General features: G+C 44.5%; 10 protein-coding genes and 1 long non-coding RNA gene across 22 annotated transcripts; 6 read left to right on the forward strand and 5 right to left on the reverse strand.

The window, feature by feature from the left end:
• Positions 1-28,171: 28,171 nt before the first annotated feature.
• On the forward strand, positions 28,172-35,582 carry LOC117428177 (potassium voltage-gated channel subfamily A member 3-like). 3 transcript variants are annotated; one of them, XM_034046933.3, is made up of 3 exons: positions 28,172-31,429; positions 32,805-32,896; positions 34,957-35,582. In XM_034046933.3, exon 1 carries the CDS (start codon positions 28,423-28,425, stop codon positions 29,986-29,988), a length of 1,566 nt encoding a protein of 521 aa, XP_033902824.2. In that variant the 5' UTR covers positions 28,172-28,422; the 3' UTR covers positions 29,989-31,429; positions 32,805-32,896; positions 34,957-35,582. The 3 variants fall into 3 exon arrangements, 2 of the variants coding, with proteins under 2 accessions (XP_033902824.2, XP_058860497.1); XR_009309487.1 differs by lacking the exon at positions 28,172-31,429 and adding an exon at positions 31,436-32,025; XM_059004514.1 differs by lacking the exon at positions 32,805-32,896.
• A 7,091-nt stretch (positions 35,583-42,673) lies between these two features.
• On the forward strand, positions 42,674-56,292 carry LOC117428184 (potassium voltage-gated channel subfamily A member 2). Of its 2 annotated transcripts, none has more exons than XM_034046956.3 (3): positions 42,674-42,772; positions 43,630-44,045; positions 45,679-56,292. In XM_034046956.3, exon 3 carries the CDS (start codon positions 45,818-45,820, stop codon positions 47,306-47,308), a length of 1,491 nt encoding a protein of 496 aa, XP_033902847.1. In that variant the 5' UTR covers positions 42,674-42,772; positions 43,630-44,045; positions 45,679-45,817; the 3' UTR covers positions 47,309-56,292. The 2 variants fall into 2 exon arrangements, with proteins under 2 accessions (XP_033902847.1, XP_033902857.1); XM_034046966.3 differs by lacking the exon at positions 42,674-42,772 and adding an exon at positions 42,779-43,003.
• A 4,274-nt stretch (positions 56,293-60,566) lies between these two features.
• On the forward strand, positions 60,567-72,202 carry LOC117964387 (potassium voltage-gated channel subfamily A member 10-like). Of its 2 annotated transcripts, none has more exons than XM_059005007.1 (2): positions 60,567-60,757; positions 68,580-72,202. In XM_059005007.1, exon 2 carries the CDS (start codon positions 68,745-68,747, stop codon positions 70,389-70,391), a length of 1,647 nt encoding a protein of 548 aa, XP_058860990.1. In that variant the 5' UTR covers positions 60,567-60,757; positions 68,580-68,744; the 3' UTR covers positions 70,392-72,202. The 2 variants fall into 2 exon arrangements, with proteins under 2 accessions (XP_058860990.1, XP_058860989.1); XM_059005006.1 differs by having other exon boundaries at positions 60,567-60,720.
• Positions 72,203-74,728: 2,526 nt separating this feature from the next.
• On the reverse strand, positions 74,729-77,450 carry LOC117430290 (uncharacterized). Its single transcript, XM_034911286.2, has 2 exons — positions 77,318-77,450; positions 74,729-76,470 (listed from the first exon to the last, which is right to left on the reverse strand). Exon 2 carries the CDS (start codon positions 76,449-76,451, stop codon positions 75,378-75,380), a length of 1,074 nt encoding a protein of 357 aa, XP_034767177.1. The 5' UTR covers positions 76,452-76,470; positions 77,318-77,450; the 3' UTR covers positions 74,729-75,377.
• A 6,871-nt stretch (positions 77,451-84,321) lies between these two features.
• LOC117962625 (apoptosis facilitator Bcl-2-like protein 14) lies at positions 84,322-90,389 on the forward strand. Of its 2 annotated transcripts, none has more exons than XM_034907796.2 (6): positions 84,322-84,519; positions 86,243-86,925; positions 87,244-87,399; positions 87,832-87,896; positions 88,235-88,501; positions 88,788-90,389. In XM_034907796.2, exons 2-6 carry the CDS (start codon positions 86,253-86,255, stop codon positions 88,821-88,823), a joined length of 1,197 nt encoding a protein of 398 aa, XP_034763687.2. In that variant the 5' UTR covers positions 84,322-84,519; positions 86,243-86,252; the 3' UTR covers positions 88,824-90,389. The 2 variants fall into 2 exon arrangements, with proteins under 2 accessions (XP_034763687.2, XP_058860714.1); XM_059004731.1 differs by lacking the exon at positions 84,322-84,519 and adding an exon at positions 84,794-85,551.
• A 1,897-nt stretch (positions 90,390-92,286) lies between these two features.
• On the reverse strand, positions 92,287-103,688 carry LOC117962414 (patatin-like phospholipase domain-containing protein 2). Of its 3 annotated transcripts, XM_059004728.1 has the most exons (9): positions 103,034-103,688; positions 101,929-102,161; positions 101,635-101,700; positions 100,640-100,849; positions 100,287-100,347; positions 95,711-95,947; positions 95,240-95,372; positions 94,326-94,448; positions 92,287-93,683 (listed from the first exon to the last, which is right to left on the reverse strand). In XM_059004728.1, exons 1-9 carry the CDS (start codon positions 103,239-103,241, stop codon positions 92,786-92,788), a joined length of 2,169 nt encoding a protein of 722 aa, XP_058860711.1. In that variant the 5' UTR covers positions 103,242-103,688; the 3' UTR covers positions 92,287-92,785. The 3 variants fall into 3 exon arrangements, with proteins under 3 accessions (XP_058860711.1, XP_058860712.1, XP_058860713.1); XM_059004729.1 differs by lacking the exon at positions 100,640-100,849; XM_059004730.1 differs by lacking the exon at positions 103,034-103,688 and having other exon boundaries at positions 101,635-101,764; positions 101,929-101,997.
• Positions 103,689-104,693: 1,005 nt separating this feature from the next.
• LOC117966045 (large ribosomal subunit protein P2-like) lies at positions 104,694-106,967 on the reverse strand. The gene is made up of 5 exons (XM_059004824.1): positions 106,859-106,967; positions 105,884-106,007; positions 105,539-105,587; positions 105,100-105,198; positions 104,694-104,826 (listed from the first exon to the last, which is right to left on the reverse strand). The coding sequence occupies exons 2-5, from the start codon at positions 106,004-106,006 to the stop codon at positions 104,750-104,752; spliced, it is 348 nt and encodes a 115-aa protein (XP_058860807.1). The 5' UTR covers position 106,007; positions 106,859-106,967; the 3' UTR covers positions 104,694-104,749.
• A 3,920-nt stretch (positions 106,968-110,887) lies between these two features.
• Positions 110,888-122,684, reverse strand: LOC117428202 (transcription factor ETV7). Of its 4 annotated transcripts, none has more exons than XM_059004820.1 (10): positions 122,624-122,684; positions 122,111-122,161; positions 116,856-116,973; positions 116,449-116,613; positions 115,431-115,562; positions 113,493-113,669; positions 113,150-113,359; positions 112,521-112,663; positions 112,022-112,122; positions 110,888-111,595 (listed from the first exon to the last, which is right to left on the reverse strand). In XM_059004820.1, the coding sequence occupies exons 2-10, from the start codon at positions 122,144-122,146 to the stop codon at positions 111,478-111,480; spliced, it is 1,200 nt and encodes a 399-aa protein (XP_058860803.1). In that variant the 5' UTR covers positions 122,147-122,161; positions 122,624-122,684; the 3' UTR covers positions 110,888-111,477. The 4 variants fall into 4 exon arrangements, with proteins under 4 accessions (XP_058860803.1, XP_058860802.1, XP_058860804.1 ...); XM_059004819.1 differs by lacking the exon at positions 122,624-122,684 and adding an exon at positions 122,331-122,435; XM_059004821.1 differs by lacking the exons at positions 116,449-116,613; positions 122,624-122,684 and having other exon boundaries at positions 122,111-122,434.
• A 1,960-nt stretch (positions 122,685-124,644) lies between these two features.
• On the forward strand, positions 124,645-126,298 carry LOC117427296 (uncharacterized methyltransferase YdaC-like). Its single transcript, XM_059004823.1, has 3 exons — positions 124,645-124,830; positions 125,419-125,701; positions 125,924-126,298. The coding sequence occupies exons 1-3, from the start codon at positions 124,678-124,680 to the stop codon at positions 126,118-126,120; spliced, it is 633 nt and encodes a 210-aa protein (XP_058860806.1). The 5' UTR covers positions 124,645-124,677; the 3' UTR covers positions 126,121-126,298.
• A 697-nt stretch (positions 126,299-126,995) lies between these two features.
• Positions 126,996-131,805, reverse strand: LOC117964464 (uncharacterized). The gene is made up of 3 exons (XR_004661093.2): positions 131,723-131,805; positions 130,540-130,644; positions 126,996-129,715 (listed from the first exon to the last, which is right to left on the reverse strand). It is a non-coding gene; the product is annotated as an uncharacterized LOC117964464 (long non-coding RNA).
• On the forward strand, positions 131,780-135,243 carry LOC117964465 (uncharacterized methyltransferase YdaC-like). 2 transcript variants are annotated; one of them, XM_034907945.2, is made up of 3 exons: positions 131,780-131,889; positions 133,910-134,347; positions 134,936-135,243. In XM_034907945.2, exons 2-3 carry the CDS (start codon positions 133,912-133,914, stop codon positions 135,130-135,132), a joined length of 633 nt encoding a protein of 210 aa, XP_034763836.1. In that variant the 5' UTR covers positions 131,780-131,889; positions 133,910-133,911; the 3' UTR covers positions 135,133-135,243. The 2 variants fall into 2 exon arrangements, with proteins under 2 accessions (XP_034763836.1, XP_034763835.1); XM_034907944.2 differs by lacking the exon at positions 131,780-131,889 and adding an exon at positions 131,903-132,041.
• The last annotated feature ends 5,290 nt before the right edge of the window (positions 135,244-140,533 follow it).

The raw sequence follows: 140,533 nt of genomic DNA on the forward strand, positions 1-140,533 counted from the left end.
ACAAGTGTTGCTTGGCCAAAAAGGAAACTCTGCATAGCCTTAAGCTGTCATAAGCAGTTTTCTTTACCCTTATCTGTTTATATAACTCTGCGATGGACATGCCAGATGCAAAGTGATCTGCAGTTCATCTGGGGTGCGTGGTGGGGGGGGAGCAGTATATTGATTAAAGAGGAACTATGGGTGTGAGCTATTAGGGTTATCTTAAGGCACATTGACCTAAACAAAAGAAGAATTGTAACCCGACTAGCGAGATTGCTCTTTAGTGGAATGGTTAGATGTTTGTCTTTGAAACGGTAAGGTTAGTGGTTTCAATTTAATGGGCTGCACCTTGAACATACTCAGCTCTCCAGCACTGTCATTACCCTGCACCTTGAAAATACTCAACTCTCCAGCACTGTCATTACCCTGCACCATGAAAATACTCAGCGTTTTTTAATTAAGAGGGCTGGATGTTCCCAGGATTGCTCAACAATTCCCCGTCTTTTCTCCCTGCCGTCTAGGTGCATTCTGCTTGGAGCGACTTTCTGTTGTTCTTGGTTGGGATCCGGATTCCCCTGACACCCAGTACTGTCATGTCATTTCCAGGAATGCCTGGGAAAATTGGAAGCTTGCATCGCTCTGTGCTGCTTCATGTAGGAAAGTTAAGTCAGCAGAGCCAGGAGGCTGCATTTCCCACTCGAAGGCTCTTCAGTCTTCCACTCCCACCCTCTGCAGGTTCAGAGGTGATTCGTTCGGGGTGGGGGGGTCGTCTTGTGGGGGGGTTGTGATCACACGGAGATCCTGGGGATGCCACTGGCTTTAGATCAGTCAGTATTCCACATCAATTACATGTGACCTGTGCAGAGAGAAAATGGAGCCTTCAGTGAAAAAGTTAGAGGCAGCTAGCCCCAAACCGAGAGGATCAGGGTCCATCATCAGCATGTCATAGGTCACTGATTGTGATGTCACAGGGTAACGTATATAAGGTCACATTTGATAAGCTCTGGCATGCAGCTTGCCAGACTTTGTATCGTGTTGTTTAGCTTTTTTAAGTCTTGTATTTAATTCATAAAAACCTACTTTAAATTCACACAAAATAAATCTCTATTTTAAGCATGGTTTTGAAAGCCCACGTTGATTAATTAAAACGAGCTCTTTAAAACTTATTTTAACATTCTCAAGGCTTTTCGAATTTGTGTTTGTTTCTATCAGAAAAAAAAAAAATATTGCGCTAAATACAACTGGAGTACATAGCTTCAAGAATTTTGACCAAGGTTTCTAAACATCCTTAAAGCTTTGTGAATAGGGCCTGGTATTTGAAAAGTAGAAATGAACACATTTATTTTAATATAGATAACAGAGATAATATTCTGGTTCATGAATGCAACTATGACCGCATTCCTCCTCTCCCATCGTCACATAATAGTTTTTACTAATTCACTTTCAAGTACAAAAACATCTTTGGCATTTCTTCAACTTATGTAAGTTACCAGTCACACTGCTTGTATCGGGCCACGCCCCCACACTACTTTGATGCCAGAAGATTTGTACATTCCAGCATTTAAAGGTGCAGTGTCCCCGCACACACACCTCAAGCTCAAGTACCCCTTCCATCATGCTACACTTTGATTATTCACTGTCATCCACTGTTTAGCCATCTGTGTGCATAAAAGAGCAAAGGATTTCTTACAGCAGATCAAGTAGTGTTGCAAGATACCTGTGGATCACCAGCAGCCTGAGGACCTCATGAAGTCGGCACAGCCAGTTTGTTTTCAAAATGCAAATGCATGTTTGCTACATGTGATCCTTTCCAAAGTATGCAGGGAATAATGATGCACAACAGGATTGCATTTGCCAGAAACCACTTGAATTCAATCAAGGGAATGTGAGACCAGCGAGGCTTGGCACTCTTCAGCTTTGCCAGGGACCAGTGAGGATTGAGCAACCAAGTGGTTGGTTTTCAGCAGCTCATTGAAGATACTGTTCAGTGGCGGTTTGTGTGCTGGGTAAACAGACTGAAATAGCAGCCAGGCTAGGACAGGGTGAAATCATTACACACACAAGGAAGCACTTAGTGTCTCTGCAGTGCCAAGACTGAACTGGCGCGGCTGAAAACACATGGTGGCGGGGTTCTTGTGTCTCTTAATCAAGTCTTATTTTCTTTAATCAAAGATTAACATCCTTCAGACCAGCCGGGCCGGAGAATGACTGCCGAGAGGGATAGTTTTCATAGCGCACCTTGCTAAAAACAACGTTTTTATTACTTGTTATTGTAGAAAATGTAGGACACATTTTGGCAGAGGTTAGTGCTGAGAGTGAGTGGCAATGACAGGATCTGTTCTCTACCACGGAGAACTTGTTTATTAGGTTGTACTTTTCACAGGCAAAATGTGACTCTGTATCAGCATGAGTGTGGTACAGGGTCGTCGGTTCGAGCCCAGCCTCTGCTCTTTTACCCTTTTATGTCAATCAAAACCTTACAGTGGGTCTTCAGCTGCTTGATGCTCAAATCACGGCTCTACGGTTTAAATAGCACTCTGGATCCCACCTGTAACGTGGGATCCCACATGAAAAATGCTGGAATCTGAAATAAAATGCAAAGGCGCTTGGTACATGTTTATAGTTCTACTGATAATTCATCAGATTTCAGATGGGGATTATAATGGTGTCCCTCCTGGATTTGTTGCTCTTTATTTGTGGAGAGATCATTTCTCAATGCAGTTGCTATACACTTGAGATCATCCCTTTCTCTTGTGCGTCGCACTCTACAGTTCACTCTTGTGACGTTCAGGTGCAATGCTGGTTTCATGTGCCATGAACTTGAGCAGCTTCTGTGAGTGACTTCCCCATTCTGACACGCCATCAATCCCCTCGCTGTCTCCACAAACCACAGAGTGAACCAATGAGCCCCTCAACCCGCCCGGCTGCATGGATGAGGTTGTAATTAAACTAAACCAGCTGTGAGAGTGAAGCATCAGAGCAGTGATGACTCCCTGGGATCTTGCAGAGACACAGAGATGCTAGGAGAGGTCAGGGTCTGGCTCTCCTGTGTGTAGAGTGCTTCCACTTTCATGCTCTGCATGAATATTGTATTACCGCTCCAAAGACACATCGGAATATGGAACTGTTACTATAGCAGCCGTGTCGCATGCCAGCTCTACCTGGAGCAAGTGAAGGACAGTTACAACTGAATGGTCCTGATGTCTGATTCCTATGAGCGATTATTATTGATATGATTGGTATTTTAAAATATGAACATGTTACCACTATGGTGCAGGTTAACAACTGTCTGTGTGTGTGTGTGTCTCAGTGTGTGTGTTTGTGTGTGTGTCTCAGTGTGTGTGTGTGTCTCAGTGTGTGTGTTTGTGTGTGTGTCTCAGTGTGTGTGTGTGTGTCTCAGTGTGTGTCTCAGTATATATGTGTGTGTGTGTGTGTGTGTGTGTCTCAGTGTGTGTGTGTGTGTCTCAGTGTGTGTCTCAGTATATATGTGTGTGTCTCAGTGTGTGTCTCAGTATATATGTGTGTGTGTGTGTGTGTGTGTGTGTCTCAGTATATATGTGTGTGTGTGTGTGTGTGTGTGTGTGTGTGTGTGTGTGTGTGTGTGTGTGTGTGTGTCGGGTTCCTCTTATAGCAGAAATCCTTCAGCACAGTTTGAGTGCAGCTCAGCTTTTTCTCACATTCCTCTCACCCAGCTCCACGAGTTAACGTCTTTTATAACAGTATATGTTTCATAACAAAATAAATAAATAAGAATTTTAAAAACTTGAACTTAAAACTTAAAAAAAAATGAAGCTAATGTTCAAAGTCTTACAGAAAGTGCGGAACTGCAGACCCAATAAAATATAATTTTTATTAGAGAAAGTTTGACCTCGTGGTGCTTCAGCTTCTAATACCCAGCTCTGCTGTGACTGCGGTTTGAAAACATTGCTCCCCTACGGCTCATAAGAAACTTCATCTCTGTGGAAATCTTCAATAAAGCCAGCAGAGCGCTGTCCTGCTGATCTCACTAGTGCTGTACCAGGAATCTGGAATCTGTACCAGAATACCAAGCTTACTCATCAATGACATCACTCAGTCAACACCAAGCTTATCAATCACGTCACTCAGTCAACACCAAGCTCATCAATGACATCACTCAGTCAACACCAAGCTCATCAATGACATCACTCAGTCAACACCAAGCTCATCAATGACATCACTCAGTCAACACCAAGCTTATCAATGACATCACTCAGTCAACACCAAGCTCATCAATGACATCACACAGTCAACACCAAGCTCATCAATGACATCACTCAGTCAACACCATGCTCATCAATGACCATCAATTTCTCTCCATGGTTGCCTGGATCCAAGACCGTTTCTGTGACACCATTGCCTTTTAAACAATGTGTTGAATGACCCAATTCATATTTCAGATAACGTACAGTAAAGCAAACAAACAAGAAAGGATAGACTGCAATGAATAAAATGAAAAAGCAGCAGCGCGACTATTTAGAGCATTTCACAGCACTGGAGACCACCTGTCATTGGTTATCCTGGAATTATCACTAAAAATAAGCGGTTGATGCAAGCCAAGTCTCTACATGTATTTCTATCCAAACTGCACATTGCAGTCCTCTATAGCAGCGGGAGTGCATCACACCTCTGATTTGTGGAATCGTTTTGTGTTGTCAGATACAAGCACTTTAAAGGGTGGGGAAGATACCCCTTGCTTGAGCTCAGAGAAAGTTGACGAGCTGCATTCTACCGTGTGAGACTCCAGGATGAACAACAGTGGGTGGATTGCCAAGGGGAATCTATTACTCTTAATCCTCAGACATGTTAGCACACCCTGCATCCTGTCACTCTGCTGGGGCGGGACAGAGAAAGCGAGAGAGAGCGCCCCCCTCCCTTCCTCCTTTCAAGAATGATGTTCTGTGAACCCCAGGGCTAGCATGCTGTAAAGCACAAAGCCTAGTGTGAGCTGATGTCTCCAGAATAGAAGAGCAGGCAGAGGAAAACAATGCAGAGGGGTAAGATGCAGTGTAGCATGCGTGTTGATAATGCAGAGAATGGGGCACAGGGTATGAAGTGACGTTTCTAGTACAGGCAGGCTTAAGCCTCAGTCTTTATGGAATTTCTCCAGGGAGCGGAGGAGAAGAACCTGTTTTTTTCTTTTTAAATATAGAAAAGCTGTCTAACCTTGCAAGACTTCAAAGGCTGGTGAGATGTGCTGGGCAGATGTCTTTGGTTTGTTCAGTTCTGGTTTGCCTTCAAATGTAGCTTGAGGCTGTATCTCATGCAAAGAGAACACAGGTAGCGGATGTTTCGCAGAACTGCATGAGGGTTACAAAGTTTTTAGCGATTTAATTAAAAAACTGTTTTTTTAACTTGAAAAGACAAGGGTCTGTAAGACAAGAATTATAATAATTAAAAAAAAAATGTTATCAATTATTTTATTTTACCACAGTTTTTCTTTCTAATTTAAACAACGCCAACGTCTTTTCATTCTGAGATGCGATCCCCATTAAAAGGGGGGTAATATTTAAAGGTGAGGCTGACAGTGAAAAAAACATAATGACGCAAAATAGGGAAAAAAACTAACCTTAAAAAAAGGGGGTTTACGTGGAAAGTTTCTTAAAGTTTATTAACCAACACAATCTACAGCCACAGAGAGCACAACGTGTGCGTGTGTGTGATGATTGAAATGCATACACTGAAAACAGCATGCAGCCTGCTGTGTTTACAGAGATACAAAAGAGCATGCTGCTGGCATGAACGATACAAAAGCCATAAAGCAAACATCTGGAGTCTGGAGGGGTGGAGGTGTCTTCAAGCTATGAGCTGTCTGACGTCACAGCTGGGTGAATCCACAGTGTTGGAACTTTCGATCTGCCTTGATGAATCAGGTACAGCAGGGGTGTCCAGCCAATCACAGCCTTGGAGGAGCATTCCACTCCAGGATTCAGCGGGGGCCAAAGCTGGCATCTTCCATTCCTGGTCTTTGTTCCAGCGCTGTTCTAAATAGTTTCATTTAACCAATGAAACTTCCATCCAGACTCTGAAGTAGTCAATGATATCATTTTACCTGATAAACCTGGAGTGGAATGGCCCTCCAAGATTGGGACTGGATGATAAAGTCACTTGAACAATTTGTTCTGCTGAACTGTCAACAAAAGTCACTGAACCTCCTTGTGCTCCGTCTTTCGGGCGAGACGTAGTTGTGACTCTGCAGCTGACGCATAGTTCACACACCCTAGTCTTTGTAAGTTGCCTTGGATAAAGGCGCCTGCTAAATAAACAAATAATAATCATATAGATATAGAATAATGGAGCATACAGGTGAACAGGTGTGTGTAAGCATGCCTGGGGTGACCAGGTGAGGCTGACACATGATCTCATCCATGCAGTGCTGTGGATATTAAAGACTCCTTCTATCTGTGTGGCTTTAGAAAAGTCAGACGAGGTCAGTGGCTATTGAAACGACAGGAATCCTTGTGTCACTGCTTAGTGATCATGACACACTTGTATAAACTTTTCCAATAGCAAATGACTAATATCTTCTTAAATTGTTGTGGTAATGTACAGTAGACACCTCATCAGTAATATATCACAATTTCTTTCTGGCACAGAATGATGCATTGCTACAATAAAGTAATACCACTGTGGTATTATTGTTGGAAACCTGCTGCGATGATTAGATTTAGGAATTTATTTCCGACATGAGAAAATCCACACTCTGAGCTTATATGCTGAGATCCAGCCAGAGCACAGTCAGTCGTAGTTTCGCAATACGTCTGGGAGCTTTTAATATCATCCAGTGTGTTGAAAATGAGTGCATTTCAACTAGTCTCCTTCAATTTGTTTGAACAAGTTCCAGCAATGTCTGCAGCATACAGTATGGAAGTGATGGTACCCATTATTGAAACAGCGATATGTTACTCATAGCCATGGAAACGTATAGTTCCTGTAATAATGAAAGTGTTATGGCTTGTTTGGCAGTAGCAGAACTTTCCATTTTATTTATTTTCCTTTATTAGTGTGGGAATAAAAACTACTTTTCACAGGAGGAAATGGCAAAGGGGGAAACTATGTTTCATCAAGAATATGCTCCTCGGTAATTATATCCTTTTGGACAGGCAATCAAATCAAACCAAGGGCATTTTTGTGGTCTGCCGCAATCCAAAAGGGTCCCTGCTGTTCTCTTCATCTCACTGAAGGTTTTTGTGTTTTGCTGTTACACATGGAACATAGCTGTGCGATCAAGTGAACCATTTTTTTCCTCCTTATTATGAAATTACTGTAGTCAGTCCCTGCTAGAATACGCTAACGTGCCCTCTGCATTGAGAGCAGTGCTGTCCCTCCTGTCATCATCTCAAAGTGTTTAGTGCTCTGATCCGTCCTGCACTGCGGGGCGTTGTGTGTTCTGCTGTTTACAATGCCTGGTCTTCATAAAGCAGCTGGAACTGTTTTTCCTGCTCTGTTGCCAAGCATACCGTAGCAAGCGTTTCCTGCGTTCGGGCTGAGAATTCACAAGATTTGGTTTGGATTTCCTGCTGCAAGCTTGAAAGGGATATTGGGGCAGTTGTACACGTGGGATGCGACCCTGGGAACTAAATTACAGCCTGATATCAGAGGTCTTCCGTGACAGTCTTAAACATTATATTCTGTTGTGACCAACAGACTTGCATTCAGTTAGGGGCTCAGTCTGTTTTGTTTAATAAGCACCTTTTCCCTTCAGTATACACGTGTCACCCATAATCAAGCAAACCAAAGCTTCGTTTCAAGCAGGTTGCTGTCCCGTAACAATGCTGGCAAAATTAACCTGGCTATCAAGTTTAAACTTGAGTGTAGAATTGAGTTCTGTGTTAAACCTGTGGTCTCCTCAATTTGAAATTTTTGAAAGTCGCCTAACCCTAACCCTCCCTCACAAGCGGGTGTCTGAGATCGTATCCTGTACACATAATCCATGATAGATCCATGGAGAACTCCCTTTTGACTAAACAAAACCACATATTTTCTAAATCGCACAGGAGAAATGAACCAGTGTCCTGTCGGCATTCCAGTACATCTCATCCTGTGTATGATGTCATAGAACATTCAGCAGTGTTCTAAACCCTTCTTAGGAGTGGAAGTAGCTCCTGAGTGCTGTCTTTGATTTGGCTCAAACTGTGCAAAATGATGTATAGAGAATACAAAAAGGTAAAATAAAATAAAATGACCTACTTCGCTCAACGGTACTGCAGTAACCTCTTTAAAAATGCATCAAAGTGAATTATTATTATTTGTTTATTTAGCAGACGCCTTTATCCAAGGCAGCTTACAGAGACTAGGGTGTATGAACTATGCGTCAGCTGCAGAGTCACTTACAATTACATCTCACCCGAAAGACGGAGCACAAGGAGGTTAAGTGACTTGCTCAGGGTCACACAATGAGTCAGTGGCTGAGGTGGGATTTGAACTAGGGACCTTCTGGTTACAAGCCCTTTTCTTTAACCACTGGACCACACAGCCTCCAGAGCTTTCTAAGGCGTCTAAGGCAAACATCTGTGTTACATGTTTGCATTCAGGTGATGGGAAGAGTCTGCAGGGCTATGAACATGTGTATTGTTATTGGCATCCAGTAGTGGGTCACTGCACACCGACACACCGTGGAATCCTTCTCACGGAAGTGTCAGCTGTGTATATACACAATACATACAGAGAATGATTCAAAGAGCACTTCATTGCACACGGACAATCAGCTCCTCCAAACATAAGGAAATGAAAAAGCAACGCAGGAGTAAACGTGCACGCTTCAATTTACAAAAAGAGATGTGCAAAGTTTTTACTCTCCTTTTTAAACAGAGCAGTGCACTCCCAAAGACTTCTGAAAGACATATCTCCTTATTCCCCTTACTGGATCCCACAAGCACAGCAGTAAAAGCATGTTAAACACAGATAAGGATAACAACTCACAGATGTATTAAAAAAAAACACATGGCAAAATGACCATGTGACTTCATCCTTTTACTGAAGAATGCCTCCACTAGCAGTAAGGTTGATCATAGGCAATATGGGTTACCTATGCTACCTGTAATATGGGTATCAGGGGTGATGCTGTTCAAGAACATGCAGTCAGGGGTGATGCTCTTCAAGGCAGGGTGATTTTGACCAGGATATTCATATTTTCTGCACATCCCAGCCAGCTAGGATCTCCACAGCTGTATGCATTTAGTATCTGGAGTCAAAGCAGAACTGCATTTTTTTTTTTTAAATAAGCAGACCTACATGTTATTGTGCAGGAAAAGGAAGTGCATGTTTCATGTGCTGGTAAGTTTAGATTGGGTTATAATGTATGCTTTTAATTTATGATGATGGAGTATTTGAAGTTATGGATGAGTTGACTATGACATTGGACGATCAGCTCACAGAATCTGAAGAAACAGATGCTTGCTGTATTATTTGTCGACTAGGGGTTCATTTGATTCATCTCTACCCAGCCAGTATACGCCACGGCTAGAAGTATTTTACAGCACTAAAAATTAGCCCTAAAAATAAGTGCTTGATGCAATCCAAGGGGGGTTCCCCGGTGCAGTAAAATGCTCTAATACAGTCTTCATTGTGCTGATGATCGCCCGGGTCTCCAGCACCAAGCTGAAGTCTTCACTGTGCTGGTGATCGCTCGGGTCTCCAGCACCAAGCTGAAGTCTTCACTGTGCTGATGATCGCTCGGGTCTCCAGCACCAAGCTGAAGTCTTCACTGTGCTGGTGATCGCTCGGGTCTCCAGCACCAAGCTGAAGTCTTCACTGTGCTGATGATCGCTTAGGTCTCCAGCACCAAGCTGAAGTCTTCACTGTGCTGGTGATCGCTTGGGTCTCCAGCACCAAGCTGAAGTCTTCACTGTGCTGATGATCGCCCAGGTCTCCAGCACCAAGCTGAAGTCTTCACTGTCCTGATGATCGCTCAGGTCTCCAACACCAAGCTGAAGTCTTCACTGTGCTGATGATCGCTTGGGTCTCCAGCACCAAGATGAAGTCTTCACTGTGCTGATGATCGCTCGGGTCTCCAGCACCAAGCTGAAGTCTTCACTCTGCCTCAGTGATGGAAGGACGTATCTAACGGACGAGTCATATCCTGCACACAGCTGCCTGTCAGTGATTCAGTGCTGGAGACAGCAGCTTCCGAGGGAAAGCAGCCAGAACATTACAGCACAACCGGAGCAAGAGAATAGAGACCTCATCTCCGAGCCCCATTAACTGGCTCTGGTGTAGTCCCTCCCAAGGTGATGAAACTTTACAGGGAGCGGTCTTAAACAATCTACTAGGCATGACGTAGAGCCATTTCCAAACTTACTACATAATGATGGGTTACCCAGCAACAAGCTCTTAATACTACACTGCAGTGTGTACAGTTGGGCTTGGCTGCAGTGCACAATGTAAGCTTTTACACGTTATCATTTTATTGAAGGAAACATTTTCTTTGGTGTGAGTTTCTTTGATATTTTCCCATCATTTTAAAATGGAAAAAGCGTTGCTAATCAGATTCGTGAAGTACGGCTAAACGACGTTGGAAATATCCTGGTATCCCAGCCTATGGTCCTAGGAATGCTGGTGTTAGAAATCCTCAAGTCTGGCTGCTGCCGCTGCCCTCTACACGGCATTGTAGGTCATACAGAATCTCAAGTGTGCTCTTCCACCAAGAACACAAGCCCCCGGGCTGAGCAGCGAGGCTTTATAGACCCAGAGGAATGTACCCCTCACCCGGCTCAAAAACAATAAGTGTGTTGTCAGATAAAAAGAAAGAGATTTCATGCTGGATTATGCGTCATGTAAAATAAAACCTTGACGAATTCTGAGATCTTGCCCTGTGATGTCATTTTGTTGTGAAGGATTGCTTTATGTTTTTCCTCTTTTCAACCCCACACAAATGAAAGGCGCAGGCAGCCTGCGATGTTAACCCTCGCTCGTCTCCCTACATTAGCTTCTCTGTTTAATGCACTGCGTTTAGCCTTTGAAAACCACAGGCAAGCTGTTGACGGGGATAAAGAGGTTTTTTTTTTTAATTTGAAATGCATAAGGAAGTTTCAGGCAGTAATGATGAGAATGCATTGAGATATCTGTGTGTGTTCCTGTAGGATCTCCCTCTGAGCTCTGTGCAGTCATTACACACAGCCCAATCTCATGGTGGTGAGGGGATATCGCGCTATCAATGCAATCCATTCGGAGTGCCTCCCTGTTATACTGCCAGCGATTCCACTTCCACGTGATCCTGTCATTCCCTGAGCTGCTCTGCAAGAAACAGCATGTTGTGTTTCTCCTGTAAAACGTAATGCATTGCTAAAAGCCAACAATAGAGAAACTATAGGGGACTCGAAGAAAGACCATTGCTGCTTGGGTTTGCAAATAAGAATCATCGATAATCGTTTGATCAAGAAAAAGAAAAAAACTTGTTATTTTTGTCAGATTTAAATGTGATTTTTTAGATAATGCAAGATTTTGTATTTGCATTTAATTCAAACTTTTCTTATCGACTGTTAACTGAACAAACAGGTAATCTCTGTTAGAAACAAACGTAACAGAATGATCTACATTGAATAGTCATTCCAAATAAAAAGTTTGCAACATGAGTTAACAAGACTGGTAAAAAGCTTTGAAATGTTTCAAATGGGAAGGACTATAAAGGAAGGGGGCTCCGCTCTCTCGGCCTGTCAGTCCAGTCTCCCTCCTCAGACTGGCAGTGCATTCCACACCTGGGTCTAACTGCCCTCTTCCCACAGCCTTCTTCACAACAGAGAGAGACACGCTTCTTGAATGCCAAACCTAATAGCAAAGGCACCCTAACAAAGGCAAAGCGAGCCCATTAGTGCAAGCGTAACCGCCTCCCACTGTCAGGCAGCCTTTTCCCTCCCAATGCGGTCACGGTTTATTAGCGGTTCTTATTGCCACTGAATTATTCTGAATGTCTCACAAAGCCCACGGACTGCTGAATTCTCAGAAGGTCACTGTGTGTTTGTGCCGAGCTCATTAGATTTGGGAGCGCAGTACAGGGGGGGGGGTTCATGCGTGTGCGTGTGTGTGTGCACGCGCACGCACGGATACTGTATTTCTGACTGAGTGATCATCAATGCACCAGAAGCACTTCTCTTTACTTTGATTAACGTGTAAAATTCTCTTTTTAGTTCACTGCTAATAAACGGTTAGAAAACCCATCAGCCATAAACTTAGCATCTGACAGCTCTGTGTCTTATCAGAGGCGCAACCATTAACTGATGAATCAGTTGACAGATTTCATTGATCGATGAATCGCCCCGATGACCTGCTTGGAGGCTGACATGTTTATTACACCTTTATATGAATTTACCATGGTATTTTTACACAGTATTTCTGTACTTTTCCCATGCTTGTTCCATGGTAATACCATGTATTAACTACAATGTACCCTGGTTTACCATGTTTATTAATGTGCTTTACCATACCTCCCTGTTCTTTACATTGCTTTCCCACGCTTTCACTGTGCTTTATTACGCTTTGCTGTGCTTTTACTATGGGACGCTTTGATAAGGGTATGACTTGCACATGCAGTTCTGTTTGAAGATGACAGCAGTAATAATGGAGCTCTGTGACAGCCGGATGCATGTTGTTCACAGTGCTTGCAGCTCCTATGTTGACGCAGCCTATCTCTCAGCGCCCGAATCTCATCACAGTCCACACACTGACTGGGGCAGGATATTCCCGATCACATTTCCCAGGAACAGGACGCTTCTCCGTATCAATGCAGTGCAGCCCCTTTGAAACCCTGTCATCGCTCGGATTAACAGAAACTTCTGTGGCGTGTCGCTAGAACCACTCCGTATGCCCACAGCTAACAATATCTACTGCAGCTTGTGCCAATAAGGATTAGGGCTCATTCATCAGTAATGGGGTGGTGATTGACATCCTGCTCATGCAGAACAATTATGTCATATTTATTCGTGCTAATTTGCATTCCGAAGGTCATTCTGAAGAATCCCTATTGGCAGCGGTTTCCAGTTTGATGTTTTTCTGAATGTAATGGATTTTGATTTTTTTGGGGAAAGGGTTACTGTGATTCTTCTCCACTCCCACTCCAGCTCAACCCTCAGTGTTTGTCTCCAGTCTCTGCCAGTGCTTTCGGTGTCTGCTGATTTCAAGCATGGAGATCCACTGCTGAGCTTGAGAGGAGGGTCTTGTTAGAACACATTTCACCTGTCATTTCAGCGTGATTCATTACAGAAACGGTCTCCCGTTTCTGTAACATGGTGTTGATTTGTGTTTACATGACACTGGCCTTCATTTTAGAGAAAGGGAAATGGGTTTATACTAACTTCATAAGATTATATTCAGGAATGCTGTGCACTATTCTCAGCAAGCGATGAAAAAACGGTTTCAGAGCAGAAGAAATTAGCAATGCTCCTTTTTATACTGGTCTGTAGAGGCTGATGTTATTAAACATGGAACACATCATGTAATAAATAATAATCATTTAAGAACCAATAAACAATGAACTGTCATGCTAATTCAGCGTGCGTTCCTTTAAGAAGGAATACACGTGTTATTATTATTATTATTATTATTTATTTCTTAGCAGACGCCCTTATCCAGGGCGACTTACAATTGTTACAAGATAACACATTCTTTTTACATACAATTACATTATTTTGTACACATTATTTTTACATACAATTACCCATTTATACAGTTGGGTTTTTTTTTTTTTTACTGGAGCAATCTAGGTAAAGTACCTTGCTCAAGGGTACAGCGGCAGTGTCCCCACCGGGGATTGAACCCACGACCCTCCGGTCAAGAGTCCAGAGCCCTAACCACTACTCCACACTGCTGCCCACACGTGTGTGTCAGTGGAAGCTTCACTAGCTAGTATGCCAGAGGGTGCTTTACCACAAGCAAGCTCGCACAATGCCCTTCCTAACAGGTGCCTGGAGTAAAGGTTTCTGAGGGTTTCTGACTCACCACAGGTAAACCTCATACATAAATAATCCTGTGGGTCGCTGTGGCAAGTCCTTTGACTTTAAGGATTTAAAGGTGCAGCCAAATATATATATATATTTTCTTAACCTCTGTGAGCTGCAGTGCCCCCAGTCACAAAACAGTGCCCTCATGCGCGGGTCACGCCACGGCGAACACGCTAACTGTCTTGATCTGGCTCCAGCCTTCACCAGGCAGGGATCATCAACACACACAGCCTTGGATTGCATGTGGCTGGAATCCGATAAACTCTGGCATTAGGGTTCACAGACACGAGTAACCCTAGTCTTGCACTGATTAGAATTAAGAAAATAAAACTGCTGTTTTGAACCAAAAAAATCCAATGAAACAACCCAAGTTAATCAATGGCTGGCAGTTGTGCTCCTTCTTCCTGCTCTCTTCTGTTCTTAGCGCTGTGGCCAGATGGACTTTGAATATCAGATAAGATAAAGTTGCCGTCTCTTTAAGACATCTGGCCTCCCTCTGTCCTGCCTACCTGTAACCAGAGGAAGAGCTGGACGTGTTCCAGCCCGGCCCTGTCACCGGTCAGCGGCTCCTCAGAGGAACAGCTGGAATCGATTCTGCGTGCATTCCTCCCCTCGCTCTCCCTCTCCCCGTCACAGCTCATGTACCTCCTCCTCCGGCCCTCGAGCCCCGCTCCCTGGGGCCGCTCTTCAAACTCAGCAGGGTCTTTAACAGGGCCGGCACTTGTCTTTACTGTCTTCCAAAATCAAGGCGTTCGTTTGGAAGGGTACGAAACCGGAAACGAGGCGAGAGATGGGACGCGCAGGAAGGCAGATGGGAGGATGAAAATACCGAGGGCTCAGACTGGTTTTTCGTATTTTACGAACCCTTGTAAAAGTTTAAAAGCAATACCTCTACTGAAACCCCAGTAGTTATTTTCATGCTTTTCTGTAAGGGGCGGGTTAGGTGTAAGATAACACCTGGAGGCCCCTCCGCTGTCAAATAAAGAACAAAAGATGTGATTTTATAAAAGAGGAAGAATAACGAGAGGAAAGCCGAATCCCTGCTCCTCCAGCTGAACTTGAATTTCTCTTGCGCTGCTTTGAAAGAGCTGATCTGAATCACAGGCGCTCTGTCACACTGTCTTGTGACGGGCTTGCCGGCTAGCTCCCGGTGTTTCCACAGCAGCTGCCCCTCCCTTAACACTTTCATAGGGCACAGCAAATACAATGCCAGTTCCACAGGAACGATGGCAGCGTCACATTGTACTACAGTGCCTCCAGTGGTCACCGCGTGAAAGTGCTTGCAGTGCAAGGAGAGTCATGCAGGCGGGGTTTAAATCCTGGTGCTCCTGCAGCACCCCCTACTGGTCTAAAGAGGATTTGTCGCCAGGGTTCAATTGATTGCTGCTGTGTTTAGGCTCAAAGGTGAAAAGAGGCGATCAGTCACGCAGCTGGTATGAAGGATGGCCGGCCGTTGGTCCTTTGTCAAAATACGAAAGCCTTCCCACTGTCGTACTATTTTACCAACAGCAGTCTTGTACTGTATCCCCTTGGCACACTGACATCGTAGAGTCACTGAAAATGATTCAATAAGGGCAAAAGCTTCATTTTAGCAACATGGTTCATGCATTCTGTCAGGCTTTAGTGTAAGCGTGCCAAGTTTGGTTAGTAGGAGGTATAGCAAGTCGTTCATTCAGTGCAAAGGTATGCTGAACTACTTTGATTTAAAACTTTGTCTGGTCCATTGCGTGTGGCAGATTCGTACATGTCCCACCTGACAGGTCTGACAGCGCTATTATCAAGCCACTATTCAGAGATTGTAAGCAAATACTCGGGGAGAGGCAAAAGTCAAAACATCAAGACAAATATGTCTGGAGGAGAGGCTGGCACGGATTCCAGATTCACAAACCCGTTAGACGCTATAAAAGCAAGACGCCACGGAATGGGGCACCGTTCTCAACACCCCAGTGCATTCTGGTAAGTGTAGTCCGGCTGTGAAAGGTAAAACATACCAGAATGCATTGCGATGTGAACGGTCCCAAACTGTCCCTGTGTACATGGAGTCATACGGTAGGTGAAAACAGCAGGAACTAGCGCCCCCTGTGGGTAAGAATCAGGAACTGCTCCTGAATAGAGGAGTGTTAAAGGATTCAACCTTAAAGGAGTGTTATTCATTTAAAGCCATTTGTATCTTCATTTAACTTAATAGAAGCACCAATTACCAGTTTCCAAATAATAATAATAAAAAAAAGCTACTGGTGGACCCTCGGATGTGTGTGTTTGCATCTTATGTGTGTGTGTGTGTGTGTGTGTGTCTCAGTGTGTGGGTGTGTGTGATTCAGTGTGTGTGTGTGTGTCTCAGTGTGTGTGTGTGTGTGTGTGTGTGTGTGTGTGTGTCTCAGTGTGTGTGTGTGTGTGTGTGTGTGTGTGTGTGTCTCAGTGTGTGTGTGTGTGTGTGTGTGTGTCTCAGTGTGTGTGTGTGTGTGTGTGTGTGTGTGTGTGTCTCAGTGTGTGTGTGTGTGTGTGTGTGTGTGTCTCAGTGTGTGTGTGTGTCTCAGTGTGTGTGTGTGTGTGTGTGTGTGTGTCTCAGTGTGTGTGTGTGTGTGTGTGTGTGTGTGTGTGTGTGTCTCAGTGTGTGTGTGTGTGTGTCTCAGTGTGTGTGTGTGTGTGTGTGTGTGTCTCAGTGTGTGTGTGTCTCAGTGTGTGTGTCTCAGTGTGTGTGTGTGTGTGTGTGTGTGTGTCTCAGTGTGTGTGTGTGTGTGTGTGTGTGTGTGTAACACAGCTGATTTATTTCGGACTAGGATGTCATAAATGGGAAATGAAAAAAAACAAAAAACTCCTGTAGTGTCTGTGGTGAGGAGAGGAGGGAGGCCCGAAGGCTGGGGTGAGAGGTGACATAACCGGGGGGGGGGGGGGGGGTCGTTAATCAAAGCAGTGATGGGCTTCACGTACTGGAGCTTGCTGGGTGGAGGGAGGGGGGGTGCTGCACAGTGAATGGGAGAGGTCATCAGCACGGTCTGCAGTAAATTATCCAAACCCACTGGGTGGTGCAGTGCTAGTTCTGTGTGTTGCAATTACCATCCTCTTTGCTGCATAAGAACGCTTTGTGGATTTCTAATACAGTAAAAAAAACCTTTCTTTACAATGGATAATATGTGTATCAAAAAAAAAAAAATCACAAATGTCTTTAGTCTCTCTTCTGAGTGCGCAGAATAATCCACCAGTGAACACTTCAATCCCAATCTAAGATCTTGATTGGTTGTGTAAAACAGAAAATAAGGCATTTGTATTCGCTACTCTAGGTTTACAATGTGTGTCTATGCCTTTAAATGACTTGAGGTTTTAATGAATGCACGTTTGCATTTGAACTACAGCATTAGAGTGTCTGTACGTGGACCTGTATGTAGGGGATACAGGAAGGGAGAGGGATCGAGAAACGTGAGTGAGGCTTGTTAGCAAGACGAAACACGACCCTGTCCCTTTGGGCTCTGCACACGTCTGAATACCGTGTGCTCTCCCAATAAAGTCTTTTAAACCCACTTACTGAATATCCACACTTATTACACAGGCTCTGCTATTGTTAGGGTTAGCCCCTTTCTCTTAAACTGTCTTAAATGGGCCTCTAATGAAAGCCACTCTAGACACTAAGACCCGAGGTGAACAAGTCACCCCCAGAACTTCAGAAAAGCGGGGCTTTCAAAGGGCTGTTGTTTTGAGCTCAGTCAGCCTCATCCCTCTTCAGTGCTTCTTCCTCCTCAGGGTGGGTTTTCATTGCTTTCTCTTCTAACCACTGAGACACTGAGCCTCACCTGGCTGTTAAATCTCCATCTTATTATATTGAGCAGTCGAGTGAAGCGCTTCCCAATATTCCTGAGCAAAATCCTGACTAATCCTTAACGGGTCGAATAGATGGAATGTACTGCGAACTCATGGGGGGCCTGAGTTACACTGGCTTCATACAACACAAAGTCAAGGCACTATTTGAAAGTCGTTTTTTGAACTTGCCAATAGCTTTTATCAGCGGCTGCAGTTGAACCAGGAAAGAGTCAGTTTTGAAATATACATTTATTGATTTATGAGAAGAATACGCAGGCAACGTGAAGCGCCATTCCACGAGACTGTGCTTTTGCTGTGGATGTATTATACAGAAGAGCTCAGCAGAGCTATTGGTGCCGATACTTAGCAGCTCTGCTAATGACAGTATCTCATTCAACGCACAGCCCACCCCTTTAAGCAATAGTAATACTACAAATCCAGCGATCATGGCTTTTCTGTTACCTGGAGCTGCTCTCAAGTGCATTCATTTCTAGCTTCACTGCAGAGCTGTGCTATGGGGGCTGTGATGGGGGTGGGTGGGTGCAATGCTGAAAGAAGGGAAGACACAGGAAGTGACCACGTCCCACAGACACCCAGGATTTCTTTCGGCAGCACACAGGAAGAGCCACGGGCTGCTACCAACAATGGTACTAGCCAGGCCGACAATACACAGCAGAAAGTGCACAAAAACAGAAAAATGCCAAACTGAAGAAACTAAAAACCAAAGGTGCCGTGAGGACGACTATGAAGGAGGTCCCGCTGGCACAACTCTTATACGTTTGTTGCGATCCAAAAAACCCCAAAGCTAGTCCCTGTGCATGCAGGAAAGCGATGAAACACTGCCCCCCCTCCCCCCCCCCCCCCCCCCCCCCCCGCTCCACACGTGGGGTTCGGGTTCAATGCTTTCAGTTCTGTTTACTGCAAAAGGAAGGCCTGTCCTGTTCCTAATCTCTTCTTCTGACTTCCGCGAGCCCAGGACTCCAAAGATTCAACCGAGCGGAACCCCAGACAGGACGGTTTCACTGCAATTACTGCAATCAGATGATCTCCATGCCAAAGACAAGCCCCTTGTCTGGACGAGCCTCGCAGGAGTTCAGAGAAAAGGTCTCCAGTCTGCCCCCCCCCCCCCCTTCTTCATTGTTCATTGTTCTGGATTCATTGTCCTTCTCGTCTGGCTTCATGTTTGGGGAGGCGGGAGGGAGGAATTCCTCGTTAATTGCCCTCCTCCCACACGCTGCGTTACCCAAGGCTTGGGCTGGTCAGGAATTTCAGAGATAATTTGGGGGAGAGGGAGGAAGCAGGTTTCTTCCCTATTGATTTGTGACGGTATTGTTGACTCATCAGCCGCTAGGAGGAGATCCAGCACTCTCTCGTTTCTGTGTTTGACGTCAGTTCAGCTCTTCCACTGCTAAGCGGCTCTTTACAGAGTTTGTTTTATTTTTCCAAACTGTAGCGTCTTGTTCTGTCACAGGATAACAGGAGTGGGAGTCCCAGTGAAAGGTGTTTTTGATGTGCTTGTGGTACGAGGTGTGTGTTCTGTTATGTAGGAGGTGTGCAGTACACCTATCACTAGAATAACCAACCCTTACACTTCAGGTGCACTGATTGGGGTAGGGAGGGGGGTAAAGAAGAGCTCACAGAAGGGTAGACCTTGTGTATTAATCCAGGGTAAGCATTTGAATTTACCATGACTGTGGAGAAGTGCAGATGTAATAACCTTTTCCTTAATGGCATCTTGTGTAACTGCAATGTGTGCCTATGTGTGTGCGTGTGTGTGTGTGTGTGTGTGTGTGTCTGAGTGTGTGTGTGTGAGAGAGAGAGAGAGAGAGAGAGAGAGAGAGAGAGAGAGAGAGAGAGAGAGAGAGAGAGTGTGTTTAATATAGCTGGAAGGGATGGAAATGTGGAGATCTTCCGATAAGCGCATAGTTTGTAATATCAGGAGGTTAAACCATACTGCCCTCTGCAGGCCTTTTTCTAGTATTACAAATACATCGACAAAAACAGGAAAAAGCATTGGTACACAACTTAAGTTTCTAAAAATAAAACGATATTTGATCTGTTTTGTAGAAGATGAATATAAATTTATAGAGTGGCTGGAGATCCTTGCCACTAGGACCAGCGATTTAAAATAAACGATATATCTGTAAGAATAAGGAATCGATTTTTTTTCATCGTTTCACAAACTGTTTTGTCCAGAGACCTGCACCTGTCAGCTGTATTGCTGTTTGTGCGGAACTGTAAATATCTGATGACAACAGTAACACCGAGATCAGCCCTGGGGTTCTGATACTCTTAGAAAAGTTTACACGGTATTTTCACAAATCCCAGCAGCTGCTTCTTCATTTGTTGCACTTGGACTGGTGAATTAGACCGGTCAACAACAACAACGATCCCTCACCCGTGGAGATCTGAATTATAATTAGTTTATTTACAAGACGCCTTTATCCATGGCGACTTACAGACTGGGGTGTGTGAACTATGCATCAGCTGCAGAGTCACTTATAACAACGTCTCACCCGAAAGACAGAGGTTCAGTGACTTGCTCAGGGTCACACACAGAGAGTCAGTGGCTGCTGCAGAGTCAAATAAGATCGTCTGCAGTTGTGGTAACCGAGCTCCTAAACAAGATTTAGGCAACTTTGTTCGTGAATTGTATTGTAGACTGCCGCAAATTCCCATATAGACGTTTACCACAGTCGCTGTGTCAGTAACACTGCAGTTATACTTGTATTGAAGCATCTCCCATCCTTATCCATATTCCTGTTCCTTGTTGTATTTGTGAGGGATTTACAGTACCATATGTCCCCGCGTTGCATCACAACGCACTATTACATTATCACGGTGTGCCGCAGTAAGCTGCAGAGTCTGTGTGAATGTTCTTTCTTCTCTTAGTAACCAGAAGCAGCGTGTTTGGTGCTGACTTGGTTTCCCTGTTTTCAGGATGCACGGAGGTTTAAATAAAAGCAGACCTGTCCTTTGTTCAGAAATCCAGGAATCCCTGCAGTTGCTTATGTCTACCACCAGAGGTCAGTAAAGCCCCTGTCGAGAGCGATTCAGAACATCTCCTCAGGCCGTGCCCTCAATCTGCCTCGAGATTCTCAATACTCGTGCAACCCAGGCTGGCCCTCCCTTCACAGCGCTAGTTACAGCTTCCTTCACAAAAACAACTGGGTTTATTTTCCTTGGGTTTTTGGAGGAATTTCTGAATACCTCTGCCCAGGGCTGTTAGTGTTTATGTTTCCTTTTCCACGATGATGTCACCACATCAATGACAGGCATCTTTATTTTAATGATTTGCTTGTTTGGCATTTGCCAGCTATTACCTATGCATGCAGCAGTGATGATGGGCTCCTCATGTTGCTTCAGCTGGGGCTGGGATCCCTTCTGGGATTCATGGGGAAGGTGGCGCTGGGAATCCTGGAGAGAGCAGCTCTGATGGCTGTGCACAGGCTGCAGGCAAGCAAAATTAATTGAGCTTAATTAGGCTCAAATTTACAAGCAGCACAGGTTTCCTCAATCTGTTTCATTAATGAAAAATATAGCAAGAGGGCGAGGCTTTACTCTTGGAAAACCGGGACATGCTGTTTGTTTGCAAAACGATCATATCTCATTGCAATGCAGAGCCACCATCATCGTTCAGCCGCAGACAGGAGAGTTCCTGTGAGGTCTCCCATCCAAGCACCGCTCAGACAGAACCTCACCGCTTGAAATGTGATGAGATTGAAATCACTGGGGGGAGGCTGCAGGCAAATTCTGTCTTGAATTGTTAAAGAGAAAAGGCTTTTTATTTTTAAAGACTTAAATTAAAAGTCATTAACTGTCAGCAATCCTGGCTTGCGTCCAGAAAAAAACAAAATAAATGATTAAAGTTGTGCCTTTAAAATCCTTTGAATATTTCACGACAATTATTCTGGGACAGTTACATCGTGCAATTAAAAAAGGATAAGTAAGGTGAAGTGTTACCTATAATAGGAAAATACAATCAGGCCTGATGAAGCTAATTCATTACTGTAGTCATAATGAGGAAAGCAATATGTTCTAATTATTTAACGAGAAATGCTTGTCAAATATATAAAGATTCTCTGTCGTGTTTTACTCTCTCTAACTCTAACGCTTCTTTTGGTACGCAGCATCTAACATTTGACGAGACAGAATTATTATTATTATTATTATTATTATTATTATTATTATTATTATTATTATTATTATTATTATTATTACTCCACAAGGTGCTGGAAGGTGTCTCAAGGGACAATCATTGAGTCATTAATATTCCACACAATACGTGCAGAGAGGCAGGCAGAGGATCGGGATGACGAATGTGTCGTCCAAGTTCATCCCAGACTTGCTCAATTCATTCTGGGAAGACGGAAGAGTGCATTACAGTCTTGAAAGCAGACATCATCATCATCATCATAATAATAATAATAATAATAATAATAATAATAATAATAATAATAATAATAATTTATTTATTTCTTAGCAGACGCCCTTTTACGTGCTGATAAATGGTTTGTTAAAGCTGAAAGCTACAGACACTGGATTTGTTCACGGCAAACACTTCTCTAGTTTATTGAGTTTACATAGAAAAATGGTGATGGTGATTTGGTAGCACATTACACAGTGTCTCTGTGTGTTTACATGCGGGTTACTTAGCAAATGCATGCGCATTTACACATGATTGCAATTGCAATGTTATAATGCATCAAAGTACTTAATGTGCAAGAAAATAACCAAAATACTTTCAAAGCTAGAAAAGGATTCATGCTATTGCTTGGTAGAAGGAAGGAAGTGCAGTTTCAGGTGTTTTCTCGATCTGTCTCTCTTTGTAACAGAATGGATAATTCATTCTCTATCAGTCCCGGGGGAATAAAGGCTCTTGTCTTGAATACAAACGCGTCAGACCCTATTTAAATTATTCAGCCGTGCTTTTAGAGTGAAGGTGTTTCATTGCCGCGTTTACTCTCTCTCTCTCTCTGCTACATTATTTAAGTCCCTTTATAAAGTCTTTGTCTCGGAAGGAGCCATGAGCGATCACAGCTCAGTGCAGGTCCTTTCAACGTCACAGACACAGTTTTAAAGGAGGGATCGCTACTTCAAATGCAGATCAATACGCCTATCAGCTTAGAATATTATTAAACTTCATTTCAGCCACGCCCCCCTGCCACAATGCTACTTCAAATGACATCCTTTTAATTTCACCCGAGTTCCGGAGCGCCGCTTCAATTCTACCTGCCTGCCATAGACGTGTCTTTAAAATAGGAAGTGCCTATTTTATTTGATGCACAGTGTATTGTAAATCAAAGCCAATGGAAAATAAGATCACACTTCAGCTGATCTAGCCTGTGTTACATATATCCCAGCCAGACAACTAGAATTGAAGAGATCCCCTTAACTGTGCTCCAGGATTGTTTGGTTTCTGTTCAGAAAAGAAACACAACTATTTGACATTGGCTCTTATTTCTGAGCCGGTTTTACAGTATTTACCAGAGCAGGGATTTAAATAAATCTACAGAAAGTCTTAATACCGGCACTGAATTATTCATCTCTGTAGCGCCTGAGCTGTGAAATTGCTCACTAGCCAGAGTCGGCTGAATAAATGATGTTTGAAAGGCAATTAGGAGACTGGTTAGAAAAAGAAAAACACACACACACACACACAATGTGGTTTTAAAAGTACCCACTCAACATGGCAAGAAAAAATAAACGCTTTCGACTGTTTTGCAGTTGTTTTACACCACTATGGTTTGAATTCTGGTCCTTTCTGGGCACCTGTTGAGTTTCCATTTATAATGCAATGGAAACTGTCCATGAAGTGAAATGCACTGCACAGCCCTGTGAGACAAATTGCTCCAGTGATGAGTCAGGAAGCATCCATTCCATATTAAAACAGCCTCATTATCAAAAGCAATCAGGAAGGGGCACAGCAGGCGGGTCGCCAGGTCTCACAGATTTCTGTGTCACGCATGTTTAAACAAGGTTTCTTTGGGAACTTTCTGGGCATTATTTTAAAGCGTTACCGTAACAGTTTGATTTTATCTGTCAGAAAAGCTCAGAGCAGAGAACAGCTGTATAATCTGGGCAGTGTCTTCCTCCTAATCCTTCCAGTCCAGGTATTAATCTATTCGGATTGTGGATTTGTGCTGAGGATGTTCCTGCAGATTGCAGAGACTCTTAAGACAATAGAAACAAGTTCATCTTGTACTGCTCTAGTTCCAGCACGCTGTCAGGTGGACTTGCTATTGGTTTGATTCATTTATTTGACAGGAGCTGCATTTCCCCTGCTGAGCTCAGTCGAGACAGGGGCTTCCCAGCCTTGGCCTGCTCTCCAGGGTTCGGGAGCTCAGATTCGACGGGTGAAAAGGATTGTTTTGATGGCGTGAACAGCCTCCTGCACAGTGCGTGTTAGGGAATTATTAATTACACAATTTACACCAAATATTACATTTTATTTACTTTGAGTTATTTATCCAGTTCCACTGTCAGCCTGTTACCGATCCAGAGGGTTGAAGATGAACAGACGAACTCTGTTATCAAACGCTTTTTTTTTTCAACAAATGAGACCCAGCCTCGCCTTTTCTGCATGTCAGGCACCTTCCAGCAGGGGTCGCTGTAGTGTATCCTGACCAGCAGGGGTCACTAAAGCAAGATTCACAGTCGATTTTCTCTTTAACACCAGATCAACAGGGAGTATGTTGTGGCCCCTAGCTAAGATAGATCAGGACTGGAAGTAGCAAGCTCCTGACTCCTGGACTCAATCAGTCATTATTAAGGTGTAGCGATAGCGCTGCAGAGCTGAGGGCGCAGCGTTCAGAATAGCGCTCCTTATTAAGCGGCAGGGTAATGACAGTGCTGGAGAGCTGAGAATTGAGTACTCTTTATTTGCTTAAAGCCCATCTCCTCAGCTGCTAGTGTCTTAATTTCGAAAACAGGGTGCCTGCCACTTTAAGAAAAGAAAAAGCTTTGACACACTCCGTTGCTTTGCTTTGAAAGGTCACGTCGTTCTATATTTGAAACAGAGATAAACGCGCATTGAAGCAGTATCTCGTGAAAACAAATTAAACCCGACCAGCCATATCAAAATGTCGGGAAACAGAGCGCTCGGCGGTCGGCTAATTTAATGTGATTTCCATAATACTATGCAGGGCCGTAGCCAGCCATGAAAAATCACCCAGGCACCAAGTGGCCAGCTGCGATCGGGATAAAAACACAGCTTGGAATACCCGAAAACAGGGCATTTCAATAAGAGATGTAATAGAAAGCATGCGTCACTTTCTCGGAGACTTGTAGCGAAAGAGAACGTCTTACTTGAGTAATATTTCTAAGGTGATCAAATAGACACTTCAGTTGCATTCTGAATATGAGGTTCGAATGAAAGATCTGGGTCAGAGATTACAACCAGATTTCTCATTTCAGCCTTCAGTGCAAAAGCTGTCTTCTGTAAGAAGCACATAGATTTGTTTAGTTTCGTTTATGTTCTTATCCCAACTACAACATTAACAACATTACAAAGTTATATCAGCTGGAGTTTTAATGTATGCATATAACGAGGTATGAAATGCATTTTATTTTGAGGCAAAGCAACGTGTAAAAGAGGCTAATAAATAATTATTAGTATGATTTTAACCGAGGCCCGCGCCTCGGGGGTCTCATAGCTGACTTCGACCTTGACTGATCTCGCACCGCCTGGGGGAACTACGACACAAAGACGCGAGCCTTTCTGCTCAGAGTTGTGATGGCAGCTATGCCTGTAACGTGTGCCTTTTTCACCCGACTAAACACGATTGAATTTGTCGGTCATAAATTATTTCTGGAAGTACGGGTTTTATTTGGGTGTCCGTCGTGTAATTACGAAGTAACCATTTCCATTTATTTGCACTTTATTAGAAACACAGACGCATGGAAACCAAAGAGAACGCATTACAGCGAGACGCGTAAATGGCATTTGTGAAGCGCTCAATCAGGCCTTATTGTTGCGTAATCATAGGACGGTGACACGAGGAATAGATATTCATTAATTCAACAGTGAAATCCCAAGAGGGCATCGCCGCCTCCTATCTCTGCTTCGGGACGGTAAGAAATAGCAGCTGAACCCGTGCGTTTCATTATTATAGTTGAGTCATAGAGCAGTGACCCATGTTGAGCCTCACCACAAAACAAACCCCGTGGATCTGCCGAGTACAGCAGGGTGTTTAAATAGACACACAAGTGCACGTCCCAAATGTTTACACGGTTAAAATATGCGCTGAATTATATATTTACCCGTGAGGCTGTGAAACCGCCGGCTTACCCAAGTCCATACACCGCCACAAATTGGGCGGGAATGGGAGATGTAATAATAATAATAATAATAATAATAATAATAATAATAATAATAATAATAATATCTTTATTTTTATATAGCACCTTTCATAGTGGACCACCATCACAAAGCACTTTACAGAGGTAGGCTGTGAACTGTGCATTATATGCAGAGTCACTTACAATAGGACATTGATTTAACATCTCATCCGCGGGACAGAGCGCAAGGAGGTGAAGTCACTTGTTCAGGGTCACACACAGTGAGTCAGTCGGTGGCAGTTATGGGATTTGAACCGGTGACCTTCTGGTGACAAGCCCTGGACTTTAACCACTGGACCACACTGCCAAAAAGTCCTGTAAGGCGACTTTTAATTGAATAATATATTACACGTAGGGCTACTATTTTCTTTAAATGCACTGGTTTAATTTTCAGCGATCTGATTGGCCAAATTAGTACGCGTAATAATTTGGATTTCAACCCGTACTAAAGTCAAATCAGATCGTGTGCTAAATAATGCGTTTTTGAACCCGAATGGCCTTCCATACACTAATGCCAGGTAATAACCGCAGGGTTTGCCTTTCACATCTTAATGTCTACGGACAGGAGATCGACAAAGTGACAACAGCAACCAAACGTGCGAGCACCAGCGCATTTTCCAGCGTCTCAATCTGCACATGTATACATGCAATAAATAAATCAAGTCAAAGGCAGCAGCACACGAACGCACTCCCTTCTAGCGACAGGGGCTTTAGATTCAGAACCAAGGACAGCTGCCTCGAGTCCCGAACCCCAAACCGTGATAGCTTCCTGTTGTAACTCTCTCTGCAAGCTCGATACATACATACATACATACATACATACATACATACATACATACATACATACTACTACTACTACGACTCATAATAATAATAATAATAATAATAATAATAATAATAATAATAATAATAATAATAATAATAATAATAATAATAATAGTGGTATATTGTTGTTGTTGTTCACATCTCGTTGTTTTTTGTAGCCTGTATTTTACTTTGTCTCTCGGGAATATATTCTGCCCTGGCGTTTGGAACCAGGTAATTACAGGAATGCTGCGCGTCTACACAAGCTCCCATTTTAAATCACTGCTTTTATTAAATGGAATAGCATTTGAATTTTAACAGCCCACCCCCCTTTGCATTGATTCCTGATCTTTGGCGACATTCTAACCTTGCATTCATATCCCGAACCAACGACATCTATTACAAAAAATACAATTCTCTAAACAAGAACAGGACAGATTGTATAGCATCGCATTCAAATCAGAAACGGTTTCATTTGATATTCACCTACTAATCACTCGTTTTTAAAAAAAAAAAACATGTTTGTACAGCACGCATCTGTAATGCGTTTGCGATTTTCAGACTTAAGGTAGTTTGTGCACCATTTTTGAAGATGCCAGTGAAAGCTAAAAGGAAAGTCATTCACGTTATGTATTTTCATTTAAACAGCGGTTCTAAAAGTCGATATGCAATTTCGCGTTTGAACACAATAATCCACAGAGAGGTGTGGTATTGTCCAGTTGCGACAAATACCTTAAATCTCGTTCCTATTATAAATGCAGTTTATATGGTTCTATATATATATATATATATATATATATATATATATATATATATATATATATATATATATATATATATATATATATATATATAAACAACAAGTGTCTGAAGAATGAAAGACGAGCTAGCACGCACGCACAGACAGCCCTACACAAAGACGCACACAGAGAAGCCGCACATATTTGGAAATGCGTTACCGGCAGCTAGCAAGCAACAATCAAACACCAAAACATACATTAAAAATGTAAAAATGTAACATTGCTTTCTGAAAAGGATACGAAATGATCACTCTTGATTGTGACGGGCACGGCGTTTTTCTGTTCACTGGGTATGCGCGCTAGAAAATGGTAAGGTTTTTTTTTGTAATTATTATTTATCTAAGTATTTATTTGGTCCAATTTGGACATTATCTTGCAAGCGGCGGGTCTGCGAGGAGGTGGGAGGTTGGGGGGGGGGGGGGGGGGGGGGGGGGGGGGGTCTGTGAAGCCCAGCGCTGGGGGCGCAAGTCTAGCCTCTGTGTTTGTGTCTGGTTGATTTCGGATTGGGCGATGGAAAAATAGTGTGCCAAGCGTTCGCGCACGGTGGGCGGGAATTGGGTTGTTTATAAACCCGGTGAGCGCGCCGTGGGCGGGAATATAAGACGGTGAAACTGAAGTCAGACAGAGAGAGAGAGATAGAGAGAGAGAACGAACAGGAGAGAGAGAGGAGGACAGAAGCAGCGGTGGCTGGAGCTCACTGGAGCTTGTAGGAGGAAGCGCGGCGTCCCCTGCCCCTCCATTCCAGCACCTGTATGGAGGACCACCTCAGCCTCCTTCACTCGCCTCCGCCTTCTTCTACCAAGCATGGCAAAAACAACAACATCATAAACCCCGGTTACACCGAGGCCGAGCAGGACACCATGACAGTGGTCACATGTGACAACATGCTGGAGGAAACGGCAGGGCTCCCGGGACACCACTCCTTGGACCGCTACGAGTCAGGAAACGAGTGCTGCGAGAGGGTGGTCATCAACATCTCGGGTCTGCGCTTCGAGACTCAGATCAAAACTTTATCCCAGTTCCCCGAGACCCTGCTTGGGGACCCCAAGAAGAGGATGCGCTACTTTGACCCCCTACGAAACGAATACTTCTTCGATAGGAACAGGCCCAGTTTCGATGCCATTCTGTATTACTATCAATCCGGCGGGCGTATCAGGAGACCCGTTAATGTCCCCATTGACATTTTCTCTGAAGAAATCAGGTTTTATGAACTTGGAGAGGAAGCTATGGAGAAATTCCGTGACGACGAAGGGTTTATCAAAGAGGAAGAGCGCCCTTTGCCTACAAATGAGTTCCAACGGCAGGTGTGGCTATTGTTTGAATACCCGGAGAGCTCAGGGCCAGCCAGGGGCATCGCTATAGTTTCTGTGCTGGTCATTTTAATCTCCATCGTTATATTTTGCCTGGAAACCTTGCCCGAGTTCCGGGATGACAAGGACTACCGCGGTCCTCTAGAGCCGGTGATAAATGGAACCTCCCCTTACCTGAGCAGCACTTTCACAGACCCCTTCTTTGTGGTGGAGACGCTCTGCATAATCTGGTTCTCCTTTGAACTGCTGGTGAGGTTTTTTGCTTGCCCCAGTAAAGCCACCTTTTCCAAAAACATCATGAACATCATAGACATCGTGGCTATCATCCCCTATTTTATCACCCTGGGTACGGAACTGGCCGAGCGCCAGGGGAACGGGCAGCAGGCCATGTCCCTGGCCATCCTCCGGGTCATCCGGCTGGTGCGCGTCTTTCGGATCTTCAAGCTGTCCCGGCACTCCAAGGGGCTGCAGATTCTGGGGCAGACCCTCAAGGCCAGTATGCGGGAGCTGGGGCTGCTGATCTTCTTCCTTTTCATCGGGGTCATCCTCTTCTCCAGCGCGGTCTACTTCGCGGAAGCTGACGACCCTTCGTCTGGCTTTAGCAGCATCCCTGATGCTTTCTGGTGGGCCGTGGTAACCATGACAACCGTCGGCTACGGAGACATGCACCCGGTCACCGTCGGAGGGAAAATAGTCGGGTCACTGTGTGCAATTGCGGGCGTGTTAACCATTGCCTTGCCTGTGCCAGTCATTGTCTCCAACTTTAACTATTTCTACCACCGGGAGACTGAGGGCGAGGAGCAAGCGCAGTACTTGCGCGCTGGCAGCTGTGAGCATCTATCCTCTGAAGGGGAGCTCAAAAAGGCTCCCAGCACTTCCTCTTTGAGTAAATCGGAATACATGGTGGCGGAGGAAGGGCTGAACAGTGCATTCAAACAGCCTTTCGCAAGCAGCAACTGCACCCCAAACAACTGCGTGACCGGCAAAAAGATCTTCACCGACGTTTAAAAACGAGCGTAACAGGAATAAGCTTTCTTAAAAACAATACTACTGCTACTATGAGTAATCGTGACGTGTCAGTGCAGTTATGTTGTGTGGAGGCGACGTCATAGGTGTAGTAAACGTGTCTGCTTCGTGGTCAAGTTCATTCGCGCTAGAATAACTACATAGACTCGAGGTTTTTGCTAGTTCATAATTAGGATCTGCTATCACTGTGAGCAATCCAGTAACGTCGGCTTTCTGTTGGTTTCTTTTTAATGGCCGAGGCGCTGTGTGTTAATTCAAACCGTAGCCTAATGTTGAAATTGCGTATTTAGTCTGTAGAAAGCGTATCTGTGAGAAAAAAAGTATTTCAATGAAAAACAACGCAAAAGATAATTGTGCGTAAGTAAAACAAGTAAGCGATAATAGATATGTGTTTATTACAATAGTGTGAGCTCTGTGATTTATTAATGTTATAAAATGCTGGATTGTTAATTGGGAAAGACAAGTCGTGTATTTCAACAAAACTGAAATATAAGGACAGAAGAGCCCCAAAACCTCCGAACCTGAAATGGAGATGTTCGTTAAATACTGTATCTTCAGTTGCCTCGTTAAATGAATTATAATGATCGTATCACTATTTACATGAAGCACATCTATTTTTGTACGCCGTCGTCATGTGGATACATGTTTCTGAATGAACAGACTGATTTTCAAACAGGGAATACTATACAAAAAACAACAGGCTGTGTCATTCACTCGGGACACGTATTTGGATCTGAGGTGAACGTCTCAAGAATAAAGATTAGTCAAATCAAAGGACTTCATGCGGATGCTACTAATTCTGCCTGGAGCCCTGCAGTCACCATAGCAACCACCGTTTCCCAGGCAACCCCATCTAATGTTGCCATGGGATCCCTCTGCGTTTCCACGGCAACCTCCCAGATGGTTCTAAAGCCTTCCAAATAAAGAGCAAGCCGCTGTGCAAAAAAACACACAGGCTTGTCAGCGAGATAAGGGATCAATCTGACAAAAAATAAATAGCAATGTCATTAAAAAAATAAATACAATTCCTTTTAGATGTACACAGACAGACGGCTGTGCATTGAATACAACGTGGCCCCTCTAATTAGATACGATTGGCCTATATATTGAACTATGTTAGATACACGCCCTCATTGTATAGCCCTTTACAAAAGTAACTGTTCCACGTGAAACCCAACACCAGTACACGTCACGTAGGCATGGCCATATCTAAACACATCAGATTGAGACGAGAAACGACGGGAGATTAAATCCGCGAGTCCTCCTAAAAACAAGAACGCGTACAAACAACCATTCTATCAACCCAGAATACAGCCCCCCCCTCAACAAGAACACCACTGGGAGGATGGGACCGTGAAAAGAAAGACACCTGCGTTACTTCAATCTACCACCAGGGAGTGCTATTCACCGCCACATGGGGAAGGTGAGTCTAAATAAACGGCAGAGCTGTGGAATTTTCATTCTTAGCCATTCAGGGGACGAAACAGACAGTGTGACGTATTGCATAGCTCAAGGTCATCTACAAAGTGAAAATGTGGCTTTTATTTTATGAAGGCGAGGGCGATGGGCTGAGGGTAATGCAGCACGGTGTCACAGGGTCAAGGAGACGGTCACTAGAAATCACATTTTCCTTTCGCTTTGAGCGGCGGCTATAATTAGCTGTAAGCGTGCAGCTGCGTGCGCACCGGCAATGCCATTGCTCTGGAGCGGAGAGTGCCGAATGCATTCCATTTTTAGCAACACCATTTACCGATCAGGCGTAATTAATGTGTTTCAGTGGCAGGCGCAATGGTGAGCGCGGGTCTATTCTTGAGCAGGTCCCTAACCGCACCGCTTAAAAAACGTGACGACTCTGTTCTGGAGAACAAAACAACAACACGCCTTTAGGGCACTAAACGCGACATGATCGGGAAGGAATGGGAGACAGAGACTGCATTCCTCCACTGCAGTTTATTCAGTATTGTAAGAAAACACGATGAACCGCTTTGCAGTGTGACCTACTAGTTATAATGCGCATTTGTAAGTTCATGCATCACTATTCTAACAAAAGGCTCACTGATGAGAACATCTTTGGAGAAGTTTTTTTTTTTTTTTAATTATAAAACCTTGAATGACTTTTTCTTAACTGATCTGACTGTTTCTAACCTGTTTCTAATGTACCTTAGCTCGGAAAGTTTAAACACGCCAGCCTACTGACTGCGAACCTGGGTAATCTGATTACAAAAACAGGCGTGTTTTAGGTGGGAACATTTAAATGGAACTCTCCGCCAGCATATACTGTATTACGTACATCCATTACGCATACATTACGTATACGTGGCTGAAAATGGATTTTTCATTTATTCTGAAGGGAGTTTTAAAGCTCTGCACGATTTCAGCCAGTTTTACATTACAATATTTCAGTCCTTACTGGCATGTGTTCAAGGTTAAGCCGTCTCTGCATTTCATCCGAAGCAGAGCACACGTTTGGTCACATCTTGTTTCCATGTGGTTTGTTTGCATTACCTAAAGATAGCTGGAGGGACAATGCGGTAAACATTCCTAACACACATTTTTTTAAAAAAAGAAAAAGGGCAGTCTCCTTACTGTGTACTCATGCATTCTTTCTGATAGCTAACATTAGATTCTCTTTACTTCTTACTCCAAATCCATACTGAAATGCTTTTTTTAAGTTACCATATTTCTGTGACGTTTCTTTAGCTTCACAGAGCTGCTTGTTGATGTTGCTGTTGAAAGTTTATTTTCACTATTTATACCCTTTTTGTTTTTCTTTGTGTTTTTTCTTTTCCTTTTTCGAGTGCCTGGAAAGACCAAGAGAACACGGGTTCAAGCCCAACGCAGTCCACATCAGTACAGGTTTTGGTACAGTAGGAGACTCCTAGTAAACAAGGTATTTTGAGCACCACCCTGAAGCATTTTGCTAGCACATATCAAAGCCCTGGTACTCGCACCTATAGTGAGTAATATTTGAATGAAGTGGGTGTGCAGGTGAGTCACACGCAGCCCTGCCCTCCACAGCCAGGGGAGGGCAGGGCTGCGTTCTGGCTGTGTGAAATCGTTGATCCACAGGGAGCCACCAGACACCTGGGGAAGTCCAGCAGACACCTGCAGGGCTGGCCTTGTCCTCCAGGGGGTGCTATCCCCTGTGGCGCTCCTGGGTGTAAAGTGGCAGTTGGCTTGTTGGTGGATCGCTGCGGTGAGGGAACACAGCTACACATTCTCAGTGGGGGTTGATAAAAACGCGGGTGAAATAATAGGCTAGCCTTTGCTTCTAATCAAGTCCCGTTGCGTTGTGTCAGGATAAAACAGGCTTCTTCTGAATGAGTGCCACATGAAGCCACTCTGAAGCTCAACAGGGAACAGCTGAGAATGGGATTGAGACTTGGCTGTTCCACCGTGCTCTCGGCACATGGAGTTGATTATAATAATCCTGGGTTACAATGTATTCCAGGAGGCTTGCTTCCCTCCCAGAATGAAAATCGATGTGAAGAGAATATTAATAAGAGCTGGGCCGGGTATTTCGAGGCACCAGATGTTCTTGAGTAATGAAAGCATCCCGGGCCCCTGCAGGACCGGTTTAATGTGACCGCTCCCACAATGAAGCTGGTTCTAGCTCAAGGCAGTGGACTGATTTTAAAAGAAGATTTACAAAAAGAGTAAATATCCTCAAATATAATGTACATTTGTTTGTGTGTGTATATATATATATATATCTATATATCTATATATATATATATATATACACACACATTCCCCTTTGTATGGTGGTGGCTGCAATCATTCTCGGTGTTTGTGGGTTTTCGTTGCTCTAGGTTTGTGTATCATCTTCTTCTCTTTATCTGCCTGGCTTTGCACTTGCCTGAGAATCTGAGTTTTTCTTCAGTCTAATCCGACGATGTGAGGGTATCCCTATAGTAAGGGTTTGTGTGTGTGTGTCTCATGAAGAATAGGGCTTGCCGTGCCTTTGATTTCATTGATAGTAAGGGTTTGTGTGTGTGTGTGTGTGTGTGTGTGTGTGTGTGTGTGTGTGTGTGTGTGTGTGTGTGTGTGTGTGTCTCATGAAGAATAGGGATTGCCGTGCCTTTGATTTCATTGATACCGGCCCTTTTCTCCTCACTCCTCCACATTGCTGTTTTTGCCTCCAGTATTGTTCCAGATGCTGGTGACCTGAAGGTACGTTTCAGCTTCGTCTCCTCCTCGCTGGAATGGGGCCAGTCTGACGAGGCACTGATCTTTTGTCTTAGAGATTCACAGGCAGCAGATCAAACCTGGATTTGAGTCAAAACTGCCACTGCAGCTGTGCCATTAAGACTGCAGGAGGTTGCTTTGACATTGTCTCAGTGGCGCTGAGTGCAACTAGTGATGCGATCCACGTGCTTGCTGTAATTAAATAATGCGTCACCTTCTCCAGCATTGCTGTATGTTTCTCATGATATTTCTAAGTTTAGGGTGAAGATTTGGATCTCGGTATTATAAGGCAGCAGAATTTCCAGAATTTTAAACAGATCTGTGAATGGCGAGCTTGTATGTGATAATGGAATTCTAATTACTAATGTCCCCAAATATACAATTTACAAACATTTCACATGTGCAAAAAGAGCCAGCTTCTTTTAATGTGCTTTATACAAATATTCAACAATTATTACATCTTTAAAAAGAAAGATGTACCACATCATAGTGTATCGTTCAGTATAGGGTAACTCTAAATGTCTCTAAAGTCTGTAAGCAATCTATACTCTACCATGGATCAGGTGAAAGAACACACCGATTCTCCAAGTGAGATCAAAGCCAGGGAGAAATATGAGGAACTCTCAATATCGCACATCAATACCCATTAAAACGGCAAGCTGTACACCAATTAAAGGAAGTCTTTTCTAGATGTTTCGGCTGGTTATAAAAGCAGTATACTGGCGTTGAGAATATAAACCATCTTGTTTAATTCTTTTGCAGGATCGAGAGATGCCAGCTCACAAGCAACAGCTGCATTACCTGACCTCTCTGCCTTCAACGCCAAGCCTGTGGCAGTTACTCAGCTCCTGAATACAGCACGAGACATGACTGAGTCTCTTGAGAGAGAGAGAGAGGAGGGACGTCTCCAGCGACAGGCACAGACTGCCTTTTCACACAGCGCCTATCCCACACCCTGACAGCAAGCCGTGTAGAAGAGAAGTGAGCCTCTTCATGTGAATCTGCCAATGTTCTGTCACTACCTTGTTATTTGAATGAGTGGTCTTTGACCGTACGGGCCCATGATAATGCTGCTGTTGCCGGGCAGCGCTCTGTACTGTAGAGCACTCCGAGCACTCTGTATAGTGCACTGGGATTCTTTGAGAGAATCTCACATTTGTAGCAACGGACGATAAAAACAGGAAACCAAAATCGTGACTGCATGAACAGAGCTGGCTAGGATTGCATTTCTTTCCACCTTTATTTTTGTAATTAGTTTTATTTTTTATGACATGTAATGGGCTGGCTTGTCAGTTCAGTAAGCTGGGCCTATGAATACAGATTGCTGCTCAATTGCTTCTGTAAATGGTTACGACTGTTTTGTACGGAATAAAAGTGCTGTTAGTGTGTTCTGGTTCTGAGTGGCGTGACAGGCGGGGAGTCGATGGTTTATTAGTGTTGCTGTAGTGTGTAAAGGTCTGGGAACAGCCAGTGAATTTCAGTCATCATTCTGAAGATCATTTCTTTAAAACAAAGCTAACAGCAGCTAGCGACACCGACACTAGAAGAAGAAAAGGCTGTCAAATTAGACAGACTGCAAGCGTCTTCAAAGGAAATGCAGCAAACTAAAATAGCATGGCGGGGGGGTGACCACCGCTGTATTGACAGTGTTATGGCAGGTTGTTCTCGTGGTCTGCCTCCTCCCCAGGTTCCTACACGGAGGGCAGCACTGATAGGAATGAACGAACGCTGTGTGTGTGTGTGTGACCCTGGGGAGCGTTCTCAAGAGCAGATCCAGGGATGGGAGCCATTAGGTGACACAAGCATACAAGCTGATCAAAATGGGTTCAGTATCAAAGTCATGGTAGGCAGCAGAGCTCTCTTGTTCAAAATCTGTAAAAGATTGCTTCAATGATTTCAGCCATTTAGAGTGCTTAATCCATATGTAGGGTGTGGGTTTACTGTATATTAACTGATTATTAGCTAAATAAAACTGATCATTTGTTAAAAAAGAAATCTAGTCGGTTTTCTGAAGAAATATTCAGTTATAAAGCATCATTCTGAGAAGGTGCTATGAATCCTACACTGCGTGCAGTTCAGATAAAGAGCGATCGAATTATGTGGCCAGGATGGTACAAATTCTTAAACTGAAAAGTTCACAGAAAGCCATTTAAAAAAAAGCCATTAAAATGGCAAGCTTCTCGCACCTCAGAATAGCGGCTGGTGATTTTTCGCTGGAGCTTGAACAATGCTTTCTTTGTCTCCTATCACAGCAATCTGTTATACAGAAAATTGCAGCAACGACAATGGAATCGATAAATGGTCATTCAGCTTGGCTGCGTGCTATTTGAGAACCACTGAAATTGGACTGTGTGCTTTTCTGGTGCTATAATCATCTACAGTTAAAGACCCCTTAATCTGCAGCATGCCTTCCCCCCGCGGGCCCTCGATATAAAGAGCTGGCCCTGTGCTTATCTAGAGTGGTGAATACCTGCACTGGCACAGAGGAAGTCATGGAAAACATTAATGGATCACATAACACTGTCCCCTTACACACCACTCAGAAAGCTAGATGTCCACTGTCCTGTCCCTTGTGTCCTGAGACAGCTCCAACCCAGACCTCCAGAGAAGAAAGCCATGAAGACGTTGTTCCAGCTGTCTGTCTCAAATAATAAAGAAAATATGGGCATGGAATTTATTATTTAAATCCACATTCAATTTGTAAATGTAATTGGAATACATCAAGGATATATTATGCCACTGCAGCACTGAGTGTTTAAGAGGTATGTCTGAAGACCATTTCAAGTGGGCTGTGAGATCAAACACTTTTCTGGGCACACCGCTCAAATCAAATACCGCTCGCAGAAAAATGAGTGTGGGAGGCTGATCTCATTTCATTTCTGCGTTTTATTTCAGAAAAGACATGAAAGGGAGAAATGGGGGGGACGACGAGATCAGTCAGGGAATGTGAGCTCAGGGTTCCCGCTGCCCTTGGCTTTATTAGAGCACGAGAAATGAATTATTAAAAGGCATTAAACTCTGAGAAGGTCACGCAGTAGAAGCGACGGCTGGTATGCTGTCTGAGCCTCTGAAGGCTACTTGTACCAAACGGACTTCAACAGAAACTCCAGTACCTCTGATTGATATCCTCACTCTGGAGTATGGATAACCAGTCCACACTACTAATCCAGTGTGGTGCCATGGCATCCCAGGGTTACAGACACGATGCTATTCTATCCAGCTGATATATTCATATTCACCTGCCAGGCAATACGCTGGCATTACTGTGTGATGGTGTTCCACACTCCTGTATTAAGCAACCTGACCACATCTGCTTTCTTTCTAGATTATTGATTGCAATGCATTAATTAATCCATTCATTGTCCAGGTTAATTGCCTAGCAGTCCAGTAACTAAACTTTCTTCTATCTTGTTTTGTGATGAGAATTGTTTTTTTATAATAATGAATAATAAGGGTTGTCTCAATGTGTAATATGCACACGCATTATATTTGAAACGCTTGTCAATGCATTCACATACGTCTCTTTTAGTATTTTGAAATGTACCGCTGACGACTGGTTTACAGGCATGGGTGAAAGTGTTTCCAGCAGTGAATGTCACAGTGCTGTGACCTCCCCTCCTTCTCTCCACTGGGGGCATGCTTTATTGACAGCCCCTAAGCAGCGGGATTGCTTCCTTTGAAAAGCTGCCCTGCCGTGACCTGAGTCAGTCACATCGTCGACAGCAGCTGTCTGTGTTTTATAACAGGAGAATATGTTCCAATTTAATATAATCACGCAGTAGAACATACACAGGGACCGTGGTATTATTCCCAGGTGGCTGTGGTGAGGTCATTTACTGCTTGTCCACCAGAGGGCTTTGAATTCCTCCTCATCGCACATTGTCCATTCGCGCGCTGGAAATGGAGAGCCTGAGATTGCAAGAACTATCCCGATTCTTTAGCCCCCCCCCCCCCCCCCCCCCCGCTGGTGATGTCAGTAACCTCTGAGGGTTTTCTTTACGATTCACACCTGTGCAATCTCCAAAAATGAAATTCAAATACACGAAGAGTAGGTGAACTGACCAAACTGAAATGCTGAGATACTGAGATCATTATAATCTTGAAATAATTTTTTTTTTAAAAAAACTTATTTTTTTTCCATAGCCTGGATAAGCGACTGTTTAAATACATAAAAAAATAAAAACATACACTTTCTCAACATTTGTATTGTTAAAGCTGCTGGTCTTTAAAACCTCTTGTGTGACAGTTGAAATTCAAATTTGCCAGTATTCCGGAACCTTCCAGCACCAGCATCAGGGTCTATGCTGTTTCCATGCCAATTTGATATATTCGTTCACTCTGATTGTAACCGGAAGCTCAAATGTTAATGGAATATTTTGAAATGATCTCTGTTTGACAGGGTGCTTTCCTGCTCTTTGATTTACATTTTTATAATCATTGCTGTAGAAAAAAAGATTTGTCTCCCTGCAGCCTGCCTGCCTCCCTCCCTCCCTCCCTCCCTTCCTCCCTGCAGCCTCCCTGCATCCCTGCCACCCTCCCTGCCTCCCTCCCTCCCTGCCTGCCTGCCTGCCTCCCTCCCTCCCTCCCTGCAGCCTCCCTGCATCCCTGCCACCCTCCCTGCCTCCCTCCCTCCCTGCCTGCCTGCCTCCCTGCCTGCCTGTGGGGACGTGACTGGAGGACAGGTTCCAGCACGCTCACAATAACACAGCCAGCAGCTCAGTCTGCAGCCTGGCAGTCAAGGTCAAGCGATTCTGCATTTTAATCAGAGGTAGAAACTGTCACTGTCCCAGTTTTTAGCCTCCAGTTCTAGTCCTGGTCGGAAACAGTAAATGGTTAATGGTTTTGCCATCGTATTCGCAAGTTAACAGTAATGCATGTGACAGCGCTGTTTCAAAAATAAAACTCTTACAGATCATGTGTTTAACTGTAGTTAAAATAATTCCACATGATTCCTCATGCACTGCCCACCCGCTGCTGACGTCTGCTGAACCTTGAGGACGTGGGCGAGGTCACAGTGCTGGTGAGTCCAGGTGTGTTCCTGGGCGTTCTGACAAACGAGACACTTCAAGTTTCTGCTGAGGAGGCTTTCTGTTTCTCCTGCTTGCTGCACCTGCTGTGCAGAGACAGAGGAGGCAGAAAATAGCAAGTAGGGCACCTGCTGTCAGAGTAAGGATAGGCAGGGGACCATCGCTCATGCAGTACCGCAGAGCTTCAGAAACAGCTCGCTGATTCATTACCCAGCACTGCCTCGCACTAACTGCAATTACATAAAACCCAGCAGCACTTTCCACACCATTTCTCAGCTTCTTAAACAAAGTTCACCTCTCTGCGCTTGTCTAATTCTGCTCCGCTGTCCCGAGGAGTCAGTAAAATGGAAAAGCGGTTGAATATTTTGTTGCTGCAATACCCTGCTTCTGAAAAGACTCCTAAAAGCTGGATTTCGGATACAAGGTGGTTTTTAATACGACGAGCTGTAATTAAGGTCCCCTCTGTAACTGTGTGTTTCTGAATTTTCCATTTCCTGGCACTAACTCACAGTGGCACAAAGCAAATCAATCGCTAGATGATAAATAATGTATTGTCACTGAAAACAATTACTGGCTGTGGACTATAATATTTATAATGGACTATAAGGCAGGTGTGGCCAACAGTTTGAATCACTTGGTATCTTGGGATCAGGACATCAAAGATCATTCTAATGCAACCTCAGCAGCCGAGACGTCGGCATTCATAGATACTAATACTGGAACACTAGAACGCAGAGCCACTCCCAGTTATTGATTAGCTCAAGGAGGAAATGTGGGAAATGGCACTTAAAATGGGGTTCTATTTAACTGGACAAAATAATAGAAACACCTGCCATAACATTGTCAATAGGGTGTCGGACCACCATTTGCAGCCAGGCCTGCACCGATTGGACAGTGAAGTTACAATTCCTCATTTTTTACTGCCTCTGATTCCTTCAGAGAAGATCGGATGCTTTGCTGTCTTACCTATTGTGACTGAAACGTGCAATGGGGAGATGCAGCTTGTGTATAGTATAGAGATTCCTATTGCATAGCAAAATAAATCAATGATAGAAGGGGCTGCTTTTTTATAGAAAAGTGTGTGCTAGATATTACAGGTTTTTTTGTGTGCTCAAAATATTGCATTTTCTGTATATACTGGCCAGCTTTAAAACATGATTATATGCCATTACTGTATTACTATTGAGGGTAAATACAGCCGTATTATATAGTTACTGCTGCTGAACATATAAAAATAAATGTATCAAATATCCTTCTATAGAACTGCAAACCAAAATCTCACAGATCAGGGAAGTGAAATCCTCCTAAATCAATAATCAAGGGACGCATTCCAACACATTTAGAGCAGGAAACCAAATCGAAATCTCCCTGAAAGCCAGACCAGAACATGGTGATGTTCAGAACTGAGAAATGATTCTGAGAGCTCTATTGAAACCGCAGATGTGCTTTAAACGTCTGTGTCAGTTTAGGCAGAGTAGTTTTGTTTAGGGATGAAAGATGCTTTTACAATAAAAAATAATCAGGTTCCTAACCAACAAATGCAAAAAAAAAATCTCTGAATCAAAATCTGTTTTGATGAACAATTTTAATTGTAGAAATAACAACGAGAGAAGTCAGGCAGGCTGAAGTGACGCAGGCTGAAGCCACGCAGGCTGAAGTCACGCACGCTGAAGCCCTGCAGGCTGCTTTAAAAGATTGATATTATGAATCTTTAAACAGGGTTTTCATTTTTCACAGGCTCAATTTAAGCATGTGTTCAAACTGATAAGGGAGACCAAACGCTGCAACTGTAATTAAACAAGACCGGCTAATGCGATCGGGAAGCGGCAGCCTTGCGAGAGAAGATGCCTCTTGCTAATGCTGGCTTCAGAACGGAGCTCTGCACTGCTGAATAATGCATGCATCGTGGATGACAGCCATGGAGATGCAAATCACTCAGAACACAGCGCTCACCGGGCAATGCCCTGTGCCTTCCAGACACGCCCAATAAAACAGAACCCCTGGATACCATTAAGAGAGGGGCCCCTCAAATCTGCAGCTTTGAGAAAGGTGCACCCGCGATCAAATGATAAGCTTTTTCACGGCTAGACATCATTGATAATTAAAAAAGGATCCCATTTGACAGCGATTAACCTGCCATATAAATAGGGCGTCTGATTTTCGGGTTTTAACCGATTTAACCAGATTCCCCCAGCCCCCCCCCCCCCCCCCCAACCCCAACCCCTTTTTCTGCACACTTTTTTTTACCCAGTTATTTGTTTTATGAGTGTGTGTTTAAGCCAAGAACATATAGATGTAACAGTCGATCGTTTCTCTTCGTAAAACAGCATGGAGTAAAGTTGTTTGGTTTTCTGGTATGTTCTGTGTGCAATTATACCTGCAACTCCACTGCACTCCACTGCACTGTGTGTGAGAGAGAGAGAGAGAGAGAGAGAGAGAGAGAGAGAGAGGTCAAAAGTTTGCATACCCCAATGTGTTGAAATATAGGTTGGGATTTAAACGGTGACGTCATCTTTGTTGTCAACACTGTGCTTAAGCATTTGTTTATTTATTTCTAAATAAAAACCGATTTCTACCCGAATATGTGTTATTTCTTGATTATATATATAAATAATCCACCCGATTGCACACGATTTTTTCATTAAATAATTCTACCCGATTTTTAAAAAAGCATTCACCTGAATCTGGAAAACAAAATCACCCGAAAATCAGACGCCCTGCACATGAACCGTATTGCCGTCCTAGCACAAAAAAAAAAAAAAAAAAAAAAAGCACCATTTTTTTGGATGTATGATTTTCCAGGTCAGTAAACCAGATTATATTAAATCAGGTCTGATACTGAATTATGATCAGACAGCCCCCGATATTGTACCAGAAAGCCGAATGGCCTCCTCTCGTTTGTAAACTTTCTTATGCTCTTATGTTCTTATGCCTGGCCCGCAACATTGTATCTTGGGAAATGACGATCAGAGATCAGTATAGATGATGAGTTTTAGCTTGTGTTCGGACTCAATGACTTTGTGATGCTATTAGGTTATTGATCATTGAGGAGAATGATTGCCAAAAACAATCAATGATACCTTTTTTTTTTGGTACCGATTGCTTTGGATGAGCGCCATTGCTGCACCCAGATTCTTCGGTGCAAGGTTCATGTTCTCAGTGCCGTGTTAAACAGTTTTGCTGTGGTCTCTCTACATCTATTAGGATGCGTTGGCCCCTCCCTACGAGAACTGCCTGTATTATGATGGCTGTATTTCTTTACAGAGCGAATGTATCTCTTATGAGTCCGCTCACTTCATTGAACGCACCCTTTGCATCTCGCATTAGCACGCACCCCCCCCCCCCCCCCCCCCCCCAAACACCTCGTCCATCTTCTATCCCGTCCTTCCAGTAATATTCCTGCTCCAGTTATCTATTACTGAGCCGATGTCTCTTTAAATTGCCCACACTTGGGTAAGGAGTGGTACGACAGTGCAGAGTGGAGCGCGCTCTTCTCGCTCGCTCCTGTGTCTTCTTTGTATGCACCGCATAGCCCGACTGCAGACCTAACTGTAAGCTTTTACTACGAGACTTATTGCAATATTGGGAGAAAAAAATAGCGGAGATACTAGAGAGGGAGACCAAGCTTGAGCACAAACTGCAAAGAAATGCACGTTGCACGGTTGCCTTAACTACCAGATAACCGGCACGGAGACGCCTATGGCACAATAATCTTTTTTTTTTGTAATTCTTGGTGCTAGGAGATTGAAGATCTGCTTCTTGTGTATTGCGTGCTGGCGAGGGTGAATTTCTATGCATGTTACCTTTTTAATGCCTAAAATGACATTTTATTAATACAGCTGAAAGGGACGCATGCATTTACTGTACATTCTAAAAAAATATTTAGTTGTGCAAATGCGGTGGGGTACAGAGAGCATGTAGGAAGTGCTGAAGATACTCTGTCTAGCTAAGATTAGCAATGGAATGGTAATGAAAGCGCTTGCAATTAGGGAATAATATGTGCACGGAAAATACAAACCATGTATTTTAGTGCCTGCCCTGCATGCACGTGGATGCAAAAAAAAAATGTCGCAAAATAAGCCTTTGTGATAATGCTGCTTGATATTGGAGGGATGCGTTGGTATCTGGAGGTAGTCGTGTTTCTTTTAACAGTATGCCAATTAGATTCAAGATGCACAGCACTAGCGGTGGATCGTTCCAAATTCAAGTTCCAATTCTACTGAGCGGAACGCAACACGAGTGCAACAAAAATGTAGGCTGCTGCATGTAATGACATTATATAAAGGTGCAAGTACCGATCCGATCAGCAACGCCTCCCCGTAGCCTTGCTTCCTTGCAGCTAGCGCTCCCTTTGCAGAAGTTGCTGTATGTACTGTGTCGGGACTACCTTTGCTGCTGTTTATTGCAGGCAACGTCACTCCTACCGAAGACACGGGAGACGTCAGATTTTGCTGATCTTAGCATCTCTGAACCATTTAGAGGAAGCTTTTGCAAAAACGGAAAGCGCTCCCTTCGGCAGCACTGTACCCCCCGCCCCCTTAATCCTCCCTCCCGAATGCGGCGCTGATTTACAGACAGGCAGCCCTGCAGGAGGTGCAGACACTCCCGCCAGCCTCCCAAATCCGTCGGGCTCTTCAGATGCGGGGAGCTTGTTCCCGGACTCCACACTGCTATCCTGAGGGAGGAAAGATCCGCGGACTCGGGTGGTGAAAATGAACTTCCAGGGGAGAGGATTCGTTTAGGCGGCACGTCTTGAGTTTGATCTCAGTTAAATGTCTCAGGAGATCTTGGATTTTCGGTTTCGGAAGAGACGCACAGTTCCAGGTAAGTTCAGCTGTAGCTGAATGCATCTGGATCATTATTCTGTCTAGAATTGCAAGTTTACTTGTGGAATATTAAAATGCATGAAAGGTGAATTGAAACATGTGACAGGATATGCTGTGCTTGGTTTAGGTGTTCGCTAGTTGCAAGCAGCTCTGTCTCGCGGTGGTCTCGGTTTTCTGAGCCGGGGGTCACTTATTCTTAGCAGAGGGAACATTGCAAAAAGCTTGTTTTTGATTTTGTTCTGCAAAATGTAAAAGCAGCCTGTTGAAATGTTTATGGGCGAGACCTGCTTCACTGTTAGCACTTTGATTACTCAAAAGGAAAATCGGATTGTTAAATAAGTGGTCTGCAGTTAAAACAAGTATTTTAGAAAGCGCAGGCCAGTGATAGAATGTATATCTAATTAATTCAAGGTGCTGCAGTGGTTTAAGCAAGCATTATTATTATTATTATTATTATTATTATTATTATTATTATTATTATTATTATCAGTAATAACAACAGCAATAATTATAATAATAATACAAACTATCTTGCATTGTGTTACCCAAATTCGTCTTGGCACATATTATATATTCAGCTATTCAGTATTTAAATAACAGATCACGTTCTCAGATGCAGTCTTTGCTCGCTCAAACCTTTTAAGAAAAAAAAAAACCCTTAGAAACATTCTTTAAATTATTTACGATTTTGGCATTATAGTAACTTCTATTCAACCCAGCACGCATTCCCACCCTTTGAAATCAGTTTGACAGAAATTGTCAGAAAACAAATGCTTGAGTTTATCAAACTGGAACCCCCTCTTTCTATCGGGATGTCCTAGCTATCCCTTCAGACGCGGGGTGTGCAGCTGTACCATGGTACGATTCCTATCTACCTGTCTGTTTTCTAATGCATGGATGTGTTTTCAAAGTTATGGCAGGGCACATTTTTGAACACCATAGAATTCACACAAACTGGTTTAAAATTTTAAAAAAATGACCATGTAAATTGGTGGATGAAGGGGCTGTATGCGGCTCACCTGCAATAACTCCACTTTGAAATGTCCACACCCTGTCTGGAGAAACAAACTGCTAATGCTACAGTGGATAATATGATCCGAGATCAAAACCAGCCAATGTGTCTTCCTGTCAGTAATTCAGCCTGATTGGTGGTGTACATTTCATCCTGTCCTTCCTATTTATAATGAGTGCACCAAGGTCCTGAGATGCATATATATATATATATATATATATATATATATATATATATATATATATATATATATATATAAAATATAAACTTAAAGGTCAATTCGTTCAAGTCAGTTTTACTTTTATATATAAGAGATTATATATCACATTTCAGGATGTTTCAGGAGAATACGTTCCTCTTCAACCAAAAGCAGCTGATTTTCAAATTAGGATTCAAACGTATTTATATAATATGTATGGAAAAGGGTGGTGCATGTTTGTGTATAATATAACAAAATGGCTGATGATGAAAATGCTTCATAAACAAAATACCTGCAGGTTTATCAAAAGATGTTCAGTTCTGGATTTGGCTGCCTGCCTATGACATGCATGCTCATGCTTCTGCTGAAGGTGATTTTAAGAGTCTGAACCTCCCCCTCCCTGTTTCCTCTGTGCTGTAGATCAGACAGGCCATCGCAGTCCCAGCATTGGAGGTGGAACTAACTGCTGATCCGGGCTCTGCAGCACTTACCTCGTGCTGGAGTAACACTTCCATTTATTAACCAGAGCAGAAAACTGCCGGCTTGATCTCCAGCCGAGATGACCGTGGCCACTGGGGACCCCACAGACGAGGTGTCAGCCCTCCAGGGTCACCCCCAGGACATTTGCAACCCTGAAACTGATTACGAGTGCTGCGAGAGGGTGGTCATCAACATCTCGGGTCTGCGCTTTGAGACCCAGCTCAAAACTTTATCCCAGTTCCCCGAGACTTTGCTAGGGAACCCCAAGAAGAGGATGCGCTACTTTGACCCCCTGAGGAACGAATACTTCTTCGATAGGAACAGGCCCAGTTTTGATGCCATTCTGTATTACTATCAATCCGGGGGCAGGCTGAGACGGCCGGTCAATGTGACGTTGGACATTTTCTCAGAGGAGATCCGCTTCTACGAGCTGGGGGAAGAGGCCATGGAGATATTCCGAGAGGACGAAGGCTACGTCAAGGAGGAAGAGAGGCCGCTGCCGGAGAAGGAGTTCCAGAGGCAGGTGTGGCTTCTGTTTGAGTACCCTGAGAGTTCCGGTGCAGCCAGGATAATTGCTATCATCTCCGTCATGGTCATCCTAATCTCCATCGTCAGCTTCTGCTTGGAGACCCTGCCCATCTTCCGAAATGATGAGGAGGAAAGGCAGAGGGCAGCTTTCTACCGGATGTACCCCAACAGCACCACAACCTTCCCCTCCACCACCTTCACAGACCCCTTCTTCATCCTGGAGACCCTCTGCATCATCTGGTTCTCCTTTGAGTTCCTGGTGCGGTTCTTCGCTTGCCCCAGCAAGGCAGGCTTCTTCAGCAACATCATGAACAGCATAGACGTTGTGGCCATCATCCCTTACTTCATCACTCTGGGGACGGAATTGGCCGAGAAGCCTTCGGATGGCCAGCAGGGTCAACAAGCCATGTCCTTGGCCATCCTGCGGGTCATCAGGCTGGTCCGCGTCTTTCGAATCTTCAAGCTGTCCCGGCACTCCAAGGGGCTGCAGATTCTGGGGCAGACCCTCAAGGCCAGTATGCGGGAGCTGGGGCTGCTGATCTTCTTCCTTTTCATCGGGGTCATCCTCTTCTCCAGCGCGGTCTACTTTGCAGAAGCTGACGAAGAGGAGTCTCAATTCATTAGCATCCCGGATGCCTTCTGGTGGGCTGTGGTTTCCATGACCACAGTGGGGTACGGAGACATGGTGCCCACCACCATTGGGGGAAAGATTGTGGGTTCGCTCTGCGCCATCGCTGGCGTCCTGACCATCGCCTTGCCCGTGCCCGTCATCGTCTCCAACTTCAACTACTTCTACCACCGGGAGACTGAAGGAGAGGAGCAGGCTCAGTACCTGAAGCCGACCAGCGTCCCCAAAATCCCATCCTCTGAAGAGCTCAAGCAGAGCAGAAGTGCTTCTACCATCAGCAAGTCCGACTACATGGAGATCCAGGAGGGAGTGAACAGCAGCGAGGACTTCCTCGGGGAGAACCTGAAGGCGGCCAACTGTGCCCTGGCCAACACAAACTACGTCAACATCACCAAAATGCTCACGGATGTATAACTGCAGGAGAAGCCTTGGGGGCTGGGGGAAGGAACATGGAACCAGTCTCCTGTGTAGAGGGTTAGCAACCGAGACGCTGACCCACTGCAGAGGAGAGCAGAGAGGAAACGGAGCCTGTGCAGTAAACCCACGAGCACCACCACCGCCCCTCAACATGACCATCTCTCCTCCCAGCACTTCCATAATCCAATCCAGCAGCCTGCATGGGGTTAGTCTCGTCTGTGTGACTGTTTTAATAGACTAACAGTAGCTAAAAAGTAGCAAAGATTAATCCTGACTCATACAAGCCCTTCCAACTCCCTCCAAAGAGCACGCAATACTTAGATTTTCTTTTTTTTTATCTCTTTTTTGGGATGTGTAGAACTAACCAAATGGACAAGGTCATCTTAATAAAGCAACACGACGCGAATCAAAGCAAACAGGCAGATAATTGATCCCGACTTTGCTGTAAGCTGGAGTGGATGTCTCAGAGGAATGTTCCAAACGACGTTGTGTATGAGACACTTAGTGGTACTGTGAGTAATGCACCCACAGTGATGACATCTGTGACTGTCCATGACATCAGCATCAAGCACTGGGATCATCAGAACCTTCTTCTTCTCCTGATGTCCTTTCCTTCACAGCTACGATGCGTTTGTAGCGCTGGATCTGTTGCAGTAGGGAAGGCTCACCGCTTCTGTTTCTGGGGTGTCTGTGGGTCTGCTTGTGTGTCTCTTCCCCCAGCCTCGTTTCTGAAGATTACTGCATTGGTTATTGCAGTGTGCCAGGATCAAGACCCAAAGGGAAAGATGCTGGAAACGAGAGACCAGTGATAAATCTTCTTTAAAACCCTCCACCCCCACCCTTCTCCTATCCATCCCCCCAGCCCCCCTGTTATTTAAATCCATGGAAGCTAGGCATGCCTTGTTTATTAGATTTGTAACACAGCACACAGATCTAACCGCGCTATCATCTTGGCATTTTACTAACGAAGCAAATGACATTCCTAGCTCACTTTCAGGGTCACCAAAGATTCATGTACCGCCGCTACCCAAACTATTTATTTATTTATTTATTTATTTATTTATTTCATTTAATAATCTATTTCCATTCATTCTTCTAATGCTGGGAATTTAAAAAAAAAATACTTTGGTGGGACCTGTCAAAAAGTTTGCTTCCTCTACTGCGTTTTAACGTATAGGACCTATTATATTACTGTTCGCATGACATGTTTGGTGGCATGCGTTTGAATATGTACTATATTACAAAAACACAACATATATGTCTATACATCTATATTTTTCTCCGTGGTATATTAACGCTGTATGCAATATATAACAATAAGTCTTTTTTTTTTTAATAGTTGTGTGACTTTTTGCTATCAGATTAGTTTTTTTTCTCAAACACTTAATACTGTAGGTCGCTTTCAGGGGTTCAGGCACAAGAAGGTTGTACATTTTTGGGGTGCGGAAAAGGGGACTAACGAAAGAATATAAAAGCAAGAGATCAGTCAGTTGACTGAATAAGGTGGATATGGAGCCCGGTGAAGATAAGATTGAACTGAATCATCATCATCATCATCATCATCATCATCATCATCATCATAGTCTTTTCACTGTTTCAGCAGATTCATAATCCACGCTTCTGTCCAGGTTGGAATTAAAATGTCCTGCAGAACATGCTGTTTGACTTGGTGGAAAACTGCATCAGCGTTTCTGTATAGGACTTGCTTTTCAGAATATGCTGGTGATCTGTATTGGGTTGACTAGCACATTGCACTGTCCAGCTATGCTGTATTGAGTATAGTGTGTTGGATTTGCTGTTATAGTTTTACCATTCCAGCAGCAGCAGTCAGCATGGGGTGGGTGGGGTTTTGGGAGCTCTGACAACCTTCTTGTGTTATTCTATTTCATTCCAAACGCGTACATTATATATGTATATAGAATCAGTACACGTAGATGTGTTGTATCTGCTAGCTCTGAGAGAACCATTCCGCTCTAGTACGTAGCCATGCTGATGTACTGTGTGCTTTAGCTGTCTGGATGTTGACGGACCTTTAAGGGTCCTGTCCTGTACTCAGAATGGATGACCTCGAAGTTTCCTTGAGTCTGTGAGGGTGATGGGAGCAGGGAGAGAGGGAGAGAGAGAGGGAGAGAGAGAGAGAGAGGGAGGGAGGGTTTGATTAAAAGCACAAAACGACTTACACTCCCATCCCCACTTAACCTTTACCTTGCCCCCCCCCCCCTCGGGTGTGCGCGTGCGTGCGTGCGTGTGCGCGCGCTTTCTGAAGGCTGCTGGGATTGAACCGCCCTGTTTCCACGGAGACGACCAATAAGGATTCCTCATCAATAAATCCTGGAAGGGGCCAAAGGCTCATGAATAAAAACCAGCTCACAGACTGGACACTGGGATTTGGGTGTCGTGTGTGATCAAGCACTTTCTTTGAGGAATACAATATAATACAGGACATCCATTCTGAGAGCAACAGCTATGTTGCAGCATCATTGTCTTAAAAGCAAACGACTTGCACCGCGCTCACAGAAGAAACCTTTAGTCGCTTTTATATCCTAATAACACGTATAATAATAATAATAATAATAATAATAATAATAATAATAATAATAATGATGACAGTAATATAAGAGTATTGTTACAGCACTACCACCGTCTGCATAATCATAAAAAGCTGTTACAATCTGGTTTATTGTGAGAGCTTTGTTAATTCATGTCTTCTATGAAAACAACACAGTCTGGGTCTTTTTGTTTGGGGGGTGGGGGCTGAAATCCACACAGATACACGCTGTCTCTCTAGCTGAACTGTCTACAGTAGTTGCTTCCAGTTTCAGCTCCTAACCCCCCTTCCGCAGCTCTCCTGGGGAGATTATAAGTCAGGATGGGAGGTGAGACGACAGCGTGATGGAAGGAGAGAGGGATACGCCAACGAATGCGTCGTCATTGTTTCAAGGAGACTGTATTGATCGGGATACTGGGAGAGTGCAGCTTTCCTCTGCAATGCACGCCTTCTGAGATTCTTAAAATACAGACACAGGCTGCCAAATGGTGGCTATCTTGAGCTGGTCAATATCGAGCTGAAACCTGTACCAACAAAGAAGCTGGTTTCAAATTGCAGAGGCCCAATGGAAAGCTATGCAAGCAGCTGACCTCTCTCCCCAGGCTGCTGAGTTATCGGACAATATGGATGTTCTTAATTTATTCTTTTGTATAAAAAAACAAAAAACAGCTAAACAAAAATAAAATGAATAAACATGAACTCTGAAAAGGAGTCCACTTAACAGGTGCACTTTACAGGGACTTCTAGAGCAACGATAAAGACAATCTTAGGCTCTACAGGAACTAAGATGCATATAATCCTTCCACATCATAAACTCAATGATACTAATATTAATATCAGTAATAATAGGAAGATACTATTTATAACGATGATAAGGAACTGGCCAGGGTTTATTATCACACGGACTGGCAGTTGCCCTCTGGTTTTTGGAATGGGGAAGTGGTTTGACCCTCACAGTACCCTCTCGAGGGCGATTTGTAGAGAAATGCGACTGGTCAGAATTTACCAAGGAGGAACTTGGTGTAGAAATGTGGATTTGACTTATATTGAGGGGAAAATAAGTCTATATGGCAGTTACATCATATGACTACTAGTTGGTCATATGCGTTCCCTAAAAGTTTAATTCAAAGGTAACTGAAAAAGGGCGGGGGGGTCTCTGAAAGCCTCTGATCCTTTCAAGGACTCCAGAGTTAAAAGAATTAAAGGAACATAAGATTCCTTGCAGGTGCGTGGTTTGCAAAGGCATTTACCACGTGACCTCTGACCTCTCCAATTTCTCTTTGAATCTGCCTCAACCTCACGTTGTGACTCACCATGGTAACCCAAAATGTCAACCAATCAGAGTTGCTGTGACACTCAAGTCATAACCTCTACAGTGACTCATCAAACAAATTGAAACGTTTGAGCTCCTGAGAGATATATATATATATATTTTTAATCTTCTGATCACTAGACAGCCACCTCGAAATGTCCAGATCCTCTTGTGATTTCAACTTCAGGCACTCTAGAGTTCAAAGTGTTAAAGAAAGTGTTTAAATTGATAGGGGTACAGTAAATAAACAGGCGGTGTCTGCAGCCACAGTGATGTCATGCACAGTGACCCTGCAGTGACAATGCATCAGTGATCCAGGCAGAGTCTCGCCATGGCCAGCAGGGAACTGGAGGGTTGTTTTTCTGCAGTCAGGTATGCTGGGTAGTTGCTAAGGTAGGGAACACACACCGTTTATCCCTTAGAAATAACCACATAGCTCCTAAAGGGAAAATACAATCATCGCTTTTTAGTTGGCAGTGCTAACATAAGGAAAGGCAAACACTTGTTTTAATAGCTTTCTTTTGTAAACTTGCATTCACTGAAGCCTTGTTAGCCCATTGCTGGTCATACTGCCTTTTCCAGTAAAAATTGACATAAATCACAAAAAAAAACAATACTGCATTCAGTTAGTGCAGTGAAACAGAAAATCATTTTTTATTTAAATGCAGAACAATGCCGTTCTGTGTGTACAGATAAAATCTGTGCACAGGGGAAGATGTCTTTTTTGACAAACCCTTAACAGTGATATTGGATTTCTCATACATGATTTGTAATGTACGACTGCAGCTAGAAGTCTAAGTGAGTTTTGATAGAGGACAGTACAGGCTGGGTTGGTTGATCCAGAAGGTGAATTGGCTAAGCTGCCTTGCTTGCGTTTTGCTTTTCGTCAGTGATGGACGGTGTGGTTCTGTGCAGAGCCTGGATCTCTGGAGCCACAGTGTCATTAAGTCACAGCACAGGGGCTCATTAGTATTCTGCATGCTGAGTCCTAATTGGCTGGGGCAGGTGGAGGTGCACAGGGTGTGAGCTGTGGGACAGTCTCATCGAAGCTGCACTATTTTGGGGAATTCATTTAACATCCAATTAGGCAATGCCTTCGCCCCAGACAAGCAGCCCTAGACTGTGAACAAAATCACATGTAACACTAACCTCTGTACAGTGGCTGCCCAAAAGTCCTACTGATGAAAGCCAGTGCCTGTTATCTGTAGGGAGCGTGTCTTGTTTGTGTGTTTTGCATTGAGAGCCGTGACGCATCCCCTCTATGTATTCTGCAGTACTTGCAGTCTGTCAATGTCAGCAGGTTTTGGTGTCAAGGCCGGTCCTTCCTGTGTATTTGACTTGAGTGTTAACTGATCCCATTTAGATGTTCACAGGAATACTACAGTCGATTGACCTGTGCCAGGGATCTCTCTCTCTCTCTCTCTCTCTCTCTCTCTCTCTCTCTCTCTCTCTCTCTCTCTCTCTCTCTGTGTTTCTCTCTCTCTCTCTCTCTGTGTTTCTCTCTCTCTCTCTCTCTGTGTTTCTCTCTCTCTCTCTCTCTGTGTTTCTCTCTCTCTGTCTCTCTCTCTCTGTGTTTCTCTCTGTCTCTGTGTTTCTCTCGCTCTCTGTCTTTCTCTTGTCTGCATTTCTCTTTCTCTTTCTCTGTTTCTCTCTCAGTGTCTCTCTCTAGCTCTGTCTCTCTCTCATCTCTGTGTTTCTCTCTCGCTCTCTTTCTCTCTCTCTTGTCTCTCTGCATTTCTCTCTCTCGCTCTCCCTCGCTCTCTGTCTCTCTGTTTCTTGTTGGGAAGCAGTGGTCATTATTTTAAGGAGCTTATTTGTTTGTTTTGTCAGAAAGATGATGATGCAGGGCAGATGCTGAAACAGATTGCAGTGATAATCTGGGCTCCTGATTCCTTCGCTTTGCTTTTGTTTGTTTGTAGATTTTAAATCTTAGTCACACAGGGCTTGAGTCACTGTAGAGCTTGTTAAGGGTTTTCATTGGACATGTGGAGCTCCTTTGGTCTGTCTCACCCTGCCTTTATTTTTCACCTATCTGTTATAGACACTTTTTTCGGATTGAACTAAAATAATGATTCTTAGCCTGTCCACAATCTGCTACCTTATAGAAGTCATGACAGGGTGAGAAAGGCTTAAACTCTTACAATGTCATTGTTTCTGATCTGTCACGGAAGCTGGCTAGGGACCAGGTGAGTCAGCCTTGGCACTGCCCTGTCTATAATCCCCCTGGTAGAATCTCATGCAGCAAAAATGGGCGAGATTCAGAAATATAAACTACAAATACCCTTATTAAACCAACGCCAAGAGCAGCCAGAGACTCTGCAGTGGCAATGGTTAATATCTCTACAGTAATGGGTGGTTCAGTTACAAGGCTGGCAAATGATCTTCAAACAGTCATCTATTGACTAAGCATTGTCTGTGTATCCTGAGAATTCCAATATCACTTCCTGGAACCAAACCACTTCCTGTGCTGAAGGCCATGTGATATACCACACAGGAAGTGACTTCATACCCGATTCCTTGTTTTTTGGGGTTTTTTTTACAGCTGAGCTTTGTTCTTGAAACATATGTATGTATTAAGAATGATAAAATAAAGGACCAAAATGAATAAAGTGTGATCATGCTGCTAATGCGAATAAGAGGCAGGGACTTGATTAAAACCCTTGGTTTCCTTTCAAAGAGGATTGCTACAGCTGTGGAAACATTGTAATAAATAAAACAAAGAAATGGACTTTGGTGAAAGCCGATAGAGAAGTTGTCTGTGAGGCTGGATTCAAACAGCCAGTATGCGCTTCTCTGCAGCTGTTGTGAGTTACCAGTCCAGCAGATGTAATGTCTGCTGAGGAACACTGGTTACTGTGTTTGGAGCCCTTTCCAAAGAAGACCCGCAGCATGCCAGCTGGCTCATTTATAAAGCATCTGCTGAAAGGAAAAAGTTGGTAATCCTACAAAACACCCAAGACTCGCATGAGGATGGTCTTGTTTATTTACAGGCTTGCTGGAGTAAAAGCAGTGTTTTATAACCCACACGTACGTTCTCCTTTTACTTTATCTCTTACCTGTTCGATATGTGGGTTGCATGTCATTGCATTCTGAGTCGTTGCAACGTCAGAGTTGGCATCTGAACTGCCTGGCAAGGGGATGTCTGCAAACTGCCAACAGGGTTACCAGGAGTTAGGGGTTATCTATAAATTACAATATAAGAAAAGGTGAGGTGGTGACAGTAACAGTGAGGCGGTTTAAAAACAGTGGGTGTTTGCTAATGTTTTAAACACATTCTCAAACCTAGAACTTTAGCATTCGTGCTTCAGTGAGAATCAATACACAGTAGGACTAGCGTGATAACAGATGTTTCAATATTTTTTAAAAGTCGCTGCAGTAAGCTGACAGTAATGTGCATCACGTATCCATTTCAGTAATGGTTTTGAAATGGGCCCCCACGTTTTATGGAAGTAATTTAATGTTCCTTTATCTGTCTGGTAGAGCCTCTCTAGCTGCAACACGTAAAGTGCTAAATGATTCCATTCTGTGAAAGTTTAATATTTCTCTGCTTTTTTTTCAGTATCAAAGAACAATAGCATCTGACTATATTAACATAATTTCTAGTAAATGGCATCCCACGAGACCCATAATGCAGAAGCTCGGTATCACTGTGTGTGTCCTGCTTTGTAAACATCAGAAATGGATTCACAAATTTGTTTGCTATACTGCATTCATTTTAACCCCAGAATGCATGCATAAGTTCTCAGTTTGTAACTTGTGTTTTCCACACAGCCCTTTTTCAGCAGATGAATTGATAACCTGCAAAATAACTGGTTCCAGACAGAGACTGCAGGGGTAAAAACGATACTTGCAATTTTTGGCTAAAATAACTAAATGCGTGGCTTTATTTTTATTTTTTCTTCCACATTTCAAGAGGCCAAGTTTTCATCGTTCCTCTTGCATTGAATTAAACATTCCTTCTTCCAAAACAGGCAAAAGAAAACCGGCAAGCCTTTTCCAGCTGGTCTCTTTGGAAAGTTGTTCAAATAAATAAAAGAAGAAAGAAAGATTAATGGGCCGGCCAGCGCGGCGTTTGAAACGAATTGCAGGCAGTTGGTTCTAAATGTGTACGCTCTGTACGTCACAATCATTCTCTGCTCGCTTGTTATTTATGTGAGTCAGTTCTGACAAGGCAGCCCAGTGATTTAATGAGACGTGTTTCCTTTGTGACTGCGCTGCATGTTAAAGTGTGACTGGGGGAGGGAAAGGGGGATCTATGCTTCAGCTACCCAACCTGAACAACTGCAGCTCCGCTGGGCAAGTTCAATCAGACCCCCGGATTACTAGGTAGAAGCACTGCATGCAACGGCTGTTCTGCAGTGCGGCGATTGAATTGTACCTGCAATTTAAAATCACCAGGTACACAGTGCATCTGCAGATCAGCCACCGTGAATTACCACCCCAGAGCTGGATTGCTGCAGTGAAGAACCAGATATGCACGCTCTCCAGTCATTCTGTGAATCTGGATCCCTTTAGCAGAATTACAGGTAATTGACCTTTAGAAAGACTGAATCTTGCAGATTATCGTGCACTAAAGATTACCGGGCATGGTCAGCAGCTATCTACCGCTGTTTATTTCAGTTGAATAAGGTCTGATTAGAAACAGAAACTGACAAATCTCATCCTGTTTTTTAAAATGCGTTTCCACAGATCTTCGACTGCTGTTCCTAAGGTAAAGCAGTGTTTTTATTCCTGGCTGTCACAGTCTGAAGGGTACTGTTAGGGTCCACTTCTCTGATTGGTTGCTGGGTTTGTGGACCTATGACTTCTTATTGGTTCAAATCGGGGGGAGGGAGGGGCTGGGATTCAGTGGCTACTCTGTTTACAGGTATATTTTTAATCCAGTGCATGCCAGTGTTAGAAATTAGCCAACGCAAAAGGTGTAACTTTTACTTCAAGTATTTCCAGAAATAAATGGTGCATTTGTTGTCGTCTGCCACTATTTTAACAAACCTGCTGCATCGTTCTTGCACTGAACCCTGGCACTTGAATGATAACAACATGTCCGGACATCACTTGTGTTTTTTGTTTTCTAATGAAGTCATTAATAAAATTGAAAACGCTTCAACCTTATATACCTTATATATCTGTTGGTCTTGGTCATTGTTTCTTTTTTTTGTTGAAATGTATATTTAATCCAAATCTATAATGCATCGTGTTATATAAGACAGGGTAGCAATCTGGTGTATGTTGATAGAGACGCTACAATCTTACTATAGGTGCTATACTATTGATATATTCACAGAAATGTATAGGAGATAGAATCAGAACACACGTGGAGCAATGTGTGTTTGAACCATATCTTTACCCTTACCAATGTGCAATGGCAATGCTTAACAGGGGCAGCGCAACGTTATCACTTAGGAAGCTGCTGTATAATGAGCCTTTGAGGCAATGGCGTGACTGAGTGACATCACAATGGTTTTCAAAATAGCACTGCATTATTAAGATATCCTTAGTGGGATTCATTTAAGGAAAGGTGCTCTTCAGTATCCTTTATAGATCTCAGATGTGCAGTTTGGAAAGAAGCACACATTTAGGTAGAGTTGCACTTCCCTGGTTGCCTAGAGAGAATTTTTCCCCACCCCTTCAACCTCTCCTCCAACCAGCTCCTGGCACCCGTAATGAGTGACATGATCTCAGCCAGTAACATGCTCCGACCCCGAAGACTTTGGAAGCGAAGCAGTAACAGACCTCCTGAGAGTAAGGCAAGCAAACTTACTTTAACCCGGTACAGTACCCGAAGGTAAGATGTATGGATGGTTTAGTTAGCTGCAGAGTTGTATTTGTCATTAACGTATTCAGCCTAAACTTAAAGTAATATTTGCATTAATATGAAACAATGGAGCGAGTCTGGGGAAAGCTGTCATTTCTGTGACCAAAACCATGTACATGTTTGTTTTCCCATCTGAGAGCTGGGAATCTGTCACTGAGCTCAGCTGCCAGTGTGTTTTCAATCCTGTGCATTGAACAACATGCTGTCAAACCCTTTAATATCACTGTGAAGAAAAATTGTAACTATAGCGGAGTTACCTTCATCAGGAGCTCAATATGCTGGCAATGTAAGCATCAAGACACAGGTGAAGCCATGCATCACATATTCCTGTTTGCTATAGAACAGTGCCAGGTGTTTCCAATCAGTGCAATCTGTTACTTATACAAGACATTGTAATCGGGTGGAGATAGAAACAGTGTTCTGCACGCTGTATTGGGCTGTATTATATGAAAGAGCATTTCAATACTTTACAGAAACTAACTTACATTACGCGAGCCCCCAGCCAAGCAACTGGGCATGACCAGGATTCGACCCAGCAAGCTCCTGACTGCATGACAGTATTAATAGACATAACGTCAGAGGGCGAGGCTGAGCATGTACCGGAGACATTGCACGCTGCAAGTGAGTGTCTAAATCACTGTGCAAAAGAGTCATGCATGTCAGGTCACTATTATTGTGCTTGACAGTGAGAGGTTACCTGCTAATATCACCAGCGGATTAGGAAGCACTTTGTTTTTCTGTCTCCCTTCTGTTATGAAGCCTCGTGGAGAGGACGGCATCCCTGCATCTCCTTCATCCAGCTCAGTCTGAGAAGCGCTCGTCTGCAGACAGAGGTAATGATGGCCTAACGTCCTTTCCAAATCAAATCAGGATCAGCATTTCCAATGGGCCGTGCATTCAAACCACTTAAAAGCTTTTCAACACATTAGTACAGTTCAGAGGCGGATAGAGTTACCGAAAATATGAGAACCACAGATGGATTCAAGGAGGCTAAATGGATTAGCAGTCAGTTCTATTTTCTGGGATAATATGTACAGTACAGTCGATCCTGTAACAACCATTGGGCACACAAATTCAAATAGTGATACCGATAAACAGGCTGAAACCTGTATTAAATCATTAATACACCATTGATATAATATACATATAGCTACAGCAAAGCCATTAACTTTGATAAGTGGCTCTTCAGATGAACAGGAAGGCTATCGTCTGTGAACCGGATGGTTTGCAGTTCGCCTCTCCATTCAGTTCAATGGGCTGAGATGCCAATTCATTACAGAGCTGGTTTGATCAGTTCATACAGAGCTGGGATAAGCCACTTCTGGCTTGTATTAGGGCATTAAACAGAGCCCTGTAGTTAATGTAATCCAAAGGGACTGCTCTGGTTATGCCCGTCAGTCCCTTATCCCAGAAGGGTACAGGGTGAGCAAACTGACCCCTTACCTAAAGAAATTAATAACATTTTTTTAAACTTTTTTTTTCAGTAATTCATGACAAAGCACCACAACACAACCAGAATCTGACAGGGGTACCTTTGAGGATTTGGGGGTGTATCTCAAGATGAAACATTTGACCTCAAAAGCACACTTGGACAGACTCTGTGAGGTTGACCCTGGGGTAACTGAAGAGAGGAGGAGGGGTGAGAATAGATTGAATGAAAGTGGGACTAGCATTGGAAAAAGACAGGAAGACATAAGGAAGACAGGTGTATGATGTTCGTTTTTTATATACTGCAGACTACATACCTGCAAGATATAGACTCACTGTATCTTCACCAGCACTGAGGGGGTTAAATCTCCTCGGTGTGCTTTTCCTTGCCTGTCTATGTATGCTAAATTATTACTGATCTGTATCCCAGGCCCTGTTCTCTATGCATGGCCTATTTCAGCAACTCTTTGGGGAGAGAAGCTATTAATGGGACCACAACCAAGCAGCAACACTCCTGAAAAATTCAAAAGGCTCTTTCCACCCGCAAATGAATGGATCTCATCTAAGGGGCGAGTTTACAGAACTGATTTACAGGGAGACGATGGAAGAGAAGTGCATTAAGAGATGTGTCTTTTATACCAGGATGTGTGCTCAAACATCACCTACAAATTAAGGGCTGGGGTGGCATTTCAAATGCAGGTTGTTTCCTGTTTGATTTGTTGTTTCCCTTTTCTGGCTACAGTGTTGCTGGGATAACGAGCTGAATTGATGAGCTGCCGCAGAGCTGGGATTGTAAGACCCTCCCATTGCAGGTGATGGCAGGAGTGTGCCCGTTCAGTTCAGCGTGTGCTTACATGACAAATCAGCAGCCGTGTTCTATAAATATCTGCTGGGACAGACATGGGTGTAAATCAAACCATCTTACAGTAAAAAAAAAATCGAAATAACCCATTTAATAAGCGAGAGAAATGCCCTTGTGTGCAGTAAAATAGGTGCTATTTATTTCCAACGCCATTTGACTCCAGTCATTCACATGTTCTGTTATATTAGAGAATGCAAGCATGGCAATTTTTAACACCTGCTGTAATATATTTTGGGCAGTGGGTGTCTCAGGAAAGAAAGAAAGAAAGAAAGAAGGAAAGAAGGAAAGAAGGAAAGAAAGAAAGAAAGAAAGAAAGAAAGAAAGAAAAAGACCCCTCTGGACAGTCTGATCCTCTTTCCCTCTCTCTCTCTCTCTCCCTCCCCCTCTCTCCCTCTCCCTCCCCCTCTCTCCCTCTCCCTCTCTCTCTCCCCCTCTCCCTCCCCCCACACTCTCTCCCTCCCTCCCTCTCTCTCTCCCCCCCTCTCTCTCTCCCTCCCTCCCCCCTCTCTCTCTCTCTCCCTCTCTCTCTGGGGAAGCCTTGGCGCTCAGCAGAGTTGATTGATTCACCAGGCCATCCTATATCTGTCAGTGGAGGTGTCTGATTTAATAGATGCTAAGAAATAAATAATAATAATAATGTGACAGTGCCTGTGAAAGATGACGGGCACACAGGAATGCAGATGGAACCCCTCTATACACCCACAAGAGGGAGCAGATAGATGACATCATCTCCGGGGTGTCTGAAGCAGTCTGTCCAGCTCTATAGAGCACAACCCCAGTGACAATCCAATATCTTACAGTGTGGGCACAATGAAAGAATGAAAGGTTGTATTTGTAAGGAGCGTGATAGTGCCGTGTGTCTCCAGTGACTGCACCGGGGATGACTAGATATCCTTTCTCACTTAGATTTTCCAGGAGGTGCATCACAAACAGTAAAAACGCAAAGATGACATCACACATAAACACCACTGACTACAGAGCGACACCCACGCCTAAATATGATCATCACCCGTCTGACAACCTCTTCTGTAACTGTTGAGCAACCGACCTGAAAACGAGGGTTTCTTTTGAATCGGCCTCCTCCTGCAATAGTGCAAAAGATTCGGCCGGTTCCTTTTTCAATCTAAGAACACAGTATAGCCAAAATGTTAAGAAATACAGGAATTCACCCAGGAATAACAGCTGTGTGAAATCATTAATCACACACCAGTACAGCCCACTCCTTTTGCAATGCACACGTGTCATTTAAACACGTGATTCTGCAGGGCGCATAATTCCCAAACACCTGTCGTCCGGACGTCTGTGGTGGACTGAGCGGTCGGCGTTGTGCCTGCTGTCCGGTTCACACTATGGGGTCAGGCCCCGGGAGCTGTTTGCAGTCTCCGCCGTCACCATGCAACACTATAGACGGGAGCAGGAACGATCAGCGACGAACGCGCGGCTGGTGAGTGCTGGTGCCAGCGCGCCCCTCGAGAATACAGGTACATTAGTGGAACAGTTTACTCTACTAACCCCTGAACCGTGTCACTACCCTCCCTCTGTGTACTTCTGTGTGTGAATGAAACGTACAAGATGTATGTATTTCCCTGACCCGTTCACTTCCCCCCTCCCCCTCAGTCTCACCGCCCCGATTTTGTCTTTGCAGCGTTGTGGAGTTGTAAGGGTATATTTCTAACCAGCTGTACAGTGCATTTTTTAAAGGACAATAATAAAAATGTATTTAATGCTGTTAATGCATTCGTTCATTTTAATACGTTACACTAGCCCCAAAACTAAGTTTTTGATAAAATAAAATTCATTAGATAATTTAAAAAAAATACATGCATTAGGCTGGTTAATCACAAGTTTGTCAATGACTTATTTTGACGAATTATATTCAGGTTGGGTATTAAATTTTGTTAAGTATCTTAAGTAAACAAAAAATATCATTCTGTAAAATTAAATTAGATTTAGCAGAACTGGGGAAAAAATGGACTCGCTTGTATTTCCATTTAAAACGGATCAGTTCTCAGCCGAATGCGCGTTTTTAACTGTATCAAACTCCGTCTCAGTATCCGTGAGAGGGGAGCTCGGGTTTCAGTGCCGAGGTGAGCATCATGATCCCGACTTCAATAAGTTCTGTCGCCTTGAAAATACGAGTCGAGGGCGCGTTCGGGACCCTGTGAGCGGCGATTAATACCCTGGCGCATCTCTTATAACATTTAAAATGAAGTCTTTGTAGCGCAGGGGTGTTATGAGCACGCTCAGCCAACGCGCCGTGCAAACCGCTTATAGCAGGTGATCTATACAGTGAAAGTTGGTCACTCGATTGTATTTATTTATTATTGTATTTCATTTTTATTTTAGATGTATTATTCATATTATTAGATAGAGAGCAAGTCAAATCTCGATAGCAGATGGCTTTTGTTCTTATTAATGTAACATATACATGATGACGGTTCAATCTGGTGTGAAGAAGGGTTTCTCCCCGACGCGTGCTGTGCTCAGTGTCGTGATTAGACTTGGCAGCAGACTGTGCAGAGAGCTCTGTGTACAATGACACAGACACAGACACAGACACAGACACACACACACACACACACACACACACACACACACACACACACACACACACACACACACACACTGCAACGGTCCTGACACTGGAATTGCTGTCCCGCGTCATCACTACCGCCTGCCCGTCTCCCCTCGCCTCCTCCACCAGTCAGCATACGGGAAAGTAACAGGGACACCTATTTATAGGCTGCGAGGCGCATGCGGCTCCAATTAATAAAAGAAGCGATCGTCTCGTCGCAGGCACTTCACAAGAAATTAAAAGCCACCTGCTTTAGTTAGAACAATAATACATTCCGGCCTGGGATACCCACGTGAGATAGCGGAGTTATTTTCGTGTCGGTATGTGAGATTTCACAGTCGCGGTTCATCTCCCTGGTGTATTATACACGTTCGAGTCAGAATGATTGTGTAAACAGAGAATAAGAATTCAACGAGGATTTAGAACCCGTGGGAAATCGTTTAGGTTGTAAATGGAACATTTGCACAGTGCTTGTCCCATGAATTAATCCTGAAATATTGAAAAAAACGAACGATTCCGCGCATGCTTCTGGCATTTTCAATCATTTATTCGCTACACTTCAATATCCTAAGAGCACTATTGTTTTTGGAGACCGCAGGACACTGTGAACACTGAATCGCACCGTCAGTTAGCACAGTTTGCACAAATAAATATATTAAATAAATTTTAAAAAAGCAGCAGGTGAATGCAATTAGGAAGGAATAATGGAGAGCACCAATAGCCATCTCCTCATCCTCTGGGAGTTGAGGCTTTAGTAAAAGACCATTAGTCTCCTTTCTTCCCTATACATAATTAATGCAAGAAAAGACAAGCAACAGCAGAGGTAGATTCATGACAAGCAGGTTATGGATTATTAAGACCTGCAAATCCTGAAGTATATCATCAGCGAGACGTCTCGTACAGAACTCCAAAAATAAATCAGTGACTCCGAACTCCGAAGTCAATATCAGAATGCAAAACTCCAACGAAATCTGCTTCTCTGTGCAACAGCTGCTGTTCGAGGCGTGGAGAGTTCTGGAGAACTTTCCTGAAATCTGCTTCCACGGCTCACCTGAAGAAGAGACCTCTGTGCTCTCAGAAGTGAGTGTGTCTTACATGCGAATGCAGGTGTCTCCCTGCCTTGATCAGGAGCAGCTCTTCTAATCTCCAGAGTCAGGATCATTCAATGCAGGGTTAGCCGTGTTCCCTTACAGGTAAGCGGTTCAGTTTACCCAAAACACCGAGCTTGCCTGGCAGCATGTGAAATTCCACCCCTAGGGAGCACGCTCGCCACCCCCTGGATCTGCAAAGAAAAATCCCATTGAGATCCCACTGTAATCCCATGACGAAACCCACACAGAACCATGGTGTTGCAATGACATCACAATGCACATGGAACCCTCACAGAACCAAGGTGTTGCAATGACATCACAATGCACATGGAACCCTCGCAGAACCAAGGTGTTGCAATGACATCACAATGCACATGGAACCCTCGCAGAACCAAGGTGTTGCAATGACATCACAATGGACATGGAACCCTGGCAGAACCAAGGTGTTGCAATGACATCACAATGCACATGGAACCCTCGCAGAACCAAGGTGTTGCAATGACATCACAATGCACATGGAACTCATATTGCACAGAGCCTAGATCACACTGTCTGGTTGCTTGACTGAATCCACAGAGAAGCTGCCAGGTTACTGTTGGCTTATATTGACTTGGCTATTTTAATTGAGCCAGTGATCTATAGCAGGCTGAATTGAGGTGTTGGGGTGATCCATTGAGCTTACATCTGTGATCAGCTACCAGGAGATGAATCTTCGAATAGGGGAATTCCACGCCAGCACAGCCCACGATATACAGCCATCACAGATACCCTGGCATTGCTTCAGACAGCTCTATAAAACAGGACAGGACACTGCTGTGCGTGTGCTGCATGCTCGCAGTGTCTGTGCACAGCGAAGGGGTGCCCTGGTTATATTTCATTACAGCTCAGAGATAACGTCTCTCCATTTCTCTGCCTTGGCTTCTCTGTAAGGGAATACCCCTAAAGCAAACGGAGAGTGGTTTTCCAGAGATATTACTTACTGCTCTGAGGCAGCCCAGAGTCATCTTCATCAGCCCACATACATTTTAATGAGGGGACTGCCCTGCGAGCCTGTGGACTGGCTGCTCATCCCAGGGTTCCAGAGACAGTGGCACTGCAGCGCTGGCATTGCAATGGTTCTGCATATCTCTATACACAATGCAGCACTTGGGTAGCAGAGGCTGGAGCAATGTTGGTTGCAAATCCACTGGGTTTGATCGTGCTTGCATCGCTGAGGTCTATCAATGTAATATATGTCTGAATAGTCTTTCTTTAAACATAGATAGTGTTTTGACTCCTGTGAATTATTAATGTGCAGTGCAGTGACAGTGCTGGGGAGATGAGAATGGAGTGTTTTGTACTCATTGTCATTAATGTGCAGAGGAGTGCTGGAGAGCTGACAATGGAGAGTGTAGACTGTGTCTCAATAGTAAGGTGCTGGTAATCATTAGTATGCAGCCTGTATGTTTGAAAGCACTGCAGCAGATTTGAGGACTGTCAAATGGGTTGTGATCTGAGGTTTTAAACAGATCTATTAGCTCAGTCCTGTGGAAATTCCTGGAATTACTATCTCTTAAAGAGACAGTACGGAGAACCCGAGAGAAACAGAGCTGGCCCACTCGCACAGGCATCATGCAAAACAAGTTCACAGTAAAAGCAGATTCGTTTTTGTTGTTGAAAAGTAAATAAATCCTTTTCTAATAAAAAAATACATTCATCAAACATTTGTAGAAGAATCTGGACTTGAGACTATCCAGCCATCCATCAACTGTACAGAATTCATAATGCATACATTCAAAACTTTATGCATGTATGTGTGTATGCATGCATGTATGTATGTATGTATGTAGGTAGGTATGTAATGACATGAATACATGCAGACATGCACTCCACATACAGTAGTAATCTTGTAGCTTAAAGCCATCCCTCACATTTACTACAGACAGGTCAAATGCAAATGAGCAGAGCACCTGGTTTCCTGTGTGGCCTGGTGTGATGCAATCCTGTGCTGTCAGGGAGCTGAGCGGAGATGGAAACCGAAGCAGGGCTCCTGCAGTGTGAGTCAGGGTCTGCTACAGGGAGACCTGCCTCTGCCCTGAGTGAGTTTAAACTGAGTGACAGGTAAGAGGTGTGCTGGTCTGTGTGCGTGTGTGTGTGTGTGTGTGTGAGGGTAGGTTCTGGTTACACTCCACGGTCAGGTTTCCAAATCGAAGCCTAATAGAGCTTTACCTCTTCTGATTCACTGATGATTGTTAGCCAGGACAGCAGTTTGTTCTGTGATGGAAGCTGTCTGGCTCTGCTGCTGGGGATTCAATTGAAGAACTCTTCAGACATACAGGTGAGGCTGCCTGGAATAGATTCTGCTGCCTCTGTGTGATTGGGGAAATAATTAGGATATTTTCAGCTGATCTTTCTTTACCCGATTATATCATTTATTTATTTATTTTTAATCATTTTAATGGGTTTATAAAGTAACTAGCTTTCTTGCACGTTAGCTCAAATGTTTGTTGCTGGTTTCGTTATAATGAAAATCTGTGTGCAATTTAAACAGAAGATCTGCATGTCCCATTCTGATCACAGGCATAGCAAGGCGTCCGCAGCGTCAGGTTACTGAGCTAATCGGAAACGCTGGCCACTTGCATCCACAGTGTGCTGTTCATGTGCCTGTATTATTGTAAAGTGGTTTTTCAGAATGGTTGACAAAAGTGTTAGCTGGAAACTAGTGCTTGAATTACAAGGGCTAGCGTGACTGGTGACTCCTAAAATCAGCTACATAGTTCTGTAGGGGCATCCCTCCTGCATGGCTACAGTATTGTTTAATTCAATAAGACATGTCCAATACTGTTCATACAAGCCTCATTTCTATATCTGTTATTGCCTTTTTATAATGGCTATAAGGCGCAGAATAACTGTTGATAGGATTATAGAAGAGAATATTGCATAGTGCAATAACACTGACAGCACGGTCAAAGGAGAATGTGTGTGAGATTCTTTTATTTTCAGCCCTTGTAGTAATATACAATCACAACCTTTCCTCAGGCTGAGTATAAAAAGCTGCACAGCCCTTCAAAGACAGTTTTCTGGAAGCTCTGTTGTGAAATTCAATCACTGTGTCCGAAACAGCAATGCCGAGTCCGGTCGTCTTGACCCTCAGACTGTGTTTCCTTACTCACTGGTTTGCATTACAGCACTGTGTGTGATTACAGAACATTGTCAATGCTGGGGCTGCCCCCAGGGTCCCTGGTATAGCTGTCCATTTCAATCAATAAATATGTATCTGTAAACATGCCTGTAACCCTATAATGACAGTTCAGCATGGCATGGAAGCATTGCACAGTGCCAGTAGTGTGGGAGTGATAATGTGCCGTGATGCTGCTATGGATTAATAGTGCATGTTTTGTGTTCAGGATATCACAGGTTTGTTAAACGCTTTGTGTCCTGTCATCTCATTGTACTGATGGCTGCTTCTTACCATTATAACTGCCCTGGTGCAATCACTCCCCCTTCGTGTTTTGAATACCAGTTCTTAAAGAAATTTAAAAAATGTGACATGTTTGTGCTAACACTTTACCCACTGCCTGCCAGCCCAGCACTGAACCCCTGCCTGTGTGATGCATGACGCTTCGGCTCCAGCGCCTCCACCCCCCTGCAAAGGACATGCTAAGATCCAGTTACCTTTCCTAGCCGCCCTGGAAATGTGTCATCTTTCCTCACTGCCACTCACACTTTCACTGGCTTCTCCAGTTTCACAGCCACACTAATCTCCCTGTGTGACACCCAGCAGAAAGACACTTTGATAGTGGCACAGCATGGGAGCTACAGCTTGGGAATACCGGCTCACTCACTACTCGCTTCTTATTGACCCTTCTAAAAGATGACCGCGATCATGCTGAAGTGTATTGATTATGCGTATATGCATGTACTTGACATGGCAAGCTTTCTGCACAATATATGCAAGTACACAACTGTATCAGGTTAGGGTTAGAGTTAGGGTTAGGGTAACATCATGTAAAATAATTACACATTAAGTACACTGAACTGTGCAGAATAAAATTGTAATTATGTTGTAAGCACACATGTATTTACTATGTAGCTGCTATGCAAATGCACAGTAATTCAAGTGGCTATATTTTCACTAACCCCTATGAAACAGTATGTGTTAGAATGTAAGTAATCTTACTGTTAATGGTTCCTCTGAATTAATCTATAGCATGTGTGATAAGAATTTATGTTTTATATTGTTCTTAAGGATCAACTCTCTTGAAACTTCAAGGATACAGACTTATTATCAAAACATTTGTCTTAGAGCATTACAAAGTTCTTAATTAGGACTACTGTAAACTTTATTCCCAGATTAGAGTTTAGCGCAGTGAATAGGTAAGCGAAAGACAAAAATGTGCATTCTTTGAAACGAGGCCTCCTTCTCCTTCACTGAACAGAATCCATTACCTCTGCAGAGCCAGGCGGTCTCTCTGAATGACAGACACAAGCATGGCAGCGGACACTTCCAGCGCTGGCATTGAACGCTGTCAAGAAGACATTGCTGTTTGTTTTACACGCTCAGTGAGCTGTACTGTGTCTGTCCCAGTTCTGGAGAGAGGACTGTGGTGTCTAGTGTTGACAATAGCCCACCTTTTTACAAGGCTACACTTACCCCTGCTTCGGGCCTGGCTACAGACAGACAGAGGTCTTCGGTTTCCAGTCCTGTCAATCCTGAGCTAAGAGAAGATACCTGATTCACTCATGAGTGCATACAGAGAGTCACTGCCACAAGGGCTGGAACCTGAACCAGGTCTTAGACAGGTCAGGAAGCACAGCCTATTAAACACAAGACAAGTTTAATTCAGTCCCATCTTTTGAAAGGAAAAACAAAAGCTGTTAATTCTCAAAACTACAGCCAAACAGCAAACAGTGATATAAATGGAGTTCTCTTAACCAAACAGTGATATAAATTGAGTTCCCTTAAGCATGATACAGTTGTGGCTTTCTCATCAGGTGGTACTTTGCTCCAGTACAGTAACGGCTCCAGTGTTACACCCCATGACTCCAGGGTGCCCTGGGATCACTCTGTCTCCTTGTTTCGGGTGATGTTTGAGACACTGTGCAGGATATAGTACGCGGGTGGAAGGCAGGGGGTCATGTGGTCAGTGACAAATGATCGGTCTGAGTCACTCAGATAATGTGGCACTTTCCATCTCACTGGATTAGAGGGGGAGTATCCTGTACAGTTTTGAAAATCGTTTTTACATATTTAATATGGTAGCCTGACGTGAAGAAAATTATTATGAATTTGAGTAAACAAAACCACACAGTAAGAATATGAAACCTTCTAGACTAGAGAGACTGGATAAGATGCAGCACACACACATGCACACACACACACATGCATGCACACACACACATGCATGCACACACACACTCACACACACACACACATACTCTCTTCCACCTGCTGCACACTTATTTCCAAAGGGACCCTCGTAACCAAGAGACAGTTATCTGGGAGCGCAAGCAGGTGCTTTGCACGTCACATCTTCAAGATGAGACTTGTGTGTGGCAGAGCGGTCGCTGTCTTTTCTGAACAATAAAAAGAAAAAAAACCTTTCTGTCCGCCTACAAAGTCATCGTTCTGATCATTTTCCATCTTCCTGTTCACAGATTTGCAGAGGGAGAGAAGACCACAGCTCAGGATTGTCTAGTGCTGGAAAGACTGCTTTGCTGGCCTCTGTTCTTACAAGGATTGTGTTCCTCTTTCTTGAGATTTTGTTTATTTGTATTTGGTGTCCTTGCTGGCGTCACTCTGGGCTGGGAGGGGGAGCTGATATGACCAACTGCCGGGAGATGGAGGTGGCGCTTGTGAGTGTTGAGAATTTGAACGGCTTGGGAATGGGAGACCAAGGGGATCACAGCTATCCTCACCACCCCACCGAAATGAGCACCCCTACCAGGACCCTGGATCACCCTCCCAGCTACAGCAACAACCTCCACTACCAGCATAGCCAGCAGCCACAGCCCAGCCTGCCCAGGAGGGGACGATCTAGCTGTGCCAGCCTGATCTCCAGCTGGAAGCTCTTTCTGAACAGCGAGGGGACCCAGAGTGAGACCGTCTTCACCAAACTGGCCATGGAGTGTGGAGAGGACTTGCTGGGGGACCAAGGGGGGAGGAACGAGGGCGACCAGAAGGTGATCATTAATATTGCCGGCTTGTGCTTTGAGACCCAACTCAAGACCCTGGACCAGTTCCCTGAAACCCTTTTGGGTGACCCCCAGAAAAGGATGCAGTATTTCGACCCCATGAGGAATGAGTACTTCTTTGACCGCAATCGGCCCAGCTTTGATGGGATCCTCTACTATTACCAGTCTGGGGGGAAGATCAGACGTCCAGCCAACGTTCCCTTAGACATCTTTGAGGCTGAGATCGTCTTTTACGAGTTGGGGAACGAAGCCATGGAGCAGTTCCGAGAAGATGAGGGCTTCATCAAAGACGTGGAGGTCCTGTTACCCACGAATGACATCCACCGGCAATTCTGGCTCCTCTTTGAGTACCCGGAGAGCTCCAATGCAGCCAGGGTCGTCGCTTTGGTCTCTGTTTTTGTCATCGTGGTTTCCATTGTCATCTTCTGCCTGGAGACCCTTCCCGAGTTTCGAGAGGAACGGGATTTTTTCCCCGCGACAGACGATTTCTTCAACCTGAGCCAGGAGGCTTCTCCCTCCTCTTCTAACCCAGTCAGCCCTTTCTCAGACCCCTTCTTTATCATCGAGACAGCCTGCATTGTCTGGTTCTTCTTTGAGGCCTTCGTGCGGTTTGTGGTCTGCCCGAGCAAACAGGAGTTCTTTCGTAACATCATGAACATCATCGACATCATTTCCATCATCCCTTACTTTGTCACCTTGATCACCGAGCTGGTAGCCACTGCAGAGCCCACCGCGGGACAGACCATGTCCCTGGCTATACTCCGCATCATCAGGCTGGTCCGCGTCTTTCGGATCTTCAAGCTCTCCCGGCACTCCAAGGGGCTGCAGATTCTGGGGCAGACCCTCAAGGCCAGTATGCGGGAGCTGGGGCTGCTGATGTTCTTCCTTTTCATCGGAGTCATCCTTTTCTCCAGTGCAATCTACTTCGCAGAAGTGGACGAACCCCAGACTCAGTTCACCAGCATACCCGAGGGTTTCTGGTGGGCCGTTGTGACCATGACCACAGTAGGGTACGGAGACATGTGCCCGATCACTCTTGGGGGCAAGATGGTGGGCACCTTGTGCGCCATAGCTGGAGTCCTGACCATCGCCTTGCCCGTGCCCGTCATCGTCTCCAACTTCAACTACTTCTACCACCGGGAGAACAAGGAGAAGTCCACGATACCCACAGAGGGAGAGACATCCAAGACGGCCGCCAAAGACGGCAGCACAACCTCTCTCAACCAAACTAACGGGTCTCGGCTGACCGACAAGTCAAAGAACAGCAAGCACTGAGCTCCGGGCAGGGGCTGGCACACTTTTCCATTTCCAAATGCTTTCTTTCACCAGGACCCTGGAGGTTGGGTTCTCATTTCCCAGGGAGTCCTGGAATGATGGGGGCGGAAGTTACTTGTTAAAAACCCCAAACAATCATCTTCAGCTATCAGCAATACAGACAGTGGAGTAACAAAACAACAGTGTACACTCCCTGCCACCAGCAGGGGGAAATCTTCTTGACTGCAAATGTGTGAACATTATGAAACCTTTACTGGTTGTAATATTTACCTTTCTTACTAAATATAGTTACAACTGTATGTCCCAAAGGATATTCTTTTAAACATGTTGTTTTTGTGTAAAGTTTCTGAGGAGAGGTTATTTTAGTGATGAGTTTCTTGAGCAGGATATTCCTCTGGTTATTCCATGTGAATTTGGACAGGTTTCACAGGTCCTGTAAGCATTGATCTTGGGTGTATCCTGTGCGTTTGAACTCTGACCTGTGTCTATATGAGGGTTAGCACTTCATTCTACCAATACCTTTCTCTAGTAACCCATTCATTAGAAACAATAACAGGTGGTTTGCATTGTTTTCACACACAGTATAATCGTATTGCACAGATTGAGCGCTCTATTAAAAAAAAGGTCAATAATAACACTCCAAAGGGGAGGACGATATTCGGCTTTCTTGCATATCCATAAATATGACAATCGCTTGTGTAAATATATATATATATATATATATATATAAGGCAGGCAGTGTGGTCCAGTGGTTAAAGAAAAGGGCTTGTAACCAGGAGTTCACCAGTTCAAATCCCTCCTAAGCCACTGACTCATTGTGTGATCCTGAGCAAGTCACTTAACCTCCTTGTGCTCCGTCTTTCAGGTGAGACGTAATTGTAAGGGACTCTGCAGCTGATGTATAGTTCACACACCCTAGTCTCTGTAAGTTGTCTTGGATAAAGGCGTCTGCTAAATAACCAAATGAGAATATATATATAATATATATACGTTTTGTGATTTCAGTGTAGTTCTTATGTGAATTGAAAACCTGAAATCCCTGTTTTGGTTTTTGTGCCTTTGTATCTCTCTCACTGCACACACACACAGAGCTTTGATGACACATTCTGACACACCTGCATGGGTTCTCCATTGATTATCAGGTTTCTCCACTCACTGAGAGAATGAGAAGGTGTAAACAACAGGAAAGTGATGAGCTAGACAGAACGTCAGCTCGTCAGAAACAAGAAATCCATTGAATACACCCACTTGGAACATCAGCTGCCAACTTCACGGAATAATTAGATTTCAGTGTGAAAATAAACTTGGTTTTGGGCTGCTGTGAAAATAAACACAACCATCATTTTCCCAAACTGCGGCAAACTCCCTCTCTCCTAAAAGACACCGAACCAAACTGCCAAAAGCCCAATGGGGTAGCCCTGTAAGCATCAACAGCACAGACCTGGAGGTTTCTGCAACGGCTAATACTGCCCCCTCCTGGAGACTCAAGCATTGAGATTGAAGTTCTCAAACTACCCCTTCATAAAGACCTGATGCTTTCCCATTGTTATTTGCAGGGGGCAGCTGGAAACAACTCAAGACTCAGGAACGGTCTCATCAGGGTCTGTATCAGTGTCAGTCTGGGATGTTGCACTGACTTTATCAGCGTGCAGACTATATATATTTCTGAATCATTCCACAAGGCTATACTTTGTAACGACTGTAGCCGATCTTCAAGTCCTTCTTTATTTAAACTATTATGTACTCCAGTTTCAACCCATAACGATTCTACACAGGGTTGTGTACAGTAATATAATAAATAATAGAATATACTGTGAGAGTGTGTGTGTGTGTGTGTTTTATATATATATATATATATACAGTGCCTTGCGAAAGTATTCGGCCCCCTTGAACTTTGCGACCTTTTGCCACATTTCAGGCTTCAAACATAAAGATATGAAACTGTAATTTTTTGTGAAGAATCAACAACAAGTGGGACACAATCATGAAGTGGAACGAAATTTATTGGATATTTCAAACTTTTTTAACAAATAAAAAACTGAAAAATTGGGCGTGCAAAATTATTCAGCCCCCTTAAGTTAATACTTTGTAGCGCCACCTTTTGCTGCGATTACAGCTGTAAGTCGCTTGGGGTATGTCTCTATCAGTGTTGCACATCGAGAGACTGACATTTTTGCCCATTCCTCCTTGCAAAACAGCTCGAGCTCAGTGAGGTTGGATGGAGAGCATTTGTGAACAGCAGTTTTCAGTTCTTTCCACAGATTCTCGATTGGATTCAGGTCTGGACTTTGACTTGGCCATTCTAACACCTGGATATGTTTATTTGTGAACCATTCCATTGTAGATTTTGCTTTATGTTTTGGATCATTGTCTTGTTGGAAGACAAATCTCCGTCCCAGTCTCAGGTCTTTTGCAGACTCCATCAGGTTTTCTTCCAGAATGGTCCTGTATTTGGCTCCATCCATCTTCCCATCAATTTTAACCATCTTCCCTGTCCCTGCTGAAGAAAAGCAGGCCCAAACCATGATGCTGCCACCACCATGTTTGACAGTGGGGATGGTGTGTTCAGGGTGATGAGCTGTGTTGCTTTTACGCCAAACGTAACGTTTTGCATTGTTGCCAAAAAGTTCGATTTTGGTTTCATCTGACCAGAGCACCTTCTTCCACATGTTTGGTGTGTCTCCCAGGTGGCTTGTGGCAAACTGTAAACGACACTTTTTATGGATATCTTTAAGAAATGGCTTTCTTCTTGCCACTCTTCCATAAAGGCCAGATTTGTGCAGTATACGACTGATTGTTGTCCTATGGACAGAGTCTCCCACCTCAGCTGTAGATCTCTGCAGTTCATCCAGAGTGATCATGGGCCTCTTGGCTGCATCTCTGATCAGTCTTCTCCTTGTATGAGCTGAAAGTTTAGAGGGACGGCCAGGTCTTGGTAGATTTGCAGTGGTCTGATACTCCTTCCATTTCAATATTATCGCTTGCACAGTGCTCCTTGGGATGTTTAAAGCTTGGGAAATCTTTTTGTATCCAAATCCGGCTTTAAACTTCTCCACAACAGTATCTCGGACCTGCCTGGTGTGTTCCTTGTTCTTCATGATGCTCTCTGCGCTTTAAACGGACCTCTGAGACTATCACAGTGCAGGTGCATTTATACGGAGACTTGATTACACACAGGTGGATTCTATTTATCATCATTAGTCATTTAGGTCAACATTGGATCATTCAGAGATCCTCACTGAACTTCTGGAGAGAGTTTGCTGCACTGAAAGTAAAGGGGCTGAATAATTTTGCACGCCCAATTTTTCAGTTTTTTATTTGTTAAAAAAGTTTGAAATATCCAATAAATTTCGTTCCACTTCATGATTGTGTCCCACTTGTTGTTGATTCTTCACAAAAAATTACAGTTTCATATCTTTATGTTTGAAGCCTGAAATGTGGCAAAAGGTCGCAAAGTTCAAGGGGGCCGAATACTTTCGCAAGGCACTGTATATATATATATATATATATATATATATATATATATATATATATATATATATATATATATATACTTGTTTAATTTCTGATGATGAATGTGATACAGATTCACATGTATTAATGTTTAAAATAAAGAGTCTTTGGTATGTAATTGGTTATTTTTCTTGGGTAAATACAGCTGAAGTAAGTAATAAAGAAATCTTCAAAATGCACAACTTCTGTAAAGTTCCTAATGAAAGCCTGGGCTATTAAAAGACATATTTAGTGGTTCCTAAATTTATGGGAGGAAATCATAGAGGTGAGACCGGGGGGCATTCATCTGAAAACCGTTCTTAGAAACCTGTTGAATTCGAAGAATTTACTGTGACTAACCCAATATGACAAATATATCACATGTATTAGAGGTAGTAATTTCCAGTACAGCACTCGATAAAACAGAAGAACATAAGAGAAGTTCGGGAGCGAGAAGAGGCCGTGTGGCCCATCAAGGCTCGTCGCCCTGAGATCAGTTTTAATAGGATGTTGTAATAAAATACTATTATAATACAAAGACATTGAGAAAGACTGATTCCAAATGTGTCTCAGTGAATTTATTACGTTTCTTTAAGTATTTCACAATGATATAGGTGTATAGGAAACCTGTGTGGAACCGTTGGAGATGAATTTGGTTCAGATATTGCATATTGCACTGAAATGAGAGCTCGGTGCCACTGATAACATGGTACCCCATTGGGCGTTGGTTTATGTGATTCCATTGGTACAGCAAAATGTGAAGATATGTGATATATTGTACTAGACCCAGCTGCACATTCAACCACATCATTAAACCATTGAAATAAACAAACAAAACGAATAACTGAGCATGCATTGCAGAGATACGTCTTTATTAATGGGTTCAAGCCAATGCAGCTGAAACAGAGTCTGCATTGTAGAATACAAGCACAGGTTCTGCACAGTACAGTCCCAGTTACTTTAGTGCACAAAGCTGGGAGTCCCACTTCAGAACTGGTACATGCACTTGAAATATAAGCAGGTATTACAGATGCATTGTCCCAGCCTGATCCTAATCTAGTACCAATAGCAGGTCTCTTCTTTAAAGAAAGCATTATTACAACACAAAATACCACGAGTAAAAAAAGGCAGTATTTTTCTTTGGTTCATTTTTTTGTGCATGGTCAGGATGGTAGCATTGACTGTGTGCAAGTTAACTGCATGACCTTTATGGAAGCAATATTAGTGGATACAATACTAGGGACAACGATGCTGTGTTCCGGCGATAATGCTTATTATATCTGTATTATGTTTATAAAGAAATAAGGTTTGTCCCAGATTGACATTATTATGGAAAATATTAGGACTGTACTGTCTGTAAGCCTGCCAATATGATTTAGAAAAACAGTTATCGATCCATAATGCAAAATGAATTGTGTAGATGCAGTTTATATGCAGCTTGTATGATTGTTGTCTGTTTTTACTTAGCTTGCTCTGGCATCCCCCTGGGTCCAATTATCCTTGTATTAATTCTTCGATGAATTTCCTGCCCAAATTTGTTCCCCCTGTTCTTGCCATGATATACAAAGATTTATCCTTATTGCCAAACACGTTTTTAAAAGTTAACAGTTCACCGTTACTTTTCTTTTCATTTCGTATCAATTCTAAGAAGTATCTTGCTAACATATCCATTCCTGGGACACGACCACTTTTTGGTGTAAATTTTTCAAGGTCTTTATTATTTAGAATGGCGTTTATCATGAGGTCATCAGGCACCATGGCTTCTGCTACCTGTGTAATCATTAAAAACTCCACTGCTGAGCGCCTCTGTTGGGCTGAGAACCCATTCCAGGAATCAGTATTTAGGTCTGACTCTAGCATCTTCAAGAGAATGCCAGCCACTTTAGAATCTGACATTTTGCCTTTAAGAGGCGCCACAAGGTCACAGTACTTTGTGTATGATTCTGTGTTTTGATTGGTATCGAAAGTTTGCACGTAAACTTGATTTTTTGTTGTAGGAAATCCTCGACTAAGCTTTACTTTGCATGTGTTTCCAGGCAAGGGCAGAGTTAACATAATATCAGCTGTTTTCACGTGTCTGATATAAGTTAAGGCTTTTAGGATAGATTCAAGCTTTTGTGCTTTGTCGGTTACAGTATATGTTTCAATGTTATTATCTTTACCAAATGTCCCCCAGTTCTTAAGATTTCCTATTTGCGTCTTGATGTTTGTTTTAGCTTCCTTAAATCTTTTTACTATTATATTCTTTATCTTTGTAGTTAAAATATATTTGGGTTTTTTGTGCTTGGTTATGACCTTTTTTATTTGTTTTCGTGCTGGATTTTTATCTGATTTTTTCTTTATGTCTTTGACCCTTTTCTCATTGTCAGCGCTGTCTGGGAGGAGGGCCTCCTCAGTCAATAGGCCCCTGAGTTCGTCTTGGTTATTTCCAGCCTCTTCCTGGATGGCCTCCCTCACTGCAGGGTCCTGTTTGAGACTCCAGGGGGCGCCAGAGAGCTCCTCTTCAGTGCTGAGGCAGCCCAGGAGCAGCGCTCCCAAGAGCGGCAGGAGAAACACAGACCACTTCATTGTGACAGTCACGAGGGAGCTGAAACAACAGGATCAGTGTCATTCTGTAGAAAATCAACTCCAAATGGATACAAATTTAGCACATGGGACAGAACGGAGGCAGAATTGCACTAGAACAGTACACACGTGTTTTTACTGGTATACTGTAGAAGGAATGCACAATCTTTCTAGGACTCTCCTTCCCTCTAAGCTCCATGCATTGTATCATGATCCTGTGACACTGAAGACTCCCCTTCCCTCTAAGCACCATGCATTGTATCATGATCCTGTGACACTGAAGACTCCCCTTCCCTCTAAGCTCCATGCATTGTATCATGGTCCTGTGACACTGAAGACTCCCCTTCCCTCTAAGCACCATGCATTGTATCATGATCCTGTGACACTGAAGACTCCCCTTCTCTCTAAGCTCCATGCATTGTATCATGATCCTGTGACACTGAAGACTCCCCTTCCCTCTAAGCACCATGCATTGTATCATGATCCTGTGACACTGAAGACTCCCCTTCCCTCTAAGCTCCATGCATTGTATCATGATCCTGTGACACTGAAGACTCCCCTTCCCTCTAAGCACCATGCATTGTATCATGATCCTGTGACACTGAAGACTCCCCTTCCCTCTAAGCTCCATGCATTGTATCATGATCCTGTGACACTGAAGACTCCCCTTCCCTCTAAGCACCATGCATTGTATCATGATCCTGTGACACTGAAGACTCCCCTTCCCTCTAAGCTCCATGCATTGTATCATGGTCATGTTTGATTAGTTGACTGCCAGGTGCTGAGGGTGACTGTCACTTTACTGTTCAGCACCTCACCTGTCTTTGCTCCCCCTATTATATACACAGAGATATAGACTGATACATTACCTGTGGATTTCTTTCTTGGTTTTGGATGGCTTGGAGTCTTCTCTTGTTGAGTCTGGGTGATGCTGGCTCTTACTCTGTATCCTTTATACCCTGAACCAGGCAAACCCCCTGGACACTTTCATTCACAGCATGAGGCCACGTAGTGACAGATAATCAAATAGTGTGAGATAAGCATCACACTGGTTCAATAGAATTCTTCAAACTATTACAGTAAACTCTTCATTTGTCAGGATTACATTCAAAGCTGTTCCTAGTTATTTAAATCGTGCATCACGGAATGTATGGATGGGATGAAGGCAGGCATTGTGTTGTATGTCTTGCAGTATTATAGCACAGGGAGTCTCCGCTGATAGAGTGCTGCAGTTGTGTCAGTTGTACACAGTCCACAGTAACTGGACTCTCTGGTATTGAGCCGTGTATCGACATGATATGAAATACTTCAAAGAAGTAATATTACCGATGGATGTAAATGAATGATATGTGTTCTTAATCGTCATGTATTACTGTTTCTGCACGCATGGACTTTTGCCATAAAGTCACAGCAGCATATTAACTGAATATCAGAAGCCTGTGCAACTCAAAAATGAACCCCATACCCTCCTATGTACCACAAAATAACCCCCAGACACTCCTATATACCAAAAAACAGCCCAGCTACCCCAAGCCCCCCCCCCCCAGCCCCCCCCCCCCCCATCCCAGCACATTTTAGATAGAGATTGCCGGTAAAATGTGATGAACGTATCGTTCCTTGAATGCAAATCTGTCAATCAGATAGTTGTCCTTTTCTTCCTTGTATTCATTGTGGAGATACAAATTGGATTATCCCAAGCATGTATGATGATGCCACATGATTTGAGTCTCAAATGTTGTGTGAAAAGAAAAGATAAGCTTGCATTAAACCATTAGTGAACATCTGTTTACTGGGAAAAGAGACACTGCACAGGATTGCTACTGTGCTATATATATATATATATATATATATATATATATATATATATATATATATATATGTGTGTGTGTGTGTGTGTTTGTGTGTATATATATATATGTGTGTATACAGTAAGGTCTCTCCTTCAGTCTGTGTGCTTCTCTGCTGTCATCCATCTCACTCCCGTGTGTGTGAGCAGATATTAATGGCAAAGTGACCTTGAGTGTGGAGAATGAGACGCTGGCCCTGTCATGGCACTGCAGCGATCCGGGAGAATGCAATCTCACAGATAAAGCAGAAACACAATGTTACTGTGTTTATTTGTATTTGTGCATCTCTCACTGCAGCACATAGCTGAAGAAATCAATCTCTGAAAAAATAAATAAATAAACGTGTTTGTGAAAAATGTTCTTCTCCGTGCTCCAGCTTGCTTCGCTTGGTTTTTGGGGTCCCCTTGCCGAAGTCCCAATCCGTTCTCAATGGGGTTTAAACGAGGTTAGAGGAGCTGGGACAGCGTGTTGATCTGCTGTTAGAAACCGTAAACTCAAAGGCCTTGGCCCTGCTGCAATACAGCATGGTACTGTACCTGACTCTGAATCTAATGGCAGAGGATCTGCAGACTGTATTTGAAATGCCAGTATTTACCACAGTACAGTTTGCATTGTAACTCTGCAGTTTTCTCATGCTTTTCCCAAGGTTAGACGTCTGCAGCATTCATAGTTTGCCATGTTTTTTTTGTAATGTGTTTTGCCATACCATAGGGGCTTATCTATGCCTTGGCTTTCACAATGCTTCAGTACAATTAGCTATAAGGATCTGTGAACCAAGGTAGCAAACCACGTGGGAGCCATCTCTGTTTGCCAGATCTTTGGGAAGGTGCTATGAAATTAAATGGAAGCAGTATCTCCAACCATAACCCTAACCCTCACCCTCACCCTAGCTTCAACCTTAACCATACCTCCAATCCTAACCCTCACTCTCACCCTCACCCTAGCTCCAACCCTCAGCTCAGCTTCACCTTTTCATTCCCCGAGCCTGCCTGCCTGCATGTCTGCATGGAACTTTCCGTTCAGGAGTGCTCGTTAAAGATGAATAATCCTCATGCATGTTTTAACAGAGGCTGCTTCTGACTACAACCTTCCAGCTGATGAGCTCTCCTGCAGTTTCACTTACCCACAAAATACCGGTCTCTGCACAGCGCCCTGCAGCTGGTAGAACTGAAGCATCCTGTCTGTCACACTCCTACAGGAACACATTCCTCAAACACTTTGTTCTTTTGCATGACATGAATAGTTGATATGCAATGACCCATTTATTGATGCAAAGACATGCAATAGGAAAGTGGATTTTGTTAAATGCATTTTATGTCAATTTCTTAAAGCAGGAACCTGTATTAATCTTTATAACTATATATATATACAAGAGCAGCAATTGTGACTTATTGTGGATACACACGTGTTATTTACTATAGGAGTCCTGGAGCAACATACTTTTCAATAATATATTATTATATATGCTCCTAAAGGTAGGAATCTGAGAGATGGCAACTCATTGCATCTCAAAGTCACGTCTCTCCTCTGCAGACAAGCACAGCGCTGCAGTAAGAAAGAGTCCTGTTTGCAGGTGTTCTCTCCGCCCCCTCTCCCACTCAGCAGAACTGCACGTGCTTCTGCCCCTGTGCGGACTCGGCTGCACTGGCACTGAAGGACAAGCGTCTGCAGTGGAAAGGTCAAGGATGGAAACGCAGGTGGCAGGGAGGAGAATCTATATATGTTGTGTTTGAGTAAAACATGAATCCACCTCCCCAGTATCAGAGGGCATGGTTTCATTAGTGGAGGATATGTATGGGATGTGTTTTTCTATCTACAAATGTGGAATGGATCCCTATCAGCAGTAGATTGAGATGAAAGCGATTTCAATGGCGGCCACAGATGAATAGAGTGTTGGATTTCAACTGCATGCATCTGAGCAATGGAAATATAGCACAGGATTTCACTTTGTAGCCAAGGTCAGAATCATCCTCTTCAATTGAGCATGTGAGCTCTGTCTGCCCCCTTGTGGTGATGGAGCAGTACTGCATAACACAAAGGCAGCTGTCCAAACAACATGCTGGGGAGAGGTGGGAGGGGTTGCTGAGTGGAGAATATGCTGTACATCACGCATGCTCTTTCTGCATGTATTCTATAGAGATTCCCCACACGATGGCTCTACATCACGCATGCTCTTTCTGCATGTATTCTATAGAGATTCCCCACACGATGGCTCTACATCACGCATGCTCTTTCTGCATGTATTCTAGAGGGGTTCCCCACACGATGGCTGCACATCACGCATGCTGTTATTATTCACAGAGTGGCAGCGACGCTATCAGGGCTCCTGGATATGAAACAGACATTTCATTTCGGGGGAATAATCTGTGAAGGGATTTGGTAGCTAATCCTGGAGCAGTCTGTCTGAATGAGCTGTGAGTTAAGCCTCTCTCCATTGAGAGAGTGCAACGCTCCTCCATTCATAATTCACAGCCCAGAGAAACAGAACCGCAAGCTTCAGCATCACTGGACAGCCACGGCTGGTTAACCTCGGTACAAAATGAACACAGCTGCAGCATGCAGCACTGTGTATTGAGATGGATTTCAGATGTCCTAACTCCCTTAATAATATATATATATATATATATATATATATATATATATATATATATATATATATATATATATATACATATCTCCCTGTATATTATTGATATATAGCATAATGCTGCTATATATCAATAATATATATATATATATATCCCCCTCCCCCGAATCTCTGAGCTGTGAACTCCATGCTGCGTTGTCAGTTGCTGTTTGTCCGAGTGTCCACTGGGTGGCACTGTTATGAAAGGCTGATCTGGCTCAGCATTCTGTTGCTTGGTAAATATAAAAGCCCTGTCATAAAGCCATGAACGATGGTAACTCCGATGAAGGAAATGATAATGAAACACAGATTCACAGTTTCAGTTCTGTGACTGTTTTTCCAGGTGAAGGTAGTTTCTGAACACTGAAATCCAGGACTATTGCACTGTATAACTGTAACATGAAGTTTTATACTAGTCTCCAAAGCATCAAAACGTTTCACGACACATGTATAGATTCAAATAGGGATCCTTAAACTACATTCTAACCATCAGACCTGATCCAAGCAGCCACTTATCCCAATAAACCCCAGAACAGTAACAGTAAATGACACAGGCACCTTGAATAGGGTGCCAGCTGTCTTAAGCAGCCACGCATGCTCAGTGCCTATGGTGAAGGATTTCCGTGGGGTTTTATAGCAGGGTTATTAAACCCTGCAACCCCACACTGTATCCATGCAGCTGACAGACAGGCCCCTGCACTGCAGTGTGCGCTCAGCTCACAGCCTAAAAGAGATCTGATTTAATAATTAACCAGAGCGGTGTGCTGAATATTCTGCATCCCAGTGAGCTCACTGCAGAGCGCTGGGGCCTCATGCAGTCCAGAGAGTCCTGGAGGTCACAACTAGTCAGAGCTGCAGAGCGCTGGGGCCTCGTGCAGTCCAGAGAGTCCTGGCTGTCACAGCTAGTCAGAGCTGCAGAGCGCTGGGGCCTCGTGCAGTCCAGAGAGTCCTGGCTGTCACAGCTAGTCAGAGCTGCAGAGCGCTGGGGCCTCGCACAGTGTGTGTGTTTGTGTGTATCACTGAGGGTGTGTGTGTCTATGTGTGTTTGTCAGTGTGTGTGTGTGTGTGTCTGTTTTTTGTGTGTCTCTGTGTATTTGTGTCAGTGTGTGTGTCTGTGTATCACTGTGTGTGTGTGTCTGTGTGTGTGTTTGTGTGTGTCTCTGTATTTGTGTGTCTGTGTCTGTGTATCACTGTGTGTGTGTGTGTGTGTTTGTGTGTGTGTATTTGTGTGTGTGTTTGTGTGTCTGTGTGTGTGTCTCTGTGTATTTGTGTTTGTGTTACACCAGTTGGCCCCCACGCTCCTGTTTTTCAGCAGCTGTTAACACGCATTCCCCCCAAGGCACATGATTAAACTGAATTAATTCCCCGAGACATTAACAGAAACATTTGCCGACCAGCTTGATACGGTTTTATTTGACTCTGTCAACTGCTTCTCCCTTCTAAACAGCTTTTACCAGCAGTGACTCTGCTGTAAGGTACAGAGTTCCACTTGTAAAGTACGCCTGTATCTCAGTCAATGAGCTGCAAGCCAGGCAAGCAGATAACAGCTGCCCTTGTATGGTCTCCTGCAGAAAGAGAACGAGGAAGTAGTAACTCCCTGATACTTCACAGTGTGAACAATGGAAAGAGCCTGAAGCTTTTCTATTGCTGTAAAGGGTGGAGTCCAGTAAACCCAGAATTGGGCAAGATGTTTCAGCTGTAAAACGGGTGGCAGGTTTGGGAGGTTGGGAGGTACAGAGACGCCACAGATGGAAAAGTCGATGCCTCATATAGGTGGTGCACTGCCAGATGTTTCCGTTCTGAAAGGTCATTTTAGTTGTAGGGAGAGTCTTCCCACACTGTCTTCCTGTCTGCCTTCCTGTCTGCCTGTCACGTTCTGCATGTACTGCATCGTTTCTGTTATAATTACCTAACAACGGCCCTAGGTCTTATAACTGCTTCTGTAAGCGGGTTCCCCCACTGAGGCCAGTAGGGACACAATATCGGTTTGTTAGTTTTACCTCTTGAATGACAATCCGCCCACATCACAGTGAAACTGACCCCTGTTACTATCACCAGGATCACGCTATAGTCCCAATTAAGATATTACTTTATAGATTAACACGAGAAAGCCATAAAACACATTTAATCACGCGAAACTGGAGAAATCGAAAACAGCTGAGGCATCACTGTGATGCGTCTATGAACGGCTAATGAGTTTTTTTTCTAAAACATTGTATGAAAAGTGCTGTCATAAACCCAAACAGATATGTTGTTAAATTGTCCCTTGACCTTTTTAGGATGTTTGCAGTAATTCCTAGCGGCTATTGCTATTGCTTTTATAGATCTCCTTCTTGGTGCAATGACTCGCAGTTCAGGAGCTGCTCTTCTGTTCTGTTTGCCTGTCATTGTCTAGCCTAGGTTACATACATCTATAGAAGGCAACCAGAACTAGGAGCTTCTTAACACAGGGTGTATAAATCCACTCAGAATGACTGCACACATCAGTAATAACGAAATCTATTTCAGTAATCACATCCGCTGCAGAATTACCAGGATCTCTGAACCGGTTTCAAATAATTGGTGACTAACTGGCACGCAAACGCCAGGGGACTGGAAAATAAACATCCACTGATTCCGAGGAACTTCTGGGTGTCACGCGGTGTTGAGCAAGCAGCTCAAAAGCAGAGGCATGCAGACAAACTGCCTCCAGCCAACTGGAGTGTTTACACCTTCAAACACTGGCAGAGACACGTGAAGAAACAGTGTGGTCAGGGGTCACTCGGAGGACTGCCAGTCATCCAGGGCCAGTTCAACCACCACTGGGTGAAGCAACCTGTGTTCTTAAAACACAGCGATTCATGACTTTAGAATCTCAAACTGATCGAGCCTCCATTTGAATACTCAGCGTTTAAATGAAGGGGGGGGGGGGGGGGGGGGGGGTCTGTACAGTATCATAAAGTAAATGAGGTTGATACAGTACTGCCCTGAGCTACATTGCAATGCTGCAGTCGTGCAGTGTATGTTTTGATATTAGTATTTAATATAGTTAGGAAGAATGCCATGCTTCGTTGACAGTCCAGTTTGCCTTGTTTAACAGTAGGTATACAGACACAGGCTCTATACAGAAACAGCCCTGGAAGTAAACCCGAGGTTAAAAAGGTTTGTTACGTTGATAACATGTATGTATGACCCGGGACACGCTACTGTTTTGTGGGACGCACGAATATGATACGGGGGAAGAGCAAAACATGAGCATTTGTGACGTATTCACGTATTAACGTGCACGAAAAAGACCAAACCATCTAGGTAACCTCCCTCCAAAAAAAAATCATTTCCTTAACAGGAAAAAGAATCGCTCAACTGGTAAACAACCTAGTAAAATCCCCGACGTGTATCGATGTTTACCTGTCCTTACCTGTGCGCACGCTATGACCTCATCCGACCGCCCATCCTGCGCTGATTGGCTGGTTAAAATATCTTCTTGGCGTGTGAGAAGCCTTTATCAAGTGCTTGTATTGACTAACCCTTCAGCAAACCGAGAACACCCTACCTGAGTGCTGGACATTCGGGTTGGAGAAATACATTAAAGCAGAGAGATTTCTAAGAAAAAGACAAGGTAATTCATGATTTCTCTATGAATCAAGATATTTAGACACGTACCTGCTGTACTGTAACCGTCAGGTATTTCATTATTAACCGTACTGTACAGCACGCAACGGCGGACCGGCTGTATTTAAAGAGAGTGACGAAGCTGCACGATTGAGCATTTCTGCTGCTTCGTGTATATCCGTGAAAGCCGAGTCGCGGCGCGTTGCTTACTTTATCCCTTGCACTGCGCGGTTTATTGAAATGGTTATTTTTAAAACTGTTGTGTTAATACGCGAGTTTAAGGTCAAAGAGGTTCCGTCTTTGCTATCGGAAAAAAAAAAATCAGATGGAAAACTAATGCAAGTTCTTTTTCACTTGCATGCGTTTTGCCCCGGTGTAAAATCAGTACCATTTTCTTTTTCTGAAAATACAGAAATACAAAACTTGCAAAAACAACTAATTTTTCCTCTGGGGGTGAAACGAATCCTCTGTTGTAGCACAGTGTGTGCCGCTAAGATGATGAGATGGAGGGATACCTATAATAATGTGCCTATACTGGCTGTTGCTTTGTACTAGCTGTGTTCAGCGCTGGGGTTTGAATGCAGTTTATGTTAATTTTGCGTAAAGTATTGTTTGTGAATTCTATTTAATTATTTTTTTTCAAAAAGTAAAAAGAAAAAACAGTAGAATGCGTCGCGCAAATCGGACTGCTGCTTCTGCTTCACTTCCTTGTGTGGTGTATTTTATAATTACTGGAACTATGGTTAGTTTCGGAAACCAAGAGGCGACACGCATCCTGTTGCTTGTCTGTAGTTTTCAGCTTTGTTATTCGGGTCGGGGATGCGGCAGTGAGTCCGATCGGTTCAGCGCCACTGCTGTCTGTCTGCGCGCTGCGGGGAGCGTCGGGAGAAAGCGTTTCCAACGCGGAGGATTGAAAGAACAGGCACCCCTGCACACGGGTGCAATTTCAACTCCTGCGTTTGCTTTCACGAAGCTGTCCTCGGGATACGGCCGGGTCGCTGCTGTGGCTGCAGGTGTCGTTTTGGAGGATTTGTTATTGGTTAGTCTCGGGTTTGGATTGTTGTACGAGTTGTAAACTCAACCGCAAAGGTTTCGAGTGGTCCAAGGATGAGGTCATCATCTCCCCGTTATCGTTAACTCTCTGTGTGGTGTGACCGGAGTCAGAATGCCGCGCAGTCAACAGCGCTCTCTGTTATCTGGAATATTTATCCAGTTGAATGGCTATTGCTTTGTGCTAGCATGATTTCTATCAGGAATCAACAGACTGTCTTTGTCCCAACAGATAGGAACGTATTGCTTTTTCTAAGATAAGGTCTGAGTGACGTCATCGCTTACAATGGGGGTAGTGACAAGATGGCAGATGTCAGCTGGTGGTTCCAGTTTCACAAGTTCATAAATGCACAATCCATGCAGTTGGCATTTATACTGTGCATGAAAGGCAATGAGATACTGTGCAGTGTGAGGAGTCACTAAAGCAGTATGAAATACAACATGGATTAAGAGTTTCTTACAAGTTCCTGCATTACGTATCAGTACTAAAAACCTTTTTTTAATTGTGTTTTGCTTTCATTCATGTGTCACCCAAGTCATTTCAATTAGGCATTTATGAACTTGTTGTAAAAAGTAGTGAGAGATGCAAACTAGTTTTGAAGGTGGAGTCAGCATCTGTAAATCAAAGGTACCCCCAGTACTGTGTTTGCCTTGACCATGTGTGTCTGTGTGTCTTGCAGGAGCCCCAGCATGGAGCCGACAGTGGAGAGCCTGCAGGGAGCCGCTCCCTTGGAGCCCCGGTTGCTGTCTCTGGGGCGCAAGGACGCGGAGAGGGTGCTGGAGGTGTATGTGAGGCGCAGCCTGAGTCTGACCGATGGACCGGGACGAGACAGGAAGCCCAGGGGGAGAGGAGGAGACCGCAAGGGTGCAACGACCTTGAAGGGCGAAGTGCGAAGGTCAATCAGCGAACTGGACAGTTTGGGGCCTAGCAGAGAGGTTAGCAAGGAGGTAAAGGTCCCGGGTGACCCAAAGCCTTCAGAGAGCCCAGCCCGCTCTGTCACTCCCCTGGAGAGGTCAACAGAGAAGCCCAAGAAGGTTTCCAAGAAGGGGAAGAAGTCTGTCCTGAAGAGCCTGTTCAGCTACTTCTGGAAGAAGGGCAGCGAGGAGAAAGAGGACCAGGAGCCAGCCTCGGAGGAGAAGCCAGCCCCGGTATCCACACAGAGCCAGGGTGTCTCTGCCAGTTGCCTGCCTGTGACCCGGCAGCTCTCGGAGGACCAATACACGCCCACCACCCCCCGGCCGGCCAAGCCGCTCAAGCGGAAGAGCACCCTACGGAAGACCTTCTCCTTCAAGAGCCGAGGCACGGATGCCCCAAAGAAACCCACGTTCCTGGCTCTTCGTGGCACCGTGCATAAGCAAGATGGTGAGCATTTGAACAGAATGCCAGTCTGCCACTAGAACGCACTGTAGATGTAGATTGAGCCAAACATTAATCTCGTGAGGGTTTGCAAAAGGTAACATTAATGTAGGTAGACCAGGATTAGGGCTACACTCTGAAGCGTAAAAGATTTTCAAACGTCCCAAGAACCAACCACTGTCCCATTAATAGTGTTACAACGTAGAGTGCAGGACCAACACAATTGAAAAAACATATACATAAATGAGTTGTTACATGAGGGAGCCTTTCGGCTGGTTCAGGATTAAAGATGGGTTCTGATCCCTGATTCCCCCTGCTCCCCAGCTCCCGAGACGCAGCCTCGGTACTCGTACTACGAGCAGCTGTCTGTGGCGATGGAGGACATCGTGAAGGCACAGGAGCCGGTCCTGGAAGAGATGTTTCAATCTGCTGCTCCTCCTGCAGCCGACATTGAGACCGACGGGGGGATATCTGCTTGTGGTGAGTGGAAGTGTTCTGAAGTGCATGACTGTAAAGACAGGTGTAAATAACACACCCCTCTCAGCAGAGGAAGGTACCACACGTGTTGGGTTGGGGTGCAATCTCATACAAGCACACCAATGGGCTTCAGTTAAATGCAGTCATGTCTTTGTAGCCCCCTAAGTGTACTTCGTTAGCGGCTTGACCCCTCACAGCCGTGTCTGCTGCATCGTGAATGTATTCCAAACAGCAGACGCTGCTTGTCTGGGCTTGTTGAATACACTGTGTTATTATATTTGAATTGTAACTATGGGAGCTGGAAACACAAACAGTATTGACAATTATAAAAAACCTGACACCCGCTAGGAGGTCTTCACTCTTCATGAAGGAGGTGCAGGCTTTGTGATGTGCTTTGAATAATTATCCTCATAGAATATTTCCCTTTCTTTTCAGATCAGGTTCTGATTGAGAAGATTGTCTCTTTGCTGCAGAGGGAAGGAGACGGTATAGATGAGAAGGTATGCACAGTACTTCAACAGAGCTTTTGCCATGTGACTTGTTATGATAACTGAGCAAATTTTACAATCTTCCCTTGCTAAACAAATACAGGTTCTGTTAACATTGTTTTTACAAAGTGAGCCAATCAGAAGTGCCCTGAGCACGGGGGGCGGGTTTGAGAGAGGGCGGGATGTGGAAAATAAAGAAGTGAAAGAGACAGCTGATGAAGATATATTCGAGCTGACTGTATAACAGATATCCGTGGCTACCATGTATTACAGAGTAATTGATTGTTTGGGTGTGAGAGCCCTGCTTATTGATTTGCTGTTGTATTAACCCCTTGTTTGCCGCTCCGCAGCTGAAGGAGAGCACAGCTCTGAACTCCTTCTTCCAGGGCATGACCTACAGCTCCTTCCAGCAGCTGGCTGACCTCTACGTGGAGACCTCAGAGGTCATGGGTCAGCAGCCGCAGGTGAGCCCCCCCGAGCTGGTCAAGTTTGCCTTCACGCTGGACATCACTGCCAAGGTGGCGGGCCTTTGTAACCACACGGTGAATCGCATCATGGGCTTCGGGAACCAGTACCTGCAGGACCGCTTCACCCAGTTCAGCAACGACCAGCCACGGGTAAGAGGGCTTCGTCATTCCTCCACTGCTCTTAAACCTGTACTGTGTGTGTGTGTGACATGGGCCGGGCGGGCGCATGGCTTCAAGTCAAAGCAAATGCCTTTGCTACTATTTCAGTCACTATTTAAGTCTGATTTTGTGTGTGCCGGACGAGCATAGATGGGCTGAATGGCCTCCCCTTGTTTGTAAATTTTCTTAAGTTCTTAGGATCTAAAAAAGCAGCCTTGTTAAATATTTAATAAAACACACAATCTAACACATTTCTTTTCTTGTTTCATCCCACCAGTACGTCGGTGACTACCCCGTAGAAAGTCCGGACTGAACCACCCACAGCGCTACCCAGCCACGCACAACCCCTATCACCAAGCTCTGTGGAAAGGTTTCTACAACAATGGGCTGTGCGATCACCAGGGCAGTGGGAGCAGCCCAAGAAACCCCTTCTCCTTAAAAGGAAGGAACTTAACTGCTGAATGCCAGCCAAGCTTTTAACCCCTGACAAGATGGCCGATTCATGACTTTTAAACCCCTGGCAAGATGGCTGATTCATGACTTTTAAACCCCTGGCAAGATGGCCGATTCATGACTTTTAAACCCCTGGCAAGATGGCCGATTCATGACTTTTAAACCCCTGGCAAGATGGCTGATTCATGACTTTTAAAAGGTGGCTTAATGGATCTTTCTGGTTGGCCTCCACTCAAACTACAGAGAGAAAAATACCTTCTAATGTTAAGGACGCTTGTGGATCATATGTCTGCGTGCCAAGCACGTGCTCTGGGATGGTGTTACCTGCTGCAGCCCCAGCCCAGGTTCTGTTCATTGTAATGTTACCTTGCTGTGTAAAGGCTTCGGGGCGACCCCCTTTGGTATCACAGTTTTGGAGTGCAAAGGGATTCTTTTCTGATCCACGGGGGTCTGGTTTCACTCACCTAGTCTTGGGCTACCCAACGTCATTGTAGGTAAGCTAGTCTAAGACTGGTGCTATTCAGGGTCTGTGAAACCAGTCGCTCTTCAAGTACAGCACTAGGAGGTCATCCTTGAGCCTTTTCACATTGCATAACACGCTGCCTGCGTTCACAGAGGTCTCGTGCATCCACGAACCTGGAATAATGCACATGCACTTTCTTTACACTCTATTCTATTGAGGTTAGTAGAGAGAGGAGAGATGCAGAATTTAGGCATCTCTGCCCTGAATTAGGGCTTGGTAATCTATGCTTAGAAAATTATTTAAACATTTTTTTATGTAAAAAGTAGATTTTTAGCTTATTTATATAATAATAATAATAATAATAATAATAATAATAATAATAATAATAATAATGGTGTACATTTAAACTAAGAGTTGAAATTAAGCTACTGTAAAATGTGTTGTAGTTCCACCTCATTCCACTAGATGTCACAGTTTGACTGAAAAGAAACTTCTGTAGTGCTGGCTACAGGCTATGGAAATGGAATATGATAAATTGCGTCCCTTTAATGTTTTAGGTTTAGGGGTAAATTAAAGGATAAACCATTTCCATTCCTCCTTGCAGTATATACAGCTCTACTGTTGTTGTGTTTTCGTGATCCCTAGTGCCAGGAAAAGCTATCTGCACATTTTGTTCAATGGTCATAAGAATGTCTAAATATTTAATGAGGGCGTAAGCCTTTATCAGTGAATTCTGATGTTTTTCAATGCATGAATTCCTGATATTGTTTTTTGCACATTTCTTAAATGTATGTAAATCATGACTTTAGAAAAGTCAGCTGAACCATAGAATTTTTTTTTCCAAAACCAAGAATACTCACTGCTGCTGTGGCATGCATGACATCACGTCCACAGGCTGTGTTGACAGTCCAGTTTACCCCAATGAGTGGACAGTTTGAGCCACGTCCAGCATCCCTCGGTGCGTCTCTTCATCCCTCTTGGTCTCCTCCTCATCTTGAGCATTTTGCTGGAAGTTAAATCACAAAATAACAGACATCAAGAAAAAAAGGCTTGAGTACAAACTGCTGTTCTGAGTGCGCTTTTATTTCAACACGCTTCACCCAAGACACGATGGGATTTCAAGGATAATAATAATAATAATAATCATCTTTATTTACAGAGGATGTTCATGTTTAATGTATACAATAAACTATGCTTATTATAAAACAAATAATGAAATGTGAATTGTGTGTGCTGGCATACACCAGGTCTGGAACGTGTACAACCTGATATTTCAAATAAATTCAGAGTTTTTTGTAAACCTGTGTAGTTTATTTGTTTTATTTTTATATGTAACCACAGTGCTGTTTATATCTCTATATAAAGAACCCTTACAGTGTGGAGCAACAGATAGCATCTGACTGTGTGATATTACACTCTCTATATAAAGAACCCTTACAGTGTGGAGCAACAGATAGCAATCAGACTGTCTGTGATATTACAATCTCTATATAAAGAACCCTTACAGTGTGGAGCAACAGATAGCATCTGACTGTGTGATATTACAATCTCTATATAAAGAACCCTTACAGTGCAGCAGACAGCAATCTGAGACTGTGATATTACACTCTCTATATAAAGAACCCGTACAGTGTGGAGCAACAGATAGCAATCAGACTGTCTGTGATATTACAATCTCTATATAAAGAACCCGTACAGTGCGGCAGACAGCAATCTGACTCTCTGTGATATTACAATCTCTATGTAAAGAACCTTTACAGTGCAGTAGACACCAATCTGACTCTCTGTGATATTACAATCTCTATGTAAAGAACCCTTACAGTGCAGCAGACAGCAATCTGACTGTCTGCAGTATTACAAGTACTACTATCCACCTGGATACTGACAACCCAATAAGGCCACTGTGTAGTGCCTCAAGATTTCAGTGGAAGCTATACCCGCGGCACAGGGCAATACACAGTGGAAGCTATACCCGCGGCACAGGGCAATACACAGTGGAAGCTATACCCGCGGCACAGGGCAATACACAGTGGAAGCTATACCCGCGGCACAGGGCAATACACAGTGGAAGCTATACCCGCGGCACAGGGCAATACACAGTGGAAGCTATACCCGCGGCACAGGGCAATACACAGTGGAAGCTATACCCACGGCACAGGGCAATACACAGTGGAAGCTAGACCCACGGCACAGGGCAATACACAGTGGAAGCTAGACCCACGGCACAGGGCAATACACAGTGGAAGCTAGACCCGCGGCACAGGGTTAGCCGTTCAGCCCACGTTATTACATCTGGAGATCTTTGAAGGTCTAGTGCATCTCCTAATGCTAAAAATACTGAAGGTTGCTACATAAAACTGCAGCCTGTTCTCTCTGAGATTAGACAGGATGACATGGACTGGCTGAGCTCCCAGACTCTTCCATCCAGAGCTGGTATTTCCACTCCCAGCAGAGACACCCAGTGCCCAAACCAGCATGTGGAGAATGAGAGCGACACACACAGCATTGGCACACCACCTCACGCTGCCCTTTCTGGTTGGGACCCCCCTTTGAAGTCAATTCTATTTGTACAATATAAAAAGGAAACGTGTTAATAAATCTAAAGCAAAATACACATTTCTGCATGGCTAAGCTTCAAATGCAGTGTCCAGAGGTCCTAATGTCTGGCATGGAAGCACGCTTGTGAAGACATCATTTCATGACCTCACTGGAACGGTTTTGAATCTTAAAAACTATATTTCATATAATGTGTAATGAAATGAAAAGGCAAGCAACAGAATATTTGTACTAGAGCTTCTGCTATTCATTGTACAATTAAAATGGTACATACACAGTACAAACTTCAGGTCAGAAAAGCAGCTCTCCTTATTAGAATATATTTATTGTTTTTTAGTGTTGAGATTAATATTCAAATGCATATACAGTGGGATCTATAATTCATATTCTTTTATATTTCTCTTCATACCAAAGTGGTAGCTTTGGACTCCATTTGTTCCAAAATTCATTTAACTTTCCTTCTGCATGTAAAGAAGAGATTACACGTCCTGTTTACAAACTCCTCCACAACCAAGCAAAAACTATCAGCCAACACATTTCTGCTCCAAAAACATTTGTGTGTTACCCAACAGAGAAGTAGTATTTCAGAGAGCTAAATCTACATATATATTTCTAATTAACTACAATTCCTACTATGTGAATAAGTGCAGTTCAGTTGAACATTTTCAGTGCAGTTCTTGTATGAATTTGCAAACCGCATGCTGGCCTGTTTTTATAGTGCCCTGAACGGGACAGCTTCCTCAGATCCAGCTGCCCCGTCTCTCAGACAGTTTGCGTGATGAATTCTTCTGTGCAGAGCGGTCTCAGATCTGTGTGTCACCCTCGCAGTTATCCTCAGAAGTTACTGGATCTGGACTCCAGTGGATACTGGACCTCTTGCGGGTCTGTGAGACGCAGAGCAGCTCTGGCAGGGTCTCCCTGGTGTCCTCCTCGCAGTTATCCTCAGAAGTTACCGGCTCCGGACTCCAGTGGATACTGGACCTCTTGCGGGTCTGTGAGATGCAGAGCTGCTGTGGCAGGGTCTCCCTGGTGTCCTCCTCGCAGTTATCCTCAGAAGTTACTGGCTCCGGACTCCAGTGGATACTGGACCTCTTGCGGGTCTGTGAGATGCAGAGCTGCTCTGGCAGGGTCTCCCTGGTGTCCTCCTCGCAGTTATCCTCAGAAGTTACCGGATCCAGACTCCAGTGGATACTGGACCTCTTGCAGGTCTGTGAGATGCAGAGCTGCTCTGGCAGGGTCTCCCTGGTGTCCTCCTCGCAGTTATCCTCAGAAGTTACTGGCTCCGGACTCCACTGGATACTGGACTTCTTGCGGGTCTGTGAGATGCAGCGCTGCTGTGGCAGGGTCTCCTCAGTGGAGTCCTCCACCTCCTCCACATCCAGGAAGGTGATCTCCGGCAGGGAGCGAGCCCTGAACCCCAGAGGCAGGGCCCCTCCCCAGGGCAGGGAGCTGCCCCGGTTCAGGGCTGGCCTGCCGGGCTTCTGTTCCACCTCTAGCTGCAGGTCCAGCTTGAAGGAGAAGGCCAGGGCGTCGCTGGAGGCTCCGTGGAGATCCAGGGCCTGCAGGTCCAGGGAAGAGGAGCCCGAGAGGTGCAGGCACAGGGTGGAGCGGCGACGCAGTGTGGGGATCCCAGCAGAGTCCTCCTCGAAGGGGGGGGACAGGAGGGACAGCACCGGGGATAGGGAGAGGCGACTCACCAGGCTGCAAACACACCACACAAATCAGTCAGCGAGTGGCTAATACTGCATCAGTCACCTCTCAGGACAATCACTGAATCAGGATCCACCCAGGCATTCAGCACTGGCACTAAATGAATCACATTTAGGGTACCACTGAACGTGAGATGGATTGCTCTTTAAAATCCTTAACATATTATTTTAAAAGAGGAAACAATTATCTATTTCAGGGATACCAAGATAGTTTAGTGAACACATAGCCTCTAATTGAGACCATTCTACTTGTGTGATGTCTTGCTCATTAAAATATGTAGCTTTTAAAATTAAAAAAAGGGGGAGGAAGCAGTCATCTATTCAGGGAAAGCAAGATATTTATTAAGTAAAGGGTCTGAGTGAGGAGGAATGGGCAACACAATCACCACCCCTGGTCTTCTGCAAATCATTTGTTGTTGCCATAAATGTGTGCCAGTGCTGTGTGTAATATTAGAGGAATGCTCTCATAATCTGTGCCAGTGCTGTGTGTAATATTAGAGGAATGCTCTCATAATCTGTGCCAGTGCTGTGTGTAATATTAGAGGAATGCTCTCATAATCCGTGCCAGTGCTGTGTGTAATATTAGAGGAATGCTCTCAGAAGGGTGCTGCTGCGTTTCAGGTCATGCTGTTACCTCTGCAGTAGCTGCTGTTGCACAGACTGGATGAAGACGTTTCGCATGAAGTGTGTGAAATGCTTCATTTCCTGCCAGAACCAGAACATCTCCTCAGGTAAGGCCACCAGCCAGCGCAGCACCCTGATAACACAACAATAGCACACACTTACCAAAGGCTTTTCAATACAAAATAACATTGCTCTCAACTGAAAGACAGCAGGGCCTAGTGTTTTGATCTGAAGAACTCTGCAGTGTGGCTTAGTGGTTATAACAACATACTGGGAGCCAGTGTGGCTTACTGGTTAGAACCAAGACACTGGGAGCCAGTGTGGCTTACTGGTTAGAACCAAGACACTGGGAGGCAGTGCAAGCTGGCAGTGTGGCCTGGAAGGAAGGAGATCTGCATGAAGATGAGGATTCGCATTCGTTCATGGAGTAACTGAAACACAGTAAATGAATACACTCTGCACTATGGCATCCTGCAGGAGGTGAGGTTTCAGATCTGAGAGTCGACGGGGCTGGTTCAATCTCACAGTAGAGGGTCTGAGTGAGGAGGAATGGGCAGCCAGCCCCCCAGGCATGTGTTATGATGCTATTTCTAGCACCACAGGCTATTTAAAGACTATTTAAAGGCAGGAGGTGGTTGTTTCACACACTGTGGGTTTCATTAGACGCGAGTACTCATGAAGTCATCTTCAAGTTTAACATGCCTTTGTGAAGGGAGAGTGTTTGAAAACAAACAGCTGAGGTACTTGGAGGCTTCTGATGCCACGGTAACAACAGTCACTTATTTAAAATGAATGAATATGTTTGTGATGTACACACACACGCACGCACGCACGCACGCACGCACACACCACATGGTCTGAGTTTTTAGGATGCAGCTTCTATTCTATAAATGGATTCTTTACAGAGAGGAGCCCAATCCCTACCTCTGGCTGAGGGAGTAGGTGAGGAAGACAGGAAGTGTGTAAGGAAGCAGGATGTACGAAGCCAGGCGCGCAGGAAGGAAGCTGCTCAGAAATCCCAGCAGCCCCAGCTTCCCCACTATGTTGCACAGCAACGCTGAAAGAGAAGAAACAGAGGGGGGGGGCAGGACAGTAAACAAAACATTCACAGCACCTTTTAGAAAGGAGCATTCCTAAAGCCACTTGGAAGAGCTAATCATCTCCACTTCAAAATATAACAAGCGGTTTTAATGACCGAGCCATCTCACATGGTGCACCAGCATAAAGCCTAACAATGCTTTCTGTGCTGGAAAGCGCTGGCCTTTCAGAAGAACCACTCTGCCATTCATCTCCCACAGGTTCACCACAGCATGTGTCCTGTGAAGTTCTACCTGGAGAAAGACTCCCTCCAGTATAGATAGCAGGACTGGAAGGGCTGCAGTGCAGATAGCCTACCTCCCTGAACCCAGGCTGGGAGGCTGTGGTAAAGAGTCTGCTCCATGGAGCTCAGCGTCCAGTCCAGCTCCTCCGATTCATCTGAAGAGTCATCTGCGCACGTGGGCGTGGTGTTACTGTCACCCCCCTCCCTCTGGAGAGAACTCTGCATGGCCGGGAGGGCTGTGCCATCACTGCAGCGGAGAGAAGCCACAGAGAGAGAGCGGGACTCGGCAGGAGACTGTGGGGCCATCAGATCTAGAGGAAGAAGGGGGGTGTTGAAACAGCTGCTCTCCACGACCTCCATTTACAGCACGTGGGATCTAATCTCGTCACAAGAGCGGTACCCAAGATATGGAACGGATTCCTCTTTCCTAAGAGAAAGGGTGCTCCCTTCAGTCAAGGGCAGGCTGGAGGCATGGAGACCCAACTGCTCCTTCACCTCCAAAGAGTAGGAAAACAAAAACAGTAATATACACCTTAAAATGCACAACATTGGGTCTACGATAAAATATGCATGTGTGTCAATAGACAAGTACATTTTTTGCAACTATACCCTATTCCATTAAAGGCGAGCTTCCATTGGTACATTTTTTGTCCTTTAACCTCCAGTGTTAAAGAATCAACGTGAACACAAGCTGAGACCCACAGATTAAACTAACAAGTTTGTGCTAAAATTAGGAAGAGATAAACATGTTTCATGTCATAAATGTTTTATGACCTTAGTGTAACACATTGGCATTTCACACTGTGATAATAATACTGCCCAAGTAAACACATCTGAAAGAAAGCTTCAGAAGTTCTAGGAATCTGGAATTCAGTGATGTTATCTGTAAAAAAAAATAACCGAATACAAAGGAAGGCTGAAAAGATTTTCCTTTTGAGCCAAAATATTTCACAGCTAAGGGAGTGACAAATAGAACACAAAATACTGTGAAGCAAGCCCAGCGAAAACTCCTCATCCTACACTGTATACCAATCCAACAAGCCAGCCCAGCGAAACCTCCTCATCCTACACTGTATACCAATCCAACAAGCCAGCCCAGCGCAACCTCCTCATCCTACACTGTATACCAATCCAACAAGGCAGCCCAGCGAAACCTCCTCATCCTACACTGTATACCAATCCACCAAGGCAGCCCAGCGAAACCTCCTCATCCTACACTGTATACCAATCCAACAAGCAAGCCCAGCGAAACCTCCTCATCCTACACTGTATACCAATCCACCAAGCCAGCCCAGCGAAACCTCCTCATCCTACACTGTATACCAATCCAACAAGACCAGCGAAACCTCCTCATCCTACACTGTATACCAATCCACCAAGGCAGCCCAGCGAAACCTCCTCATCCTACACTGTATACCAATCCAACAAGCCAGCCCAGCGAAACCTCCTCATCCTACACTGTATACCAATCCAACAAGACCAGCGAAACCTCCTCATCCTACACTGTATACCAATCCAACAAGCCAGCCCAGCGCAACCTCCTCATCCTACACTGTATACCAATCCAACAAGCCAGCCCAGCGAAACCGCCTCATCCTACACTGTATACCAATCCACCAAGGCAGCCCAGCGAAACCTCCTCATCCTACACTGTATACCAATCCAACAAGCCAGCCCAGCGCAACCTCCTCATCCTACACTGTATACCAATCCAACAAGCCAGCCCAGCGAAACCTCCTCATCCTACACTGTATACCAATCCAACAAGCCAGCCCAGCGAAACCTCCTCATCCTACACTGTATACCAATCCACCAAGGCAGCCCAGCGCAACCTCCTCATCCTACACTGTATACCAATCCACCAAGGCAGCCCAGCGCAACCTCCTCATCCTACACTGTATACCAATCCAACAAGGCAGCCCAGCGCAACCTCCTCATCCTACACTGTATACCAATCCAACAAGCAAGCCCAGCGAAACCTCCTCATCCTACACTGTATACCAATCCACCAAGGCAGCCCAGCGAAACCTCCTCATCCTACACTGTATACCAATCCAACAAGGCAGCCCAGCGCAACCTCCTCATCCTACACTGTATACCAATCCAACAAGCAAGCCCAGCGAAACCTCCTCATCCTACACTGTATACCAATCCAACCAGCAAGCCCAGCGCAACCTCCTCATCCTACACTGTATACCAATCCAACCAGCAAGCCCAGCGCAACCTCCTCATCCAACACTGTATACCAATCCAACAAGCCAGCCCAGCGAAACCTCCTCATCCTACACTGTATACCAATCCAACCAGCAAGCCCAGCGAAACCTCCTCATCCTACACTGTATACCAATCCAACAAGCAAGCCCAGCGAAACCTCCTCATCCTACACTGTATACCAATCCAACCAGCAAGCCCAGCGCAACCTCCTCATCCTACACTGTATACCAATCCACCAAGGCAGCCCAGCGAAACCTCCTCATCCTACACTGTATACCAATCCACCAAGGCAGCCCAGCGAAACCTCCTCATCCTACACTGTATACCAATCCAACAAGCCAGCCCAGCGAAACCTCCTCATCCTACACTGTATACCAATCCACCAAGCCAGCCCAGCGAAACCTCCTCATCCTACACTGTATACCAATCCACCAAGCCAGCCCAGCGAAACCTCCTCATCCTACACTGTATACCAATCCAACAAGCCAGCCCAGCGAAACCTCCTCATCCTACACTGTATACCAATCCAACAAGCAAGCCCAGAGAAACCTCCTCATCCTACACTGTATACCAATCCAACAAGGCAGCCCAGCGAAACCTCCTCATCCTACACTGTATACCAATCCACCAAGCCAGCCCAGCGAAACCTCCTCATCCTACACTGTATACCAATCCAACAAGCCAGCCCAGCGAAACCTCCTCATCCTACACTGTATACCAATCCAACAAGCCAGCCCAGCGAAACCTCCTCATCCTACACTGTATACCAATCCAACAAGGCAGCCCAGCGAAACCTCCTCATCCTACACTGTATACCAATCCAACAAGGCAGCCCAGCGAAACCTCCTCATCCTACACTGTATACCAAGCAAGCCCAGCGAAACCCCCTTTTAACATATAAAAGCTTCAGGTAATCAACTTTAATACATTATATATTTTTTTCCTGTTTATCGCACAATCCTAGATTTAACTGTAGCACTGAAGGCTTCACTTACCTGCATTGAATGTGCAGGGCCTAGCCCCTGCTAACATTTTAAAAGGCTTGGGAAACCCTGTTTCGGAGGGGTCAGCTGAGTAATAAGAGGTGGAGCTTCTACTTCAGTATAAAAGGCAGGTTTTTCCCTCACTGTGGAGCACATGGTGTAAGCAGCATTCATTGAAGGGGAGGTTAATTTGGTTGGAATTATCACAAACACTTTGAATTGCTGACAGGTGTCTCTTATTAAAAAATAAAAGCTTGACGAGGCTAAGTTTTAACTAATTATTTCAACCTTGTATTCGTATGCTATTAAATTAACCTGTGAGGGAATAAGTCCAGTCTACACAGAAATGTGAACCAGTTTGGGTTTTTTTCAAGTGCGGTAGGAAAAATAATCGAAATCACTGTCGCGTCAGAATACTGCACTGGGTGTAATATTTATTTCTACCTGTTTGTTTTTTTTTTTTAAAAAACTACTTTTAAATAATAAATCAAACCATTCAAATAAAGCAGTGGCTCTCAACCCTGGTGCTGAGCTCTCAATTAGATTAATTAGGCTTTTTTAATTGTTTTCAGCTCTTAACCAGTTGCAGATGTCAACTTAACTTTGAAATGGACCGGGGTTGAGAAACATTGCAATACCCCCTTCAAATGCAGAATACAGCAGCAACCACTAGCTTTTTATTATCAGCTCAGTCATCTATTGAACTGATTGCTGGCACTGCCGACAGAAGCATGGATCACATCCAAGCACACTGACCTTAAACAGGTATGCTGAAAACACTGGCCACACAGTCACTGTTGGGCTGGCTGAGTGTAACAGCTAGCAATGACCTCAATCCTATCATTGTATACTACATAGCAGACCCTGTTCAGACCCCCTGCTGTGTGAAAAGGAGACACTGCACGTGTAACCTTCCTGAAGGTGGTCTGTCCGAGGACTGGCACACTGCCAGTCTCCCAGGCTGCCCTGGGCTTCGCCTTGCCTGGCTGACCTTTCTACACTGAAGAACCTGAAGAGGATTCACATGCTAGCGCAGCAGCCCCTGACAGAGTCGCTGTCTGCCTCCTGGGCACCAGGCAGTGAACACAGCTACCAGAGAAACAGCATCTGTTACTGGAGCAGCACTCTGTTTACCAGCATGAGAGCCAAACACGGAAAGATGCGCCATAAGTGACTACAGGACTCTGCTCTGTGCTGAGCTTGTCGTTTACACACATGTGAAATGATAAAACCCACAAGGCTTTTTAGAAGCTCTTCAAGAGGCCTAATTAAAGCACAAAGTGGTCTAACATTTTCACACATCATGAGCGCCTGTTGTTTCTATATCACTGATTTACTGAGTGAAAATTGAAATTCTCACACCTGTGCAGGTGGGGTACATAAAATATACCAATGCCAAGCCTGGAGGTGTTTGAATACATTTGCACACTGCTGTGTTTAAGAAGGCACTTACCATGTCTTTGCAGGAAGACGATAGCATCCTGGTATCCTCTGTAGTACATCTGTTTCAGTGCCTGGAAAGACAGTTCCATCAGTAGCTGCTATAGGCAGGCATTCTAAACACAAGCACGCAATGCATGTGGGCTGAATCCCATTCACCCCCCTTTCACTCCACATTTAAACTGCCATGTCTGGGCATCTGAGCCCATTGAATTAAACAGAGAGGCCAGGACTGGAGGCACACTGCTAACCCCAGGGTCCAGACAAATGCGTTGCCATTCAGTGGAGAGGTAGGTGCAGGACTCATGCTGCTGTCAGCACTACCAGCTCCTCAGCCTGTGATGGGGGGAGAGGGGGCTCCCCTACCTTGCCCGTTGGGGGGAAGAGTGCGTCGGCCATCCTCGTGCAGTTCTGGAGAGTCAGCTGGAAGTTGGTGCCACTCACTGCCAGGTTGTACGAGCTGAAGGTCGGGTCTTGAGGGCAGATGTCCATCTCTCCAGCGAAAGGGGACACGGTGACCGTGAGGCAGGCCTCCTGGCTGGGCTGCATGTTGGTAAAGCCCCCATCAATGTAACGCTGTCAGGGGGGCACAGAACAGTGACAGCGCATTCATGGGCTGCAAATCCATTTGTTACCTGCTGTTCCCAAACTGAGAAATGTGAGGGCGGGGTTACGCATTGGAAAGCGGGACTCAACAGATCACAGCTCAGCCTATAACTGACAAGGCTTCTGCCCCAAGGCCACTCGCTGTTAGACCTTGGCTTTGGGTAGAATGTTTCCATTGTTGCTTTTCTTTATCCATCCACCAGCACTCCTGTGGTTACAATGAAGCTTCAGAGTGAAACGTTCTGTTTTAACAAAGCCCTCCTCCACTCATTCTCCTCGAGGCTGAGAAAATCTTCTACAGCCTCACGAGTTTCCTGCCGTCTCAAAATGACATTTTCCCTGGTCGGCTGCTGACCTTCCAAATCCAGTAAAAGGTGAAAACTCACAACGCTTGTCTTTGTGCTGCTGCTGCACATGCTGTTATTGCAACAGAAGCAGGCAACAGTGAAGCAGCTGCGACTCCACAGCCGTGCACAATGGTGTTTGCAAACCCCAGAGCCGAAGGCAATTCTGCCATGGCTGTCACGTGACAGCAGAGAGCCCGACTTGTGTATGGTTTAGCTAGTCGTTTAGTGTGTGCATGAACTATCTGTTACTGGCAATGCACATTGTCAAGTATAAATTCTGTAAATAAAAGCTATTTCTGTGTACAATAGTTTTGTTCTAAGAGGTAGTTAAGGTAGCAAATCAAAACACACATTTACAAACAGATGCTATTAATACAATCAGCAGAGGAAATGCACGGTGTAACTCACCTGGCCTCTGAAACTGGGGGGTACCAGACCACAGTACACTGGCACAAAACAGCTGCACAGCAAAGCCTGCAGGGGGAGTCGGGTACAATGCATTCACACAAACGGGTATCCCTTCACAGGCGTTACATTTCTAAGCAGCGATGCAAAAGGAAAAAAACAATTCTTTAAAGTTACAAATGTTCCAAAAAAAATGTTACATTAGGACTGAAATGGTTAAGGGGGAAATAACTTTCATATTACACTATATTTCAATTTTTTGGAAGTCTCTTATAGGCAGAAGTCCGTCGTGTCTACCTGGACGAGGTCTTCTCTGGACTGAAAGTCGGACACTAGAATGTTTTTACCGTCCGCCAGCCTCGTCATGGAGACGTGAAGCCGGCCCGTGGCCAGTTCGTGCGCGTTCTCCGGTAAGCTCCGCAGCAGACAGCTCTTGAGGACCTTGAAGAGGCTGAACGAGGGATGCAAGGGTCCGAGGAAGTGCCTCCGCAGCTGCAGCGCGGCCGCCACAATCTCATCGCGCAGTCGTTCTGGATCACGGAGAGGAACGGGACAAGAGCGCCGGCAATGAAGTACAACGGTGACGTGTTTAATACGAGCTTACCATGTCTACATAGGCGTGGTTTTTGTAATTAAACACAAGTTCATCATATATGTATTGCAAATCTTTTCAATGAAAGACCCTCGGTGGTATTATAAACCACGGCTGTGGGAGACCGTTGATTTTTTTTTCCCCTGATAGGAATATATTCTGTATATATATTTTTTGGTGCTACAAAACTAGCGTGTAGGCTGTCGTGTAACTCCTGCTAGAGCAGCAATTGAAATGCTTCGCTATATCTAGCTGCACTGCAGTAATAGTGTGTCTTATGCCTTTGTAACATTATTTACAGCATGCATTTCAGAGGCTGCGTAAATACGATTCGTTGGTGTTTAGATTGCAATAAACTGTATGCGAATGAGATCACTGCTGTCCTTAACAGCTGGTTTGCTTCATGCTGTTAGACTAGATGAAGACGCATATGCAGGCACACCAGTACTGTAGCGCTTATATAGAAGCGTTCAACTACAAAGTCCTGATCGGTGCCTCTTTTTTGTAGAAGGTTTTTTTTAGTACTAGTATAGATGATAATTTAGCATTGCGCATTTTTGGAACTGCACTGTGCAGATCGAACCTTCGACAAATAATAATAATAATAATAATAATAATAATAATAATAATAATAATAATAATAATAATAATAATAATAATAGCTGGATGGCTCTTTTTGTTTTCAGGGGGGTCCCAGTGGTCACAGTTGACCCTTATTAATATAATGATTCTGGAGACTATATCGTTATAAAATGTGCAGCGGTTTCTTTTAACAGTAAGACTAGGCTATTAACAGTATACTGTACTTACCCATATTCGCCCCGCAGACCACAGCGGCAGCAGCCAGAGACCCGGCCGAAGCTCCATAGACCTTGGGCGCCGCGCGTATGACCTCGGGAGCCAGATCGAGCAGGCACTGGGTAGCCCCGAACTGGTAGACTACCATGAAGCCGGACCCGGAGAACGAGATGGAGAATGGGGGACCCCCGGACTGTACACCGCCGGCTTCAGCAGACATAGTGACAGAGCACACAAAGCACCTGTTGCTTCTTTACTTCAGTACAAATCCTCTCTCATGGGGCGTTGGAATTAATCGCGTTGCTTCTTTTACGATACACGATGTGTTCCTTTTTCAACTGATGCTTTTTAAAGTGTTAAAATAATGTTTCTTCTTCTCTTGTGAAATTATTTGTATAGTTTTTTTTTGTGTAATCTTCCCACTTTTTCATATTCATGAATTCACGAGTACAGTTCGTTTGCGCGTTTCACTGCAGCGCTGTTGTATGACAGTAACTTTATATTTCACACAGTACTTGTAGATCCCACGATTAACGCAGCATTACTTTTAATCAGCTTGTGTTCCCTTGAAGTTTGTATTGATCCATTTCGCTTTCTTCCCTGTTTCTTATTCTCTCCACATACCCGTTATTTGTGCATTACCTCTTGCTGTCTTGAATTCCAGACTGTGCAAGTCTTTAAACCTGGCACGCACCCACCCACACTACCCTTCAAAGTTCGGAGCAAGGGACGCCGGGAACTGCAGTCCTTTAACACGTGGCGATTTGTAGTTCATCCTTCTGTGCATTTTATTTATACAGACACTATCGACTAACCCATCTTCCCCCCCCCCCCCCCCCCCCCCCCCCAACAAAAAATCCTGCAGGATGCACAGGGCATATTTAAACCTCTAGTCAATATGTGGCAGTGTGGAGTAGTGGTCAGGGCTCTGGACTCTTGACCGGAGGGTCGTGGGTTCAATCCCCGGTTGGGACACTGCTGCTGTACCCTTGAGCAAGGTACTTTACCTAGATTGCTCCAGTAAAAAAAACGAACTGTATAAATGGGTAATTGTATGTAAAAATAATGTGATATCTTGTAACAATTGTAAGTCGCCCTGGATAAGGGCGTCAGCTAAGAAATAAATAATAATAATAATAATTTCAAACAAAGTCACAGTACCCACGCCGATATAAGCAGTTCTATAAATACAAAACAACTCTCAAAAAGGTTTATCAGTGGATTAGCAAGGAACTGGCGGCTCCTTAGTTCTGATTCTCCCCTTTCACAGTCATGCTCTATGTTTTTCAAAGGCCTCGTTGATGAACGTGTTTTAATCAATCTGAATGGGTAAGGTACTGTGCATGCCAGAACTAACCCGTTGATAATGCTTCCTGCACGCAAGGGATATCAAACGCACAAGCTGTACCACAGTGATGCGACTTTAACAAACAGTCCAATTCATTAGTAAGGAGCAATCATAAAAGCCTTTTTTTTTAAAGGAACGGTACATTCGTCATAACCTAGATCTCATCATAAATAAACCTGCTTGTTTTTTACAATTCCTCCAACAAACTCTCGCTTGCTAGTCAGCAGCTTCTTTAATTTGATGTACTTGAGGCGTGCAAACAAAAAACACAGAGCTCCTCACCCCAACCACCCCCCCCCCCCCCCCAAAAAAAATGGAACGCTCTTAATTTTTCAATTTTTATTGCATTTCTTTTGAAACAGAGAAGGGGAGAGGCGTTGCTAATCAAACAGCCCGAAGCCCATGTCTTCATCAGACTCCTCGGATTCCTCCTTCTTCTCTTCCTTTTTCTCTTCCGCTGCAAAGACAAAGCAGAGAGAAGCCCCAGTTAAACACGGAGACGCTGCTGCTGGGCACAGCAGTCAGCAAAGAGCACACCACTCACACGCTCCATCACAATATGAAGGCTGAACCGAGCCAAGAAGACAAACGTCTCGGGCTGACAGGTCTACCCGTCAATAACAACCACTTTGGGCGTCTGATTTCAAGCTCGGTTTTTTTTTTTTACAAAGTTGTTACTGAGCACTGATCGTGACACTGCATTGCGGGTAAGATAAGGTCATGTTCTTACCGGCAGGCGCAGCTCCAGGAGCAGAAGCAGGAGCACCTCCAGTGGTGACAGCAGCAGCTATAGCACCACCTGCTGGCACGGAGGCTAACTTTGAGAGGCCTGAAAATGAAACACTGAGTCACCAGAGATCACTTTATCATCATAATATAACAGGCAAGGTAAGACACTCACATTAACCCTGCACTTTTCTTTTCACACGTTTCTGGTACCTGGTTTAAACCATTTCTAACCCTGGTGTTCACTCAGGCTAAACCAGCCAATGTGTATCTAGAATGCCAATTAAACATTTCACCCAAAAAGACTAGCAGGTATTTAAATCAAAGCACTACTGACCGACCCGACTCGCTCCTCTCACTGTGCTGCAAAGCCTTGTGTCTAGTTTAGATGTGTCTCCATGCTGCAAAGTAAAATCTGAAGCAACCCCCGACCCCTCCCTCACCTGAATTCATGACATCATTGATGTCTTTTCCATTCAGTTCGCTGATGACCTGAAAGATGAGAACAGGAGATCAGCAGGGGACCCAACAAGCACGCAATCCATTCCTCACTAACTTGTACCCCCCCCCAAAAAAAAACACTTGTGGTAGCGACAGACATTTCAAATACCCGGCTGTACCATTGCGATCCAACAAGGCATGCCTCGCTTCATTTGGAACACAAGCACGGTGTCCCATCTCTTCATTCTATCCTGTAGACCAGCGCTTCACTGCATTATCAGGACACGGAATCCGACATTTATAAAGTCAGACTCAAACACAACCCTAATCCGAACACGACAGCCCACCTTATTAAGACACTGGTCGTCGGCCTCAATCCCAACGCTGCCAAGAATGTTCTTGATATCCTTGGAGGAGGGGCGGGTGTTGCCACCCAGCACAGCAAGCAGGTAAGCGGCCACGTAACGCATTCTACAAGGGAGGAGAACACAAAATAAATCAGGGTCCGACAATCAGGTCGCTACCCGAAAACAGTATCGGTCCTCGGTGTCTTTACTACCGTGTTCCTTCATACTAGTGCAGCCTTCTGTGCTTTATTTATTTATTGACACTCCAGTTGCTTTACATGATCTTAGTTAGTTACCGTGTATTTCTAATCTTGATTAGACGGCAAACCATTATTATTATTATTATTTATTTCTTAGCAGACGCCCTTATCCAGGGCGACTTACAATCGTAAGCAAATACATTTCAAGTGTTACAATACAAGTAATACAATAAGAGCAAGAAATACAATAACTTTTGTTCAAGCATCCCTTTGCTTGCAGTTTAGGTTATAATTAGACTGTTCGGAGGAAAGGTGTTTACAGTAATAAACTAAACTTGGGATACCAAACAAATGTCTTAGTGTTATTATAAACTTGTCGTTGTAAAAATAGAGACAAACAAGTACAGTTTCACAGTTTTTCTAAGCATTGAGAGGCTACAGACAGTAGAGGCAGACTTTATATATATTTTCCTAAATCACAGTAAAGTTAATCCGGGACGACCCCTACACATTTCCCAATTGTTTTCATAAACAGAACATTAATACGGATCTGATCGGCATTCTCCTCGGGAGATGTATAAATAACACCACGTGCTGTTTCTCACTCTCTCAGACCTGTCACGACATGTAACCAGGCAACTTTCAAAGAGGATTTCACTGCATACACAACCCCAAACCCGCCGAAACACACACATATCGACTGTCTAAGATGTTATTCACTCATTTATTTCATTAAAGGAGGACAAAAATAAAGTCTTTTCACAATTTTACCCACTTTAAGTCTGTACAGACACGAAACGCCAGATCCGCTCGAGATTTTGTTCAGGGAGAGGAGGTGGGGCGGAAATACGTCATACATTAACGCATGATTTGGTGTTAAAGGTTACACACGGAACAAAACTGCGTGTTAAACAAATTAACGCTTCGTTTTCGAAAAAAATAACCCCAGTGGAATGTATTACAGTAAACCAACAAATAATACGTGTTGTTTTTATTACTTTTAATCAAAACCAGGGCGCAGTAAAAATCCACGCATGCGCATTCAAGGTGTACGGAACGAAACGCTCATTGAAACTCCAAAGGGAGGCGCCATGTCTAGGATTTCCGTATTCCGTACGTTATACTTCCAGCACACACATAGTGTTGATCCTATAGAAAACATTTGCTTGTGTTTGGGTCATGCAAATCATTTAACGCGTTCAGATATATTTGAATTTGGATCTGGAAACGTGTGAGCGTATTTGTTATAGTCTGGCAGTTTCTATTTTTAGACAGCAGGGGGTTGTATTTTCCTTATTAAGCATGGCGACCACAAAAAAAAAAAAAAAACAGGTTTCTTCTTTATTCAGAGTCAGAACACTTATAGAGCACATCTAGAACGTATACGGTTCATTAAAAAAGTAGAAAACTATATAGATATTATTTAATGTCATTATTTTGATCAGAGGGTGCGCCACGAATATCGTGCGGGCTCTTGGATAAGGTTGTAGTCAACACTGTCCCGTGGTCCCGTGCTGTCCGAGGCACTGAAATGCGCGTCTAGTGGTGCTTAGTCTGCATTTCCATTGACACAGAGATTTAAAACGTCTCGGTTTTCTTACCTCTTAGTAACATCAGTAACACACCACCGTTTTTGAGTTCCCTTTTTTTTTTTTTTTTTTTTTTCCATTATTGGAAACATGTTGTTAAAATACAGTACAATGTCATGTCGTGTTTCAGAAATCATTTAGGACCGTCTTATTCCAATTAAGTTAAAAACTCAGGGAGTTAATCTATAGAATATGGGTCAGATTTCGATTTATTTTTTTTTATTTTTTTTAGACTTCATAAACAATGGAGAACACCGTGTATGCGCAGTTGCAAGTCTTGAGACACGAGTGTATTTTCCAATGCGGTATGCGGGCCGTGAACATGTGAGTCATATTGCATTGCTTTCATTTATTTATATGGGGGTCAAAAATCAGTCAATAAAGTATGCAAAAGCAGCAGCATTTTTAATAACGCCTGCCTGATGTACTGCTGTACCGTTCGATTCCGTTCACACACTGTAGGGTTCTGCGCACATCACTGGGGCTTCTATACACGACATGGGCTGGAACAGGGTCTTATATACGCCCCACTTAGACCACGTGACGCGGGAGTGTGATGAAGAGGCTGCTTGGAGCGGATCCACACAGGGCTGCATATATTGTTTCTAATTATTATTATAATGAGATTTAGGGTGTTTTTATGGTTTGCTTTTAATTTTTTATAATGCTTCATATTTAGAACCTCCAAATCGGGAAGCCCTCAATGGAATGTTAGCTAAGCTTCCGTTCGGAACCCTTTGATTTCACATTTGAACAATGATATACGTTGTGCATATTGTGTAGGAGACGTCACCTCTTGCAGTCTGGGCTGCTCAAACTGTGCAGAATGACGTCTCTCAAACAATATGTGACACCCTACAGACGACGTATCAACGTCTTATAAACCACACAAGTGAAGACACTACTCAGGAACTGCTTTAAAACTAAAAAATACTTTTATTTTTGTCAAACGTTCAACATTCACAGGACTTGGAGGAGACACAGCGACTGCTTGTTCCTGGCAAACGCCTTGATCAGTCGCTGCCTTCTTACGATCCAAACACGAGGAAATCCGAGGCAAAGCAGGGAACAGGCTGGAAGCAGCGTGTGTGAACGATACTGGAGCCCTGTTAGTAAATGCAGTGACGCGCGGCCGCATGAATCAGCAACCACAAGCACCCTAAATGAGAAGGCCTTTGAAGGAGTGTCCTGGAAATCCTCACAGCTCTGACAGTTCCTCGTCGTCCTCCTGTCTGAAGAGGTAGGTGAAGAACGCGCTCAGAGAGTGGTAGATCCTCCCCCAGCTGGTCACGTACCACGCCTTGTAAACCATTTCCACGGCAAGCACGAGCACAAAGAGGGCCACCAGGACAAGAAAGAGGCGGTCCACGCGGTACAGAACCCTCTCCTTCAGGGTGCGCTGTTCCCACGGCAACGCCAACCTCGCCTCTGAGTAGCAGGCGAAACGCAGGAGCACCTCTTCGTCTTCGTTAGCCCCTTCCTCTGCCTCCCGCGCTCCCTCCCTCTCTGCAGCCTCGGCACCATCACCTGCCATAGCTCGTTCTTCGTGTGCTCTTCAATTCTTAGAGACCTTGATTGTGAATGCTGTGAGAAAATTAATAAAACAGACCGGCCGGCAAGCAAGCAGGGCCAAATCTGAAGGCAACGCTGAAAGACCTGCGTTTCTTAACCTTTTTCTAAATGAAAAGCAGGCAGTTCTTCAGAAGTGATTTGTTTTTAACTGGTTCTTGCTTGATCTTCCTGTCCTTCTTCACGCTGTGATTATCAGCACACACACTTTGTTTCCAGCAGTGTGATACAGAGTTCCTGTGTCTCCGTCGCCTCCCCCAGCAGAGTGAAATAGAGTGGAGACAGAGGGACAGGCTGTGACCTGTCTCTGTGTTAATCCGATCAGTAAATACAGAGACACTCAGCAGATTAGTGTAAGGTCTTTAGAAGAGAACGAGGTGGAAGGGGTGACAGATGTAGGGCATTGAGAGAAGCAGCAGAGATACAAATCTGTAGAGACGGCACAGGGAACCGGGTAGATTATCAGAAAAATACCCCCAGTATCCAGGCACCATTTGGGGTCAACACTTATCTTTGCCCCTGAGGTCTGTTATAAGTTTTACTGCTTTTGTACCAGTATTGGAAACCATGAAAACAGAAATGTAAAAGACAAGATGTTTACCGGGTCTACCGAAAATAAAATGGGTTATTCCGCTTGTTTTTGTTGCTCTTGTCTGCTGCTGTTTCCAGTTTGAGATTGGGACTGTGAAGTGGGTTATGTGGGTTTGGATTTGGTTCGGTGAAGCAGAAGTTCTGTAAAATGGATCAGTTCTAACCATGATGTGCTCCCTCTGCTATTCAGTTGCAAAACCAACCTCAATACCATGAAGAACAAGGATACAGCACCTTCTCCACTGATAACAGCAGGCAAACAGCGTAGCCTGCCTGCGTGACTCCTGGCATTCGTACACAGCATCCACTTCCCATGATGCAATCCCACAGGAGTGTCTGGAACAGCTTGCACACTGAGGGCAGTCGTGTTACCAGTTAGTGCGCAGTGTAGACGTGTGTCACTGGAGACATGCGAGAGGATCACAGCCTCTTTGGAAAACCAGATGGTTTTAAAATAACTGTTTTACAGGATCGCTCACCTTGGAGCATGCTGGGTGGCGCACTGGGATCATTCAATATCTGCCGGTTGCTATATCTCTAGGACTTTTAAAAACATATTGAACTTATTATCTACTCAACTATCGGTGTCTCATGTGTCATTTGGGACAAGCAGAGATCCAAGAGTATGAAATCTGAGCTCCTGCCCCTCCCTTCTCGTCTGTGGCTGGGCTTCGGTCCAAGAGGATGGCTAACAAAGAGCTGCTTTATCAGAGCCGCAGTGCTGGAGGGTGTGGGCTTATCAATCTGCTGACAGAGGAAATCCCCGGGCAGTCAGGTGATGCTATTGGCTATGAGATGGATAAGGAACTGGGAGACCGCAAGGCGGAACCATGAGCTCGCTCCGCACTCACGGCATGATTTTTAGGTTTGTTTTTTCGTTCTAGTTGCAACATGTGTCCCATTTGAAAAAAAAAAGGAAGATGATAGATGTTTTCCTAACCTGTTTTCTACTCACTGTGGGAAACAAAAAGCAATCAGCTCTCATGCAAACCAAGCTGTGATGTAACCAGAGGAAAACTAGCTGCTGCAGGGTCATTCTCAATCAACACAGCAACGTGTTGAAACACACTTTATTACAACTGGCAGGCTCAGGTTACAAACAAACATATTTACAAACAGACATTCTGTGCATTTCCTGAAACAATCATCACAATAATATAATAATACAAAAAATCATCTTTCAACTCTGAAGCAAAGGAAAAAAACATTACAAACAAACACATCTGAAGCTATATACATGACAAAAGTAGTGTGCTTAACCTCTTTCCTGTGGTAGGTAGCAAGACGTTTTCCAGTGGTCCACTCTTCCACTCAGTATGACTCTGAGGTCTCATTAAGTCTCAGGTGCAGTACCATAGTGTCCACAAGGGGCAGTGTTCTACCTAACATAACAATCGCAAATCGTCGGTTTCCTTGAGGTCACAATTTCATTTCACAGGTTTCAAATTACTTTACCTGGCCTTGTTTAAACCGCCCATTTAAAAGTCAATAGAGTGCAAAACAATTACCAAGCACAGCTCCCATACCCTCTCCTCAGCAGGCTAGTTCAGCTCCAACATGGGGTTGGGGGTTGGGGGTTGGGGCTTTGGGGTTGGGGGTCGGGGGTCGTGGGTCGGGGCTTGGGGTTGTGTGCCCTGGGACAGGGTCAGGGGGAGAGCTCCAGCACCTCCTCCCTGTAATCCGGTGAGTCCCGGTCCGGAGACTCTGCCTGCTCCAGACGCTCAGCGCGGTGCTGCAGGATCTCACTGGGGGTCTTAAGAAACCTGGAGGAACACACAAGCACAGGCAGGGTTTCCACTGCGGCCCTTGACACAGCCGGACCAGCACACACACATTGCCCACGTTCGCACAGCTGAGCGTCAAGGATTTGGGGAAATGCACTTTCTCATTTTCTGTTTCAGTCATCACACCCTGGGGAAGTCCCCTGCAACACTGCCTCTACAGGATGTAGACACACACATCAATATGAAACACTGCCTAAGAAATGCTCTCCTTGACTTGGAATCTTCTAGTCTGAACTGAGAAACGTGTATTACAAGTGAATACGGCTGAGTCCTCTTAGCCAGCTCCCTGCTCAAAATGAGAGCCGTGGTTTTACCTGATTGGAATCACACTGGATACAAGATTGTCAATGATAAAGTAATAGGAGGAGCACACAGAGCCCAGTCCCATTAGCCCAGGTGCTTTACCTGAAGAGCAGTTTCTGTCCGGGCTCCTTCTTGATGATGTTGAGTTTATAGTAATGCCGAAGCGCGCGGGACATCTTCTCATAAGTCATGTTAGCCCTGTTCTGTAAGGCAAGGCAACACAATCACTGCCTGCAAGCTATCTACAATGACAATGCCATGGGAGTGGCAATGGCAGCACAAGCTGCAATGGGATGAGGCTGCCATTGGTACAGCAGCATGGGCCTTCAGTGATAGCACTGAAATTTCTACTAAGGCATCTAGTATTGGTGATGGTTAGATTCATTAATAAGTGAAGAGGATGGGGTTAACCACACAGGAAACCTCACAGACATGATGTTTATCCATGCCAGACCATGCTTGTTATATGGCACCACAGCCCAACCATGTTCAGTTCATCCAAAAGATCAAACTGTTAAAATCATAGCATTTCACAACATCACACATCTCAAGCAGTCACGCTCCTGGTCCAGCAGTGGTCCCAGTGCAGGGTGACTCTCACCTTGTGGTTCCCCCAGAGTCGGGCCAGCCCATTGGGGTCCACCACGCGGAACACCTTGGTCTCGCGGTCCTCCCAGCGGATGAAAGGTTCGTAGCGGCTGTCTGCCAGGAGCTGGTACACGTAGTCCCACAGCAGGCGACAGTCTGAGGACAGGACAGAGCGCCGGTCACAGTCCAAAACTACAGCCACTGTCCCGCTGCCTTACAGAACAGGACTAACATGACTCAGGAGAAGGTCCCTGCATCTACCTCTCCTTCGCTATCTTCTCCATTTCATCTCTCTGTTTTTCTACCGTACTCGCCGGACCACTAAATTTAAATGTCAAAAGTGACAAGGCACTGCATGTGTCTTCAATAACATGAAAATGAGCTACAGTCTAGCGTGATACGCCCTGGTGAGACGCACAGCAAAGCATTGTCAAAGCACAAGGGAAGCATGGGGAAGCAAAGGCTTGCAAGGTAATACATAAGCATGGTAGGCATTAAAAAAACTGCATGGCTAAGTGTTTAAAAACACGACGAGCTGCAGACTGACTGCGTAACATTGAGCAAGTACAGCTGGAAGAATGTCTAGCAGGCTGAGGCTTCAGTGTTTTTACTTTAATGGATGGCTGTGAGACGCACACTCACCTGCGATCTTGCCATTGGCTTGCGCGGGCTGGAGGGCGGGGAATGTGTCCCCCCGATGGGAGAGGTTGAGAGGCTCCTCCCTGCAGCGTGTCGCTGTGGGCGGGGCTTGGGGCGTCTGAGTGGCGCAGGTGATAACGAGGTGGTGGTACCTGCCTGTGGGTGAACACAGCTGAGCCTCTGACCCTGGCTGCGAGCCCATCCGTGGCATGTCTACAACACAACAGGGTTAGCAGACCAAAAGAGCTTCCAGGGTCAATGCGAACACACGATCAAAAATACTGACACCATCAAGAACACAGGCAAAGGAAACATGCTGTTTGGGACTCAAGCCTGCAGGACCCACCTGAGAGTCCGGTAAAGGCGAGCAGAGCCGAGGTCCGGTCCCGGGGGTCCAGGTAGTGGTCAGTGCTGGAGGTGGACCTTCGCATCGCGGCCAAAGCCGCGGAGCTGGTGTGAGAGCCAGCTGGGCTGCTGGACACTTTCCCGTAGGAGAGGGTAGAGGGCACTGCACCGGGGGATCCTGGAGGAGTGACAGAGTGAGAGAGAGAACGATGGGCTGGGTTTGCAGCTTTGCCTTTTTGAATTCTGGTGCAAACACTCCTTCAATGAAATATCCCAGTTAAATGAAATGTAGTTATTAAAGGAAAGCTAGCTGTGCTATTCAATCCCAGCGTGTTACCCTGCAGAAATCCAAACAGAAGGACTGGCACCCCTCAGTGTTACCAGCAATGGAAACACAATGGATTGGGCACAGAGATCCTGATGTCGTATTACATCATGGGGTCTGCTCAACCAATCAAACGGTGGAGCAAAAGAGGGGTCAAAATTCCACCCCCACTGACACTGAGCAAAATAAAAGCACAAAGATAATAAAGCTCGTCCCGGCACAGCTCTCAGATATGCCAGCCCTGGCACTGCCACACCTGCTGGCACACAGCCTGCCCGCCCGTTACTGGACAGACCTGCTTAGCACTCTCACTGCCAACTTCCTGGAGGAGCAGAGCCTGGAAATCACCTTCCAGCACAGCACAGGAGCAGGGTGTGTGTGTGTGTGTGTGTGTGTGTGTGTGTCACTGTGTGTGTGTGTCACTGTGTGTGTGTGTGTGTGTGTGTGTGTGTCACTGTGTGTCACTGTGTGTGTGCGTGTGTGTGTCACTGTGTGTGTGTGTGTCACTGTGTGTGTGTCTGTGTGTGTCTGTGTGTGTGTGTGCGTGCGTATGTATGTGTGTGCGTGTGTGTGTGTGTGTGTGTCACTGTGTGTGTGTGTGTGTCTGTGTGCGTGTGTGTGTCACTGTGTGTCACTGTGTGTGTGTCTGTGTGTGTCTGTGTGCGTGTGTGTGTCACTGTGTGTGTGTGTGTCACTGTGTGTGTGTCTGTGTGTGTCTGTGTGTGTGTGTGCGTGCGTGTGTATGTGTGTGCACGTGTGTATGTGTGTGCGTGTGTGTGTGCATGTGTGTGTTTTTTGCAATTTATCTGATGTACTTAAAAGAAATATTAGATTAGATATTTAATAAACCCCCCCTATAAAAGTTTCCCACAGTAACAGCACAGCACAGTTTAATGGTAAACTACTAGCCTGGACTGCAGTGTTTTCATTCTGTGTGTGTGTTTAAATAAATATACTGTGTTTCTGAGGGCAGATGTGAACCCCTTGTTATTCCCCTGGTTAGCAGGGATCAGTGCTGGGAGGTGTGTCTCGATCAGTCCACACAGCCCAGCCCCCCTTGTTATTCCCCTGGTTAGCAGGGATCAGTGCTGGGAGGTGTGTCTCGATCAGTCCACACAGCCCAGCCCCCTTTGTTATTCCCCTGGTTTCAGGAAGCTGGTAAGCGTTGTACCAGGAAGCTGTCTGATGTAAGACAGGGTGCTTTTGGCAAGTGTCAGGAAAAGGACTCTTAGCAACACAAAGGGGAATCCCACTTCTCTGTTCTCATTGAACAATGACAGCTTTCAAACACAAGACAAGGAAAACATATCAGATCTAAATAAATAATAATAACAATAATAAACACAAGTAAAGGCTAACACCTCAGAAACGGGTTCAGCATCATTCAGCCCACAAGTGATTAACAGCTCTGCAAGTGGATACTAAGTTTAACTGGGTCACCCTAGAGTCAGTCTTGATCCTGACAGACACCCCAAATATATGAACTATTGAAATAACATAAACACTTCTGAAAAGACTCCTAAAAGGCTGCGTTTGAGCAGTGAGGTGGTAACATTGAGATATATGAAAGTAACCAGCATTGTGAATAAGGCCCCCTGTGCCCAGCAGGCTCACCCTCCACGGCAGGCTGTGCTGGGGGCTGTGGTGTGCAGGCTGTCTGCCCAGCGGTGGGGTTCTGCACAGAGCTGCACACCAGGGCTCTCCTCTGCTGCTTCACCTGCTGCAGTAGCTCATACAGGACATCCCCTGCAACACAAAGCACAACGGGACTTTACTGTAACAAACAGATCCCCCCAGCATGGACATGCAAACACAATGGGGAGAAGTCCTCTGACCTGTATCCACAGACTGCACTGTATAGTTCATCCATAACTTCAGAAATGAGGTGAAACCTTAATCATGGTGCTAGTCTCAATGGCTCTATGCTGGGATGGTGCTCTTCTTAATGGCTCTGTGCTGGGATGGTGCTCTTCTCAATGGCTCTGTGCTGGGATGGTGCTAGTCTCTATGGCTCTGTGCTGGGATGGTGCTCTTCTCAATGGTTCTGTGCTGGGATGGTGCTCTTCTCAATGGCTCTGTGCTGGGATGGTGCTAGTCTCAATGGCTCTGTGCTGGGATGGTGCTCTTCTCAATGGATCTGTGCTGGGATGGTGCTAGTCTCAATGGCTCTGTGCTGGGATGGTGCTCTTCTCAATGGCTCTGTGCTGGGATGGTGCTCTTCTCAATGGATCTGTGCTGGGATGGTGCTAGTCTCAATGGCTCTGTGCTGGGATGGTGCTAGTCTCAATGGCTCTGTGCTGGGATGGTGCTAGTCTCAATGGCTCTGTGCTGGGATGGTGCTCTTCTCAATGGCTCTGTGCTGGGATGGTGCTAGTCTCAATGGCTCTGTGCTGGGATGGTGCTCTTCTCAATGGTTCTGTGCTGGGATGGTGCTCTTCTCAATGGCTCTGTGCTGGGATGGTGCTAGTCTCAATGGCTCTGTGCTGGGATGGTGCTAGTCTCAATGGCTCTGTGCTGGGATGGTGCTAGTCTCAATGGCTCTGTGCTGGGATGGTGCTCTTCTCAATGGATCTGTGCTGGGATGGTGCTCTTCTCAATGGTTTTGTTATACCATGTTCCTCTCCCCACTTACCTGAGCCAGGGGAGCGGAGTCGGAAGTCCTCCTTGGTGAGCAGGCACAGCGCCTTGCCGTTCATTTCGAACTTGCCCTGCTCTGTCCTCCGCAGAGAGTACTCCTTCTCAGCCCAGCGCAGCCAGTGACTCACATCGTCTTTGCCCCACAGCGAGGGGGTGATCCCTGAAACCAGGGGCTCATATCTCAGGGATCCACATTCTGAGACAGGGGGCTTTCCGTGTCTCCCCAGAAGTATTGTCTTATCATTATAGTAACAAACACTCTTATCAATGCAAATAATCCTGGAGTAAATACTAAAGAGAAACAGTAAAAACACCTGCCATGACAATGTCAATAGTGTGTACAGCCATCATGGGCAGGTAGACGATACTTTACACACACACACACACACGCACGAGACTCACTGAGCATGCCTGGCAGTTTGCACAGCTCCTCCTGGACTCGGACCGGGATGAGGGGGTTGAGCAGGACCCGGGACGGGAGCATCAGCGCAGGGGGGCTGCCTCCCCCTCCTCTCTCCCGCTGAGGGGAACCAGAGCACAGCCACTCAGTGCACTGCAGTATACACACCATGCTTACAGCAGAGCTCAGAATCAGAGCACAGCCACTCAGTGCACTGCAGCATACACACCATGCTTACAGCAGAGCTCAGAACCACAGCGCAGCCACTCAGTGCACTGCAGTATACACACCATGCTTACAGCAGAGCTCAGAACCACAGCGCAGCCACTCAGTGCATTGCAGTATACACACCATGCTTACAGCAGAGCTCAGAATCACAGCACAGCCACTCAGTGCACTGCAGTATACACACCATGCTTACAGCAGAGCTCAGAACCACAGCACAGCCACTCAGTGCACTGCAGTATACACACCATGCTTACAGCAGAGCTCAGAACCACAGCACAGCCACTCAGTGCACTGCAGTATACACACCATGCTTACAGCAGAGCTCAGGGTGGTGACTCACAGCTATAGACTGGCAGACCACACTGGAGAAAGCATTGGAGAAATATGTGCAAGTTATTGGGGCACTGTCACAAAGACGGCCAGAGTGGGTGGCGTCAGACCAGAAAGGATTTCAAACACAGACACGGTGGTTGTGATGAGCTGAGTGCAATGGTGGCACTCAGCGTTTAATAACAAAATAACAGGTTTAAATAACGGAATACAAAACAGGACACGGCACTACACGCCAAAATAAATAGACATACAAAACGGACTAACACTAAACAAACGGTGCACGGACAGACAGACAGACACGGTGAGTACAAACAAACTTATCTTTACGTTTAATGATTTTACTTATTTTAACTCTCCTCTCTCTCTCACCCGTTCTCCTCTTCCGAACACCCAACCCTTAGTGCAAGAAACGTGCATCTATATATACTGTTGTGCTGGGATTCAATTACTAATTAATTACTCACTTGAATCCCAGCACGTGAATTCATTACGTGAAACCCCGTGTTCACATATTATATTTTAAATGCACGTGCGTGATGTGCAATCCCGTGCCTAAATACAAATATACAATTTAAACACACGTGAAACACAGACCCGTTTATATCCCGTGTACCAATCTATACACCAACATTTACACACGCAACATACAACACAACACACACAAATGCACACAGGGGCGGGGCGCATTGCCACATATACCCCCCCTTGTGCGCAGCACACATGGCCTCAACGGCCACCTCCCCCCTTAAAAACCCAGCAGTCCAGAACAAAGTCTCGGGCTGGGAAGGGAGGCTTCAGTGGGCCCTTGGCTGGCAATGCTGTCAGCACCCCTGCCGGTAGTGGCACGGCTGACAGCCTGTTGGTCCCGTCCTGCAGCGAAAAAGCTGCGGGGGCAGGTGGTCCCCCGACCTCCCCCTTCTTCGTAGCCGGCAGCTCCCTCCTGTGGGGCTCCGGCCACAAGAACTCCTGCAGCGAAACTGCTGCTGGGGAAAGTGGTCTCCAGACCTCATCCCCCTTCTTCGTGGCCGGCAGCTCCCCTTTCTGGGGCTCCGGCCACCGTACTCCCTGCGGAGGTACGGGCAGCAGAGGCAGCTCCAGCTCCTCTGCTCCTGGCGGTGGTGGAGGCAGAGGCAGCTCCAGCTCCTCTGCTCCTGGAGGTGGTGGAGGCAGAGGCAGCTCCAGCTCCTCTGCTCCTGGCGGTGGTGGAGGCAGAGGCAGCTCCAGCTCCTCTGCTCCTGGAGGTGGTGGAGGCAGAGGCAGCTCCTGCTCCTCTGCTCCTGGAGGTGGTGGAGGCAGAGGCAGCTCCTGCTCCTCTGCTCCTGGAGGTGGTGGAGGCAGAGGCAGCTCCTGCTCCTCTGCTCCTGGAAGTGGTGGAGGCAGAGGCAGCTCCTGCTCCTCTGCTCCTGGAGGTGGTGGAGGCAGAGGCAGCTCCTGCTCCTCTGCTCCTGGCGGTGGTGGAGGCAGAGGCAGCTCCTGCTCCTCTGCTCCTAGTGGAGGAAGCGGTGGAGGTGGCGGAGGCAGAGGCAGCTCCTGCTCCTCTGCTCCTGGTGGTGGTGGAGGCAGAGGCAGCTCCTGCTCCTCTGCTCCTAGTGGAGGAAGCGGTGGAGGTGGCGGAGGCAGAGGCAGCTCCTCTGCTCCTGGCGGCGCTGGCTCCCTCCGCTGTGGCGGCTGGGCTGGTGCGCGCCGTGCTGCCTTCAGCAGCATGAATAGAGGCTGCTGGGGGACACCAGCCTCCTGCCCCTCTCCCCCCCAAAAATTTCCAGGGGGTTGGGCCTGTAACTCCTCCCCTTCCGGCCCTTGGGGCTGAACCAGCAGGCATTTTCCCTCTGCTGGTGGCTTGGGTCCCAGGGCTGTGGAAGCCCCGACTTGCCTCCCTTTGGGCTGTGGACGCACCGACTCCTCCCTTTTGGGCTGTGGACGCACCGACTCCTCCCTTTTGGGCTGTGGACGCACCGACTCCTCCCTTTTGGGCTGTGGACGCACCGACTCCTCCCTTTTGGGCTGTGGACGCACCGACTCCCCCCTCTTGGGCTGTGGACGTTCGGGCTCCCCCCACTCAGGCGTAGGACGTTCGGGCTCCTCCCACTCAGGCGTAGGACGTTCGGGCTCCTCCCACTCAGGCGTAGGACATTCGGGCTCCTTCCGCTTGGGCTCCTCCCATTTGGGCTGTGGATGCTCAGGCTCCTCCCATTTGGGCTGTGGAGGCAAAACCAGCAGGCATTCACCCTCTGCTGGTGGAGATGGGGACAGCAGGTACTCACCCTCTGCTGGTGGAGATGGGGACAGCAGGTACTCACCCTCGGCTGGTGGAGATGGGGACAGCAGGTACTCCTCTGCTGGTGGTCCTGCTACCTGGGCTGCTGTTCCATTTATGGTTGCCTCCAGGTAGTTGAGGACAAACTCCACACCCTCCTCCAAGGTGTTTGGGGTGTGTTCCTCCTGATAGGCCTCCCATCTCTCACTGTCCATCATCCACAGGGCCCGGACGACTATGGGCAGAGACTGGGCCTCCAGCCCAGCATTCTCTAGGAACCAGCCCCGCAGTTTGATGGCGTCTTCTGCCATTGACTTTTTTTTTTTTTGTTTTGTTTTTTTTCCCCCAAAACAATATTTGTAATCTTTTTTTTTTTTTTTTTTTTTTTTTTTTTTAATCCAGACCCCTCCTGGTCTGACGCTTGGAGGCGCGGCTATCCCACGAAGACACCACGTGTCACAAAGACGGCCAGAGTGGGTGGCGTCAGACCAGAAAGGATTTCAAACACAGACACGGTGGTTGTGATGAGCTGAGTGCAATGGTGGCACTCAGCGTTTAATAACAAAATAACAGGTTTAAATAACGGAATACAAAACAGGACACGGCACTACACGCCAAAATAAATAGACATACAAAACGGACTAACACTAAACAAACGGTGCACGGACAGACAGACAGACACGGTGAGTACAAACAAACTTATCTTTACGTTTAATGATTTTACTTATTTTAACTCTCCTCTCTCTCTCACCCGTTCTCCTCTTCCGAACACCCAACCCTTAGTGCAAGAAACGTGCATCTATATATACTGTTGTGCTGGGATTCAATTACTAATTAATTACTCACTTGAATCCCAGCACGTGAATTCATTACGTGAAACCCCGTGTTCACATATTATATTTTAAATGCACGTGCGTGATGTGCAATCCCGTGCCTAAATACAAATATACAATTTAAACACACGTGAAACACAGACCCGTTTATATCCCGTGTACCAATCTATACACCAACATTTACACACGCAACATACAACACAACACACACAAATGCACACAGGGGCGGGGCGCATTGCCACAGGCACCCCTGATCTGACCAGATTCCTCGTACCCGCTGAGCAAAAACGTTATTTTAAAATGAATCAAAGTGAAAAGAGAGTCTGGAAATTAAAACACGATGATAAGGGACTGGCACGCTGTCAAGCTGGTAAAAGGAAATGTTTTTTGGTTTTTTTAAGTCTTGCTAAGGAAGAAGTCACTTTTGTTTATTTTTAAAAACCAGAGGTGTGTCACACAATACAAATCAACTTGTTGGAAATGAGTCCCTAACACTGGTTTACTGGGCTGCTGTTTTGTGTGAGTTATCTTTCCTAGACCTTTATAGCGGTGTGCAGTTCTGAGTTCATGATGTATAAATCTGCAATATCAGAAGATCTTAATTCTATTTTTAATATAGAAATACATATCAATGCTGCATCTTATCAGTAAAGCATTTCCTGATATACGTTGTGTGCAATCTATCCAGATACTGCTGCTGTCAGGGATGTATTGTTTTAATATCAGATGTTAAAGAGTTATATTATAAAGAAGTATATAAAACAAACTCCAAGACCAACGTCACACTGAAACCAGAAGTCCGTGCTTCACTGGGAAGCGTGGCTGCTTCCTCGTGACACATTTCACAGCAGCCCCGCGGTCTCTCACTTCCCAAAACCGTTCCCTCGCTCCCTTCTGTTCATGAACTCGCTGTTTTAAAGTGTATGGCTGTATTTAAGATTCCATATAATGTACCCAAAATAAACATAATTATAATAATAATCATATGAAAGTGAAACAAACCATGCTATTATGAAACTGAAAATATTCTGGTAAACAGCACTTCAATAACATGTTTATGCTATTCGCCTCTGTACGTGTAATTCAATATAGGTACATCATGCTGGACACAATCAAACACAAGACCAAACGGATTCACCGCCGCCCCATTGCAAGTATGAATGAACGGTTCCCTCAACACGCACAGAGAGCTAACAACACTGAGTCAACGCGCACCCCTCGAGTCACCCTGCTCCCCTCAACACGCACAGAGAGCTAACAACACAGAGTCAACACGCACCCCACGAGTCACCCTGCTCCCCTTAACACGCACAGAGAGCTAACAACACAGAGTCAACACGCACCCCACGAGTCACCCTGCTCCCCTCAACACGCACAGAGAGCTAACAACACAGAGTCAACACGCACCCCACGAGTCACCCTGCTCCCCTCAACACGCACAGAGAGCTAACAACACAGAGTCAACACGCACATTAATATGTGAACTTGAAAACGAAAAAGAGAAAGGTGATCTTTTAAAAAAAATGTGTAAAGGTAAAGCAATTCAAAGTTTTTGGTTTTCTTTATGTAAATATATACAGTTTTCTGGTTTGAATTACGTTTGACTTACCTTGATCAAAGGTGGAGGCGAGACGCCTTCTGTCATGATTCCTTACTGTACCTGAAAAAAAAAAGTTATCCACCCAAATTTAGGAAAGGTTTTCCCAAACCTGCCGATTATTTTACTAATGGCAGGTAAGTTTCCAGTGAAAATCTACCTTCACCCAAATAACCCCAAAACATAAATGCATAAAGGGAGAAGGGGGCCAAGAGACGAGCGCGCTAATTACTTTATGTATGCATCTAATCTTTTCTTTTTAGGATCCTTCCGGGAAACAAAAACGAAAGAGACCGGATCTCAATATGTGGGTGTGTGAGAGAGAGAGAGAGAGAGAGAGAGAGAGAGAGAGAGAGAGAGAGAGAGAGAGAGAGAGAGAGAGAGAGAGAGAGAGAGAGAGAGAGAGAGAGAGAGAGAGAGAGAGAGAGAGAGAGAGAGAGAGAGAGAGAGAGAGAGAGAGAGAGAGAGAGAGAGAGAGAGAGAGAGAGAGAGAGATCTTGGTAATGAATATTGATTCCAGTGTACCTGAAGAGGTGGAAGCGAATCAAGCAGGCTACATCATTACCCAGTACTGTGCTCCAGGGCGTTTCACAGCCCTAACCGCGTGGTGTCCTGACCGACACACATTTAATTACGCGTTCCTTTCAAACTGTAAAACTTGGCTAACGTGTTTAACATAGGAAGTGGTTATGATCGAGCGTCTCTGTGTTTGTTTCTCTTTCAGTGCACATGTCGCTTCAGGGCACGTAGCCTATTACAGGATTCATGAAAAACGTTCTGAAATGCTGGACGTTGAAATTCATTCACTACCTCAGCTAGCTGTGTTTGGTGTTTTCATTGTGAGCACCACACAACACAACAAAATAATAATAATAATAATAATAATAATAATAATAATAATAATAATAATAATAATAATAATAATCTTTAGAGGCTTCATGAAAACGAGTTATTAAACGGTCTATATTTAAAAAATGGACATGCCATTATTAATCACTCGATGTCAGCATGATGACTTACTCCAGCGAAGGGGAAAGAGCGCAAGTGTTAAAGATCCTGTCCCTTACTGACGTTTAAAGAAGCTACTGTTATCTGTTATCTTCATAGCCAGTAAGAAATCATTCTCTATTCAAACTAGTTATTAAAAGCCCAGACTCCATGGAAGTTAATAAACACTGCGTAGCCCAAGTCGGTTTCAGTCAAAATGGGCAAGACAGTAGACTTTTTAGCGGAGGGTTGATAGTGGGCACTCGGTTGACAGGTGCTTCCGTATCCAAGCCCACACACATTCTTGATATTTCACAAAGAACGGTTTCAAACCTCTTTGAGTTAGTCTGTAGAACTGGTGTCGCAGAATATATATATATATATATATATATATATATATATATATATATATATATATATATATATATATATATATCAAAGACAACATAGAATGAAGTTCCTGGCTGCAGCCAGACTGGTGAAATTCAGCACAAGAAGGGATCAAGCTGAGGGAACACATAGACACTTTTTCAGGAACATCGACTTGAACCCTGGTTCACGGAGACCTAGTTTGAGGCATTTGCTGCATCAAACCCCAAGTCTCCTCTGGTGTGCCCCACAGTACCCTGAAACCTCGTCTCCTGAAACCAAGTTCAAAGCCACACAGTGGCTCCGTGTTCCCTGGAAATACCATGAAGCAATCCTATCTGGTTTGGGATCTCTCTGTCTATATTACATATAGATATCCTGGTTTAAACATGCAAACAGACAGGTTGAAATCCCAGTGAAAGGAGGACCATTGCCGGTGTTGCTCTAAGTAAGAAAGGAGTTTTACAAGCTTGGTTGACACTAGAAGTGCTCCCAGAACTGCCTTATCCGAGAATGTTTGGGGAGGCAGGGGGTTTGGTACAGATAGTGTAAAATGAACACAACTAAGAACGCTGTGTTAGAGAACATAACGTGCACGGAGATAAGCCACAAAGAGCCTTTTGTCTTCAAAGAGTATAAAACCTTATTAAAATGAAATCTTTCCTTCTTCAAGAACCTCTGTTGCGGCTACTGATAATAAAGACAAGACGCTTCTGCACGTTCAACCGACACCTGCAAGCACAGGTACGAAGCGCCGGCACGCTGCTGTTTAATATGCAGGGTCCAGATGGTGCATTTATACGTTACTTTGTGTATTTCGCTCTTTTAGTCTAACGTTCTGAGCGCTCTAATAGCTGAAAGCTTTGTTGATGGTCCACTTGATCTGCATAAGCTTCTTTGCCAACTTCTGCCAAACTGGCCTGCTTGTGCTACTAATCCTGCAGCAGCAGGAGGTTATAAATAACAAGTTATCACTCAGAGAAAAAAAAACAAAGGATTGGGCTCTTTTCAAAGGGTGTCTGCACAGTACTGATTAGATTTGACAAGCGGAGATATTAAATCCGTCGAATACATAGCATTTATTAGCATGAATCTTGTATTCTTGAAAATATATATATAAATATGTGTTTATGTTTTTTGTACATTTTACATTTTATGGTGCATTTTAAACGTTATTATTATTTATTTATTTTTGGTACCGTGTATTTTATTTGTATGTAGGGATGGTTACCAAAATCATAACCCAGCATTTGGGACACCCCAAGAGCACTCTAATGGGCTGGGTGACACAGAGCCTAATGAAACAGAACAACCGTTTTTTGGAGGAGAACGCAGTGAGACTGTGTGAGATACAAGCAGACAACACGGTTCTGGAGGTACTGCAGCTTTAATATGTATTAACTGAGGGCTCTATTCTCTCATCTTTACGGGTTTAACGCCCCCGAAAGCCCTTCTTCCAGCGCGTAAATAGCGCGTAAACCAAGTGAGAATAGGGCCCTTTACTGCCCGTTCTCTACTTCTTGTCTCACAAGAGTCTCTGGTAATTGGAATTAACTTTCAATCAAGTTGAGGTTAAGATATCACAACTAACACATTTAGAGAAAGCAAACCACACGAGAGAGGCGGTGTCTAATTGAAAAGACGTGCAAAGTTAAGGAATTCAGAATATGTGTTTAATCTAGAAAGCAGGCGTGTGTTTGTTTGCTGTCCATGGTATATTTTAATTTGTAATGATAAGTGTTTTTTTTTTCAATAAACACGTGGTTGCACGTTACTAGGTTCCTAAATTTGATCCCAGAGAAAAGCCTTTAGTTAGCGAGTCGTTCATTGTATTAAGAATACATGCAGGCATTATAATGTTGTCAGTTGTTCTAACATCAATGAAATGGCGCAATAAGGTGCCAGATCAGATGCAGTGGTGAGTGAGCCCGGGCCGACACTAACCCTGCCCCGTCCTGTTGAAGGTGGGTTTCGGGCCGGGGCTGGGTCTGCAGGAGGCGGTACAGTACCTGACAGACCCCAGGGGTAAGCTGCTGGGGCTCGACTACTCGGAGTACATGCACAAGGTGGCCAGAGAGAGGCTGCGGGATCACATCGCCTCGGGGAAGGTGCGGCTCTTCCAGGGCAGGGTGGAGTCCATCCCACTGCCTGCCTGCTCCGTGGACAAGGTGTACCACTGCAACTGCCACCTGTACTGGCCTGACATGAGAGCCGGGAACGCAGAGCTGCTGCGGGTCATGAGACCAGGTAAACTACCTGTGCCGTCCTACCTGTCACCTGCCCGTACAAGCGCGCATGCTCAAATATTCTGCCCAGCGGAATGAGTCACGTGGGTCCAGCATGTCTGTGGTGAAAATGTTCTTTTTTCAAATGCATGTTGTTTTTTCACCTGCCACCGAGTCCCAGTTGAGTCTGGTTTAACTTTAACTGCTGAGAATGAAGCAGCGCGTATTGAATTCTTTGTCCCAGGAGCCCTGATGGTGTCGACTCTAAACCTGGATTTCCTCCGATGGGGTCTGTCTTGGGGGTTCCTGCAGGGGGCGAATGTGGAGCCCAAGCCCTACCTGGAGGCTCTGCGGGCCGCAGGGTTCACCGATGTCCGTCTGGAGGAGAAATACGACAAGGGGAGGAAATTCGAGGCCATATTCGCCACGGCTGAGAAATAGAGAGAAATGTCTTGAAATAAAGAGATACTCTTAAAAATACATTCATCTGTAGTGGATCTGTAAGAATGAATTTACTACACTGTAAAAAAAAAAAAGTGTGTTTGTGCTTTTCAACTAGAAATAACATTACAATGCAAATCAATTTAATAAAATGCAAGCAGACCTTGTTTATAATCCAGTTTGTGTTGATTTTCTGGTCTGCTCATAACCTGTATCTGTTCCATTAATACCATTGACACATAATCCAAGGTTCCGGTCTTCTGAAGTAGAGCAATGCATTGACATGTCACAGCTGTGTGGAGTCTTACACCTCAGATAATCACGGACCAATGTAGTGATGTATTACTTTATATGAGCCAATGCAAATTAAAATAACATCGTTCCAATGCATTTAAACTGATATCTGAAGTAGAGACTCTTAAAGCCTTGGAAGCTAGTGTTTGTGTATTTAATCTTGATTAACACAGCAAAAAAAAATCCTTGTTCATGAGCCAATGCAAAATCAATTACAGATTAACTTTGGAACCCCCTATAGTATAGCAATGTAATTATGGCGTATCGTGTACCATTGGTTTTGAAATAGTCCTACAGCCCCCTCTAGTGGCAATACACGGTTTTTTTTTTTTTTACTAGGCCTGAACATGCAGTCAACCGTGCAGTGGCGTTGGATGGGCATGCACTGTGCCCAATAACAGCGCTGCTTTGAAGAGGCAAGACGGCTCTGAAATAGAACGAAGCTAGTGATCACTGAACACCTACACTCAGGAAAGTTTAGAAGGTCCGCGTTTATGGATACGCATGACTTCACTGCATGCAAGTATAAGGCTGACGTCATCTCCATATTTAGCGCCGGTCAAATTACAGTTATGAACTGGACAGGACTTTTCTGAAGTTAGGTCGCCGATTATTTCACTACAGTGATACATAATCATTCTGCTTACACATGTACGTAACCGTGATAAAATCCACTCTTTATCGAAAAGGTGCGATAATGTGCTGGCCGCTTCTCAGTAATTCATATTTTCCACTGTTAGTGTATTATCGCCCCGCAGTGCTGACAATTTGGAATTCCGATGAAATAGTTTTGATTATATTACTGGTTTAAATGTTCAAACACGGTATGCAGAGAAGCTAAGAGGTCATTCATTTTGAGTTTTTAAAGCCTTCTGAGTATGTTTTGAGTTTTATTTTGTTGAATTAATGCGACCCATGCAATGCAGTGTGTGTTTCATGACAGCTTTCCTTTCTTTATACCTTCAGTAGCCAGTAGAGGGCGCTGTTGACTGTTCCTGCTGAATGTTTTAACTGCATACCTTATTGGCATGCGCAGCTTTACCGCGGGCCCTTGTTCTGTTAAAGATGAATTGGGTCTTGGTCTCGATTTCAATTTGTAATATGTAGATATTTCACATGATACTGTTAGCGTTTTCTGTTGTTTTTCCTGATTCAGTGGTTGCCTGAAAAGTCCCTTCCACAGCCAAACATTGACCCTAGAGAGACAGTCATGGCTCTTTTAAAGACCCAGAGTTCACTTCGTGGAAGCGTGGGGCTGCTCAGCAGCAAGTTGAACAAGCGTTTCCTCCTCTACTTCTCAAACCCCTTTGACTGAGTTTGGTTCAGCAATGGGTTTGCATTGCACGTCGCTGATGAATCTGTGCAAACAGATGATAACTTGCATGAAACTTCCTCTTTGAAAATGAAAGGTGAATGGATACAGATCGCAGCCGCTATGTTTGAGTGGGATTGATGTGCGCAGGTTGAGAAGCATTGATTTCTCCGCATTGCATTGAAAACGCTTGTGCGTTTCTTTTCTAATCAATTACAGAAGGAAGGTTCGATTCCTTGTGCAAGCAAGTGGTTTTTAATAATAGATGAAGCGTCCACGCGGGTTTTGAAGGATAGAAAATTACTCTGCAGTCTTTGCGGTTTGCTGACACACGATTTTGTGTGCAATGCTAGAGCTCGGCTGCACAACATGCTGTATGAGACAAGCACGCGTTTCAAATACTTTATTTACAATTGCAAACACATGTGCATTTTATAATGAATCTTACAAAACTGCAACGAGACTCCGCCTTGGGCAGTGCTGTACGTGACAGGATGTCTTTCTGCACCTTGTTTCAGTCCCTCAATAAGACCCGGTGGTTTGTGGTTGTGTAGTTCTCTATGACGCGCTCGTCCTTATAGTTCCCTCTTACCAACACTGTTGTGGTTTCTTCAAAGTGTTTTTAAAGTACGTGATCAGACACACACATCTGCAAAACCACAACTTCTGTGAGACAACGTCCTGAAAACAAAACCGGTTCCCCTTCAAGTAAAGGAAAGGTTTCGATTGATTATTAAGAGATAGATTATTAAGAATGACCTTACACTAGACTATCTCATGTCATGCTCAACAGCAACGTTTCTTAGTATTGCAGAACACTTTGTTGCTGGAGCCCTTTATTAGGATGAATCCATTTCCGTTCTAGCATGTTGTTATTGATTGTTTGTAAGGGATCCTTAAACTAAAGTGTTACCAAATGAACTTCAGATGCATCACCTGTTTGTCCTAATCAGTCCTGGGTTGTTACAATGTAATAACCAAGAGATGGTCCCATATACATGATGTTAAATAAAATGGCTAAATGGTTTCAATCCTAAAATTCTAGGTGATGCTAAACGTTTGCCCATAGTTGTAGATAATCCAAAATATGCGAATGCTTAGAAAACACGTAGTAAATGGATCCACCAGTTCTATATTGAGCATCAATCTTAGAGTCAGGAAAAATATACCAGATTCAATTCTATAACAATAACCTTTTTTGACATCACACAGATGACGCAATTTTATTCAGCAATGTTTTTTTTTATTGAAAGACAATCATGTGTACATGTAATAGAGCTGAGGCCATATATAAATCATGCAGCATATTATAAACCCCATTATAAACAAACTAGGACTGTGCTGCAACTTTTTACAACCTAATGCAATTGTCTAAAGAGAAAGATCCCTAATTCTGTGATTGTGCTTAAAAAAGGGTTTTTTTAGCGTTAATGCTCTAAAAAGAAACTGAAGCTAGCATGGTTCTTAAAAACCTTCCTCACTAAACTGAAGCTAGAATGGTTCTTAAAAACCTTCCTCACTAAACTGAAGCTAGCATGGTTCTTAAAAAGCTTCCTCACTAAACTGAAGCTAGCCTGGTCATAAGTTTAATCACTAAACTCAAGCTTAATGATTGGTTTGGCGTTTGCAGACATTGTAGCTGCAATCTGTGCCCCTTCACCTTTCAGTTTCAAAGATGAATTCCCATGCCTGATATCCCTCTTTTCATAAGGCTGTGGCGCATGGCCAAGAGTTAGACTTTCATACAATTTGTCGTCTGTTCGCACAAATTCATCAGCGATGTGCAATGCAAACTCGTTGTTATACAGAACATAGTCAAAGGGGTTTGAGAAGTAGAGGAAGAAACGCTTGTGGTTGAACTTGTAGCTGAGGACCCCCACGCTTCCACGAAGTGAATTTTGGGTCTTCACAAAGACAGCCATGCCCGTCTCTCCAGGATGAACGGATGGTTATGGAGGACTTTTCAGGTAACCGCTGGAGCAGTAGGTTCTAAGAAACAGAAAAAGCTACCATTTAGTATCATGGAAAAAAAAGTGCATAGACACATGCCCAGTTATCCCAGGCTATGATTTTGGCACAGTGATATTGCGGGACATACCAATCCTTCCCCGGGGCCCATGACGGCTCTCAGTGGTCCTGTGTGTGTGTGCGTGCGTGCGTGCGTGCGTGTGTGTGTGTGTGTGTGTGTGTGTGTGTAGTTGAAAAGTCAAATCACACAGGCAGAAAAAAGATCAGAAAAAAATACTACAAAACAGAAAAACCTCTCGTTTTATCGAGTTTGCAGTCTGAAGTATTTTGTTTCGCAATGTTTAGTTTTAGAGAAAGTGAGTATTTATTTTCAACAGACTACTTGGGTACGCTACATTGTATGAAAACAAAAGTTTCAAGAAATGAAATGTCAGTGTTAATTAATATTTTTTGAAAATGCAAGCCCAGTTTTTTTTTTAAATTAACAATCGCTGTATGTATGTAAAGATCACAACCGTATTTACAGTAATATTGTGTTCCTTTACATGCTCGCTCAGCTACAAAATACAAATCTCATTCGCTGACCTGCACAGCTACACGTAAATGCCGTGTGCAAACACAACCAAATAATTTACAGATACTCGCAGATTTGTATTTTCGCTGCATTTTTAAAAGGAAGCGCGTAATCAAATGTATTTTTTCAATCTGTTTCACGGACGTTTGTTTAAATTCACAATTCACGATTTTCGTGACCTCCGTGACAATAGCCTCACCCACAAGCAGTTACACAAACACACAAACGCATGCATTGAATGCAGTGTTCTCATCAGCAGGCATGTGCTTACTCAGGGTGCTCCAGGATGATTTTTGCGCTTTTATTCCGGATCTCTATTCCAACACATCTGCCAGCGTCGGTTTCCTCAACAAGCTTTTCAATTGTGACGTTCATGCTGCAGAGACATACATTTATTTTAGTTATATATAGTTTGACTTTTACATTGTGGGTAAGGCAGCCTCGTATATGGTATAGGGACCCTGGTGGGGGTGTGAGGGTTAAAGCTACGGAGATTGTAAGATGCAAAAGAGCAAATTGGACTTATTAGGAGCCCGAAAGCGCTTTCCCAAAAACTACAGGCGTATCATTTGATAAAATACGCTTAGCAGAGTCTTCTATTCAAGACAGACCGACATTGTGTTCAATCGCGCTCCTTGCTTCTGCACGACCCCACGCAGAGCCAGGAAAGTGGGTTTCTTTGGGGTTTGGCCTCATCCGTGCCTCGGCTCCTGAAGAAGGTGGTCTGTAAAGATCTCCCCACCTTCATTTAAACACCGAGCATATAAAACGGAGGCTCAAAATGTATGAGTTTGAGATTCTAAAGTCATGAATTGTTGTGTTTTAAGAACGCAGGTTGTTTTACCCAGTAGTGGTAAAACTGGCCCTGGATCATTGTTACCCTCCAAATGCTAAACTGTAATCCTCTTGTGGGTGTAAGAGACCCCAGGCTTCTCCAGCACCTCCCTGTAGCGTCGTGGCGTGCGGTAAAGGCTGACCAACTCAGAAATAACAAACCCCAGACTCAGAACTTCAGTTTAAAACGCCATGGCGCACTTCTATTCACAAATAAATCAAAACACAGGAACAAATAAACAGTTTGAACGAAAACATAAACAAAACACAGCATAACACCCAAACTACGACTATCACAGTGTTCTCGTTCACTCGACACTCACTCACTCACTCGCTCACTGTGTTCATGTAATACCCTATATACAATGAAATACATGTTAATAGTACAGTCCAGGAATCTCCCCCTGTTAAGAACCTCCCCCCTGTGATTCTATGTGTTGATTTGGACCAGAGTTCTAAAACAAACTGTTGTTTTTTTTCGTTGAATACTGTAGTGTTTTATGTGATACTGTTACAGTTTTCTGAACCGAGAGCAAAATAAAATACTGACAAAAGGAAACAACAACTAAGTACAAATGAATGTCTGTAACATTCAGGCTTGGCAAACCCCCTTCACTCACCGATCCTCCTGTCTCACAAACAGCCTTGTCCTTGTCTTTGTGTAGGGTGTGGCCAGGTGTAATCGACGTCAATCATTCGCTTGCCACCTGGCCACATTCCACACATGCCCGCCACAAAACACGCATTTTACTTTTTAGAGTGCTTTTCTTTACTGCGTCTGCAGCAGGTAAGACAACTGCTACTAACAACCTAATTGCGTGTTAATTGTAACCAATTTAATTTATCTTACAAAAGCTGTGCTCCATTGACTGCTCTCGAACACAACGCTGTTTTTCGATCAGGACTGCCAGCTAGTGCCTTTGTTAAGCCTCAGAGAAGGTAAGAACCACGCTATTCGCAAGTTCTCTCTCTCCCCGGTTTACTTTTTTTTTTTTTAATTAAACAAAATGTTTTGTGGTGTGCTTTTAATAGGCGTGTTTTCTGTGTGTTTTAGGAGTGTGACCGCCACTGTTTCTTGTTTGTTTCATCATGATTTGATTAAAGCGTTTCGCTTTGTTTATTTTGGCTCTTTTTACTGTCTATGCAATTGTGACCTGTAGTTATCTGAACCGCATTTTATGTAGTACTAAACTGATTTAGTTCTTGCTTCTGTTGCCCATACTGCCGTTTTATATGTACTGCAATATTACTAACCATAGCCAACACTAATGAATTCTCCCCGGGCCTCTGCCAGCGTGATAGGGTGATTTGGAGGGGTGAGTTGTTTTGTTTGGAATTTATATATATATAATTTTTTACGTTTATTGCACAGTTATGGTTTGTTTTGTATTCACCTTATGTATTCTTTTTGTTGTAGATAATTACTTTGTTGTAATTACACGTTTTGATTTTATATATGCAATAGTAGTTTAATTATATTTCTTTTTTTTTGTTTTCCCCTCTGAGCACAAGCTGGGAGATCCAGTGGTTTAAAAATTAAGGCGTGCCTTGTGGTTATCTATTGTATTAGTAGAATCCTTAAGCATATGATTGTTAGCCATTTTCTCTACATAGTATTATTATTATTATTATTATTTATTTCTTAGCAGACGCCCTTAGTACTGCTGTCATTGTTGAACTGTTTTTGTTTTGTAATAACATTTTAAACTGCATTCTTGTCTGCTAGCTCATATGGGGGGGGGGGGGCTGTTGTAGAAACTTGGTAACATTTGCTTGTGTCTAGTCTAGGCCTTCTGTTTTCATTCTTATTTTGAGCACTTGAAGGTGCACGGACTGGGATACCTGTGTTGGTAACCCCGTGGTCCTGGTTTACTGTCGGCAGTATCGAGACCACGGACAACAGCGCCCTCTGCGGGCTAAACTAAATAAAATAAATAAGAAATAAATAAATCTGGGCACCTGTGCGGTGGTTACAAATAAAACCTCCTATGTCGGTGAATACCCCCACCCTTCCACACGAACACTGTCGTTTCTTCAAAAGTGTTTTTAAAGTATGTGATCACACACATCTGCAAAACATCTTCCAGCTGCTGCCTTTTAACATAACTGACATTCATATAAAAACCAAAAGAAACGACACATTTCCTCAACCTTTCTGAACAAAAGCAACTGCAGGGTGATGACCGGACGTGCTCTAATAGATTTGCCGAGCTGTGGCTCCTGTGCAGTTTGCTGCTTTTTTTTCCTCAAATGCTTTCAGAAATCCGGTGCAAGTGAGATTCTTATCCAAGAGCTTGAGCCGAGCACATTAAACCGCACAGCTTTTCAAATGAGTTTATTCATTTTACTTTTAACACTGAACAGGGAGTGGATGAAATGTGGAAACCCACTGCCCCTTGCACAACAGTATGTTCTTGTCCTTCTATATGTACTTGGTTTCTATTTTCTATTTCAAATTGTAACATGCAGATATTTCAAAGACAGCACTGTAGATGTAAAGGTTGCAGCTACATCCTGGTATAAAGTAACTCTTGTGTGCTGTAGTTCACTCCAATGTCATGTGACGTACCTCACAGGAAATGATTAGATACCCGGAAGAAGCCGTTCCTTTTTCTAATGTTGTACTTCTGTATATCCTGACTCCAATAGGGTACAAATCTACCAGCAGATCTTCAATACAATAAGGGCAGGCAGACGTGATGATAATGGATTGTAAACCCTGGTTAGCACTCCTTTAATGCAGAGATTGAAACTTTCACTGTGTTGAAGGGGTTTGACGCAGCCTGGCTCCTTCTGTCTTGGTGCAGGAATGCTGGCGAGGAAGCTGACCCAGCAGCTGGGGCACCCCACGCAGTCCCTGGTCGGCTGGCTGGTAAAGCAGTTCCTGGAGAGGCATAACCGCGTCCTGGAGGAGAGAGCGGTGAGGCTGTGCGAGATCCAGCCGGACAGCACGGTTCTGGAGGTGGGTTTCGGGCCGGGGCTGGGTCTGCAGGAGGCGGTACAGTACCTGACGGACCCCAGGGGGAAACTGCTGGGGCTCGACTACTCGGAGTACATGCACAAGCTGGCCAGAGAGAGGCTGCGGGATCACATCGCCTCGGGGAAGGTGCAGCTCTTCCAGGGCAGGGTGGAGTCCATCCCACTGCCTGCCTGCTCCGTGGACAAGGTGTACCACTGCAACTGCTACTACTACTGGCCTGACCTGCTAGCCGGGAGCGCAGAGCTGCACAGGGTGATGAAACCAGGTGGGATTGTGTTAAGGAGTGCACTACACTCAGGCGTCTCAATGCAATTATCAACATACCTGTTGTGCACTATCTGTTAACAACTTTAATTAGTTAACACAATAGTTCCAAAGAATGGCTCCGCCATGCACCTCTGTTCATCTTGTAGGTCTCAGATGTGCAGTTCTGAAAGAAACACCCGTTATAGCGAACAGGGATTTCCTTTCAAAACGTGATATCTGGTGCTGCACACGGTTAAAGAAAGCGGTTTGGAAGCCGTGCTTTTAGTTTCTTGCTTGTACTTCCTGGGTCATTTCACCTGGAGAGTGACACTGTCCCCATCCCTTCACTGGCGTCTTGTCAATAACCAATCAGCCTGCTCCCCCTATTGACTTGACATGCTTTCCACCAGTAACATGCTTTTACCCAGAAGACGGTGCTGAGATACAATGACCCAGGGAGTACAAGGGTGAACAGATCCTTCGTATTTCACAGCTGGAGTAAACTGAACACTGGTGAAGAGACTGGGATAAGTCAATCCCTTTGCTCCCACGGCAGAGCTGTGGGTGGGGTATTCACTCTTCACTGTACCTGTGTTTTGTTTCTCAGGAGCCCTCATGGTGACGACCCTCAAACTGGCCTCCCTCAGAAAGGCTGTGTCCCGCGGGGTCATTCAGGACAAGAAGTGGCAGCCCGAGCCCTACATGGAGGCCCTGATCTCTGCTGGGTTCACTGACGTCCGATTGGAGGAGAAGCAGCACAAGGGGCGGGACTTCCAGGCCATCTTCGCCACTGCTGCAAAATGAAGGCGGCGGGCTTGGTTGGCACAGGTGTGGGTGATAGTGTTGGGCCGCCCGGAAATGTCATTGTTTTACATTTCTTAAAGCATTAATAAACACCCCTTTAATACAAACATCCTCACTGCTGTCAAAGCCTCCTGCTCACTGTGGTTACCAGCGGTGACACTGAGATGTACCAATGCTGGCCTTGTGGGTACAAAGCGAATAAATTCAACTCGCTGATTTCATATTAGTATCCACATGCTTATGTATTTATGTACACACCTGTTTTCAAAATCTAGCATCCCTTCCCTTCACCCTACAGACAGCAGCAGCAGCTGTTTCCAGTGTTTCTCTCTCCAGTAAGTGCAGTCAGGTTGGGGTTTTACAAAAGGATCCATTCCTTGTGCATGGGGGGGGGGGGGGGCGATATTGACAGTTTAAGTGTTACCAAAAAAGAAAGATCAAAGTTCGAGACAGTGAATTCCCCTGTATACTGCTGGGTAATGGAAGCATAGAGAATAGAATACTTTTAACACATGCCTTTCACCTTTACATCCAATAGGATCATTAATCAGCACATGTATTTCAGTATAAACACGCAACGCTTCCATCATGCTATTTCTGTGTGCTCACATGCGCCACCTTGTGGTTTTAGAGTAGCAGAGTAACTACAAAAAAAAAAAAAGGTTTTATTTATAGAAAATAGTTTCCTTATTCTTCTTGCAACACATGTTTCTCTCCCCGAACTCCGTCATTTGCACAACAAAATTACAGTTAAACCTTTGACTTATGGCCTTATTACTGAAGGTAGTATTCAGTTTTAATTTTTTTAAAATCTAAATTAAATATGGAAATTAGTTCAGTCATGGTGGTATATCAGATTTTTTTGTTTTTTAAACAGTTTGGTTTACATGTTGGTCTTATTAATGAGCTAATTTAACATTAATATGGAGAGGCTGAAGCAGGTGACCTTAACAGCGAAGATGACTCTAAACATTTAAATTGGAGCAAATTGGGAGTGGAGAAAAGTGCCCTTAAAAGCGAGATGGTTGAGTTAGAGGAATCCGTATCCAGCCCTTGTGTATCATACAACCTGCCAATACAAAGTGTACAGCAACAGAACACAAGCAGCTCTTCACAGCTCTACAAACGAGTTACACATCCCTGATCTCAATCTTAATGACGGACTTGACAGCTGAAGACATTGTGGCTGTTACTTCAACCCCTCCACCTTTCACACTGGTGCTTGTTATTGAACTTTCTGAAACAATACGGAAATTGCTGTTACCAGTTTCCAAACCCATTTCATGAAATAACCGTTCATCTATGAGTTTACTCTCGTCATCAATCATCAAATTGAATTTCCTGTTGTGGACGGCAGACCAGAAAGGGTTGGAAAACATCAAGCAAAGTCTTTTCCCCTTAAACTTGTAGCTCAGAAGGCCCTCGACGCCACACAACGAGAAGGAGTACTTTGCAAAAATGCAGATTCCATTCATTCCTGGATCAATGATTAGTGCTGGGGGGCTTTGCAGGACGCCACCATGAACGTAAACCCTGAAAACAAACAGATAAATCATACTGGCTTTATTTTAAATGAGAATACCTTCTAGTCACATCTGTATATACATACACTTTGATTTTGTAACAGTGTTTAGTACAATTGTACTGCAATGGTTAGAAGTATATATACCATTATATTAGTATTTGCATGTTGCAATACAATGTTACCACACCTGTACTATTCTATCTGTGGCTCAGACCACTGAATATAAACAAACAAACACTGCCATTCAGCTGGCCACTACCCAACCTTTTCCTGGTCCCTTAAAATTTGTATGAAGGAAAATTGGCAGTACAATTGTCTGGCATACACTCCTTACCCAGGCTTGTTTAGCATGCACTGATCTCTTACCCAGGCTTGTTTAGCATGCAGTGATCTCTTACAGTGGCACTCTCCTTACTCAGGCTTGTTTAGCATGCAGTGATCTCTTACAGAGGCACTCTCCTTACTCAGGCTTGTTTAGCATGCAGTGATCTCTTACAGAGGCACTCTCCTTACTCAAGCTTGTTTAGCATGCAGTGATCTCTTACAGTGGCACTCTCCTTACTCAGGCTTGTTTAGCATGCAGTGATCTCTTACAGAGGCACTCTCCTTACTCAGGCTTGTTTAGCATGCAGTGATCTCTTACAGAGGCACTCTCCTTACTCAGGCTTGTTTAGCATGCAGTGATCTCTTACAGAGGCACTCTCCTTACTCAGGCTTGTTTAGCATGCAGTGATCTCTTACAGTGGCACTCTCCTTACTCAGGCTTGTTTAGCATGCAGTGATCTCTTACAGTGGCACTCTCCTTACTCAGGCTTGTTTAGCATGCAGTGATCTCTTACAGTGGCACTCTCCTTACTCAGGCTTGTTTAGCATGCACTGATCTCTTACCCAGGCTTGTTTAGCATGCAGTGATCTCTTACAGTGGCACTCTCCTTACTCAGGCTTGTTTAGCATGCAGTGATCTCTTTCAGTGGCACTCTCCTTACTCAGGCTTGTTTAGCATGCACTGATCTCTTACAGTGGCACTCTCCTTACTCAGGCTTGTTTAGCATGCAGTGATCTCTTTCAGTGGCACTCTCCTTACTCAGGCTTGTTTAGCATGCAGTGATCTCTTACAGTGGCACTCTTCTTACTCAGGCTTGTTTAGCATGCACTGATCTCTTACCCAGGCTTGTTTAGCATGCAGTGATCTCTTACAGTGGCACTCTCCTTACTCAGGCTTGTTTAGCATGCAGTGATCTCTTACAGTGGCACTCTCCTTACTCAGGCTTGTTTAGCATGCACTGATCTCTTACCCAGGCTTGTTTAGCATGCAGTGATCTCTTACAGTGGCACTCTCCTTACTCAGGCTTGTTTAGCATGCAGTGATCTCTTTCAGTGGCACTCTCCTTACTCAGGCTTGTTTAGCATGCAGTGATCTCTTACAGAGGCACTCTCCTTACTCAGGCTTGTTTAGCATGCAGTGATCTCTTACAGAGGCACTCTCCTTACTCAGGCTTGTTTAGCATGCAGTGATCTCTTTCAGTGGCACTCTCCTTACTCAGGCTTGTTTAGCATGCAGTGATCTCTTACAGTGGCACTCTTCTTACTCAGGCTTGTTTAGCATGCACTGATCTCTTACCCAGGCTTGTTTAGCATGCAGTGATCTCTTACAGTGGCACTCTTCTTACTCAGGCTTGTTTAGCATGCAGTGATCTCTTACAGAGGCACTCTCCTTACTCAGGCTTGTTTAGGGTGACTTTGCTGTTGTTGCGGATCTCAATGCCAACACACATCAATTTGTCAACTGAATTCACAGCTTGTTCAATTCGGGAAGCCATTCTGTATTGTAGCTTCAAAACACAGAATATTGTATTAATATAACAGACACTACAGGTACTTCAAAACAGTTTCTCAAGATAATGGAAACCAAGGGGCAAGTTGATGAAACTAGCTTCACCGAGGTAGTACTGAAAACCTCTTCTGCTTTACCTTGGTTAATGTAAGATGTAAGCTTCGGGAAAATTTGATCAAACTGCCAAAGTAATGTACATACTATAGTGAACATTTTTGTTTAACCCTTGCGCTACAGTGAACACTCTACCTGCTTGAGGTCTACCTGACATAACGTGACTTTCGGCTTGTGTACCAGGACAAATATCCACCGAAAGTATACAGTATTATACCTGTCTAGAATCTGAAGATTAAAGAGAATAACGTTTTCACTCTATGATGACATATACTTGTTTAACCCATAACCCTAACTATATGATTACCTAGTTTTAAAATGTACTCAAGTTGATTTCTTTAGAAATGTCTCCATGAGTGTAATTTAGTGATCTCCCACCTAAAACTGTAAAGTATTAGTGGTATCCACAACTCCGCCAGTTCACTAAATTACACTTGGAGACATTTCTAAAGAAAAATCTAATTTCAAGTACATTTTAAAAGGTATTTTTTACATTCAAACTAGGTAATCATAGGGTATATTTCATTATAGAGTGAAAAGGTTATTCTCTTAATAATCTTCAGATTCTCAGCTGTTTAGAAAGATATAATATGGTACACTTGTGGTGGATATTTGTCTGGGGAAAAGCCGGTGTCACAGCCTATATGCTCATCCCGGTAACTTTCTCCCAGTGAATTCTAGCCTAAGCTAACGCTCACACCGTAGTGGGACTGTGCCTATGCTAAAATTCACAGGGGTGAGTATATAAGGCTGTGACACCAGAACAGGTGGAAGTCAGGATGCTTGTCAACATTAGTAATGTATACAGGTGCAGATGAGGGCATTTTCATGTGGGATGCAGTCTGTTTTTGCTAAGATATATGTGCCCACACTATATAAAATATTTGAAATACCTTCGGAGCAATACGTTCTTCATATAGGAATGAAACCTTTATGATACACTATAGTCACACACTGGGTGATGTTATTATAATAATATAAATAAATCCGTTGCATTGATCCAAACTAAGTGTTTGTTGGAAGAGACGCTGTCTATGCAGTATAAAAATGATCCATTGTGGTGGGGCAAGACACTCGTAAAAAACAGTTTTTAGACTGTCTTTATTTAAACATGAAGACAGGCTTCAGACAGCAGTGCTGTCGGCAGTCATTTTAAGCTTCGTCTGTTCTGGGCTTTCCCCAGACCCAGCTCTTAGTTTATGACTAAGTCGAAATTTATATATTTTTTTCTCAAACGGCCCTAGGTCTCTTCGGTAATATGCCACAGCCTAAACAGTCTCTATTTGCTGTTTTGCACAAATATTTTCTAATACGTTCTACACACACACTAATATATATATATATATATATATATATATATATATATATAATTTACACACACACACACACACACAGTATAAATCTATTTCTCACCTGCTCTTGTATCGTGTCCCAGCGGCTGTGCTGCTCTCTCGTCTTCTCTTAGTCTTGACTAAACCTGAGCTTTCAGCTGCTCTCTTTATATAGTTGACATTCATACCGAAACCAAAAGAAAATTACTCAACCTTTCTGAACAAACAAAACTGCAGGGCAATGTCCAGACAATTTCTAATAGATAACAACAGATTTGCTGAGCTGTTGCTTCTGTGTACTTTGCTGCTTTTTTTTTTTCTCGAAATACTTTCAGAAATCTAGTGCCGTGTCTTTTAAAAGGGATGCGAGTTGTAACCTCGGTGGTGTGCACACAGAGGTAGCTCTGGCCAGCAGGATAAGAAACGGAGCCTTTAAGCTAAGAGAACACTTTATCTAATATTAAAAGTATACCATCAGGCAGAGGTCCTGCATTCTTTTACGTGTTGTACTCCAAATTGGATCAATCTGAATCAACGGTGCCTTCTGTTTGTGGCAGACCGACGTGTTCCATCGCGCTCCTTGCTTCTGAACGGCCC

Source organism: Acipenser ruthenus, chromosome 30, assembly GCF_902713425.1.
Source record: "Acipenser ruthenus chromosome 30, fAciRut3.2 maternal haplotype, whole genome shotgun sequence".
Lineage (NCBI taxonomy): Eukaryota > Metazoa > Chordata > Actinopteri > Acipenseriformes > Acipenseridae > Acipenser > Acipenser ruthenus.

Excerpts from the sequence above, each read along its gene's own strand:
- LOC117428202 (XM_059004820.1), bottom strand. The coding sequence starts at position 122,146 with ATGACAGAAGGCGTCTCGCCTCCACCTTTGATCAAG. Across the intron at positions 115,563-116,448 it reads ACTCCGCTCCCCTGGCTCAG|GGGATGTCCTGTATGAGCTA; the intron begins GTAAGTGGGGAG and ends TTTGTGTTGCAG. Across the intron at positions 112,664-113,149 it reads AGCCAATGGCAAGATCGCAG|ACTGTCGCCTGCTGTGGGAC; the intron begins GTGAGTGTGCGT and ends TCCTGTCCTCAG.
- LOC117964387 (XM_059005006.1), top strand. The coding sequence starts at position 60,670 with ATGCAACACTATAGACGGGAGCAGGAACGATCAGCGACGAACGCGCGG. Across the intron at positions 60,721-68,579 it reads CAGCGACGAACGCGCGGCTG|ATTTGCAGAGGGAGAGAAGA; the intron begins GTGAGTGCTGGT and ends TCCTGTTCACAG.
- LOC117962414 (XM_059004728.1), bottom strand. The coding sequence starts at position 103,241 with ATGTCTGCTGAAGCCGGCGGTGTACAGTCCGGGGGTCCCCCATTCTCC. Across the intron at positions 95,948-100,286 it reads CGTCTTCCTGCAAAGACATG|ATCTGATGGCCCCACAGTCT; the intron begins GTAAGTGCCTTC and ends TTCTTCCTCTAG. Across the intron at positions 95,373-95,710 it reads CCCAGCCTGGGTTCAGGGAG|CGTTGCTGTGCAACATAGTG; the intron begins GTAGGCTATCTG and ends CTTCTCTTTCAG.
- LOC117964465 (XM_034907945.2), top strand. The coding sequence starts at position 133,912 with ATGCTGGCGAGGAAGCTGACCCAGCAGCTGGGGCACCCCACGCAGTCC. Across the intron at positions 134,348-134,935 it reads GCACAGGGTGATGAAACCAG|GAGCCCTCATGGTGACGACC; the intron begins GTGGGATTGTGT and ends TTTGTTTCTCAG.
- LOC117428177 (XM_034046933.3), top strand. The coding sequence starts at position 28,423 with ATGGAGGACCACCTCAGCCTCCTTCACTCGCCTCCGCCTTCTTCTACC.
- LOC117966045 (XM_059004824.1), bottom strand. The coding sequence starts at position 106,006 with ATGCGTTACGTGGCCGCTTACCTGCTTGCTGTGCTGGGTGGCAACACC. Across the intron at positions 105,588-105,883 it reads ACGACCAGTGTCTTAATAAG|GTCATCAGCGAACTGAATGG; the intron begins GTGGGCTGTCGT and ends CTCATCTTTCAG. Across the intron at positions 104,827-105,099 it reads TCCTGGAGCTGCGCCTGCCG|CGGAAGAGAAAAAGGAAGAG; the intron begins GTAAGAACATGA and ends TTGTCTTTGCAG.
- LOC117427296 (XM_059004823.1), top strand. The coding sequence starts at position 124,678 with ATGGTTACCAAAATCATAACCCAGCATTTGGGACACCCCAAGAGCACT. Across the intron at positions 124,831-125,418 it reads CAGACAACACGGTTCTGGAG|GTGGGTTTCGGGCCGGGGCT; the intron begins GTACTGCAGCTT and ends GTCCTGTTGAAG. Across the intron at positions 125,702-125,923 it reads GCTGCGGGTCATGAGACCAG|GAGCCCTGATGGTGTCGACT; the intron begins GTAAACTACCTG and ends TCTTTGTCCCAG.
- LOC117430290 (XM_034911286.2), bottom strand. The coding sequence starts at position 76,451 with ATGAAGTGGTCTGTGTTTCTCCTGCCGCTCTTGGGAGCGCTGCTCCTG.
- LOC117428184 (XM_034046956.3), top strand. The coding sequence starts at position 45,818 with ATGACCGTGGCCACTGGGGACCCCACAGACGAGGTGTCAGCCCTCCAG.
- LOC117962625 (XM_034907796.2), top strand. The coding sequence starts at position 86,253 with ATGGAGCCGACAGTGGAGAGCCTGCAGGGAGCCGCTCCCTTGGAGCCC. Across the intron at positions 87,897-88,234 it reads GAGACGGTATAGATGAGAAG|CTGAAGGAGAGCACAGCTCT; the intron begins GTATGCACAGTA and ends GCCGCTCCGCAG. Across the intron at positions 88,502-88,787 it reads TCAGCAACGACCAGCCACGG|TACGTCGGTGACTACCCCGT; the intron begins GTAAGAGGGCTT and ends TCATCCCACCAG.